Below are 122,964 nucleotides of genomic sequence, written 5' to 3'. Positions count from 1 at the left end.
TGAATGTGTTTCCCGGGCATCTGCTTCTTCCCACCGTCCGCCTCTTTGTGGTCACGGGCCTCCTGCCCCCTTGACCGCCGCCAGTGTGAGCCAGCTCTAAGGGTGGGGAGACCCAGATCTGTGGCACTTGCCAATTTCTGTGGTGCAAAGGCTCCCACCGTGACCAATTCCAAGCTGACGACACAGCTGGAAAGAGACCCCCACAATAGATTCCCACCAGTCAGTTCCAATCATCTCCGGCACGCCGCTGGGGGGCGAGAAGCACACTCCCCTAGACCAAGGAAAGTCCCCGTGGACCAGCGAGCGGGGTGACTTGGGTTGGTGTAGACCAATCAGGGCCCAGCATTGGTGCCGGGAGCAAGGTCAGACCCACCCTAATCACCGGCAGCTGTGCCGCTGAGGCGGGAGGGGGAGGAGCAGATGTCGGGAGAGGCTGCTGACTCCTCACCTTCCCGCGTTCGGGGTTCCCTTCCCAACATCCCTGCCCAGCCAGCAGCCCTGGGAGCCGGCTCCTCCTAGCGTGGGGGTGGGCAGTGGCTAATTCCTGGTTTGGGGACAATGAACTCATGAGGCTGTCAGACAGAGGACCTCGGAGATAACCAAGGGCAGCAAAAGCTCATGTCCCGCAAAGGTCCCAGGAGCCACCTCCCGGGCCTTCATCATGGCCACGTGGCCAGCAGCCGGCCTGCCTGCCACACAACAGCAGCACCCGTGGCCTCGGGCAACCACAGCCTGGGGACTTCCAAGGGCAAGGGGACAGCTGGGACCCCTCGCTCCCTGTCTGCAGGCTCTGGGTCTCGGTCCATGTCTGAGCCCTGCCAAGGGGGGACGCAGCGGCCAGAACTCCATGCCCTCGTCCCCACCCGCCCCAGACACACTGGGGTCCGTCCAGAGTCACGGTCAGAACCTGGAGTACGAGACAAGCGGGCCCGCTATCCATACTGTGGATCAAACGAAAAAGCCCAGTACCCCAGTGAGCGTGGATAACAAACACTGATATGAGGTGATGTCCGTCACCAGGCGGTCCCCGGTGAGGGGGCTGTGGCCAGGCTGGCCGTCGGGGGCTAACTCTGCAGGAAGAGAGCAGGAGGTGCTTCGGACAGCCTTGGACAAGTGACCCAGACTTGCCGGGCCTCCCTTCCCACATCTGGAGGGACGGGTGGGCGAAGACGGTGCCCACCTCAGGGCGTCCTGGGGAGAGTTCCCGACATCCCGTCCCTGCAGCTCTGAGCCCCCCATCACCGTGTCCAGTGCTCGCCAGACAGGGCTCCAGACGGCCCCAGGCAGAGCTGCGCCTCGGCCACCTCAGACGGCTGCGGCTCGCCTGGCTGGTGTGCTCGGTGCACTGACGGAGCGCCGGCCTGAGAACTGAAAGGCCACCAGTTCGATTCCCAGTCAGGGCATGTGCCTGGGTTTCGGACCAGGCCCCCTTTGGGGGCATGTGACAGGCCACTGATTGATGTGTCTCTCCCTCTCTTTCTCCCTCCCTACCCCTCTCCCTAAAAATAAATCTAGAAATCTTAAAAAAAACTGAAGAAATTTTTAAAAGAAATAACTGTCTGCTCGCCGGACACAGGGTCATTGCACCTTTTCCTTCTGGAGGATTCGGGACTCGGGCCTGCCATCCCCCTGCCCCAGGACCAGGAGGGCCCTCCGACTGGAGTCCTAGCTGATGACAGCCCAGACAAGCTCCGAGCAAAGGCATCCTACCCCTCGGAGCTCCAGGGAAGACATCTTTCCGTGTAGCCCTCACCCCCAAACTAGGCTCCCCTGAGCCTCAAGGAGATTGGGGGGAAGGGGTATGTCTTTGAGGGGAAGGGGAGGTCGTGGGAGAGGAAGCCAGTTGGGGCCCAGGGGACAGAGCAGCCACTCCCGCAGTCTCTCCAAGCCCATTGTCTTCTCCCCGGGGACCCATTTGGGTCCCTGCGCAAGCACCTGCCAGCTTAGAAGGTGACAGCATCTGGCTTTGATCAGGACAGAGACAATGATCCTCCGTGGGCCTGCTGATTACCTTGTGGTTTCCTTGGAAACCAAGTCCGCTGCTCACCTTCCTCCAGCTCCTCTCTCTCTCCTGCCTTGGTCTGAGCCACGGATCCAGAGGGGCCAGGTCGCTGCTGTGAAAGGGAGGCCACCGGTGAGGAAGAAAGAGCTGGCCAATTTCCCTGTCTTTCGTGGGGGGCCCATTCCTCAGGGCCACCCAGGAGCTCTCCTTGCCAAGAAAAAAATTCCTGCAAATAAATGTGGGAGGAAAAGTAGAATTAGAAAGGCAGCATTTTGTAAGTTCTAATAAGATCATTGGTCCCAGCCATGATGACCAATGGTCAATACACTCAGAGGAAAAGCTGACGGGGTTCCGATAGGTAGCGAGTTGCAGGAGCCAACAGCCGCGACATCAAAGGTCATCTGGCCAAGGTCAGAGCTGAGCGGGCTCGGGCGGGCAGGTCTGCTTTGGGCCTCTCAGGCAGCTGGGGCTGGATGGAGGCCGGGGCTGGTCACCTCCTCACCAGCTCCATCCACCGTTCTCTTGCCCGGCGTCTCAGCGGGAGGACGGGAACAAGAGGGACAGGTGGGGCATCCGTCTCGTCACCCGACCTCTCGGCTTGGCTAGCGTGGGCGTCCTCGCAGCATGGCGGTCTCGGGAGGGTGAGACCTCTCCCGGACAGGGGGAGTCCAGAAGGACTAAGTGGGGAGTGACGAGGCTTCTTATGACCCAGCCTCAGAAATCAGTGTCACTCCCTCACATCCGAGGGTGGGAAGCAGGTCACAGCCTCCAGGTTTCAGGGGCAGGGGCTATAGGAAGGCCGTGCACACCGGGAGTCATGGTTCGTTGGGGGAACATCTGTGGAGACCAGCTCCCAAATGAGGGACCTTACACGGAGGGGACAGGCTGTCACCACCAAACCCCACAGATCAGTTTCAGCATCACTGCAGAGGGGCAAGGTCACTGCGTGTGCCTCCCGATGTGGCGTGATTGGAGGCCCCAGCACCACCCAGGGAGCAGTCTTATAAAACGAGAAAGTCACCCTAACTCTAACGGCACCTCCGAGGCCAACAGCCATGGCAGGAAGTACCGGGGAAAGAGGTAAGGGAGCAGTACAATAAGGAAGCCGACAGAGAAGTCCAGAACGTGGACTGATCCTTGGGGTCCCAGGCTTCTACAGTAAGTCAGTGACATTAAATTAAAGAGAGAAAGGGGGACCCTGGCTGGTGTGGCTCAGTGGATTGAGCACAGGCCTGTGAACCAAGGGGTCGCTGGTTCGATTCCCAGTCAGGGCACAGGCCTGGGTTGCAGGCCAGGTCCCGGTTTGGGGTCTGTGAGAGGCAACCACACATTGGTGCTTTTGTCCCTCTCTTTCTACTTCTCTTCCTCTCTCTAAATATAAATAGATAAGTAAAATCCTTTTAAAATTTTTAAAAAGAAAGAGAGAGAAGGGAGAAGAACCTCCCTATGTTGGAAAGGCCTTTAAGAGACCCAAAGACAAAACCCTACGCACAGGCCTTTTCCTGGACCCAGACTCCAACAGGCCAGCTGTGGTGCAGAAAGACATTTCTGAGGCAAACAGAACCTGGCTGTGAACTGGGTATCAGATAACCCCGAGGCGCTATTATTTGTTTTGTTAGGTGTGGCCATGGCTTCGCGTTTATGCAAGAAAATGCATGTTTGTGCACGGACACGTTTATGGAAACATGTAGAAGTGAAGTCACAGTGTGACTGAGACATTATTTTAAATACTTCCACGGGAAGGAAGGAAGGAAGAGAGGGAGGGAGGGAGAGAGAAAGGAAGGGAGGGAGGGAGGGAGGGAGAAAAAGGAAAAAAGAAAAAGAGAGAAAGAGAAAAAGAAAGAAAGAAAGAAAGAAAGAAAAAAAGAAAGAAAGAAAGAAAGAAAGAAAGAAAGAAAGAAAGAAAGGAAGGAAGGAAGGAAGGAAGGAAGGAAGGAAGGAAGGAAGGAAGGAAGGAAGAAAGAAGGGAGGGAGGGAAGGAAGGAAGGAAGGAAGGAAGGAAGGAAGGAAGGAAGGAAGGAAGGAAGGAAGGAAGGAAGGGAAAGATGAAGCAAACGTGGCAAAATCTGGCTAACGACCAAACCTCGGTGGGGTGAGGGCACGTGTGCTTCGCTGCTCTGTTCTTCCCACCTGTGTGTGTTAGACACACGGGGCTGATAACAAAAACGACGCAAAAGGCGCCGTTGAGAAGCAGGCCTTTGTTACCCCGCACGGCTCCTGGCAGCAGGGCCTCCAGCTGGAGTCATTAGTCACGGGGAGCTCAGCCACCCAGACCTCGTCAAGAACAAACGCCACCGTTCAAAGTCACCTTTCGCGGAGCCAGAGGCCCAGCTTCTAAGCTGTCGCCGTCGCCCCTCCTACTGTTAAGTGGGGGCTCTGCCCAGCGAGGCGACAGGTTTTAGCTCCCGAAGAACGGTGGCTCCTGCCTGAGGATCACCTGTCTCGGGGTTTTGTCCCCTTTGGTAGGGGTGACGCTGGCATCAAATGGATCCTGCGGGCTCCACGCGGCATCGGGAAGGTTTGAGGCAAACACAGGGAGGAAGGTCAACTATCCACGGGGCACCATGTCCCCACGACGAGAGAGAGAGAGAGAGAGAGAGAGAGAGAGAGATGTGTTGTTCCCCCTTCTGGCCCACCCACTCCCAAGAGGTGTCTCTTCCACAGGTTTGGAACCTGCCTGTTTTGGGAATTTCCTATCGATTTCAAGGTCATGATTTCAAGGTCCTCAGATCAGCATGTGGGAGCCCAGGACCTGAGTGTACCGGCCCCACGGGGTCCAATGGGCCAGGAGGGAAAGGGCTTCCCACGGGATATGCTGGCCTGGGGATCCGAGGCCCCAGGCTCCGCCTCAGCGCTGGGAGAGTGGCTGCTTCTCTGGGCCCGATCTGTACACAGGGAGCGCGCCTGACACCGAGACCCTCATGGCTGGCGTTCCTCCAACGGGAGAATGACCAACCGGGAGTAAAACACAGTACCTGTGCCTGCCCACTCGGCCGTGGCCCACGGCCTGTTTGTGCGCAGCGACTGCGAGTGAGTCTGAGTTTTCACCCGTGGGTCTGAGTCGTACAGCTACTTCCTTTCCAGGGAGGACCCAGCCGTCGTCAGAGCCCCGGGTCTCAGCTGAGCACGTGAGAGGCGGAGCGTTACAAAGAAGGCCCGAGGCTCGAGGTGGGAAGGCGCCGGAGGGAGGCCACACGCCCGCCTGGGAAGCCCTCAGCCCCCGGAAAACTCTGCAGAACCACTAGGTAACCAAAGAAGCCAGCCGAATGAATATACCAATGTTAACTCGCTTTTTCCTTCCCTGTGTTGAGTGAGGCTATGGAGTCTCTAGTGCACCTGCCTGCCTTCCAGCTGGGTGGTGCACGGGAACAGACCTAGGCGCACACCCTCAGGCACACATCAGGCCCCCCAGGGAATGAGTTTGTAGGTCTCCCCCCACCACAGACAAAGCAGGAGCCCTGCCCACCCTTGCCTGACTAAGCCCACCTTCCAAGGATCACTCCAGGGAAGTTGGGAATTTCCCTGCCCCCTCTCATCAGGACGGACAGGAAGGCATATCACAGACTGGCCAGGACCTGCTGGGCACTGACATGGCACTACATCTATTAGGTCACATAACCAGGTACGCAGTATGGCTGGGGGGGAATTCAAAAGACCCAGAATATTCTCACTATAAAACATTCCTACCTTTTAAATTTTTTAAAGGATTTTATTTGCTCATTTTAGAGAGAGGGGAAGGGAAGGAGGAGGAGGAAAACATCACTGTGTGGCCTCTCGCACACCCCCTACTGGAGACCTGGCCTGCAACCCAGGCACGTGCCCTGACTGGGAATTGAACCTGTAACCCTTTGGTTCACAGGCCAGAGTTCAATCCACTGAGCTACACCCGCCTGGGCTAAAACATTCTTTTTTTTTTTGAATATTTGTTTCTAACTGAAAGTCTTTTGATGTGGCAGGATTACAGGGGATTACTTTTTTCTTATCTGTATTTTCAACTCTTTTTACAATACTTGTGTAGAGCTGTTTCCATAGCAACTTCAATACCGTTACCATCTGGGCCCAGATAACACTTGGGTGCTGGGGGCGTGTCCTGTGCATGGCAGGACGTTTAGCAGCGTCCCTGGTCTCTCTACCCACTAGCTGCCAGTAGCATCCCCCCAGTTGTGACAACGCAAAATGTCTCCAGACATCACCCGTTGTCCCCTAGTGGGCAAAGTCCCCCCCGCCCCAGCTGAGAACCACTGCCCTCACATACAGCTGCCGAGACTGAGGGCGGGTGGCCAGAGAGATGACGGAAGGCCGGGAGATAGAAAGGACAATAATGAGCAGGTTTTCCGTGCTGCCCGAGTGCCAGGGGCCATGCGCCACACCTCCTGGGAGTCCTCTCCCCGATTCTCGCGAGAACTCAGCGAGAAGGCCCTGTGAGCAGCCCTGTCCCAGTGAGGCTAAAGGAGCGATCCCAAGTCCCATGGTTATTAAGAGAGTATGTTGTGAAAACCAAGAGGAAAGAGTTTCAAGCAAGGAGCCATCACCTTCAGATGTGAAGTACTCTTTCAAAGGAGTGTAAGTGGGCCTGGCTGGTGTGGCTCAGTGGATTGAGCGCTGGCCTAGGAACTGACAGGTCGCTGGTTCAATTCCCAGTCAGGGCACATGCCTGGCTTTCCATCCTGCACCCAGCTGGGGGCGGGGGTGCCAGAGGCAACCAGCTGATGTGGCTCTCACACGTCAGTGTTTCTCTCCCTCTCTTTCTTCTTCGCTTCCCCTCTCATAAAAACAAATTTTAATAAAATGAGTATAGTGGGACACCAATAAGATAACTCAGGTGAAACGGACAACTTCCTAGAGAGACACAAACTGCCAAAACTGACTCTAGAAGAAACAGAGGATCTAAATATGCCAATACCAAGTAAAGAGGTTGAACTGGTCATCAGAAAACGGTCCTCAAAGAAAAGTCCAGGCTCGGATGTGGCGAGTCCTACAAACGTATAAATGATTAATACCAGTTCTCCACAACTTCTTCCAAAACACAGATGAGAGCGCTCACAAACTCATCCTACGAGACCAGTTGTCACCCTGACACGGACACTGTGCGTGAAAACGCCGTATGAAAGTAAAACTATAGAACAATGTCTCTTAAGAACACAGATGCAGAAATCCTTCGCAAACTATGGCAAGTCCTTACTCAGTGACTGCAGGTAGTTTCTCAGGAATTGTACCTTTAAGTGAAATGACCTGTAATGACACCAGTCTCACTATAGGCTAGTTGATGTAAATAAGACTTAAGTTCCTACAGCATATTTCCGGTCACATAAATGTCACCAGACTTCTAACTAAACACCCCAAACACTTCCGACATGAAACATCGAAATAAATGTGAGCTATGCATCTATTTAGTAAAGATGAATGAAAACAAGAAGGGTCATTTTTTTCCAACCCACTTACTTCTGTTCAGGGTTGAGGGTGGCCGGGGAGCCCCTCCTAGCAGCCCAGGGTGCAAGGCAGGCACCCACCCTGGACAGGACACGGGTCCACCACGGGCCACGCCCACCCATGCTCACGCTCACTCAGGCCGTGACCACGGAGGCACGCTAGTTCACCCGACGTGCACCCTTTGGGAGGTGAGGGGGCAGGGGGAGTCCCGAGTGAAAACTCACACAGACGTGGGGAGAGCACACGAACTCCACACGGATGGTGGCCCCAGCTGGGAGTCCATGTTTTTTCTCATCCACATTTTAACGACATGACGTGGAATGAAATGACGTCATTCAAGGACCCGCTGGTCTAGTAAACCGAGTCCAGCGACCCATGGGAAGGGTTAGACGCTACGACCGGAGGAGATTTGGGCCTGGGGACTCGAGCGTGTTTTCACCTGAAATGGAAACCACGTGATAACCTAACAGAGGCAGGAAAAGGAGGCCTTTCCCTTCGATCGGGAACCAGACAGGGGTGTCTGCCCTCCCCACGTCCGTTCAACACCGGACTAGAGGGTTAGCAAGGACATGGAGGCAAGAAAATGGAATGAAAGGCATCTACCCTGAACAGAAATAAATAGGACTGTTTTTATTTGAGGATGACGTGATCTTGTACGTTAAAAGAATCCTAAGAAACCCACCAATAAACACTGGTAGAACTAAGCCCTGGCTGGTGTAGCTCAGTGGATTGAGCGCGGGCTTCGAACCAAAGCATCGCAGGTTCGATTCCCAGTCAGGGCACATGCCTGGGCTGCAGGCCACAGCCCCCAGCAACCGCACACTGATGTTTTTCTCTCTCTCTCCTTCTCCCTCCCTTCCCTCTCTAAAAATAAATAAATAAATATCTTTAAAAAAAACTGGTAGAACTAATAGATCAGCTCCGCAAGGCTGCAGGGCACAAGATTGTATATAAAAGTACGTAGAGGCCTGGCCCCTGTGGCTTGGTTGGCTGAGCGAGGTCCTGTAAACTGATCCCTGGCCAGAGTGTACATCCACATTAATCCGCTTCCCTTTCAAAGGGCAGCACCTCGCGCCCTGGCACCCCGTTTCAGAGACACGGCCACCCCACCCAAACCCCTTGGAGGCCAGAGATCCAGCAGGGCTGACCGAGCGCTGCACCTGGGAACAGACTGGCAATTCCAAGAACAGGCCAGGCCTTTCTCCTTGTCTCCCAGAAGATAACACCCGTTTGTTGAGGAAAAAACTCCCTGGGGGAGGGGGAGGTATGAGGGGACTCAATGGTAATGGGAAAAAATACAGTGAAGATTAGATCAATGAGAGAGAGAGAGATAGCCCGCTGCTTGCTTCTGGAGGCATTGACCCCACCGACCCCCTGAGGCTGGGCCCGTGTCCCCTCTGCCCCGCCCAGCCCGGCTGTGTCCCTGCGCTGTCTTCCTCTGTGCATGTCACCTCCCACCTGTTTTCTGGCGTGCTCCCGCAGTAACCCTGGGAGGTTCATGTTGTTATAAATCCACAGACTTCCTCCAAGAGCCCTGAGGCCACATGCACTGCAGAAATCAGATTTCTTCACGTTCGAGGAAGGTAATGGGATGTAGACACTGTGTGTTATGGTACGGCCCCAGAGGCCCCGGGGCAGCGCCCTGTCATCAAACACGTTGAGGTTTTCACAGAGAGATGTGTGAGTATCCACAAAGTGACATAAAACCCATAAACAGTGTCTCATCAGCTCAGGGCACGTTTTGCAGAGTCAAGTGCCTGACCCAGTCTGTCTGCCTCGGGGCCTCTGCCCTCGCCCCCTCCGCTCACACCTGCCGGTGCTTGCTCTTGAACCGCCAGCCACATCCGTCTCCCTCTTCCATCTTTCCAGACAAAAGCCTGTCTTTGTCATATTCTGCAGCCCCGGCCTATGTGCTCAGCCCTGGGGGACTAAAGGAGTTTGGTGCTGCCCTGGCTGGCGTGGCTCAGTGGCCTGAGCACCGAACTGTGAACCAAAGTATCGCAGGTTCGATTCCCAGCCAGGGTACATGCCTGGGTTGCAGGCCATGGCCCCCAGCAACCGCACATTGATGTTTCTCTCTCTCTCTCTTTCTCCCTCCCTTCGCTCTCTAAAAATAAATAAATAAATCTTTTTAAAAAAAGCCGCGGAGAATTACTCCCGGCCCTTGAGTCCGAACGAAGGCGCTTCCAAAGTTGGAAGTTCCGATACAGTTCACAGTGGCTATTGACCTTGTTTTTGAACGGGGAGTGTCTGCGACAATCGGCTTATGCTTCTCACGCCACTGCATGCTGGGCGGGGGGCAGGTGAGGGGGACAGGTAACTGTCCCTTTCGTTCCCACGCCTTCAGACCAGGAGGAGCTGCACTCAGAGAACAGCACCCAAGGGACCTCACCCAGGAAGCCCCTTCCGAACCTGACCCGGATGACGAGGTCCTGGACTAGGAGGCTTTCGGGGACCTTGGGAGGAGGTAAGCACACTCCCGTGTGGGAGGGACGGGAGGGCAAGACTAGGGCAGATGCCCTCATGTGACCCCCACCCCCGCGGTGTTCACACTCCCTCCCACATTAATGGGAAGACGTGTGCGAAGCCATGGAATGTTGTAGAAATGGATCCTGATCATAAAAGACACTGTAGCTTCTGTCTCCCTCTCTGTCAGGTCACTCACACTGCAGGAGTCCGGCCACCACACCGCAAGGACGTCCGCTCAAGCAGCCCCATGGGCAAGTCCCCGCGGTGAGGAGCCGACACCGCCTGCCGACAGCCAGCCCCGGTCCACCGTGGGCAACAGCGAGCCCTCTTGAATGCAGAGCCGCCAGCCCCGCCGGGCCCACGGGGGCATCCTCACGAGGAATCTCAAAACTCAGCCATCCAGCTAAGCCGCTCCCGGTTCCTGATCTACAGCGACTCTGTGAGATAAGTGTTTACAGTGCCTTAAGCCACTAAGTCTGTGGGTCATTATTTGTCATGCAGCCACAGACAAATGTTTAAATCCTGCCAGGATTAGAGAATCCCATTATCCATTCGACAAAGGTATTGAGTATCTGCCGAAATCCTCACTACCCCGCTGTGCCGGGGCCTGGTAGGTCCCCACCCCGCGGCCACCACTCTCTCTCCCTCTGCCTCAGACACGGCACCGTCCCTGCGATCCTGGGTCCTGGCCCCGGGAAAGGGGAGCACAGGCGGCGGGAGGAACCCGAGCCTGGCGGGTGCCATCTGCTGGGCTCTCGCAACTGCCAGATGCTCCCTGGCTCATCACCCTTCCTCGACATGTGGCTCCCGGGACTCAGAGGCAAGGAGGCCGGGCAGCCCGGGGCACCGTGGCCTCTTCCCTCCCGGCTCCAGGTGTCACGCCCTCCCTGGCACATGGGGATCCCTGCTCCCGGGCAACCTCACAGTCCGGAACGCAGACGCCTCCTCCCATGTAGCTGGAGAGGAACGTCCCGGGGGACCAAAAAGACGTCACGAGTCCACGCTCTGAGACTTGGCAACTTGACCGCGTAGGTCTTAATTAACGTCTAATTAACATCTTCACCTGCAGTCTGACGGGCCTGGCAACGTGGTTTTCATGTCCACAGCAGACCCAGGGGTGCCAACGAGAGCTGAGTCAGCATGCGACGCAACGAGGCGGAATCAAGGAGAGAAAGGGCGGCTGGCTGAAGGCCCACCGGGGCCATCCAGCTAAGGGTCCAGCTCACAGCCACTTGCAGGGCTGGTATTAACGTGCCCATTTTACAGCACAGGGAACTGAGGCTCAGATGGAATTTGCCGCAAGTCACAAGCTTGTCAGTGAGGATTCAGGCGGGCATACACAATAGCAGATGCTCCATGAACAGTGGCTCCTGGTGCTGATTTTGACCTTGGCTTTGTTCGTGGGTAGAGTAAAAAACAAAAGTAGTGAGAAGGGACAGGGGGCACGAGGTGGCAGGAGATTGTCATCTGAAGAACAGGGCACAGGGGAGGAGGGGGCACCTGAGAGCCCAGGTGGGGACAGGAAAGCCATCCCCACCTCAGCGACGGGCCTTCCTTGGACAGGCTGGCCCCTCACTGTTCTCGCCCCAACCTGGCCGGCCCCTCAGACCCCAGCACCGCCTCACCTGGGCCCACACAGGCCTGGGCTCTCTTGGGGCCACTCACTGGGACAGAGAGCCCTGAAACAACTGGGCCACACAGAGCCAGCACGGCAACCAGCTGGGTTAGTGCTGGGACAGCCAGACCGATCACTCCTCCCCCCTCCCCCCACAGTGAACTTGCCCGCCAGGCCCAGGCGGGAGTCCTGGGCAACTGCCGCCTCCCGATGGGGGTCCCCCCACCCCAGCGCTGTCCCATCGGGGAGAGGAGACCAGGTGCAGCCTGCATACAGGGGGCCCAGGAGACACAGAGACGAGAGGCTGGTGACCCCTGCTCCATGCCCTTCTTCCAGCCTCAGCACTCACCTGAGTCCTCTTTCCTCCTGACCTAAGGAGGGGCAGAGAGAGGCACCCGGTGCTCCTGCACCCCATTCCCCCCTGGGGAGGCGCACGGAGTCATGTCTGCTCTCAGGAGAGGTGATGATAGAGCAGCAGGCGTCCCCCCAAACTGTGGGCGGGCACAGACACCCCAGGAGTGGGGGCTGGGTCACACAGTGCGCTCTGTCTGGAGACCCTGGCCCAGACCAGAACCACCCAGGGTTTGGAAGTGCTGATGAGCTCCCTCCCAGGGTTCATTTCATTTTTTAGTGGTAAAATATATAACATTAAAGTTATCACTTGAACTATTTTGAAGTGTACAGTTCAGTAGCATGAAGCAAACTCACACTGTTGAACCATCACCAACACCCGTCTCAGAACTTTTTCATCCTCCGAAAGTAAGCTCTGTCCCCGTGTCCCTCCCCTGGCCCCTGGAGACCCACCATCTGCTTTCCACCTGACGCAGCCGACCACTCTAGGTGTCCCCTGTAAGTCAGCTCGCATGGTGTCCGTCTGTCTGTGACTAGCTTGTTTCACTCGCCACAGTGTCTCCAAGGCTCATCCGGGTGTCCGAATTTCCTCTCTTTTTAATGCGGAATGATATCCCGCTGTGTGTGTGTGCCTGCTGTGTGTGTGCCCGCTGTGTGTGTGCCCGCTGTGTGTGTGTGTGTGCCCACTGTGTGTGTGTGTGCCTGTTGTGGTTACCTGTCTGCTGACGGACATTCGGGTTTCTTTCACATTTCGGCTGTTGTGAAGAGCCAAACACGGGTGTAAAAACACCCCTTCAAGGCCCTGGTTTCAGTTCCTTTGGGTACACACCCAGAAGTGGGATTCTAGGATGATACGCTAATTCTACATTTAAATTTCTGAAGAAGCACCCAACCACTTTCTACAGTGACTGATCATGTTACTTCCACACCAGCAGTGCACAAGAGCCCCCATTGCTCCATGCCCTAGCCCACGGGTGTTATTTTCTGTGTTTTTTAAAAAATAATAGTCATCCTGTGGGTGTGAAGTGGTATCTAATTGTGGTTTTGATTTCTGGTTTCCCAGTGATTAGCGATACTGAGCATCTTTTCATGTGCTTATGAGCCATTTGTGTATCTCCTTCCAAAAAATGTCTACTCAGGTCCTTTGTTTATTCTTTTAATCGGGTTGTTTGTTTTTTTGTTGTTGAGTTGCAGGAATTCTTTATACATTCTGGAGATTAACCCCTTATCAGCCAACTCTCTGGTTTGCAAATACTGTCTCCCATCCTGGGAGGCGGCTTTCCACTCTCTAGAGCGTTTTTTGACGCACAAAAGTTTTTTACTTTGACGTAGCCGATTCGCCATTTTCTCTGCTGTTGCCTGTGCCTTGGGTGTCACACCCACAACGTCACTGTCACGTCCAAGGGCATCAAGGTTTGCCCCCACCTTTCCCTCTAAGGGCTTCCTAGCTTCGGGGCTCACGTTCAGGCCTTTGATCCGCGCTGAGTTGAAGTTCGAACACGGCGTCAGGGGAAGGTGCCCTGCCGTCCTTTGCCCGTGCAAACCCAGCCTTCCCAGCACTGCTGGCCGAGCGAACTATTTTCACGTGGGCAAACGCTAAAGCTGTGTTTCTAGTTCTCACAGAACTACAAGCCGAAACGAATAGACGCATTAAACGCAAACATAACAGATGAGCAGTAAAATCCAAACAGCACCAAACGAACGTACAGAATGATGGTATTTTGCTCAGACCCAGTCGCCCACGGCTCAGCGGCAGCAAAGCAGGTCCCGGCGGCTGTCCCAGCGCGGTCCTCCGTCGGAACTGAGGTCTGACATCTGTCCCTCGTTACCCTGCCTCTGTTCTGTCCCTGCCAGCTGGAATATGTAACACTCCAGTGGGCTCTCAGACACAGACACACAGGGTGGGCACGAACCCCCCCCGCCCCACGGCGCTGTGCCCTCACACGCGGTCGTCCAGCAGGGCCAGAATCGGCGTTTAAGTTACCGCTGACACAAAACCCCCACGTAAGACCTCTTTTAAGGAGCCTGTGAATCCTGAAAATATGTCTGAGGGCCCCAGGGAGTCCCTGGATCCCAGGGTAGAGACCCTGGTTTGGGTAGGTGTAACCCAAAGGCCTTCTAGAATGGGCAAGTTTACAGCAGCTTTTCCAAGGAGGTAAAGGGTTTATTTAGCTACAGGTGTAAACAGCTGGCTTTACAGTGGGCAAAGCTTCATCTCCGCGCACGAGACTTGAGGCAAAAGTGTCTTTTCTACATCTGGACGCCAGGGGGTCAGCTCACGTGGGCTGTGAGCGCCTCAGGGCAAGCGGGTCCCACGCCCCTGGCCCATGGCCCGTCCCCTGCCTGCTCCCAGCTACTGCCTGCCTCCTCCCTGCCTCCCTCCGCCCCCTCCCGCCCAGCCCGAGAGCCGCCTCAGCCCCCGTCCGCACCACCACCCTCCTGGGTCCTCTCCCCTGACCCTCAGAGGACCCGTCCCTCCACTCCGCCACCAGAGCCCCATCTCCTGTCCCCCTGTCTCAGGGACCTCCTCGCGGTAAGTCCCCTGCACCCACCCCCCTCATTCCTGCATTGTCGTGTGTTTCCTTTCTGCTGCTCTTTCCCATCAGCTCTTCATCCTTCCGCCTTAAATCTGAAAGACTCACTCGCCCTTTCAAGGCCGTCTCATGTCCCCCCTTCCCTTTGCAGGAAAGCCCCTCAAACCCTCTGAAGGGTGGTCTCTACCCTCTTTCCGCTTTCCCTCCGTTCGCTCCTAAACCCATTCCAGGCAGGTTCGCAAGCAAAGCGGCTCTCTCCCTCTCCCGCCCCCAGACGCCCCTGCCCCAGAGCTCGGTGGGTCCCTGCCCCCCTGGTTCCCTCCTCCCGCCGTCCTCAGGGCCCAGCCTCTGCCAACGACAGGCCTCGCTCTCCGTATCCTCATGGGTTTACATGTCACCACACAGCCCCGAGGTGTGGCCCAGTGGGTGGGGCATCGTCTCACAAAGCGAAGAGTTGCCAGTTTGGATCCCTGGTCAGTCGGGGTGGACCCACCCATGGGAGAGAGAGGCAACCGACGGATGTTTCTCTCACACATCGATGTTTCTCTCCCTCTCTTTCTCCCTCCCTTTCCCTTCCCTTTAAAAATAAATACATAGCCCCAGACAGGGATGACACCTCAGTCTGCACTGCCGCCCAGACCCCCCCTCCCCGCGCTCCCCACTCACCGCCAGCTGCCAGTCCCACCTCTGTCCTGGGGGGGTCGACGGGCACTTCACAGTCAGTGTGTCCCGCTGAGTCCTCACCCTGCACCGCCCCCTCCGTTTGCTGACGCCCCTTCCTCCCCTCCTCTGCAAAGCAGCCTGGGAAACGCAAGACCAAGGTGAGATGTCACTTCACACCCATAGGGTGGCTATAGTTTTTTTTTTAAACACGAAAAACAGATAATAAGTGTTGGCAAGGACGTAGAAAAGGTGGAGCCCTCATAACACGGCCGATGGGAAAATAAAATGGAGCCTCGACTGTGGAAAGCGGTTCAGCGAACCCTCAACATGTTAAACCTAGAATGACTACGTGACCCAGCGATTCTACTCCTGGGGGAGCTGGGCCTCCCACTCACACCTCCCCTCCCGTGCTGAGCCCGGCCAGCTACCGAGAGAGCGCCCAGCCCCACAGGGGGCCGTACCCAGGGCAGCCCCCACCCAGGTTCCCACAGCCCTGCACTCCATGTCCCTGGCAGTGCCTGGGTGGGCGGTGGGCAGTCCCGAGTCAGGGAGGCATCGTGATGTGGGGCTTCTCAGAGCCTTTCCTATACTCGTGGGCTTTGAGACTTTCCAAAAGGTGACAAAGTGATTACGAAAGTGATTACAGGCTGATAAGAAAATCTTTTTTTTTTTTTTAGATTTTATTTATTTATTTTTAGAGAGGGAAGGGAAGGAGAAAGAGAGAGAGAGAAACATCAGTGTGTGGTTGCTGGGGTCCGTGGCCTGCAACCCAGGCATGTGCTCTGACTGGGAATCAAACCTGCGATATTTTGGTTCGCAGCCCGCGCTCAATCCACTGAGCTACGCCAGCCAGGAAAATCTTTTTACAGAGCATCTGTTATACCTTCAAACACCTGAGCCCCAAAGAACACCATTCACAAGATGCTCATTCAGGGCGGTCCCCTCCGCTTTCCAGCAGCAGCAACAGCACCGGGGAGCCCGCCTGTTCGCCCCATGCGGGGGGCTCTCCGTGGCATGGAGTTAGTTTCTGAGGCCTCTCCTCTGAGCCAAACTGCAGACCTAGGGCGTAAATGGGGCTCCCGTGGGGGCCCTCTCCTTGGCACCCCCTCAGGTCCAGTGAGGCCAGTGAGGCACAGAGCCTCAGGCTCCACGGCCGCCCCCCGACATTCTCCCTCCTCCTGGTCAAGTCCATGCTCCCATCCTTGCCCTGCCCCGTGCAGGACACAGGAAGACCCTCGGCGGTACCCCCTGAAGCTGGTAGACCGAGAAGAACCTCAGCGCCCTCGGAGGCCACAACCCCTTTCCCACACCTGCTCACGGCACCTGCAGGCAGGCAGGGCTGGTGGAAGGAGCACAGCCACGTCACGGCCCTCCAGCCCTCCTCAGATCCCCTCGGCCAGAGCCCTGGCCCTGGTGCCCCTGCCCATCCTACAGCGGGGCCAGGCGTCCCTGGCAGCCCCGCCATCGCCACGCCCGCTCCCTGTGCCAGCTGCACACGTCTGCCCAGAGGGGACTTCACGTTCAACGACACAACGTTGCCCTGAGCTGGTGGGCAGGTGACTCTGCGGGGGGGGGCGGGAGCGGTGCTGCATCGCCCACAGCTGCGGAGGGCGTGTGCACTTCACACGTTCCAGTGACTGTGGCCGAAGTGTGACCTAGAATGTGCTTGGGTCGTGGAGGGACACTGAGGACACCTGCAAGAAAATCGAGAGTTTTCAAGAAAGTGTAAGTGGGAGGGGCGGACGGCGATCGCATGGAATCACATATCGAAGGCACCTGGTACTGAGCCGGGCTCAGGGTGGACACTCAACATGCGGGGTCCGGCACAAATAACACCCCTGTTCTATTACAACATCTTTTACTAGAAAACCATGAGCCTGTAGTTCCGTAACACGACACCATCACACTCAAGCACACCATATGACATTTTAGGGGAGATGTTCCAATAAAACCGTAAGTTATCACACCTGTACTACAGCCCTGCCAACCACACTGAAGCAGGCGGCACTCCCGCCGGACCCTGTATTTTCAGCTCGCACTTCGATCCCACTCCAACGTTTTGGCTGACAATGAGCCCCTCGGCCTTTGGTGCTAGCCGTTTGGAGGGTGGTCGAACAGCCTCTGTGAGCAGCCCTGGGTGCCCCACTGGCCACACCGGCACAAGCCAGATGCTACCTGAGATTCTTGGCCTGTAAAATGAGGGTTACACTGTCCCACCACCTGACTCGGAGGAGAGACCATGCTTAACGCACTGCAGAGGCACTGGCTGCTGTTCCGATCCCTCCTGCGTGTTCTGCGTCTTTATCACGAGCACCAACTGGCAAAGCGGTGTTTCTGGGAGCAAAGTCCCCTGGCAAACAGCAGGCCAGGCAGAGCTGCTTACCCGGAGGTAGAAGGTTTTGCTTTAAAACTAAACTAAACAAGCCCTGGCTGGCATAGCTCAGTGGATTGAGCGCAGGCTGCGAACCAAAGCGTCGCAGGTTCAATTCCCAGTCAGGACACATACCTGGGTTGCAGGCCACGGCCCCCAGCAACCGCACATTGATGTCTCTCTCTCTCTCTTTCTCCCTCCCTTCCCTCTCTAAAAATAAATAAATAAAATCTTAAAAAAAATAAAAATAATAAAAATAAAAACCTAAACTAAACAAACAAACAAATGCTGCATATGCCTTTAAATGCATTTGGCTGAGTTGCTGATTCCATAAGCAAATATCGACTAGACCCGAGAAAATTCGATGTGAGCTCCAAGACAGCAGAGAGGGCTGTGAACTTCCAGGGTCTTCAGGGAGCGGAGGCTGCCGCCAGCTTTGCAAAGGGGGAAGTCTGACCAGGTGACACGGAGCCACAGCCCTGCAGGGAGCTGGGCAGGATTTATGACGTTAATTAAGTTCCTCGGGTTCCCACTCCCTGTGTCGCCGGCTCAGCTGCCCGCAGCCACAGTGCGGTGTTGTCCACATCCGCGTCGAAACTGCCGGGCTTCCCCGCGCCCGGCTGCCCACCGCAGGGCCACGGCCCTCCTCCTCTGCCACCCTCGGCTGCGTTCACGTTTGCTCGGACCGCCCCAGACCTGTCTTCCCCCCACCCCCGGCCTTGTCCATCTCTGTTCCCGCTTCTACTGCCCTGCCCTCCAGGACAGCAGGCCCCCACTCACCCCCCCTCACTGCCATCCCACCACCGGCCATCAGGTCAGCCCCAGGAGTCCCCAGGCTGCCAGTCCTGGAGAGTCAGGGTCAGGCTGGGTCGGGGCAGAAATGCAAGGCCCCGTGCCCACCCCACAGCTGTGCTGTCCTTTGCCACCCAGGCAGGAAATGGGGCACTGCCTGACCCCAGGGGCTGAGCACTTCTTCTTTTTTCTTTTTTTAAAGATTCATTTATGCCTTGGCTGGCATGGCTCAGTGGATTGAGCACGGGCTGCAAACCAAAGCGTCGCAGGTTCAATTCCCAGTCAGGGCACATGCCTGGGTTGCAGGCCATGACCCCCAGCAACCGCACATTGATGTTTTTCTCTCTCTCTCTCTTTCTCTCTCCCTTCCCTCTCTAAAAATAAATAAATAAAATCTTTTTAAAAAACCTTCTCTTTAAAAAAAAGATTCACTTATTTTTAGAGGTAGGTAAGGGAAGGGGAAAGAGAGGGAGAAAAACATCAATCAGTTGCCTCTTGCACGCACCCTGCCTGGGGACTGGCCCACAACCCAGGCATGTGCCCTCATCCGGAATCGAACTGGTGACCTTTCACTTTGCAGAGCAACACTCAACCAACTGAGCCACACCAGCCAGCGTGAGGCTGAGCACTACTCAGAGGAACAGCTCTGCAGGTCTCCAGCCCCGAGCCCTCTCTCTGCCCTGCACCGTTCATGCCTGCCCGGGCACTTCTGCTTCAAACCCTTCTATTCCCCTCCTCCGGTCCGAAGAGAGGAAACCACTTGTTTGTCCACTCCTGAACGTGGGGCCAGGCCAGTGAGAGACCCCAGGCCTGCAAACAGCGGGCTCTGCCCCCCATTGTGGCTGCCTCAGGGACACCCTGCTACACCCCACTCTTCTTCATTCATGAATACGGGTGGAAAAGGCTGTGCTCAAAACCTTTCGTATCATTAAAGGTTTGCACCTGGTTATAAGTCACAGAACCGAAATAACAGTGGCTAGAATAAGACAGAAGTTAAATTTTAGTCTCATGTTAAAAGAAGTCTAGAGACAGCCAGTCGAGTTACTACAGCAGCTCTGTACCCATCGGCCACTGAGGTTCCTCGATCCTGCCTTCCACTATCACTGACATGAGGGTCCCATGCTAGAGGTCACCTCATGATCCCAAAATAGTTACCGCCTCTCCAGACATCACATCCACATCCCACGCAGTAGGGAGTAGAAAGGGGCAAGGGCAAAAGGACATGCCTTCCCGCTGAGTCAGCCTCCTTCCAAGAGCTTTCCCAGAAACCACACCCAGTAACTTTCGATTGCGTCTTACTGGCCTCTTTCTGCAAGGCTAAGGAGTGTGGTATTATAAAAAGCCCATTAACATGCCCAACAGACAGGGGTGTGGGTATTGGTTAAGCAAAAAGCAGCCTCTGACGCGCTTTCTTGAGCGCTGGACAGAAGTGAGGAAGAAGAGCCTCAGGTACCTGTCTCTCCTGGTTCCTGAGGGGTCACGAGGTGAGAAGGACGCATTTCCGGGAACAGCGATGACAGCATCAGAGGAAGAGGCAGAGCTCCGGGGACTCGGCCCAGCCTACTCCCGGGGTGCCACCCCGTTGTGCGGGGCTCACCTTAACAAGCCTACGACCAGACTGCGCTGCCAAGTAATTATTGAAAACTGTAGCTGCCTGACTGATGTTCAGCGGGTGGTCTATGGGGAGCTCAGGATCTCCGTCTCCTGAGTTTTCAGAGTTTGTTCCTCCTCATCCATCTGTTGTCTGTGTTGTTTGCTTTTCTCCTTGAAACACTTGACCCTTGACCCCTGTGTCTGGTGTTTCCGAACCACGGTCTTCACCCTGCAGCACCAGAATGGGAACCGAGTGCAGCGGGAGAACCGCCGTGTGGCGTGGGGACTGGCATGATGTGTGGCAACAGAGGCTGCCGACGTGCCTGCCTGCAGTCAAGAAAGCCCAGAACGGACACTGATGGCACTTCGGGCTCCACGAGCTGAGGCGAGAGGCAGACCCTGGGTGCAGAGACAGTTATGACTTGTAGCCGAGGAAACGTCTTAAAGATGAAAGACAACTCTGAGAGACAGAATGACATGGTGATGAAGAGCATAGACTCTGCCCTGGGTGGCGTAGCTCAGTGGATTGAGCGCGGGCTGCGAACCAAAGTGTCGCAGGTTCGATTCCCAGTCAGGGCACATGCCTGGGTTGCAGGCCACAGCCCCCAGCAACCGCACATTGATGTTTCTCTCTCTCTCTCTTTCTCCCTCCCTTCCCTCTCTAAAAATAAATAAATAAAATCTTTCAAAAAAAATATTGCATTTAAAAAAAAAAAGAGCATAGACTCTGCAGTAGAGAGACTCGGGTTCTAGGCCCGACATGCCTGGATGCCACGGTGTGACCTTGGACAATTTACCTCTCTGAGCTCGTTTTCCCCGTCCCTAACATGGAACAGTAACACATAGTGATAAAGTAGAACCCATTCATGGGACGAAATCACCTGTGGACAGCCCTTGGCCCCTGTGCCTGGCTCCTGGCGCAGGGCAAGCGCTCAGTAACTACTTGTCCGTCACTACTGTTTCCTGCCCGCAGTGGTGACGACAGTGGCTTCGCTTTGTCTCTGGATGGCACGGAACGAGACTTGACGAACGGGCTCAAGCGTCATTATCACCTTTGGTGGTGGCGAAGGAAATATCCCAAAAGTGTTTCCTCCTTCCACAGTCAACGAAAGACCCTCCCTCTGGGCCCAGCACCCCTGCCCTCTGCTCTAGACCCCGAGCTCGGGCGGGGGAGAAGCAAGACAGGGATGCCCTTGTCCGGGAGCCTGAGGAGCACTGAGCCTCACCATCTGTGACTCCTTCAGGGCAGAAATGCCTGCCCTGCTGACCCACCAGTGCCAGGGGACCGGGGGCTCAGGGGCAGCTTCTCCCAGCTCCCTGGGCGTCCCGTGTCCTCCCAGCAGCCCACCTGGTGACAGGTCTGTGTGGGTGTCGGTCAGTGAGCGGGCTCCACCAGGCACCTGTTGGCCCCCGCTGGGTGGGAAAGGAACACCCGTGGGGGAGGGGCGTGGCAGACACGCCCTGTTCCACAGCACACCCTGCTTCCAGTAAAAGTGGCGATGGCCTGGATTTCTGGCAGAGAGACTGTTTTCTCAGAGCTCCTACCGTAAAACTGGACCTGCGTCCCCATGGAAAATTCCACACTGCAGACAGCAGGACCCGATGAGCAGGAAAGCATGAGAGGAGCATCAGGAGACCCAGCTTTGCCGCTCTGTGCAGCCCTGGGACCGTGGGTGAGTCTCCCCACTTCCGTGGGCCGTGGTCTCCCCGGCAGGAAAGGTCGGGGGTTGGTGAGCCATGGGGCCCTAAACCGTGTGTCAGGGAAGCTTGTTACTAAAGCAGATTCCCGACCCGGCCCCCAGAAATCGGATTCAGCTGCACACAGAGGGCCCAAGGACCCCATGTGCCTCTTCCCTGCTGTCACTCAACCAGTGGTTTCAGGTATCCAGGTGTCCCAGAGTCTCGCTCTGAGCGTAACTGTCTCCCTGGCCCCAGGGAGCCAAAGGGATGGGGGGAAGCAGCAGGAGGCAGAGGGCCCCAGAAGCTCTGGTCTGGTGGCCGCTGTGTGCGTCCCACCCACAGCAACGCACCACCCCAGCCGCCCGGCTGGCTGCTGCCCACCCACCTCCCCTGGCCCCAGCAGGGCAGCTGCCAAGTGCAGGGGCTGCTGGGAGATGCACCTTATGGAAACTGCTCTCCTTGCCTTTCTTGCTGAGAAGCCCTTACCTTGTTTCCTGAGATCCGAGAGGAATGACAGTCCCAGCCGAAAACCTGAGGAGCCAGGCTTTGCAGCCGGCTGAGGCTCCTGGAGGCTGAGCCCTGGTGTTCGTCTCTGCTCACCTGGACGGCCGTGGGGCCCGCCCCTTCCACCCCAGCCTGGGTCTGAGTCCCACAGATCCCTGCGGTCAACAAAGTGCAGCTGCAATCTGGGCCTGGGGGTTGGGAGAAGCTGGGAGAACGAGGGGTTTGTGGCAAAGCTTCTACCCTGTGCTCTGTGCGTCCCCCAGCGTGCCAGGGAAAGCGTGCTCACACACTCACACACACACTCATAGATGCACACTCTCTCACATGTGCTTAAACACACATAACACACACGCTTTGCTCGAATGCACACTCATACACACTCACACTCACGCTCGCACATTCATGTGCTCACACAAGCAGGGGTGGGTTCCCACCACCACCCACTCCCAGGTGGCCCGTTCGTTCCCCAGCTGCTGACGCCGCGCCAGGCGGGGGAGGCTGAAAGACAGACTCACGCTGGGCGGTGCAAGCCGTGGAGCTGGGGCGCCCATCTGGTCCTCACACCCCGGACGCAGGACACTCGGGAGGAGCTCGGAGGCTGGCCCTGCGGGCTGCTGGGCAGGTGGGGAAAATGCCCCCTCTCATTTGCGTGGACAGGGGTCACTGTCAGGATTGGACCCGGACTGATCCTGATACCCCAGTGCTCTTCGTTAAAAAAAAATTACACCGAGATTTGTGGAGGGGAGTCCAGCGTGGGGGGTACCTTGCAGGGACCCTGCTGCGCCCTCCGTCTCTCCGAGACAGGTACTGGTCTATGCCCGCTTTGCGTGAGAGGCAGAGAAGACTCAGGACCCAGTGGCTGGGTCCCCGTTGCCTGTCTGGGAGGGGCAGTGCCAGGGTTGGGACCCACTGCTGCTCCACTCCGGGTTCTGCTGGGCTCAGGTGTTCCAGACCACGCCCAACCGCCCTTACCTCACCCCTCTCCCTGGGACCTCCACAAGCTTCACCCTCCGCCTCCTCCCTGCAGATGCCCCAGCCTGGCCCTGCACCGGGAGGTCCCAGTAGCCTGTCCTCCCCACCCCACTGACTGGCCACACTCCTCCCCCAGCATCACGGCCCAGCCGGACTCCAGGCTTGGAGAAGAAGGCCCTCTGGAGATCACCAAGAGCTCCGCCATGAAAAACTCGGGTGAGGGAGTGAGCAAGGGCACGCTCAGCTGGCGAGACGCCTCATTTCATTTTCAAGGAGACAGCATGTCTTGGAGCTCACCCATGCTGCTGCAAGGCATGTAAAATGATAGGCTCCTTCTCACGGGCGGTTTGATCACGTATATCGAAGTTTGTGAAATGTGTGTGAATGGGCACATCCTGTAGCCCCATTAATTTCACTTTCAGGAAATGTATCCTGAGTAAATATTTGGACAGGTGAGCACAGGTGTAGGCACAAGGATGTTCGTTGCAGCGCTGTTTAAAATAGCAAGGAACCGAAAACAGCCCAAGTGGCCCAAAATGGACAGCAGCCTAAATCAGTCCTAATGTATCCACACACGGAAATATATGCCGGCACAAAAAATGTCGGCATCACCATCACCATGCATATTCACGACCCATTTCCAACTTTAAGACAGGCTATAATGAGCTGTTTATATTTTAGTGCCATTTCTTTTTCACTTTATTTTTATTTTTTTTATTTTAGAGAGGGAAAAAGACGAAGAAAGAGAGGGAGAGAAACATCGATTGGCTGCCTTCTGTATGCGCCCTGACTGGGGACCAAACTTGTAACCCAGGCCTGTGCCCTGACTAGGAATCGAACCAGTGACCTTTCGGTTTGTGGGATTATGCCCAACCAACTGAGCCACGCCAGCGGGGATTAATTATGTTATAATGCCCAGATTTAGGTACAAACTTGTTTGCCTCAGCAGCATTTATAAGAGAAACAAATTTGTTTTTTTTTAAGATTTTATTTATTTATTTTCAGAGAGAGGGGAAAGGATGGAGGCAGAGAAGGAGAGAACCAAACATCATCGTGGGAGAGAAACACCAACTGGCTGCCTCCTGCACACCCCCAACGGGGGACCTGGCCCATAACCCAGGCATGTGCCCTGACAGGGCATCGAACCAGAGACGCTGCGGTTCACAAGCCAGTGCTCAATCCACTGAGCCGCACCAGCCAGGGCAGAAACAAAGTTTTAGACGATCCATCCCACTGGCCCCTGGAGCACCTGACACATATCTTACAGCCGAAAGAAGAGTCCGCCAGAAGGCAACACCACCCAGAAAACAGAATGAAAAGCTGACTGGGAAGCTTAGTCTTGACCACATTTGCACCTGGATCAAGCTTTGCCTGAAGCTACCCCTGGACTGTGTAGTTATAAGACCTTAAAATTCCTGTTCTGCTGAAGCCAGTTTAGGTTGGGTTTTCTCTAACTTGTAACTGAGAGAATTGTAAAGGATACACACGGGGCTGTCCAGACATATACCCAAGGTGATTGCCACCCCCCACACACACACTGCTCTCACCAAAAGCCAAAGAAGGTCCCCTCTTACCAAGAAAGGTGGGTCCCAGGCCCGGCTGTCAGTCTGACCCCCCCAAGGCCTCAGCCCCCCACACCCACTGACACACACACGTCACAGACAGCACTGGGTGGATTTTTATTTTAATGTTGAAGGCACAGCCCCCCAGATGACCGAGGCTGTGACTGTGGCTGCCCAACCCTGCCCCTCAAGGCCCAGCTCCAACCCCCCAAAGGGGCAGCTGTGCCAAAGGGGAGGGGTGGGTAATAAGAGGGCCTCCCCTTTTAGGGGGTCGCCTACCTCCTTCCTTAGCCCCAATAGGGAAGAAGCAGGTGGCATAAGTGAGGCAATGATGCTTCAGAGGGTCCCTTGGGGCCTCTCCCCGAACACCCCCCAACACGGGTCTTTGGTGGATGTAATTGCACAGACAATCCATAAAGTGACGGCTTGAGGGGTGCCCCCTCCCAAGAGCAGAGCCTCAGGGAAGGACCCAGGAGAGGTCCCAGTTTCTCCCTGCGGCAACTCAGTGCGTAGAAACGGGAAGGAGCCCTTCCCCGCTGGCTGACGGAGCCCCCTGGGGAAGCGCCTTCCGCCAGTAGAGGCGGTTCTAGCACGGGCCCCGCCCCCCACAGCCCACTCCGCAGCAGGCCCCCCCTCCCTGCATCTCTAACTCTATCTAGTAAGACATAAAAAATTCTCTGCTTATAAAAATACTTCTGCTCTGTCTGGGAGTGGGGGGTGGGGAGGGAAGGGCAATCCCTGGGGATGGGGCGGAGCGATGATGCTGGAAGCCAGGTCACAGCCCCTATGGGGGAAGGGGGTCACAGTGCGGGGTGGGTCGGGGGAGGACGGTGCTAGGAGGAGGGCAGGGGACCGTTGGCTCGGCGGGGCGCTCCCTTGGAGCCTGGGGTCTTGCCGGGGGCAGCAGGCACGGGGGAGACGAGGCGGGAGGTGGCGGCGCTCCGCAGCTTCTGTTTCCGCCGCTTCGCCAGCGGCGCGTTCTCCACGCTCTTCAGGAAGAAGCCCTCGCGTTTGCCCCGGTTGAACGCCTGGCAGAAAATACGACGTGAGGACCCCCAACACCGGCCCGGCCTCGACTTCTAGATCCTAGCGTTGGCTCCCATCCTGGACCCTCCCTCCCATGGCACTAGGTCAAGGCCAACAGGTCCTTGGCCTCCGGTCCCCAGCATTCTGAAAGGTCAAGCCTCGAATCCGCCAGAGACCGGGCCTCGGCTCACCTCACCTCCCCGAGCTTTAAAGACTTCCCTCCGGGAGACCCCGCCTCTCCAGGCTCTGTCCACACCCCCCACCCCCACCCCCACCCCCGCAGGCCCCGCCCCTCACCATGAAGGTGGCGTTGAGCCCGGAGCGCACAGCCGGCCCGGAAGACTCCAGCACGTCCGGCGTCCGGAGCGGGGGCGAGGAGCGCGCGCTGCCGTCCTGCAGCCACGAGCTGTCCCGCAGCCCCTCGAGCTTCAGCCTCTTGGCCGGGTCCACAGTCAGGAGCCCTGGAGGTGGGGTGGGGGGGTAGTATTGGGGCAGGTGGTGTGTGGAGGCAGCCCCCAGAGAGATCCTAACAGCCCTGCGCTCCTCCCGGACCGGCATCCTCACCAGGACCCTGGGCCCGGTGATGATCCCTATCCCGACAGGACCCCGTGGCCTCCCGCTCCCCAGACAGGCTCTGTGACTCCGGCTCCCCACCTCGGACAAGCTCCTTGGCTTCCTCAGACACGTTCTGCCAGGCTTCCCCATCAAGGGAGAAGCGCCCCTCGCGGATCTTGCGCATGATCTCGGCCGCCTGGCTCTGCCCGCCTTGGCCTGAGGCTCCCTGGAAGGGAACCTGTCCCGACAGCATCATGTACTGGGGGATGGGGGGAAAAGTGAGACCGGCCCCAGCTGCGGGCCCAGGGAGGCCAGGAGGCTGACTTCTCAGCCCACCCCCAGGACCGTTCATCCTCGGCACAGTAACTCCTGAGGCCCACGGGCCATGACCCTGACCTCCAACCCAGGATACTCGGGTGCCCTGACCCCAGCATCAGAGCGCCCCTGCCTCTGTATTACAACCTCTGACGCCAGCCTCATACCAAACCCTGCTGTCCCCACAAACACGACTCCTGCCTCCGTTGCCCCTGTCGCCCCTCATCAGGAAGACCTCTGACCTCAGGCTCAGGCGACCCTGAACCCTCCTGGGGGACCCCGTCCCATACCAGAATGACGCCCAGGCTCCAGAGATCGCAGGACTCGTCGTAGCCCTGCTGCGCCAGCAGCTCGGGAGCCGCGTACTGCAACGTGAAGCAGGGAGTCTGCATGGGCTCCGCGGGGCTTTGCGGGCGGAGCCGCGCGAACCCGAAATCGATAATCTTCACCGGGGCTCCCGGCGTGTCGTCGGCATAGAGGATGTTCTGTGAGGGCAGGCGTCCGTCAGAGACAGGCCCTCCGCGCAGCAGCACGCCCCTGCGCCACCCCGCCCCCGGGCCCCGCGCCCACCACCTCGGGCTTGAGGTCACGGTGCACCACGCCCGCCTCCTCGTGCATGAAGCTCACGGCCGACACGAGGCTCCGCAGGATCTGGCTCGCTTCGGACTCACTGAAGTGCCGCTTCTTGCGGATGTGCTCCAGCAGCTCCCCACCCTGCAAGAGCTCCAGCACCAGGTACGTGTGCAGCTGTGGGAAGCGGGGCCGGGTCACCGTCACAAGCCAGGCCCCGCCCCGCAGGCACCGGCAAGCCCCGCCCCTAACGTCAGGTCTCAGAAGGGTGCGCGCCCCGACCTCAAGACAACCCACAGGGACCACCCCTATTTGCCTTCCAGGTCCCCGTCCCTTTGGTCACCTCAAATCCTACAACCCTCCACGCCTTCCTCAAATTCCGTTTCCTTGGCCGTCCTCAGATCCGCCTTCCGGTCCTCCAGCCTTACTCCCCTCTAACCTCACCACACGGACCTCCCAGATCCCTTCAGGCCCCGCCCACGGCTCCCTCAGACCCCGCCCCCTGCCGCCTTCCGGCCCCTCGGGCCTTGCCGCGGCTGCTCCTGCATCCCCGCGGTCCACCAAAGCCCAGAAGGGCATCACCTACCTGGTCCTGATGAACCTCATGCAGCTTCACGACGTTGGGATGCGACTGGCACAGCCGCAGAGCGGCCACTTCGCGCTGAGTGTTCGCCTCCAGCCTGGGAGCAGGGCAAAAGGGGTCAAAATGGAAAACCTCTGGCCCCGCCCTCAACAGACTCTGCTTCTTCGGGCCCAGAAACCGCAGGGCCCACGCACCCCAAGCTGGCCCACCTGCGGCTAAGGATCTTGACCGCGAACTCCTGCCCGCCCTGGCGCTGGCGGCAACGGCGACACACGGAGAAGCTGCCCTGGCCCAGCGCAGGCTGCCGCAGGTCCAGCTCATACTGCTGGAAGAAGGGCGAGTCCTGGGGGTAAAGAGGGTGTGTCAGAGGTCCTGCCTGGGAGGCTTGGAGCCACACCTCACCCCATCTCTCAGAGGTTCCAGACTTCCCCGGATGTCGCCAGATTTCACCAAGGTCACACCGAAGGCACCTGGTACAGCCCTTCCAGGAATCCCTGGCCCTGCACTCCCGAGTCAACTTCTCCCTGCCCTGGCCCAACCCACCTGCATCATGGCGCTCCTGGCCACCGACGCCCTGCCAGGCCGGTCTCCAGCACCAGGTGCTTCCAGCACATCGGTCATCACAGCATTATTGTGGTCAAACAGGATGGACGGTGCAACGAAGGAATATCCCTGGTTGGGGAGGGAGGTGGGTCAGGGGCGGGTGGGCACGGGGACTAGAGGTGCAGGTGGACCCCTGGAAGATCCCTGGGCGGATCCCAGTCAGAACCGGCCAGGAGGAGGGCAGGCCCCAGGCCAGGAGTGGGTGGGACATGCTGGTACACACAGGGCGTGTGGGCATTTTAGTCCAGCTCATCCCGTGATCACTTGGGGTCGTGTCTGTCCCTCACCAGTCTGTGACTCCACCTTTCTCATCACAGGAACACCCCCCAAATGCCCAGGGCATCGCCTGGCACAATATAATGGTCCCCAAAAATGCATGAAAGGACTGTGACCTGGCACCGCACCTGCTTAGCTTATGAAAATGCGAACATGCCCACTGAGAACAAAAAAAATCTGTGTTCCTTCCTTGCAAATCAAACTGTGGCCTCCTCGGCAAGGGGGCTACTGAAGAAACGTAACGGAAACCAGAGTTAATACCCTGCCATTCCGAAGGAGCCATGTTGTGTCGCTTGAGGGGATTCCCAGGGGTAATTTAAACAGGGTGTTTTCTCCTAAAAATGCAGCTTCGCTGTGCGCCCGCACGCAAGCCCCATGCAGGTGGGATTTTTGCCTGTTAGGTTCACTGATACATCCTCAGTGCCCAGATCTGTGCCCGGCACAGGGTATGCACTCAACACATATTTCTGAGTCATGAAATGAATGAATGAATGAATGAGAGTCACCGTCCATTCACAAGAACGGACTTTCTCAAAGCTGTTGAGACAATGGATCGGGCGATGTTCAAGTGCAGAGCTGTCACTTGTGAGAGCGTCACAGAGGCGGACTGACCCATCCATACAGGCCCAGCCCCCACACCGGGCCTAGGGACACAAACTAAACACATGGTCCCCGCCCTCTGGGAGCTCAGGACCAGAGGGGGCAGTCTCAGGGGCGCTGCCGGGACACGAGCTGACCAACTGCTCCAAAGAAGGCGCTGCCTGCAGAGGGCTGGCGTGCTGGGAAGGTGCAGCCCCGGGCCCCGGGAATGGGGAAGACTTCACCAGGGGGTGGCCCCGGACAATGAGGCTAGGAAGTATACTGGGAACTCGCCAGGCGAGCAACAGTGGGGGGGCGGGGGGGGGGACACACCAGGTGGAGGGAACTGGTGTGCAAAGGTACAGAAGTATGTCGCGCAGCCTCTGAGCACTCCGTTGCTGCTGAAGCACCCAGTGGGACGAGAGTGGGCACGGAGGCTGGGGCTCAGGGCAGGGACCACCATGGAGGGCCTCAGATGCGAAGCAAAGGAGGCAGCCTTGCCTGCCAGGCCTATACTCCTAAAATTGGAGGGAGGGGACCTGTGCCCCCGGGCATGTGATATGGTGTGCCACCGGGCATGCAAAGCCACAGGATAAACATGGCACCTCTTCCTGGGTATCTCCTTAAGCAAGTGAATGATTTAAAATAATACTTTTACGTAACGATAAGGAGATACGATGGAGTAGAAGGGAAATTAACGCAGGATTTAAGGACAAACGGTGAAGCTCCAACTGAGCCCTGCCGCTGTGGTCTCCGTGACCGACAGTTGCAGGTTCCCCACCAGTAGGGAGGGCTGGGGACAGGAGCTAAGTCCTACTCAGGGTACAGGGCCGACGCAGTGCCCAAGGGTGAGCCAGGCCCGAGGCTGGCTCCCCCACATCGGGGTGGGGGGCGGGTCCGGACACTCTCACTCACCTGGAAGATGCGAGAGTCTCCAGAGGCGGGGCTGCCCGCAGGCGAGTAGACAGGCTCCAGCCGCGTGAACTCTTCTGCAAAGTTGCTCACGTCCAGCTCGGAGCGGATCTGGGGTCGGAATGGAGCTGGGATCTTCCTCGCAGCCAGAGCAGCCCAATCGAGACCCTGGAAAACAGACACGAGAGACTAGGGGTCAAAGGGCAAGAAGTAGAAACCCTCTCAGCTCAGACAGCCCTCACCGGGCAGCTCCTCGGTGAGACGAGAGTGTGTCTGGCATTCGGGGGCGGGGGAAGGTGCTCATCTCATCTCCCAGCTTCTGTATCCCTCCCCCCCGAGAGCCCGAACCCTATTTCCCCTGGAGAATCACTCTCTATCACACTGAGTCATTCTGGGACTTGTAATAGAATTATCTTGCAAAACAAACAAATATATTCCTCCTATTATACTTAAATCTTACAGGACATGTGCCTGGAATTGCTGGGGACCACCTCAGGGTCTAGTGATGAAGTCCCTGTGCAGAAAAGCAGGACCAAGAAACAAAGAGATTCCTAATGACAGAGGTCCAGCACCTGGATGCAGCCTTGCCTGAAGTCAGACCACTTTTCCTTCAACTTCTCTCTTACGGAAGCTAAAATATGCCCTTTTATGTTTAAGCTAGTGTGGCAGAGCCTGCTCATTGCCTTCCCAGCATTTATTTTCCCTGTCTTCCTTAGTTCTACATCCCCCATGTTATTCCAGGAACCAATGTGCGAAGTAAGACAATATTTTACAAACTTCCTTATAGTTAGGGATGACCAATAACTTGCAAGCAAATATTGTGAGATAGGAGTCGAGGTAAAGATCCTCAAGAGGAAGGTGAACAGCTGGCAAGTGCCCTTTTGGCCCCTACCCTCCCTCCCGGGATATCAGCCTGGAGGGCAAGTGCTCCAGCAATCATCTTGAACCATGAGGCAACTCTGGACATGGTGTCTCCTTGCTCAAAATGGAGGAGCATTTTTTTAAAAAAAAGAAGCTGAAGATACCACAGCAGCCCTGGCCTGCCGACCTCTAGATTTCTTTTATGTAAATAAATAAATAAATAAATAACCCTCTGACTAGTGTAGACCACCGTTCATTCCAATACCTGTTAGCAGTCAAACTATTCCATGGACATTGCCATTACAGGTTGGATTTTTGTCACTTGAAGCTAAGGAGCCTGACCTACACTCCAAGGCCCCAGTTCCGCCGCCAGGGCCTCAGCACTGAGCTATCACCAGAGAGGCTGTCTTGAGAGAAGGGAGAACGCAGAGAAAACGCCCCTTCCAAGCATCAGGCCTCGAAGACCTTGGGGCCTCTTTGGCAGGACCACTTGGCAACCCACTGGCAGCACCCAGGGCCCAGCGTGCACTCGGGACGGGCGGAGGGATTCACGGAAGGAAACCGACATGGCTCGACTACTTCCCCCACAAAGAGACATCTTCGCCACAGACTCCGATTCCTGCCTGAGAAAGCATCTCCAAGGGTCCTTCTAGGCAGGTGCCTGCCAGGGAGACTCAGGGAGATGGATGACACTCGCCACAGGGTCACAGCGTGCCTGGCCCACGGCACATGCCTGTCCATGGGTGCCTTTGTCCCGAGGTCAGACACGTGGCAAGTCTCATGCCCACAGGTAACCAGAACGCAGCAGTGTGAAGGGCGTGGGCCCTGGAGTAACCCAGGCGGAGGGCTGAATCTGTGCTCCCCCACTTCTGGGCTGGGTGGTTTGGGGCCACCTCATTGAACCTCAGTTTCCTCATCTGTAAAGATGGGGGTGATGGGGATGGTTCTGAAGGTCACACGGAATAATGCAAGCCGAGGGCTGGCACAGAGTGGGCGTCCGCTGTTCCAGGACCCTGCGAGGCGATGACACCGGCCGTGCACCGCGCCCGGGGCCAGAGAGGCAGCTCACCAGGAGACAAGATTCACTCCGCACTGCACCCACTCTGCCCTGCGTACAGTCTTAGGCAGTCAACAAACCCCGCACGGCTGGCTGACCGTGCACCTGAATTACAGGCACACGGACCGCACAGAAAGCAACACACCTGGGTGGCTGCTGAGAGCTCAAGAGTGGCTCTTAGCACTGACTCGGGCTGAGGGCAGACGTGGGGTCGGTGCCCAGCCCTACACATTCACTGTACAATCTTGGGCGGGTCACCCCCTTCTCTGAACCTGCCCAGTGAAAGCGCTAATGAATCCATTCTCAAGGCCCTGGCAGTCCGGCCAGTCGGTAAACCTAGAATTTCCCCCCGCCCGCAGGAACACATCTTGCGAGTGTCACTAGCGATGGATGAGAAGCAAGGCCTGCTTTCTTGATCTGGGGTTTTCCTAAATCAAGTGAAACTGGCCAGTCTCAGAGCTTCCTTCCAGAGCGTCCCCAAGCCCGGAGCGGCGGCCCAGACCAGGCATGTGCAGAGAGGTGTGGGGGAGGAGCTCAGAGGCCTCACCTGGAAGAAGGGGTGGCTCTTGACTTCCTGCGCCCCCTGAGGCCCCGCACCCAGCCGCTTCTTGGGGTCCTTGCAGAGGAGCCGCTGCAGCAGGTCCTGCGCCACGGGTCCGATCCGAGGGGGGAAGGGAGGGGAGCACTTCAGGATCCGTCTGGGAGGATTTGGGGGGCGTCAGGGGCAGCGAGCCCCCCCCACAGCCCTGCCCAGCCACCTCAGCTGCCCCCCCACACACCCAGCCCCACTCACCGTGACACCTCCGCCTGCGTGTTCCTCTCGCCCTCCAGGGTGAAGGGCGAGGCCCCCGTCAGCAGCTCAAAGATCAGGATGCCCAGGCTCCACCAGTCCACAGCCTGCCGGGGCCAAGCCAAGGTGAAGGCCTCCCATCCCCCGGGCCCCACCCCGCCACCGCCCCCCACTCTCCCGCCCACCCACCTTGCCATGCCCCGACTTGCTGCGGATGATTTCGGGGGCCATGTACTCGATAGTGCCACAGAAGGAGAAGGTTCGCTCTTTCTGCAGGGGGTGGGGGGGCAAGAGGACCGATTTGGGTCACCCAGCGGCTCCCAAGGCTTCAAGGAGGGCTCGCTGTGGGAATTTCATGAACGCAGGGCCTGGGGCTATTTACCTCTGCACCCCGAGAAACACACACAGAGCCAGGCGTGGAGGAGGAGGAGGAGACAGAGAGAAGGTGACGTGCGGGGTGGGGGCACAACGCCGAGGTTGCCTTCACTCACCTCCTCTGTCAGGAACTCCTTGCTGAGCCCAAAGTCCGTGAGGACGATGTGGCCCTCGGAGTCCAGCAGCACGTTCTCCAGCTTCAGGTCTCGGTAGATGATGCCCAGCTGGCAGGAGCAAGAGGGGCTCTAAGGACTCCTCCCCCCAACACCCTCAGCTCCCCGGGTCGCTGCTCAGGACAAGGGGATCTCCAGTGCGGGAGTGGGCCCGGAGCGGACTGAGCCACTGGATAGGAAAGGCCATTGAAGAGGCAAAAGCAAGGAAGGACAGCCCCATGGTGGACCCCCCACGGGGAGCAGACACCCTAGGTCCCAGAGAGAGGAAAGCCTGTGGGAAGACCCCCATTTCAAAAAGGCTTTGGAAGCCCAGGCACGAGGTCTCCATTTGAGGAAATTCTGTGAACATGGCCCCAGGAAGCAACCCCGAGCTCCCCAAGAGGAAGGCTCCTTGAAGGAGGCACCAGGAGAGGAGACCCCACCGGACAGTGCCAAGGCCTCCCTTCCAGGAGGCCTGGGGAAGCAGCCGCAGTCCCCATGACCCCCAGGAAGCCCAGAGAGAGAGACCCGTGGCGACAGGCACGTGGCCAGGTGCTCACCCACCTGGTGCAGGTGCTCCAGAGCCAGCACGATCTCGCCCGCATACACGCGCACCTCGGCCTCCTTGAAGTGCTGGCGCTGGTAGAGGTGCGTGAACATCTCGCCACCGTTCACGTAGTCTGGGAGGCAGAGTGGAGGTTGGGAAGCATCCCCCATGGGTGGCCCCAGTGGCTTCCTGGCCCCCCCACCCCCGAGCTTGGCAGGCACCTGCCCTTACCCAGGATGAGGTGCAGCTTGGCGTCGGTCTGGAAAGCGTAGTGCAGCGTGACCAGGAAGGGCGCCTGGCGCACCAGCTCCAGCACCGAGCGCTCGGTGCGCGTGTGCTCCCGCGTCTTGGCGCGCTGCACCAGCGCTGCCTTGCGGAGCACCTTCATGGCGTACAGCTTCCCGGAGTCGTGCCCGCCCGCCTTCCGCACCAGGAACACTTTCCCGTAGGCTGTGGAAGCAAGGAGTGGGCAGAGAGTAGGCGGTGAGCAGGAGGGTGGTGCGGACTGGTGGGTGTGGGCGTGACGCCAACCCAGGAGGCTGTGCAAATTGGAGAAAGGAGCTGGGGTGAGAGGAAGGTGTGCAAAAAGTTGGCAGAGCTTTCGAAGGAATGGTGTGCGCAGCGCCAAGAGGATGCTCAGCAAAACCAGGGAGGGGGTGTGCAAACCAGGCTGGGGGGCATGCAACTCCACGAGGCCTGCAGTGCAAGGTGGGGGCGGGGTACCTGCGAACCTGGGGAAGATCAGGCAGACTGGATGCGAACCCAGGGAAGGGAGGCAGAGGTGCATGCCGACAGGGGAGGCGTGTGCAAACCCGAGCTCAGAGTTTGCAAAGCGGGGGAGAGGGCTGTCATATCAGAACAAGGAGAGGAGCTGTGCAAATCGCCTGGGAGGGCTGCAAGCCCCCAAGGGCATTGACAAATCCAGGAGGCCCCTGTGGGGAGAAGCAGCCCTGAGAGTGGGCATGCAAACCCTGGCGGGGCAGGGCGGGGCTGTCAAGGCAGGCTGTGCCAGGAAAGGGTGGGGGGCATTGCCTGTTGCCTGGCCCAGAACCAGGCGGGTGTGCCGGCGGGAGGCCCAGGGCACGGTGTGGTGCGTGGGACATGTGCCCGGTGGGTGGGGGTCCTCACCTCCCGTGCCCAGCACCTTGAGCAGCTCGAAGTTCTCCACGCTCACCTTCTCCTCATGCCCGGTCAGGTTGGCTGTGGGCACAGGGGGCAAATGAGCCCAGCCAGTGCATGACCCCTCCCCGCGGCCCCGGCTGCCGTCACCCCTCCCTGCAGCCTCCGGCTGCCCCCGCCCCACCTTCGGTGATCTGTAGCTCCACTGCGCAGCCCTCCTCCTCTTCCTCGTCCCCCATGGCGGGCCGGTAGCTGGGGCCCCGCGCTGCTCGGCTCCGGGCGGCGCCGGTTACATGGCGGCTCCGGCCGGGGCGGGCGCTTCCTGGTGCCGCCTCCAGGTCGAGTCGGGCGCCGGCACCGCCTCCCAGCTCCCCCAGCTCCCCGCCCCGCGCGCGGCCTGAGTCAGGCGCTGGAACGTGACAGCACGACAGCGCGGCTGCGAGTGGGCGGGCAGGGACCGGCGGTCGCACGCGGGTGCACGGGGCGGACCGCGCGACACTCCCGAAGGCTTTGGAACACCCTTTACGAGCCATGCCCGGGGTCCGTGGACAACCTCCGGCCCCAGCTGGGCAGTCGATCCCAAGCCGGGCGCCTGCCGCTGGGATGCCGGTGGAAGCCAGCAGCGCTGAGACCCGGAGGAGCCTGTGCCCCCAGGGGGGCCCACGCAGGTGCTGTGCAGCCTTCTCACCCCAGGTGCCATCCCAGCACCTCAGGGCAGCCCAGCACCTAATTCTTAGCCACCAGTGAAAGTGAGGGGGTTCATAAAACTCAGAGCCCACCACTTTTTTTTTTTTAATCGCTCCGTGAAGGCTGCAAAGAGGGAAGGGCTTCCAAGTCCCCTTGACAGATCTGCAGCCTGAGGCCACACCACTGTCCTTGTCCAGTGGCTGCCAGCACAGGGTCAGTCCAGCCCCTGTCACTCAAGGTGGCCCACTGCCCTCGGAGCAGCCTAAGAGGGAGTTTGGGTCCTGGAAGCCACACAGTCCAACCGGGACCCTCTCCCCTGGGAAAGAGCCTTTAGAACAGGTTAGGGGGGGTGTCTAGGAGCTCAGGTGCCCTGCTGACCACAGCCCTGTCTGTGGACTCCCCCCATCCAGGGAGCACCTAGAGGGGGCGCTGAGAGCATGCTGGAGCCAAGCCCCACGCGGTGGCAGGGAGAGATGTGGGGATCTCTTCATAGCTGACCTGCAAAAGCACCCCAGGCCTCAGCCCCCTCCACAAGCCCACCCAGCACCACACGCCCCTCATGTGGTCCTGCCCCCGGCGCCCCCAAGCCTGACTCTGTACCCACACAGAGCCCACAGCAGGCCCCAAAAAGGGGCGTCAGAGCCGCACAGGGGTGGCCTCCTCCACCATCAGGCCCACAGCCCTGGCTGGGCTGGCCTGGCCTGCAGCGCTTCGTCCCACTCCCTGACAACGGACAGGGGCCACCACCAGGGCGGGGCAGCTGTCAAACTGCCATCCCAAGGCCTGCAGGAGGGGGCCTGCAGCTGGAGGCCAGGGGGCTCACGCCCACCCCATCAGCCTCTGAAACCCGAGCTCAGAGGAGGCAGGCAGAGCAGCCGGTGTTCCCCCAGGGGCTGCGGAAACCGAGTTGAGATGCTGCGGGTGGCCCTGGGGAGGCTGGTCCGGCCCCCCGCCCCAGCGCTGCCTGCCCCCCGGGTTCAGGCCGCCTCACCCCGGCCTGGGCGGCCCCGCCCTGGCCTGGGAAACCCGCCCAGCCGCCCTGGCCGGGGCAGCCCCAGGTGCCTTGACTCACTTCCTGCCACCCAGCCTAATTGCCCTTTTCCTGGATGTCATCCCAGAGGCCCTGTGTCCTTACCACTCCCTGTATCCCTCCGTGACAGCCTCAGTACTAGGTGACAGTCACCAGGCTGTGAGCTCCCTGGGCAGCGGCCCCAGCCCAAAGGGGTGGGGCAGAAATGGTAAGGAGACAGGAAACAGTGAAAGGAGAGGGTGCCAGGGAGGGGAGGGCAGGGCCTCCGGGGTTTACCTCCCCGACCCCAGAGCCCAGACCCCCCTTTGTAAGCAAAGGCTGAGCCCCAATTCAGGCCCCACCCACTTCTGGCTACCCAGACCCCCGCTCTCCTCCCCACCCCACTGGGACCCCACAGGCAAGCCCCCTGGCCCCTGCCCTGCCCTGCGGCGGGGGGAGGATGGCAGTGGCCCCAGGCCCCACCAGCGGAAGACTCCCCGCTGCAGGCGACCCTGGCGTCTCGAGGCTCTGGACACAGCCACAGACACAGTGCGCAGACTCGGGTGGCTGTGACCCAGCTTTATTCTCGTGCTCCTCGTGTCCCAGCCAAGGCTCAGAGGTAGGTCCAGGCCACAGTCTCCAGGGAATGGTCCTTGGCTCCGGGCCGGGGCCGGAGAGGGGGCTCCCTTGTCCACTCCTGCCTGCCTCTGCCGCCCGGGTCGTCCTCCAGGAACCGCCTCCTCGGCAAGGGCCTCGGGGCAGAGCCGGAGCCTCGGCCAGCAATGGCTCGTGGGGGCCCCCAGTCCCCGCTGCTTGCCCGCTTGTCCCAGCTCCATCTCAGGGTCCCAGCACCAGCCGTGGAGGACCGAGGGTCCTGGGCCTCCCTGTGCCAGGACTTGTCCCGGAGGCCCTGGCTCCCCAAGTTCTTGGGCTGCCTGGGGCCCCTACTGGGACTCCAGCGGCAAGGGGACCGCACTTCCAAGCTCCCCGGCCACTCCGTGTCACTGGCTAAGGGAAGGGGCGAGAGGTTTTTTCTCCGGCTCCTGTACCTTGAGGTCTGGAAGGAAAAGACTCAGCTCAGGCCCACTCCCTTGGAGGGGGGGGCTCCCAGCAGGGGACTTGACCCGCGGGGCCCTAGGTCTCCTGCCCACCCTCCGCCCCTCTAACCTTCTCTCAGCTCTCCCCGTCTCATCCCAGCGGCACCAGCCGCCTGGCCAGGCCTCCGCTCCCTCCGCCTACAGTGCCGTTCGCCGGACGTGTCAGCACTGCAAACTCTCCTCCCCTCCTGGTCTCCGCTCCAACTTCACCTCCCCAGAGCACCCTCATTAAAGCTGCACCCCCACCCACCCAGCGCTTCTGACCCCTCTCACCCTGCTGTCCTCCTTGCCCAGCACATCCCCAGCTCCCGCGACCCAGGGCTCGGCTGCCCGAGGCAGACTGAGCAGGTGAGACGTGGCCGGCCCGGGCCGCGGGGGCTGGGGTGCGAAACACCACTACACTGGAAAGGCTCCGAAGGAGAAAATAGCCTAGACTACCTTGTGACCGGCTCTTTTACACGGGCGGCGTGTTGAACTGGTAATGATTCAGGCTTATGGCGTTAAATAAAATATGCTATTAAAATTCATGGTACCTGTCTCTTTTTACCTGTCTCTGATGAGGCCACTAAAAATGTTCACGTTATCCATGTAGCTCACACCTTCTTTCTCTGGGACTGTCACAGATAATTACTGTTCTCTGCACATGGGTCCCTGCCTGCCTTCCACACCCGAATGTCCCCCGCTGCCCCCGCTGTCCCCCTGCCGGCTCGTCACCCGCCCGCATGAAAGCTCACCGTCAGACCAGTGAGCGGAGGAAGGAGCGCGGCCAGAGCCACGCGCAGGGTGGACACCCCACTCACCCTCTCCGCCGGCATCTGCTTCGTGTTCCGCCAGGGTCTCGACGGAGCCGTCCCATCCCACTCCGGGGCCTGGGGGGGGGTGGGGGGCACAAGGCAGCTGCTGGGCCACCAGGGCCAGGACAGGGGTGGGCAGGCTTGTGGGGAGACTCAGGGCACCCCCCTCCCCCAAGGAGTCAGTGGGTGGCTCCACGGGGAGCTGGGGGCTCATGAGCGGGGCCCCTCGTCCCTCACCCTTGCCAGAGGAGCCGAGCGGCCCCAGTGGACGCCGTCGGAATCGCTGCCGGGGGGTGTCCCCGGGGCTGAAAGACTCAGAGCTTCGCCCCACCGGGAACCGGGAGCTGAGCTTCCGCCGCTGCGCGCCTGCCAGAGTCTCATCCCGCAGGCAGAGGGAGCTTTGGGCCCGGCGCATGGGTGCCGGTGAAGGGGACCCTGCAGGGGGCACAGGCAAGGGGGCATCAGAGCGGTGTGTGTGGAGGCGGGGGGGTTGGAGAGGGGCCGGGCAGCGTGGGGGGCGGAGGGGTAAAGCTGCACAGGGGCAGGGCGAGGAGGCTGCAGGGGAGGGGCGGGGCCTGAGTGAATGCGGGGCGGGGCCTGGGTGAACGCGGGAGGGGGCCGGAGGCAGGACCCTGTGCTGGCGCTGACACTAACTCACTCGGTGGCCTTGGGCGAGGCGCTGCCCCTCCCCGAGCCTCGGCTTCCTCGTCTGCTGACTGGAATGAATGACCTCTCACTAAAGCCCCCTGCCGCTCCGAGGTCCCAGGCACCACTGTGGATGGGCAGGACGGGGTGGGTGGCGGCGCAGGCTGGAGGGAGGTGCCCGATGGGGGGGACGCAGCAGGGACACAGAGCAAAGCACCACGGGCCCCGTCTGGGGTCAGCAGGGAAGGCCATCGGGGAACATGTATGAGACACGCAGGAAGGAGGAGGCCAGAGGCATTGGCAGGAGCCAGGGTGGGGGATAAAGGACAAGGGGTAGGGACCGACCCGGTCCCCTGCCCCAGACCCACCTGTCCCATCTGCCTCCCTGCCCTCGAAGAGCTCCGGCTCAGGGGGGCCCCCCAGGCTCTCGGTGCTGCCAGCCCCATCGACCCACGGGCGTGGCCCCCCATGGAGGCCCCCCTCCCGCCGGGGCCGTATCAGCCTCTTCACCTTGTCTGTCAGCCAGCTGCCCTTCCTGGGGGCAAGAGGGCACAAGAGGGAGTGAGGCCACAGAGGAAGAGGGCAAGAGGGTCGTGTTGGGGATGTGAAGGCCAGGCAAACCCTCACTGGGCCTGGGCCTGGGCCTGGGCCTGGGCCTGGGCCTGGGCTGGGCCGCGGTCAGAGGGCAGGCAGGGTCGAGATCTGAAGGACCCCGGCCTGGGGGGCGAGGGACCACTCACTTGGTCCGGGGCAGGGGCCCAGGCTCCAGCACGCGGTACTGGTCCATGATCTTCTCTACCAGCTTCTGCTTCTCACGGCGCAGGGCGTTGAGCTGGTCCCTGGGCGTGTGAGGGGACGGGTGGGGGGGCAGGAGTGAGCACGCAGCATGAGGCCCCACCAGGCCCGGACAGGAGCAAGGCTCGGGGTCCAGCAGGTACGGCCCTGCCAGGTGTGAGCACCCTGACACACTCCTGTGTGGGGTGACAAAGTGCCCCAGACCCCCAGGGGGCCTCCGGGCATCTCCCCCTGAGCAACCATAGGGGTCTGCAGGACCGGCTCCGGCCCCCGCAGTCCGCTGCCCACCCCCAACCTGCTCACAGGTACTCGCGCTGCTCTCGGTGCAGGTGGTCCCGGCTCTCCAGGCTGCGCTCCAGGAGCTGCCGGTTCTCGCGGCTCAGGGCCTGCACCTCGGCCAGCAGCTGCCGGTTCTCCTCCTCCTGGGCGCTCCGCAGCTCTGTCAACAGCTGTTGGGGACAGACGGCAGACCGGGTGGAGGTTCAAGGGGCTGAGGCTGGCTACTCTCCACGCCAGCCCACCCCTGCCCTCCAGCACCCTCCGGCCCCGCTGCAGCCACCGCCCGCCCCTCCCCACACCTCGCACTGTGTGGTCAGCCGGCAGGCACTCAGGTCCAGCTGCTGGTTGGACTCCCGCAGCCGCTGGCTCTGCATCTCCAGCTGTGCCCGCTCCAGCTCCAGCCGCGCCAGCCGGCTCCGCAGCTCCCCGCGTTCACCCTGCAGCTCACCCCGCTCCCGGGACACCTCTGCCAGCAGCTTCTGAGCCCTGTGGAGGCAGAAAGAGCCGTTCTCAGAGGGGACTTGCCCCCCCACCCCGGGCTCCTCCTGAGGCCCGGAGGTGTGCTCGAGAGAGGCAAAGCAGGACCCCACAGGGACAGGGACTGAGTCACCACCAACCCACTTCACAGAGGGAAACACTGAGACCTGGCCCGAGAGGCTGATACCTGTCGTGCTCGCTCTGCAGCCTCCGCAGCTCCTCCTCGAGGCCCCGCTGCCGATGCCCGTCCTGCATCAGGCGTTCACGCTCCGCCAGCAGGGCCAACTCCTGCGCCTCCACGTTGGCCCTCTGGGCCTGCAGCTGCTCGTGCCTGCCATGGACAGGGGCTGAGAGGGCTGCCGGGACCCGGGGGCAGGGCGAGCAGGCAGCCGGACTGTCTGAACTGGGGGCCTGCCATCTCCTACACATAGCCCCAGGCAAAGCCACAGGGCAGCATATTGCGCCAGGTGCTCACACAGGTGCCAGGAAAGGGCACAGCAGTGAGGCTCCAGGTGGTGGCGTTTCCCCTCAGGGAGAGGGGGTGTTTGGGGGAGACGCACCTGCCCTGCAGCTCCCGGTGGGCGAGCTCCAGCGCCCGCATGTTGGCCTTGAGGTCTCGGTGCCGGGCCAGCAGCCCCTCCAGCTCGGCCTCCTGCCGCCGCTGCAGCTGGGCCAGGGACTCGTGGTCCCGCAGCAGGGACTGCTGCTGCCTGCGGGTCTCCTCCTGGGACTGCCGCGCCACCCGCACCTCCTCCTCCAGCACCCCCAGCTTCTTGTGCAGCTCCTGGCCCTGCACCTCCAGCACAGACTTCTCGGCCTAGGCCAGAGGAGGGAGCGTGCACCGCAGGCCAGAAAGAGAGCAGGGCAGGGGAGGACAAGGAGAGAAAGCTGCGGAGGTGGCCCCGGGCTGGGGTGGGGGCAGCAGGGAGACGGAGGCAGAGGCTAATGGGCGAGCAGTGGGGAGAGGTGTCATGGCTGGTGCCAGGCCATGGAGAGGGGCACGAGAGGCACAGGGCAGAGATGGGACAGACGGGGCTGGGGTGGGCCGGGAGAGCGCTCGGAACTAATGGAACTGATGGCTGGCTGTGAAGAAGAGGGCTGGAGACCAGACTATACGGGCACAGGCGCGAGGGCTGGAGGCAGGTGGACGGGGAAGTGGAGGTGGGCAGGGGTAGGAAGGAGGGAGGCAGAACAAGGTGGCTGGGGTCGGGGCACAGACACGTGACTAGGGAACAGGGAGAGATAGTCGGCTGGGAGCTGAGGCAGGGAAAAGGGTCAGGACACAGCACAAAAGGGGCAGGGGGCAGTGGGCAGTGGGCAGGCATGGCATGGGGAATGGGCACCCGGCCGCCACCCACCTGCAGGCGACTGCTGTGCTCCTGTGCCCGCTGGCTCTGCAGCAGCAGCTCCTGGGCCCGCCCCTGCAGGCTTCCCAGCTGCCCCTCCAGCAGCTGCAGCTGCCCCTGCAGAGCTGCCTTTTCGGCCACCAGCGTCGCATTCTGCTCAGCGGAGAGGGGAGTTAGCAGTGGCCAGGCCACGGCCCTCCCAGCCCCCACGCCCACCACGGTCTGCCACTCACACTGCGCTCAACCTCGACGAGCCGCCCGCTCTGGGCCTCCATGTCCCTCGGCTCCGAGTGTTCCTCAGGCCCCTGGCCCGCCGCGGGTCCCTGGCGCAGCTGCAAGGAGAGGCCCTGGGAGGTCACACAGGGGACTGGCAGTGCTTGGGGAGGGCACAGGGACCTTGCAGAGGGGTGGCCCCTTGCGCCACAACCCTGCACTCAGGGGTTCAGGGTTCCGTCGCTCCCTCACTCCCTGCCCTGCCCCACCCACCTTCCCCGCGGTTCTGCAGCACAGGCCTTGCCCTGCTGCTTCTCCTGCATGTGCTGCTCTTCCTCTGGGCCCGGGCTCCAATGTCGCTTTCTCCAGAAAGCCTCCCCTGACCCACCCCATACACACCAACAAGGCAGCCTGCCGGGTGTCCCCAGCCCCTGACACCATGCGAGGGCCTCCTGGTCTCCTGCCTCTGTCCCAGGGGGACTGTGCGCTCCCTGAGCACGGTGGCCTGGTGTCGGCTCCACCACACCACAGCGCGGAGCCCATATGCCACAGGGATGTCAGAAATGACAACCAACTTATCACAGTGACAGTCATTGATCTTACTAGAAGGTGGGGGGTGGGGCGAGCAACAAACACACAGCAGCCACCTCAGAGCACAGCCACCAGGTTCTGTGCGTTTGAGGAATGGGGAAACGAGGCCCCCAGAAGACCACCCGGCCTTGCGGAGCCAGCTTGACTCCCAGCGCAGTGCTCCTTCCAGCGGGCCCCAGAGCAGGGCGCATGGTGAGCAGCTCCTGGCCAAGAGGCAAGTGCCAAGGCCAGAGGGGCCCTGGAGGAGGAGAGCCCAGGCAGCCTTGCTCTTCCCCGTGCAGGAGGGAGGGAGGGGCGGGACAAGGCCCGCGGCGCCCCGGGGCTGAAGTCTCGCCTGTCGCAGCTCTTCTTCCAGCTGCAGGGCCCTCTTCTTGAGCTCCATCAGCGCCTCTTCCTTGCTGGTGGCCACCGCCTGCAGCTCCGTTTTCAGTCGCTGCTCCAGGCTCTCGTACCTGCCGGGAGAAACCTGAGCATCTACCTCGCCTCGAGCCCGCGCCCGGCCCTCTCTGCCTCCCCGACAACGACGTCCCCACCTCTGGTGCTGCAGCTCCTGTTCCCGCAGAAACTCCTGGCGCTCCAGCGTCGCCTGCTCCAGCTCATGCTGCAGGCGCTCCAAGCGGGCCCCCAGCTCCTGGCCCCGCACCACAGCCTTCTCCAGATCCTGAGGGCAGACAGCGCAGGCTCAGGGCCAAAAGGACAGACCGCTGTCTTCACCCAGGGAGGCGACAGACGCAGAGGCCTGAGAGTCAGGAGACCCGGCTTTCTGTCCTTGCTGTGTCCCCCTAGACAGACATCTTTAACCCTCTGGGCCTCTACTCCCCGGTCTGTAAAACGGGAGCAAAGCCTGGTCACCCTGCCAAGTGGGCGTGAAAGAACTGAGCGTTGTGAGCCTGGCCGGTGGGAGGGAGGCTCCTGGCACTTGCTGGGCATCTTCACCTCTCTGAGCCTATGGTTCCTGGCGCGCCCGGGGACAGCTCGGTGTGTCCTACATGCTGCGGCCACACTAGCCATGTGAAGGGAAGGGGCTCAGCGGGGGCAGGTCTGCAGAGCGCCCACAGCCACCGGGGATGGCCAGAGAAGACAGGAACTTGGTGAACACCAGGCCTAACCACAGTGGGGGCTGGGCGGGGGAGGACAAGAGATGCTGGGGCCAGCGGGCCTCTGGCAGTTGGGCCACACCATTGCAGAGCGGGGCAGGAGGCCCACTTTGAGCTGCGGGCCCCAGAGGGAGGTAGACCAAACCACTCTGGGGGGTGGGGGCCCTGGCAGGATAAAGCCACAGGGAAGGGCCCGCTCTGGCCAAGCGGCCTGCCTAACCCTGCCTGTGGGAGCCGGGTCTACAGCCTGTGCTCTGACCTTCCTGGCTTAGCAACACCCCCCCACCCCCCAACCTCAGGCCTCCCCCCAGGATCAGTGGACTTCCAGGCACCCTTGCCCAGTGCCTCTCACTGAAAAACTACAAGTCCCATGATGCCCTGCTGCTGGCAGCCAGGGGCTGAAGATCAGAATCGCAGTCCAAGGAAGGAGACCTGGACCTCAGCCCAGACTCCCGCCCAGCCCTCCTCCAGGCCCAGGCCACAGGCTCCTGGTACCCCCTCCACTGCACCTCCTGCCTGCCACCCAGCCCAGGAGGCCCATGTGGACAGCCGCCTGGGCCCCTGCTTCCCGGACCTCCCTCCAGCTGGTCACCTCCTGTGGTGCCACTGCCAGTTATCACCAGGAAGTGCCCTGACCAGGAAACACCACCAAATTCCCCACCTAATCCGAAGCCTCCTCCACCCTCTCAGTCCTCAGAGCTGGCTCTTCCAGCCGGCCCGCCCCGCCCTCACCTTCACTGCCCGCCTGCGGGGCTCCCTCTCCACGGCTGCCCCGAGCTCCCTACGTTCATTATCTTACAGCATCCCGTGAGGCAGGTCGCTTCCAGCCCAGTGTCACAGCTGAGTAAACTGGGACTCAGAGAGGTTAAGTAACTTGCCCCAAGCCACACAGCGAAGGAGGGCATTCGGGCTCTAACCCAGGTCTGCCTGGCAGCGTCTCCGTCACATCCTACAGAGCAGACCCCAGAGACAGCTTCTCAGCTTTGCCCTCTGACCCACACCCCGACTTCTTACCCTCCCCAGGCCTGTCCTGCACCCTGCCCGACCCCCGGTCAGCCTAACCGCGTGCTCCCCGCCCCGCTCCGCTGGAAGGAGTCCCGGAGACAATTCTCCCTTCTGGACCTCAGTGTCCTTGTCCGACACAACAGGGATGAAGCTGGAAACTGTCAAGTGGAAGTTCAGTTCCTGTCTGAGGCACAACCTGCCCACAGCACTGGAGCCCTCGGACCCGAACCCCCTCCCCATCGCCTCGCTGTCTCCTCGGAGTCCCCCGAGGGGCCTTTCAGCACAGGGCCCTGTCCACTCTGCCCCGGTGGCTCCCGCTGCCCTCGTGAGAAAAGCCACAACTCCCTCTTCGCTTCGAAGGAGGATGAGGCCCTGCCCAGCAGGAGCCCTGCTAAAGGAATTCTCACCTCCCTCCACTCCCTGCCTCGCACTCCACCCTGACACACTCTGCCTGCACCTCCTTGCTCGCTGCCATTCTCTCTCCTCCTCCAGGAAGCCTTCCCTGACGTGTCCCAGCTCCCTGCACAGGTGAGTCTCCACCCCAGATGGGGAGCACTGCCGCAAGTACAGGCGTGCTGGCTGCCTGGTATGGGGCCTGGCGCCAAAGAGACGCCCCCAAGCATGCTTGAGCGAATGAACAAAGGGGGTTCCAGGCTTTCTCTCTCTTCCGTCGTCTGTCCCATTCCAGCCAACCCCACCTGCCACCTGGACCACAGGCACAGCCTCCTAAGGGCCCCAGGCCTGCACGCCGAGGTGACCCTCCTCAAACCCAGACTCCCACGGGGTCAGCCACACCCCTGGGAGGCTCTCCAGGCCTGGGGACGGAGCTCAAACACCTGAAAAGCCGGCCCAGCACACCCCTCCGGCCCCCATCCGCCTACTCCTCCTGGGCCCTGAAAATCCTTACAGCCTTCCAGTCTCTGCACTGGCTGGTCCCTTGGCATGAACTACCCTTCCCTATATAATGAAATCTTGACCGTTCCTCAGAACCACCCCGCCACCCCAGCCTCCTTGCCCCAACGCTGGCATCAGCTCCCTCTCCCGCAGGCTCCCACAGTGCTTTGCTCGTCCTAACTGTCTGGCCAGCACGCACTGGGCTCTCCCACGGCCACCTCCTCTGGTCTTCCAGAAGACCCGCCAGGGCAGCTGTGAAGAGTACCTCCCTTGTACAGAAGGAGGCGCTGGGGTGCGGGTGAGCAGCTGCTGCGGTCAGAGAGGCACTCTGGCTCCCCGCCACACTCTCACCCCCCCCAAAGCCACACCCCCCAACCAGAGGTGCGGACATGCGCCCCTTTCCGGGTCAGGAGTGCCTCGGGAAGGCAGGAATGGATTTTACCTTTTCATCTCCAGTCCCAACTAGATGCTGGGCACTCAGCGGCTGCGGATATAATGAATAACCCCAAACTCCAGCCGCTGGCCTGGCACCCCATTTCCTGACGCCAGATGAACGAACGTGACGAACGTGAGCCCCCACGTACCTCTTGGAGGGCCTGCCTCTCCCGGCGCTCCCTCTCGGCCTCCTCTAGGTGCTGGCGGCTCTCGCCCTCCAGCGCCTGCAGCCGCTCCTCCGCGGCCTCAGCCCGGGCCCGCAGCCGGGGCGCCTCGCGCTCCCACTGCCTCCGCTCCCGGCCCGCCGCCGCCAGCGCCTCCGCCAGCGCCTCCCGCTCCCGCGACGCTGCCTCCAGCTCCCGTCCGGCTGCCTCCACGGCCTCCCGCAGCCGGGCCTGCTCCTGGGCCTGGGCCTCCGCCTCCCGGTGGGCCTCGGCCTCTGCCCTCCGAGCCTGCGCCAGCTCCTCGGAGAGGCGAGCTGCCTCTGCGCCTCGGGCCTCCAGCCTCCGAGCCTGGACCTCCAGCTCAGCCCGAAGGGCCTCAGCCTCTCGCCTCAGCCGAGCCACCTCCTCCCTGAGGGCCTCCTGCTCTGGGCCACCACGGGTCAGGGTCTCCCCTGCGGTTGGACTCTCCAAGGCCTGGGCATCAGGAGCCCTTTCCGGCTTCTGGGCTGGGTCCCTGGTCATCCCCTCCAGCCTCTGGTCCTGCTCTCTGGCCTCTGTTTGCCCCTCGGGCAAGGCCGGCCGCTGGCCTGAGGGCTCCGGCTCCTCCAGCTGCACGGGGAGGCAGGGCTCTGTGGGTCCAGGCTTGCTTGCAGGCGCCTCCTGTCTCAGACCCTGGGCCTCCGGCACGGACTCCCCAGTCCCTCCTTCCAACAACTGCTGGGCCTGGATCTTGCTCTCTGGACCTTGTGGGGGGGCCTCGGAGGCAGAGGTCTGGCGAGGGGCTCCGCAGTCAGACCTCTCCAGGGCCTCCTGTGTCTCCTCAGCGGGACCTGACTCTTGGGCCAGCACATCTGAGGTCTGGGGGGCCGTGGCAGCCGTCCGGAGGGGCCTCTCTGTTGCTTGAGTGTCTGGATCAGATGTCTGGGGACACTCCGCTGACCCCTTGGGGGCTGAGTCTGATGCCGGGGAAGCCGAGTCCGAGGTCTGGGGGTCTTCGTTGCCCCCCTGGCCAACCAGACCCTGGGGGCCATGGTCTGAGGCCAGGCAAGTCTGGCGAGCCACCGCCAGCTCTGGAACCATGGAAGCTTCCCTCTGGTTCTGCTCCTCCAGCAGGGGGGGCTGAGGGCACACGAGAGGGATGGTCCAGCCCAGCAGAAGCCACCAGGAAGGCCCTACTGGGACGGTCAGGGAAGGGCGCTCACTCACCTGGCCACCTGGCTGCCCCTGTAACACCTGCAGCAGGGCGCGAAGCTCCTGATTCTCTCGCTCCAGGGTCCGCAGACGGCCAGCCTCTGCCTCCTTCACTTCATCCTGTATCGAGGGGGCTGCTCCTGGCAGGGGTGCTGGGGCACATGAGATGAGGTCAGGACCCTCCTCATGCTTAGTCCTGCCACACCACCTGGCTCCTCCCCTACACCCCCACACCCCTACACCCCCAGAGACCTGGGGGGAGGGACAAAGTCAGGAGCCATCCCTACCACAGCTGCAGGAAAACACAGGCAGCCCCCCCCCAGCCCCTCCACTGGGGCACCACTCACCCTCCCCAGGAGAGCCCGGGGGCGGCTCCAGGCTCCGCTGAAGTTCCAGCTCCAGCTCCACATTCTCCTCTGCCAGCTGGTCCACCTGATGCCGCAGAGAGGCCAGCTCCTGGGGGGCGGGGCAGGGAGAGCAGGGTCAGACAAGCCTTCCCTACCAAGACCAGTGTGTGGGCTAGAGGGTCACTGGAGAACACTGGGAGTAGGGGTCACAGGGATCACCAGGGGACCCCGCGGCACCGCTGGGGTCCCGCTGGCAAGCTCACCGCATGAGCCTCGCCCAACCGGGTCCGCAGAAGCAGGTTCTCCCGCTGGGTCTCGTGCAGCCGAGCACATCGCTCCTGGGCGGCCTCCAGCTGCTCCTCCAGCAGGGCCTTCGCCGCCTCCAGAGTCCCAGAGAGCGCTCGCTCCTCCTGCGGGGAAGGGGGCGCAGAGAGCCAGTGCCCTGGCCCCCAGCACTCCAGGGCCGCAGGTCCTGCCTCCTCACCCCCACCAGACCCCACACCTCCCCGCTCCGTCTGCCGGGTCCTCTGCAGGCTCTTTTTCCAGGCACCACTCGCCTAGCACCTGGCCCCGCCCTTCTCCTATGTAGGCCCCGCCCTTCTCCTATGTAGGCCCCTCCTACTCTCCTATGTGGGCCCCGCCTACTCTTCTACGTGAGCCCCGCCTACTCTTCTATGTGGGCCCGCCCCTTCTCCCCAGAAACTGCCTTCCAAGGTCGCAGCCTTCTAGGCCCTACTTATTAGGCCCCACTGCTAAGGACTCTATCCGATACCATCTCCACTGCACTGGGCCCTGCCCTCCTCCCTAGGACCCAACCTTGCCTACAACCCCTACCTTACCCCCCCCACCCCCCCACCCCCCACCCCCCACTCCATCTGCCCCATCCTCCTGAGGGCCTTTCCGCAGACACCACCTCACCCATTTCTCCTAGCCACGCCTGTTCCCTCGGTAAGGCCTGACTCTTCTCTAGGGCCACGTTTGCTCCTCCTCCTCTTGGTCCACTCGTCTCCCCTCAGCCCCCGCCCCCGCCCCTCCGCAAGCCCCACCCTCCCTCAGCACTGCCACCGGACTCACCTCCAACTGGCCCTTGCAGGCTTCGGCCACCTGCAGCCGCTCGCGGCAGCGTCGCAGCTCCTCCTGCAGCCGGGGCAGGCGGCCCACCCGCTCCCGCAGCGCCTCTACCTCCTCGCGATACAGCTCGGCTCTCTTGGCCTGTCCCGACAGCGTCTGCGCCTAGGCCGGATGGTGCGGAGCTGGGACTGGCCAGCGGTGGTCACAGGGATTGGGGACCACAAGGAGCCGGGGTAGGGGTAGGCAATGGGATGCAGGAGGTGCGGGGAGAAGGTTAGGAAATAATGGCGGTGGCAGGGAGCATCGGAACGCACCTCCTGGCGGAGCCTTCGAACGTCAGCCTCTAAGCCCTGCACCTCTTCCTGGGAGTCCAGCAGCAGCTCGGCCTTCTCCTCCCTGGAGGAGAGAAACCCTGGAGGGCTCGGGACCGGCAAGCTCCAGCCTGATCCCTGAAAAGTGGGGCCAGGCCCCCCCCCATCCAGGCCTCATCTGCCCCTCTCCCCCATGTCCCGAGCCTAGCCTGCCGCACTCACAGCTCCTGGCGCAGGCGCCGCAGCTGGGCCTTGGTGTTGGCCAGCTGCAGGGCCAGGTGGTTCGAGGGGCCCTGCAGAGGGGTCCCAGCAGGAGCCTCAGGCAGCAAGGGGGTTGGCTGTCGCTCCAGCAGCAGTTCAGCCAGCCGCTGTGGGAGATCAGGGTCAGAGGTCAGAAGTAACCCACCTTATGCCCCCCAAAGCTGCCCTCAACCACCACATGTGAATCTGGAGCTTGTAGCCCTGCTGGCCCAAGATCCCCAGGCCCACCCCCACACCTGGGCCTCAACCCCCATCTCCCCCACACACCTGGGTCTCCGTGGCCCTCCCATTCCTCCACTTGGCCCTCAAAGCCCCCTACCTGGGCCCCCACATCACGCTCCCGTGCCAGTCTCAACAGTGTCCCCATCAGGTTCCGGGACAGCATCTCCAGCTCTGGAGATGCCAGCTCTCCGGGCTCAGGCCCAGCCAACGCCAGCACCACGCCCGCCCCAGGTTGGGTCACCTGGGTGGGCAGGGAGAGCAGATCAGCCTCAGAAGTCGGGGGCAGGGTGTCCCCAGGTGGCACCGGTCCAAAGCCGTACCTCCTGGATGGCAGCAGCCAGCTCACTCTGGACCTCCAGGCTGAGGCCCTGGATGTGCCGGATGAAGAGCTCCCGATGCTCACACTGCAGGGGAACCGGTGGGAGAGGCTGACGCGGGCGCCCCCCCCCCCACGGCCGGAGCTGGACGCTGCCCTTCCCTCCTCCACTCACCTGCACCGACGCCCCCAGCAGCAGCCGAAGGATGCCTTCCAGCTCCTCCACTGCCTCCTCTGCAGGGCCCAAGCCACAAGGGGTTAACAGGTGGGGGGGAGGGGGGCTAGACTCAGGGAGGGATGGTGGGAGAGAGGGTACCTACCTGAGAAGGGGTCAAACCCCAGTGTCTGGAGGTCTGGGGGTGGCGACAGGATCAGCAGCTGCAGCTCCTCCTGGGGGCGGAGGGGGCGGGAGATCATGCGATGGGCCCTCCTGAGGGGGCTCCCAGGCTCAGCCTCCCCTCCCAAACCCTCACCTGGTAGAAGTCCCTCAGCCATCCCCACAGGTGGCTCAGGTTCCGCACCCGCCGAGCTGGGGGATCGTCGGGGCCCCTGATCATCCGAGGGGTCCCTCGGGAACTAGGGGCGCTGTGGACCCAGGGGGTGTGATCGGTTGGATGGGGCAATCAAGGACCCGCCTCCCCTCAGCCAGGCTCTGCCCTCGGCCCTCAGGCTGTGTCCACCAGCCGCCCCAGCCCCCTCCCCTCAGACCCCTAAGTTGGCCCTGATGCCCCTTACATGATGCCCAGCACCCGGAGGAGCAGGGCCCCATCGCTGAGATGCAAGAACCTCTTCTCCGGACACAGGGGCCCCTCTCCTTCTTCCTCCTCTTCCCCCTCTGGTTCTTCCGCCTCTCCCACCAGCCCAGCCAGACCCAGCGCCTGGGGGAAGCAAAGACAGGTCAGCCGGCCCAGATGGGAGCCCCCCCATTCACAGAGTAAATCCTCAGCTTCTTTGACCTGCCCCCTGAGCCCACACAGCCCCCCCCTCACCAAAAGCCTGAATGTCTCTGGCCCCCCCGGGGACTGGACCCCTTTTCCTGCCTGCCTCGCAGCTGCCCGGACTTCAGCCCCACACGTACGTCCCCCCCCCCACTCCCCAGACCGCAGCTCTGCCCACCGCGACGCCAGCCGCTCCCTGGGCTCACTTCCCTTCCCCAGCGCTCTTCCACCTGCCGCCTCACCCAGGTGGCCAGGCTCCCACTCAGGAAGTCTCTGAGCCTGGGCCCCTTGGCCCCATCCATGACAGGTCAGGGTGTTGGTCCCGCAGTGGCGGCTATACCTGCCCTGAGAGGAAGAGGAAGTCCCCGGGGGGGGGGGATCCCAGGCCTAGCCACAGACGCCGTGCACCGCTTCCTCCTTCCGGGTGCAGGCCGGCCTGTGCGCCCCCAGAGTCCTGCCTCTGCCCCCACTTCGCCACGCCGCATCGACCCAGCATCTTTGGCAGGCACTGAGACAAAGAGGGGAAGGTGGGACTCCCCTGGGAGGAAGGCCTGCAACTCTTGAGGCCTGGGGGACAATGTCAGGTGAGTTCTCCGCCCCTCCGGGCCTCTGTTTCCCAACTTGAACCCCGAGAGAGGGTGACCCTCCTCCCTGCACCTTACAGGGCCTCCAAGAAGGCTTCTGGCATCACAGGGGGAGTCTGGGCACCCGCACCGGCATCTTCTCATTTGCTGGCTTCCTGGCCCCTGGATGTGTCTCCAAATTACCCAAACTGTGGCCCTGCCCGCGAAGCCTGGCTCGGGTGCCAGCTCCCCCAGCACGCCCCGCTTTGGCCCCCACTCCCATATTCTATGCACACTGGACTGAGAGACAGGACATCTAGACCGAGGACAAATGACCTCATGAGCCTCAGTTTCCCATTTGTGAAAGAAGTGGAGGGGACTTCGGTCTCAGAGGGGAGCAGTTCAATGCAGACACCAGCAGTGTTTGTCTCTTAGACAGACAGGCCAGGACCGCCCCGTCCCCCACTGCTCATTGCGGGGACTCATCCGTTCGTTCACGGACTCCGTGCAGGACACAGTGCTGGGGACTGGAACACAATAATACGCCGCACGGTCCCCGCCCCACCGGGATGGACAGTACACTGTGGAGACAGCTGCCCCAAAATCACACACACACACACACACACACACACACTCCAAGTGTAACGTTGCAGAGGTTACGCTTGGGGCATGGGGGAGGGATTGGACTTCCGGAAAGGCATCGGGAGGGGGCTCAACAATGGAGCTAAAGAAAATAAAAATAATAAATAAATAAACAAGCACACATAATTTTTTTAAAAAGACAATGGAGCTGAGAGCAGGGAGGCCTGGGTCAACTGGACGGAGTGGGGAGGGCGGAAGGACGTCCCCAGCGGCAGGTGCACAGGGCGCACGGCTGGAAGTGGGGCCAGCGTCAAGTTCAGAAATTCTTCGTGCCTCCTCGATCCCAAGACTCTTGAGTTCCCGCACTCACGTCTCCGAGGTCGGGTTCCGTGGCAGAGTTGCTGTCTGGCTTGTCGGCAACGCTTCCGAGGCAGAAGTCAATGGCTAAGCTGGTTCAAGAGCCGACGCAGATGACGGCTGGCGGTTGTACACTCGTCTCACGGAGCACTCTTTTTTTTTTCAAAATTTTATTTATTTCTTTTTAGAGAGAAGGGAAAGGAGGGAGAAAGAGAGGGAGAGAAACATCGATGTGTGAGAGATACACTGATCCTTTGCCTCTCGCACGCCCCCAGCCAAGAACCTGGCCTGCAACTCAGGCATGTACCCCGACTGGGAATCGAACTGCCAACCTCTCAGTCCGCAGGCCAGTGCTCAGTCCGCTGAGCCACACCAGCCGGGGCTCCAGCACTCGTGATGACTCACAGGAGGAGACACACAGACATCACGCCTCAGCCAGACTTTAAATGTGAAGGAGTTTTCTGAAGACCATCAACAACGTATTTTGCTTCCGTTTTATGTGAGGGTCAGAATTACAGACGAGTGTGAAGAGAACGCACATGTAAATCAAAGAGCGCTCCTCCGGGAGGTGTAAACCAAAGCTTCCAGTGGTCACAGAGCCTGGGGACGTAGTTAACTGCGGCGTCCCTTTTTCCCTTAGTGGCATCTTTTACAATTGATGACGTCTTCGTTTGATCAAAGGTGGGGTCATGAGAACAGTCGTGGCCCACGCAGGCTTGCCACGAGCCTGTCGTGGCTACAAGCACTTTGCACTTAGGAACTCACTTGCTCTGGCCACGTTTATGACGTGAGGACTCGGGGTTGGCTCCAGTTCACACAGGAGGAAACAGCAGCTCACAGAGGCTGATGCCTCGCCGCTCAGAGTCACACTTACTGCTGGTCCACTTCACCATAGACCAGTCCCGAGACGCAGATGCAATGAGGATAATCCTCTCAGAGGAGTGTTATGAGCCCTGGCTGGTGTGGCTCAGTGGATCGAGCGAGGGCCTGCAAACCAAAACATTGCCAGTTTGATTCCCAGTCAGGGCACATGCCTGGGTTGTGGGCCGGGTCCCCAGAAGGGGGCGGGTGCAAGAGGCAACCACACATTACTGCTTCTCTCCCTCTCTTTCTCCTTCCCTTCCCCTCTCTCTAAAAAGAAATAAATACAATCTTTTTTTTTAAAGAATTGTTACGAGGATTCCATGAGCTGGTGCCCGGCTCACACATTTATTAAACAAACCCTGCAGTGTTTATTATATTTTCTTCAATTTTTTTTCATTTATTTTTAGAGAGAGGGGAGGGAGGAAGAAAGGGAAAGAAACATTGATATGCAAGACAGACATCAATTGGTTGCCTCTCGTGCGCCCCCAACTGGGGACCTGGCTCGAAACCCAGGCATGTGCCCTGACTGGGAATCGAACTGGTGACCCTTTGGTTCGCAGGCCAGCACTCGGTCCACTGAGCCACACCAGCCAAGGCTTTACTTTTTTTTTTAATTGACTTCTAGAGAGAAAGAGGGAGGGAGACAGGGAGAAACGTGGATTCCTTGCTCCACCCACTCAGGCACCCATTGGTTGACTCCTGCACATGCCCAGTTGGGGATGGAACCCATAAGCCTGGCTCTTCGGGACAAAGTCCCAACCCTTCACGCTACCTGGCCAGGGCTGTCTTTACTACGAATAACATCAAGGGTCCATCCCGATTTGACCCCCATGAGTTTTACTTCTGCTTGCACCACTGGAGGATTCCAGCCCAGAAAGTCCTCTGGGGCACCTGCTGGGGTGAGCCAGTGTGGTGAGCCAGCCCTCCTGGGGCCCCCCCACCCCCCGTCACAGCCCTGAGCCACGCCCTCCCACCTGGTCCTCGGAGGCAGAGGCCGTGTCGCGATTGCTCTCACATCCTCCCCTGAAGACATGCTCGGATGCACCTCAGTCTGGTCCTCCAACTTGGCTCAGCTGAGTCAGGCAGAGGGAGGCTGGGGCAGGGGGATGGGGCGGGGCTGGCGTGCAGGCGGCGGAGGGGCTCCCCCACCCCCGACACAGAGAGCCTGGGATTACCTGCTGAGGAAGGTCCATCAGAGGCTGGCCAGGGTCCCTGCCCTTTGGATACATTTTTCCTTTGAAGAAGTTCTCAGATACATGAGCAAAAGTGTCAAAAGAGTGTACAAGGGTATAGAGGAGAAAATCAAGTATTTCCCTCATTACTCCCACCCCCCAGGCCCCGACCCCCCTCTTAGCACTTTCTGTGTCCTGAGATGCAGGACCCTTGTCCCATGTCCATGTGTAACGGGCAGTGGGCCCACGCCCACTGCTGGCCACCACCTCCTCGCTCTGCAGCGCGCTCTGCAGCCTGCCTCCTGCCTGCACAGGATCACTGGCCCTGGCCTTTCAGTGGCTGTGTGGCATCCTCTCACGTTGCTGGCCCATCACCATTGAGACTGTCTCTTGTTGACAAATATTTCACGTATTTGCATCTTTTGCTATTACTATGGTGCCGTGGTAACTGCCCTTCCCAAATAGCTCTTTCTGGCCGTTTTTAAGGGAGCTCCGTGCCCACTGCTGATGGCCTGGGGACCCAAGAGGTGGGTGAGAAGGGGAGAAGGACGGCAGACAAGTGCACGACACAGCCAGCTGCCACTGTGTCCCCGCAATATCCTCCCTTGGGGGCTCAACTCAGTCTTCCAGTTCCCTTCTGGTTTTGAGTTCTCTGGAGAACCCTGGTCTGACCCCAAGACCAGAGCCAGAGGACTCTAGGGCCAGGGGGAGGCCAAGGGAGGTAGTGGCCATGTCCAGCCAGAGCCCTGGACCAACTAGGGCTGAGTCAGAGGGTAGCTTTTTCTCCCCGTCTCCCCCTGCTAGCAGCTTGGGGGCCCCAGCTCCCGAACCCGACGTTCAGGGCCCCCAGGCTGAATAAGTCAAAACGAAAACAGCCTCCAGGGCCTTCTGGGCTCCTGGGCCTCTGGTGTTGAGTCTGAGAGACTCCCTCCTCCCCGCCCAAGTGTATGAGACGGGATGGGTTTTTCCACCCGCCACTTGGGGGTGCAAACAGTGGAGCCAGAGCTGGACAGGAGCAGAAGTGCCTGGCAGAGTGGCGTCAGGGAGCTGCCCGGGGGAAAGCCAACACCACGCAGGGCGGGGCCCAGGGCCGTGTGCCCGGTGCCAGGCCAGATGCCCTCGGACTCAGGGAGCAGCCTGCAAGGCCTGGGCCCTAGCGACTGAAAAGACCCCAGCCCCCACTGCCCCACACTCGGCCAGCTGTCCTTTCCTGCACTTCCTGGGCACCCCCCCCATTTCTGGGGGACAGCGGCCCTGCCTCACCCTGGGCCTCTTACCAAAGCTGGGACGCTGGGACGAGCGGCCCTCCCCAGGCAGCCCCACCCAGTCCCCAAGGAGTCGTTCCAAAGTATCAGCTGGCTCATGACCCTTCCCTCCTTCAACCATCCGGTGGCTTCTCGCTGGACTTTGAATCAAGTCCCAGCCTCTCACCATGACCTTCAGCATCAGCTTCAGCAGAATTGCCACAAAAGTTCACATATGGAAAAAGAAATGTTCACATATGGACAATCCTCACGCCTGGTGCACAAAAGTCACCAGAGACGTTCAAACTGCAAACCACGGGGGTCTCCCGCAGTCACCGCCGGCCGCCACCGCGTGCAAAGGCACTTCCGGCCAGACATGCAGGGATCTTCTCCACTGGCTGCCTTCAGAACTCAGACATGAGGACTGTAGTTAATTATTGTTTAACCATAATTATTAACTATCGCCCTGGCTGGTGTGGCTGCAAACGGACAGGTTGCCAGTTCCACTCCCAGTCAGTGCACGGGCCTGGGTGTCGGGCCAGGTCCCCGTGTGGGGGTGTGCGAGAGGCAACTGATCCATGTTTCTCTCCCTCTCTTCCTCCCCCCCTTCCCCTCTCTCTAAAAATAAATAAATAAAATCTCTAAAATAAAAAAAAGTATTGTCTTTCTTTGGTTTGCATAGAGATGTCTCTTACTAAATGCCCGATTGCTTATAGCGTAGGCCTCACGTGGGGAGCCATGTTCATCGTCGCCGCCGGAAATGAGAGACCCCTGCTTACTCCACTGATCCGCTCCCAAGACTGAGACTGGTTTCGAAGACCTGCGTATGGTCATAATGTCTTTGTCGGGCCTTTCTGAAAGCTTCAGCCCCAAACTCGGCACCAGCACTGAGCTGGTGGTGAGACCCACACACAGCAAGCACGCCTCGGGGCCCTGTCCCCCCTCCAAGGATAGGACAGACCCAAGGAAGGCACTGCCACCTCGGCATCAAGGGCCTTTGAAAGGTTTTGTTTGATCTAGGATGCTTTCTGAGAGAAAAACCCTGGTCAAAAGGAAGAAATGAGAAAGAGAGTGAAGAAACAAAATGGAGTCACTATCGTCAAGCTGTTACATTACCGAAGTCAAGTAGGTCGGGGTAAGAGGAAACCATCCTGTTCTCGCTGAAACCAGTCTGGGAACTTAGGCTTGAGGTTTCCAGTCCCGTGCCAATGCCTGACTGAATGTACATCGAGCCCGCAGACGGCCCTCCGGTCACCCGCTGAAGAACTAAGGACAGAATGTTCGCCACCCAGACCACCTGACGCCCAGTGTCCACACCCCCGTCAGCCAGAGGATCACCCTCTCCGACCCGTCCAGAGACTGGGAATGCGGGACTGAGTCTTCTCAAGAATGTGCTTTTTGCTAGAACCCGCAGCTTCTCTGTCTTCTCTGAACACTCTGGGCATTACCTCGTTGTGCTTCCCGTTTGCAAAGCCCAAGACCCTTGAACAATCTTTGCTCTTTATGTCTGGCCCAGGCCTCCAGGCTCTGTGAGTTCCCTCAGTGCAGCCTCATTCCTCTCTGCCTCGTCCCCGGTTCCCCTCACCCGCTCCCCACCGCAGCGGACGCCCAGGAGGGCGAGGACCTGGGGGGACAGGGGGGCGCGGCAGCGGCCCGGGCCTGAGCACTGTGCCGAGCCACGGACACTGTGGGAGTGCCAACATCCGCTGACCTCTCACCCCGGCCCGCTCCGCTCTGCACACACACACGTGCTCATCCCTTCGTCCCCTCCACGGCCGTGAAACACAGGTGCTGGTATTATCGCCCCCCTCGATGAGGGAGAAGCTGCCACACAGAGAGGTGACATCATCTTGCCTGCGGCCACCCAGCCAGAAAGAGATGGAACCAAAGATACAGGAGGCGGCCAAAGTACTGGTTTTGAACAAATGAACTCCAGTTTCAGAGACAGGGAAAGTGAAGTTGAAAGGGGCCCCGAGGGGTACAGCCAGGTCCTCGGACCCCGGGAGCTGCATCGTCCCCCGTCTTGCTGCCCGTCTCGGTCTGGTGGGAGAGAGCAAGGCTGGGGCCAGCACCAGGTCACCAGAAAGGGGGGACCCAGCACCCGGTCTCCCTCATAACTAAAGACAGCTCCAAGGTACCAGTAAGTATCCACTCAACTAGCAAAAATAGCTCCAGGCCCTGGCTGGGTAGGTCAGTGGGTTCGAGTGTCGTCCCCATACGCCAAGGTTGTGGGTTCGATCCCTGGTCAGGACACATACAAGAAGCAACCAGTGACTGCGTGGATCAGTGGAACAACAAATCTTTCTCTCTCTCCCGCTCTCTCAAATCAATAAATAACATTTTTCATTTTTTACATTTGCTTCTTTTTTTATTGCTGTTCTATTACAGTTGTGCCAATTTTCCCCCATTGCCCTCCCCTGCCCCCCCACCCCCACCAATAAATAAAACTTTTTCAATACACAAAGCCCAGAAGGTGACATTCAGGCCGGCAGACTGTGGGGGGAGATGCCCCCACACATGGCCTACGGCCCTCAGAAGGGCCTCAGGGTTTCCAGAGACCAGTGAAACTCACCCCCAGCCCAGTGGCCCAGCGCACCAGTGGCACCGGCGGGATTGCGCCCTGAGGAAGGAGCCCAAGAGGAAACACAGACAGGAATGTGCCTGAAGCCGCCCCTCTCCTACTGGGGACACCCAGGTGTCCACCGGAAAACCCAGCTGATCTGTGGCTTGTGGACAAAATCCCAGGCCCGCCTCCCGGGCCCGCTCAATCCAGACCTCTCCGCCTGCCCACCGTTAGGACTTAGAGAGGGCTGCTCCTGCTGCCTGGGCCCCCTCCTGCTTATCTGGCTGTCGCCTATTCCTTTTTTCGCTCACAGCTAAAAGTCGTTTCCTCCCTCCTTACTCCATGGGCTGTGGGGATGTGGCTGGGTCCTTCTTGTGCAATACCCCCAACTCCCTGGCGCAGGCTTCCCCGGCAGCTCCCCTGTGCTGAGGGGAAGCCCTCATCTGTGAGCACATCGAGGGGGAAACCGCAGCGGGGCGGTACAGCGGCGGCTGTAGGGCACGCGCTGGGGCTGGCCCGCACTGGTGCCGGCAGGGCCGGTACGGGGCGGGTATATCCGCCACTGTGTCTCCGGAGTCCAGCCAAACACAGCGCCTGGTGCGGAGATGACCCTCAGCAAACCGCCGCTGGGCGCGAGACACCTGATGTGACTGCGGGGACACAGGGGGGCAAGCAGAAGCCCGCAGTTCCGACCGCGCCTTTCGTAACTACAGGCGGATGTGCACACAGCGCGCAGGAGAGTTGAGCGGCTTCACCCTGGGAGAAGTCACCCAGATTATACGCCCACCTTTGCAGCGGTGGCGGTTGCACAACTTGGTGACTAGACTAAAACCCACCGGACTGCACATTTTTAAAGGGTGAATTTTCTGATGCATAACTTTTTAAAAAGATTTTATTTATTTTTAGACAGAGGAGAAGGGAGATAGACAGGGAGAGAACCATCAATGTGTGGTTGCCTCTCACACGCTCCTCCTGGGGACCTGGCCTGCAGTCCAGGCATGTGCCCTGACTGGGAATCGAACCAGCAACCCTTTCATTCACAGGCCTTTGCTCAATCCACTGAGCCACACCAGCCAGGGCCCAGTGCATGACTTACGCCACCGAAACTCCATCTGTAATGAAGCTGAGGGGGGTGGCCCACATGGACTAGTTCAGGGACAGGACAGGGAACAGCTGGTCACCCTCAGCAAACAGGACGGCCCCGGGGCCTTGAAGGGCAGAGCTGTTTGGGCAGGGTTGGGAAAGGGAGGGGTGTCCTGGGTGGTGAGCATTGTCGGGGAGACAGTGAAGTGGCAGGAGCTTGGAGGGCCCACAGACAGAGGAACTGGGGTGACTATAGAGGCCAAGGTTGCGGGGACAGAGGCTTGGGGAGGGGTCACTGGGGACACGAGGCAACACGGGGGTCCGCAGCAGACTAGTGTGCGCCCCGCCGCGGCTGATGGGAGCAGCAGGGAAGTGACGCTGACCCCTGGGAGGCCTTGATGTCGTACACCCGTGTCCTTTCTCCCTTAGTAATAGAGCTCCTCATTTTAGTTGGACACGGGGAAGCCTGGTGCGAAGTTGATACTTCCCAGCCTCCCTTGTAGTCGGCATGACCCTGCGAATAAGCTCTGGCCAATGAGATATTAGTGGAAATGATACGTAGCAGCTCCCAGAAAACCTTCCTCAAAGACAGCGGGCATGGGTCTTTTATCTCCTGTTCCCCATTTCCTCCTTTGTGCCAGCTGGACTATGGCTGTGACAACTGGAACTTAAGCAGCCACAATGGACTGTGAGGCAGAAACCACGTGTTTAAAATGACAGAGCAACAAGATGGACGACCCGTGGGTCCCTGATACTCATGGAGCTGTTATGCTGGCCCTAGGTTGTCAGTCTTCCTGCTGCGTGTCTGTGAGGGAGGCCTGTCTTCGGCCACTGGTATTTACTTCCCTCGCAAGCAAATCTGATTCCACCTCAGAGCCACTACGGTCGATTTCGTGTTGAAATAATGGGAACAATATCCGGGAAGCTGGGGAAAGGACCGCTCTCTCCCTCTCAGTCCTTTCCTTCACGTCTCCACTCCTTCCCAAAGCACGCGTTGGGAGTTTCCCGTGGTCCTCATCCCGAGCAGGGCATCTTACCCATGTTAAGTAAAAACACATGACCCCCAGCCCAAGCAGAAGAACGGATGCAAATATGAGCAGCATGGCAGGTTGTTATGGTGGCTCAGTGGGTTGGAGCGTCATCCTGCGCACCAAAAGGTTGCTGGTTCGATTCCCAGTGGGGCACACACCTGGGCTGCTGGTTCGATCCCCGGTCACAGTGCACACAGGAGGCAACCAATAGGTGTTTCTCACATTAATGTTTCTCTCTCCCCAGCCTATTCCTCTCTCTCCAAAATTAATAAACATATCCTCAGGTGAGGAGTTTTGAAAAAGAGAGAGCCCTGACCAGTGTGGCTCAGTGGGTTGGGGCATCTTCCTGTAGACCAGAGGCGTCCCACTCATGTTCACCGGGGGCCACATCAGCCTTGTGGTTGCCTTCAAAGGGCCGAACGTACTTTCAGGGCTAAATGTAACTACTCCCTAACTAGGGGCAAGGAGCTCGGAGCTGCCGCCGGGTAGAAACAAGGTGCTGGGCCAGATAAAACAAGGTGGAGGGCCGGGTTCAGCCCGTGGGCCTTGTGTTTGCCACCTGTGCTGTAGACCAAAAGGTTGTGGGTTTGATTCACTGTCAGAGCACATATCCAGGTTGCAGGTTCGATCCTCACTCAGGGCACGTACCCAGGGTGTGTCTGAAAAGGCAACAAATTGATGTTTCCCTCTCTCTGGCCCCCTGCTTCCCTCCCTCTCTCCCTATAAGCAATGAAAAAAAATGTCCTCAGGTGAGGATGGGAGAGAGAGAGAGAGAATCAGTAGCCCCATTACACTGATGAGGAAACTGAGGCCCAGAGAGGCCTGTCACGGAAACCCTGAGTGCCAGGGCCGGGCCCTGACGCCTCCCCCCACGCCCCTGCCCCTCTCTGGGCCAGCACAGGGGCTGCACAGTGGGAGGCAGCAGTCCTTTCTGTTCTTCTGTCTATAACCGTTTAGTGGGCATGCGCTGTGCATCTGGCACTGCACCAAATGCTTACATAAACTGTCTCATGTGTTCCCCACAACACCCCGGGAGGTGTGTTGGATTTCCTCCACGTGAAGGATGAGGTTACCGGGGCACAGGGAAACGCGAGTAAACCACCCGCCCAAGATCCCCAGCTTCTCGGTCGCAGATCAGGATTCAGGGTCTGACGGTCTCAGCCCCAGGCCGGCGGCCCCGCTCTGCCGCGGGCTTCCAGACGGGGTTGGAGGGCTCCCCTGGAATTTCTGGAAGGACTTCAGGGGTTCCTTGAAACTGCTGAAGAGCATGCCGATGTCCACTCGCACACGCATGTGCAAGCATGCGTTTTCTAAGGGAAAGGGCAGTGCTCTCCGTAGCACTTCAGAGGGACTCTTGAGAAGGCCCGGCACCACTGAGGCTGAGGAAAGCCCTTGGCCTTGTGGGCTGGCGTGACCGTGACCTTGCGCAGGTCAGCACGGGTGGGTACGTTTTCAGGAGGTACGTGAGGTGGCTGCTTCAGGGTGAGTGGGTAGGTTGGTTAGTTGCTTTTAACGTTGGCCCTTTGGCCAAGAACAGCCCGGGCAGGTCATGTCCACCGCTCTGCCAGGCGCAGCCCCAGGCTTCTGGAACCCGCTGGTCCAGGCCCCCATGGCCTGGCTCTGGATCATCCACAGGCCCAGAACCTGGCCTGTCCGCCAGGAGCTCCGAGACATTCTCTCACCATTCGGTAGTGGATCTGGGGCTTTCGGGCCCCTGGAGCCGCCCACAGGACACTCCACCCCTCCCAGCAAGCCGAACCCTGTGGCCACAGCCAGGGGCACCGAGGCCAAAGCCCCATCTCCACCCAACCCAGCCAACCGTCATGCTGTCCAAAGCGGCCCCCCGTGCCCTGGAAGCCTCCCCACCGCGGCCCAAGGGCCCAGCCAGTGGCAACAGGAGCCTGGGGGGCACACTTCCTCTCAGAGGCCTCACTGGGCCTCGGCCCACCCAGATGAGAGGCCAGGAGTGGAGGGGACAGAGGCCGCTGAGTGACCGTGATGGAGACTGCGCTTGCCCTGACGATGAGCCACTGCTAGGGTGGCACAGGGAGGCTGCAACAGGGAAGGGGGTGCCAGCCGCCCACTCAGACGTTCTCTCTCCCAGCCTGGAGGTCAATACCTCATTGGTGTGCGCACAGGTGACCAAAAGGGGAGCACTACGCCTCGGTGTCCTCACTTATATGCGAGGAGGACTGAGAGAGATGGTGTCCCTGGCTGGCGTAGCTCAGTGGACTGAGTGCGGGCTGCGAACCAAAGCATCGCAGGTTCGATTCCCAGTCAGGGCACATGTCTGGGTTGCAGGTCATGACCCCCAGCAACCGCACATGGATGTTTCTCTCTCTCTCTCTTTCTCCCTCCCTTCCCTCTCTAAAAAATAATAACAAATAAAATCTTTAAAAAAGAGAGAGATGGTGTCCAGGGAAGAAAGGGCCTTTCCGCCATCAAGTTGAAGAGAGCACTGTGACCAAAGTGGCCGAGACGGGTGATCAGCCCCCTGCCTTGCCCCAGCCCAGGACCCCTGAGGGGCAGCAGGTTGTGGGAGAGAATGAAGGGGCAAAGGTCAGAGGGCGAGCCCCCGTGCTGAGTGCCCTATCCACCTGGATACCACGCCAACCTCCCAGCTCCTCAGACCTCCGGTCCCCAGAACCCCCTCCCTCCCGACACCCAACGGGTACCCGAGTGTCAGCCCGCACCTGCGGGACGTCACTCTGTTACATCCCGCCCTGCACTGCCCACCTGGCACCTCGCCCCACCTCCCACTCACCCCACTCCAGCTCTGCCCGCACACAGGAGGCCAGGGACGAGTCTAACCCAACCCTGCCCCACAGATGTCCCTCACCGGCCTGAGGTGTTTGTGGAGGGAAAGGCAAGCGGCTCACCGAGGCTTCAAGGCCGCTGCCCTCCCAACATCCCTCTCACCCAGCTGGTCGTGTGCGGCAGCAGTTTGAGGCCATTCCACCCTCCAGCCCCACAGCCGCACCGTCCCCTCTGCCAGGAGCGCTGATCCCACGTCCACGAGGGCTGTTCTCCAAAGGCCATCCCTGGGCCGTCTCCCGGCCTCCCCAGGAGTGCAGCCTGCTCTCGCCAGCCCTGGGGGTGGGGTGCGACGCTGAGCCCCAGCGGGGGGTCAGGCAGGGCAGGGAGGGTGCTCAGAGCCTAGTGCTGGCAGGACCCGGGGCAGGGCGGCCCACAGACAGCGACGCTGGGCACGCAGGCACACCTGGTCTCGCTGTCCTCCACTTCGCCGCCCTCCCCAGGTGCTGCCCTTCTTCCCAAACTGAAGATACCATCCTCCCCCGGCAGAAAGATTAGGACTCCTCCATGACGGTGGTTTGGAACTAAATCGTATCTCTGAGGCACGCCTGTACATCACACCTGGCCAGATGACCCTCCGATCACCCCCCGAAGGACTGAGGGGAAAACGTTCACACTTCCAGACCGCCAGTCATCTAACCACCATCCCGGACCAGCCCAGAGGCTAAGAATGCTGGACTGCCTCTTCTCGAGAATGACTCTTTACTCTGAGAAACCTCAGCTTTGCTCCCTTCTTGAGAACACTCCAGGTATTGCCTGGTTGTTTCTGGTTTGCAATCCCTAAGACCCTTGAATAAATCGTCATCACTTATGTCTAGCCAAAGCCTCCCGCTGTCATCTATGCTGTGGGGACATATCCCACAGGATCGTGTTGAACACGTTGACTACACCTGAAGCGTCCACTCCCCTCTTAGGCTGTGAGCCCCCAAATGCGGCAGGGGCCTAACAGTGCCTGCTTGCTGCCAAGCACGTGGATCCCCGGGGACAAAAGGGAAAGGCTAAGAGCAGGGCCTGCAGAAGGCAACAGCCCCCAGCCCTGCTGGCCCCCCTGATCCCTGGCTGCTCACAGTACACCCACAACTGGTCAGGCCTTACCACTATCTTCTTCTCTCCACAGCTCACCTAGTCTCCTCTTCCAGGGAGCCCTCCTAGACTGAATCAGCATTGCCTCTATTGATAAAGCTCTTCCTGCAAGTCAGATAGTCCCAAGGTCCCAGAGGCCCTTCCTGGGATGTGTGGGCTCCTAGGAATGGTTCAACAATCTGAAAAAATGATGGGCCTGGGATTTGGCTCAGATCGAGGGATGCCTAGAGCCAAAGTCCCTACTTTAGGGTTTATGGTCTCAATGAGATCCAGCACCCCCAGATCAGACGCAGGAGTCCTAGGTGTGAGCCAAGGTCTAGCCTGCCTAGGGCCTTCCCGGCTGTGCCCCCTCTGCACACACTGCTCCTCCCCTAGCTCTCCACCACTGGCCTCTTCTCTGCTTGCAGACAAATGCTTCCTAACACCTCTTCCAAGAAGCCTTCCCTGACTACCTCCTAAATTAAATTAAGGTCTCCTATATGAGTATCCTCTTTAGCCCTGCCACTTACCCTCACCGCTATGACTGTCATGAGGCCTGGGACGTAGCGAATCAGCAAGTCAAAATCAAGGAGACAGATGTGAACCAAATGTGTTTATTGCAGAAATCTGGCCAAGGCTTCAACTGGGTGGCCTGAACTCAGGCTGGGCTGGGCAGGTGAATCGGGAAAGGGTGGAGGACGTGTGTCTAGGCCCAGGACCTCAGAGCTGCGAGAGGATGTTGGGGGCCAGGCTGCAGGTGAGGCCTGTGCCGTCTGGCTCCACATTCAGGGACTTCACGACACCATTGTCTATCACCATGGAGAACCTGCCCGAAAGAGGGCGGGGCCAGTTCCAACAGCCTGAGCCTGCAGGCTGGGAATGGAGAGGGAGGGTGGTGGGGAAGCCCATGGAGGACCCTCCCACTTTTTACCTCTTGAGCCGCCGATTCCCAAAGAGGGACACCAAGGAATCATCCAGTAACAAATCTGTCTCCTAAGAAAAGGGAGAGGCGAGAAAAGAGTCAGGAACCCCCAGAAGAGACCACGCTCCCTACACTGGCCATGTCCCTCCAAATCCCTGCCTCCAAGGCCTGAAACAGGGGGCACCCTGCGGGGTGGGGGTTACACGCACCTTCCCGAAGGCCCCAGTGGGGTCAGCCAGGAGCCGAACCTAAAGAGAAAAGTAAAAGTCACCAGAAAAATCTCCTGCCCAGCCCCCTGATGCCCTGCAGGGCCCACACCTCACCTTGCCTTCTGCCTTGTGGGCTCGGCCCCACTCCTCGGTCACAAAGACATCGTTAACACTCAGGCACGCCACCACCTGGGCGCCCTTGGCCTTCAGCGCTCCAGCCTGCTCCACGAACCCTGGCAGGTGGGTCTGCGGAGGGGAGACGGACACTTAGCCAAGGGACAGGCGCCCCTCCTCTTTGGGCTCCTCCATGTCCAGGCCTTCCTCACTGCCCTGCTCCCACAGCTTTCCTCAGACACCGAGAACTGCATGAGCCACAGTTCCTTTCTGCCCTGGTCACTGGGGAGCCCGGATCCACACTTAAGATGCCTGCGGTCAAGGCCAAGAACTTCTCGTGGGTACAGTTATGCCTTATTTACCCAAATACCTTCCAGAGTGCCTGTCACTCAGCAGCGTCAATAAGAGGTGCTGGATTTCATTTCTCCTGCGTTCTGAACACCGTGATAAGCTTTTTAACTGTGTTATCACCTGCAACTAATGTTGCAAGCTGCCTTGGGACAACTTGGAGGACTCACGAATGATGCAAACAAGATCCCAGAAGGCAGGACCTCACCTTGGAACAACCAGGGGTGAAGGCCCCAGGGACTCCGAATAGCACACCCTTCTTGCCCTTGAACAGCTCTGCCAGGTCCACCTTGTTCCCAGGCTGCCCTTCGAACACCACCACGGACGGGATGGCATCTCCCACCTGGAGGGAAGGACTCCAAGGTCAAAGTCGGGCAGTGGGAGACAGGGAGGCCAGGGAAGCACAGCAAACCAAAGGCTCAGGAGACCTCGGGGAGCCAGCATTGGCACACAGCAGGAAGCCCAACCCTGTCAGAGTTTCCAGAGGTTCCTCCTTGTCACCCTCCCTTCTCCTCCCACTGCCTAGTTACCCCACATCCTCCAGGTTTCAAGGTGGCCTTGTTTCTCTTTCAGGGCCTTTTGGTGGCAACAGAAAAAGGGAGAGGCCTTCCGGGAGTTGCAAGGAGTTGAGTAAACAGGCTGTGTAAGTTACAGAAAAGAAGTGGGACAACTGGGTAGAGGGGGGAGGGGCAGGGGGGCTGTATGGGGGGCTAGGTTGCAGGGAGGCCCTGACCAACCCAGGGAGGAGGTCCTGGCCAGGTCTGCAACCCACCCCCAAAATGAGAAAAACGGAGGACAGCAGAAAGTGGGAAAGTTTTGGGGGGGGGGGGGGCAGTGCAGGTCCCTACATCTGGGAGGTACAGAGGAAGGAATCTCTCAAAGGGGAAGGATCAGTCTACCTGGGGGTGTATGAGGGCTTCCTGGGGAGCAGGGAAACAAAAGGGAGGGAAAGTCTGGGTTTGGGAGTAGAATGCAGGGGAGAGAGGAGGTCTCAGTATAGTTGGGATGGGGCAGGGTCTAGTTCTAAGGAGCTGGTGGTGATTCAAGACAAGAGGAACCAAGCAGCTGAAGCAGGGAATCGGCTGTGTCTGGAGGGGAATGGGGGGGACACAGCAGGGGCCCTAAGACACAACCCGTTTCAGAAGACAGTGTGAGAGTGATGCCAAGTAACCGGACAAAGCGTGCAGGAGGGTACAGAAAGGGCTATGTATGGGGGTTGAAAGGGATCCTGGGGCAAAGGAGGTTCCAGAAGGTGAGGGAGGCCCATGGCATTCTATTGCCTGAAAATGGTGGAGACCCTTCACAGGGTGTCGCAAAGTGAATGTGGAAGAGAAGGCTGAAAAGCCTCAAGAACCGTCTCAGGAGATGGTGCGCCAACTGGCGAGACCAGTGGGGCAGCCCCGAGGTTTGTTGCGGAGAGACAGGGCAGCAGAGACAGGACCGCAGGGCAGGAAAAGAAGGAGGGCATCAGGGTTTGGGGCTGGGGGCCACTGCCTTCAGCGGGGCGGAGGGCCTGGGAGAGATGGAAGGGGGAAGGAAGAGGGGGTCAGTCCCAGGCGGACTGGGCCAGCGGTCACCTTGATCGGGGCCATAGCGACAGCGGTGCTTCTGATACCGCGGGCTCTGCCAAGCGTCCACTCTAGACCTGCTTCCAGGTACCCTCTGCCTCCCACCGTTGCTGCACGACGCACGCCGGCCGCCCGGGAGAGTATCGAGCCCGATAGGTGGTTGAGGATACACATGCTCGTCATACCCACACCGGCTCTTAGCCCACAACCTCCCAGCCCACGCCTCCGGCTCCGCCTCCGCTCCCGCCCCAAGGCAGCCGCAAGAGGGAGGGCCAGCACTGCAGTGCCGCAACAGGAGCCTGCCAACCACAGGGCCTCAGCGCACCGCTGGGGCGGGACAAAGCCCCGGCGCCGGCGTAGGCGGCACGTCAGGGGCAGGGCTTGCATAATAATAGCCTTAGTGGATCAGGGGCTGGGCAAATGGGCGGAGCTTTTGGCAGCCGAGCAACTTATTTGCATGCAAGGATAGGGTGCCGCCGCTTTAAAGGGCCTAATTCACGGATTGGAGCAGCGTTTCCGTCCCTCACGGAAAGCGAGGGGCGGGTGACGACAGTTTTAGGCGCCTGCGTAGAAGTAAAGCACATTTATTTTGCAGTCAACGAAGGCCCCTGCATTGCGGCTTTCTTACATATGACTTTCACTGTACGTGATTTGTAGCGCGCGGAGGTTTGGAGACTAAACCACTGGGCCTGCATCGTAGCAACCAGCTGCCAGACGCTGCCGGTAACAACGCGTGACCCGACCTGGCTTTCGCGAGACCTCCGATCCCGCGAACACCGGAAGTTCCTACAAGCTCGCCGCTTCCGCTCCTCCGGGCCGTGCAATAGGAGAAAGCAGAGCGTCCCCGGAAGTGACGCACGGAGTTTCCACTTTCTTCCGGTTCTGACCTCGTGAGAGTTTTGTTGAGACATGAAGCTGCTTACCCACAATTTCTTGAGTTCGCACGTGAAAGGGGTGGGACCCCGTGGATTCCCCCTGCGCCTGCAGGTACTGTACGGGGGACGGTATAGCACCCTTTTCCCGGGTGGGATAGAACTAGGCTCCAGCCCCTGCCGAACTAAACACCTTCCGCCTGCAGGCCTCCGAGGTCCGCATCATGCCTGTGGAGTTCAACCCAGACTTCGTGGCGCGTATGATACCCAAGGTGGAGTGGGCGGCGCTTGTGGAGGCGGCCAATACCGTGAGGAGCCCCCTCCCCCCGCCCGTGCACACCTTGGTGGGGGGGCGGGGTTGGTCTCAAGGCAACCTTTTTTGCATCTGGCCAGGGTGCGGGATTCCCAGAGATAATTTCTTCGGCCTCTCACCCACAGTTGTCTCTGGGCGAGGTGCCCACAGAGCCGATTCAGGGGTACGAGCAAAATGAGGATTTTCTGAGGACTATGCACCACATACTGCTGGAGGTGAGAACTGGTCTGTCACTTGGTTCCTGGCCACACAGCCATACCCGGAGGCTGCCCGTGCTCAGCTCAGACCCCCATTTCTCCGTAGGTGGAGGTGATGGAGGGCACCCTGCAGTGCCCGGAGTCAGGACGTGTGTTCCCCATCACCCGCGGGATCCCAAACATGCTGCTGAGCGACGAGCAGACCGAGGCTTAAGTGTGCCAGCATCAGGTTCCCACACTGTGACTGTGTGTATCTTTGTTTATTTATATTCCTGTCGTTGATTTTGTAAAGTGTATCCCCAGCTTGGACGCAGTGACACACCACACAGTGTTGTTGAGCTCGATATATTTTTTTTTCTCATTAAAGGTTCAAAACCAAAAGCGGTTTCTCTTTGCAACAAATATACATTAAAATAGAGTCTCTGTACAGCCAAGGGCTCTGGGCCCTGGCTTGCCCCGTGTCCCTGCGCCGCCCTGGCCAAACCCAAAAATAAATATAGTGTTATTGCTCTGCAGGGCATCGAGGCAGTGCTCTCCCTACCCCCTGAGGAGGCTGGGTGGGAGCTGATGGGGGGCCCTGACCACCCCGGGGTCCAGGGGCTGGAGCCTGCTTGGAGTTATTGCTTGGGGGAGGAGGGGGGGCGGGCAGTAATGCCCAATGCAAATGATGAGAGGAGCCAAGGGGGCAGGACCTTTGCTCTCCAAATTCCCCTCTGCTCTGGAGGGGAGGTCAGATTAAGCAGCAGCAAAAGCTGGGAGACTGTGGCCTCCACTCCCTTCCCTCCCTGAGATCAGGCTTCTGTCCCCCTCCCCCACACATCCCCTGCAGCCCCCTATGGCTTCCATAGCACCCCCTAGTTTCTGGGGGCACATTATGGCTTGCAAGGGGCAGCACTGTGTGCAGAGCCTGGGCAAACACATTCCCAGCTTCTAACACCCCCAAGGAAGGGGGAGGGGAGGGCGTAGGGCCTGCTCCCAGGGGCTGATGGTATTGCCCTGGCCCTGCCAGCAGGCTGTGGCACTGCCCAGACCCCAGCTGTGCCCCCTGGGGGCTGACCACATGCTGGGCGGGTCCTGCCAGCACCCCCACCCATGCCCACCCCTTGCCTCAGTCCATCATGGCCTCCAGCATCTCCAAGAACAGCTTGTGCATGGGCACCTTGCCCTCCAGCTTCACCCCATAGAAATGGGCCAGCACTTTGCCTGCTGTCTGGCGAAGGAGTGGTAGTGTGAGCAGCAGCCTGCCTGCCCTCCGCCTCTCAGCACCCCCTCCGGGGCCTGCCCGGCCAGCTTCGTACTCCAGCAGGGCCTCGTGGAGAGCTTCTCGCAGCTGCTCCACGGCCTCGGCGTCTTCAATGTGCACAGAGTCTGCAGGGAGCAGGGGGAGAGCCGTTGATGTCTCCAGGAAGGAGACCGCACACGTCTGCTTGGGCACTGAGGGGTGGGTGTACAGAGGGGCCAGCCACCGATGTGACGGGCCGGCTGAGGCAACGCTCACTGCTGCCCATGAGCCAGGGCCTGCCTTTCTCAGCTGTCGTCCCTTCTGTTCCCCCCGCCTGGCCTCCCACTGAATCATTCGCCTTTCCAGTTCAGTGTTGCACTAGGGCTCAAAATCCTGTCCTGGGCCTGCCCTGGCCTTGCTTTGTGGCTTGCAGCAAGTCACTGTTCCTCCCTATGACTCAGTGTCTCCTGTCTGTAAGATGGAACTGTCCCACCAGAGGAGTTACGGGAGGCCGTCTGGAGACTCGTCAGGGCCCGCCCAGACTCACCTGAATTGGCGAGGGCCAGGGCCTTCAGCAGGACGTACTCCTCCCGCTCCAGCCGCAGGGCCTGCAGTCGCCGCACCAGCTGCAGCAGGGCAGCCCCAAGCTCCCCCAGGCCGGCTGCTCGTGCCCCCTCTTCATCCAGGACCAGGTCCTCGGCGAAGGCCAGCTCATCCTGCAGTGGCAGTGAGCGCTGGGCCACACCCAACACCAGTACCTCCATCCACACGCTCTGCAGTACTGACATCTGGTCCGACAGTGACAGTGACGAGAAGCCTGGAGGGCAGCGGGGAGCACACCTGGCTGAGCAGGTGCACCACAGCCAGGCACGGCCTGGCCTCCCCGGGGAAACCCATGTCACCCGGCCCTTTACCTGGGATGCTCTTGGCCCAGCTGATGGTGACCACAATCTCTCGGTCAAAGAGATCACAGAGGGTAGCTACAGCTGGGAGGTGTCCATCCGGGCCCGCTGGCTCGGGCATGGCGTACAGCTTCTCGGGCTCTACCACCAGCAGGTGGGACACCAGTGCGTTCACTGGGGCTGCAGTGACAGTTGGAAGAGGCACTTGGATTCATCACCTTGCAGGCCCTTTGGGGTCAAACATCTTCCCAGAGTCAGTGCCCCCGTGGCCTTCCTCAACAGCCACTGGTCAGCAGGCTCAGACACCTTTCTCCGGGAAGGGCTCTCCCTGTCTCCCAGGGGAAGCCAGTCTGTTTGTGAACAGGTTCTGAGGGTTAGAAAACCTCTCCCTGTTCCCTGTTGTACTACCCGGGGACTGACAGATAAAGGATTTTCAAAAATGCTTCTGGGGGGAAATGAACAAGCAAATATATGAAAGGGAAATTCAGCTTCCAGTGCCCGAGATAACTGCCATCCTAGGGGAGTGCCACCAGATAGGCCAGGCCTCTCGTGTCCCAGCCCAGTCCCGACCCTACAACTCCAAGGACCCACAGCACTCACCTGTCTTCCGAGGGCCTCCAGCTACTGCCAGGGGTCCAGCAGGGAAGGGGCCTGGGAAGGGCAGCGGGTCCACCTCTGGTCGCCGCTTGTACTTCTGTCGCCCACCCCGGACACGGTCCAGACGCACCCCTTGAATTGGAGGACAAGGCTGTGTCCTGGGAGCTGGGGGCAGCTCGCTCTGCAGAGCCCTCCTGCCCAATCCATTCCACCGGAACTTCTCAACAAGCTTCGCCCTCTCCGGCCCCACGCGCCCAGCTCTCCCAGCTCTCCCAGCCCTCGCCTCGGCCCCTGCCCGGTCCTCACCTTCTTTGAGCATGCCCACCCGCAGGCACTTGGTGAAGCGACAGGCCTGGCAGGCCTTGCGTCTCCGCTTGGTGATCTCACACTCATTGGAGGCCGGACAGCTGTACTCGATGCTCCCTGCCAGGAAGAGGCAGGGCTCCAGTGGCGGCCTCCCGGGGCCTGGAGGGGGCCCAGCAGACAGGAGAACCCTGACTCGCCCGGGGCAAGCACAGGTCTGGGGAGAGCAGGAGTGCCGTGAGTAGGGCGGAGACGCCCGGGGCACTGAGGAGAACGGCTGCTGGGCTGGGGGCCCCCGTCAGGGCAAAAGAAGGGCTGGGACCAGTGAAGTCCTGCTGCATCTGCCCCCGGCCTCTCGTCAAGGCCCATCTCTGGGCTCCGCTGTCCTCGTGTGCTCTCTTCAAGGGTCACAATGGCTTCTCTGTTGCTACCCTCAGTGATCAACTCGCATCCTCATCTTACAAGACCTAAAAGACCATCTTCTAACGCCATTGATCGCACCCTGCTCCTGGAAACACTGAAACAGTTTTCTGCTCTTGCTTCTAGGATGCACTCTTGGTTTTCCTCCTCCCCCCTCACTGGCCACTCAGCGGTTCCCGGGTGTCTCGCTGTGCTCTCCCGGCACTGAGGGCCCTCGGGGCTGCCCTCCAACCTTGTCTCTGCTCGCTCACTCCCGGGGCGACCGTACCTAGTCACAGGCTTTCAGACTCATCTCTTGCCTAGACCTGCCTACACCCCGGACTCACATCCCCTGCCTCCTCGGCATCTTGCACAGCTGTCTGGAAGGCCTCACAGGCCTAACCTGTCCCAAATGTGGCCCCTGATCCGCCCCCCAAACCTGTGCCTCCACCTGTCCAGCTGCTCAAGCAGCAGCGTAGGAGACGGCTCTGATGCCGTCCCACAGCCCAAACCCAACCCGTCCGAGGATCCTGGGGGGCCTTCCCTCCCGCCCTGACCTCCCGCTCTGCCCACGCCTCCTTCGCTCACTCTCCACACCGCAGCCACAGGCGTCCTGTTAGACAGAAGTTAGATCCCAGCCCTGCCCCCGCCAAAACCCTCCGGTGATTTCCCTCCCGGGGGTAAGAGCGCAGTGAACCCTGTGGCCTGAGAGGCCTGTACGCCTGCTCCTCACGCCCTTTTCAGCCTCGCCTGCCTCACACTCTGCTCCGGCTGCAAGCCCCGAATTCAGAGCCCACGGCTCCCTTCCCTCCTTCAGATCTCTGCCTGGTGGCACCTTGCCAGGCCCTCCCTGGGGACCCTGTGAGGGGTGGTGAGAATGCCACCTGCCCCCTCTGGCGACGACTCCAGGGGCTTGCCCCCGCTTGGTAGTTTCTCATCAGCTCTCAGCACCACCTAACATGCTACGAATGTACACACTTATCATCTTTATTCCGTCTCCCAACATTACTGTCCGCTCCATGAGGGCCGGGACTGTCCCCACCAGTTATAGTGGGTGCTCATAACTGGCTGAATGAATGCACAGCAGTCCTCTCAGCCTCCCAGAGCTACTTCAAGGACTGAATGACACAGCCAGCTACCAAGCCCCTGGCTCATCTCTCCTTCACCCTACTGGGCTTCCATGCTCAGCTCGAGGCACCTCCTCCGGGAAGCCCTCCTGAGCCCCAGACCCAGCCAGGTTCCTTGGTACAGACCCTGCCCCTCGCCTTCCAGCACTTATCACAGCTGTACTATAACCACTGTGTGCAATTCATTGTCTCCTTCCTCCTCCCTCTGCTAGAAAGGAAACTGAGGGTGCAGCAGTCCCGCCTGAGTCCCCATGCCTGGAACGCTGGCCAGGGCAGCAAAGCACAGGATTTGTAAAGGCTCTGGAAGCTGCCTGACATTTCCATATACCAACTGTGTGACCTTGAACAAGCCCCATACCTAAGCCCTCAAACCCTTGGTTTTCTCATCTGTAAAACTGGGTGATAGAAACAGTACACTTACAAAGGCGAGCTGTGAGAATGCAAGGGGGTAACTGAGGTAACACACGTAGCGTAGCTCACAACACCTAGCCATTCAATAAGTGACTACTATTTATGACTGGCGCTCAATAAACAATCGTCGGCCGAGTTAGCAGAGGATGAAGGGCTCCAGGATGGGCAGGGGACCCCTGGACCTGAACCTGCCGCCTCCCTGGGCTTCGGAGGCAAAAGAGGGCACAGAGGTTCTAGGCCAGTGAGTCTTGGCAATGGCGAAGGCGAGACTCGCTGAATGTCACAATCATTCGTGAGGCACCTGTCCAAAGTTCAGTTATTAGTAATAAGCAGAGGCAGCAGTTTGGCATTGAGGAGCTCGGCTCTGGACCTGAATCGACCCAAGTTCAAACCCTAGTTCTGCCATTTTCTGCCTTGGGGCTGAGACAAAGTTTTAAAAACCAACCTGGGCCTCAGTTATAACAGTGCTGGCTGGCACCTCCTAGGTTGCTGTGGGGGTAACAGATTGTGAACGCGAAGAGACACAGTGCCTGGTAAGCACTCAAGAAACATTCTCAAAAAGTACACGTCACAGCCCCACAGTAACCGAGGTTTACACATAAAAATGTGAGTGACAGGCACGTCCCAAGTGCTGCTTATTTCATCACCATCTTGCTCGCTCGTATTTTAATAAGCTTTCCTGAGTACTATCAGCAGGACGCCTGACAGTCTTTTTAAAGTTAGGTACTGAAAGAGGAGGTAGCCCCCTCAGCCCCGAAAACCTGCCTTGTGCTGGTGCTGCTATGGGGAGGTCCACACAAAGTGGGAGGGGGTGGTCTCTGCTGGTGAGAGGCCAGTAGCCACCAGAAGCAAGAACAAAGTTTAGAGCAGGCAGAGGTTGTCGCGAATTTTCCAGAGCGCTACCGGGAGATGCTGAGCCTATCATACCCTTAGAAGCATCCCAAATCCTCTCTTACATCCCACGTCCAACCTATCAACATGTCCTGCGGCTCTATTTCATTTCTAAGGGAAAGAGCACTCCTTGGGGGTAAGAGGGCCTGGGAACATCAGGCTGCCAACCCCAAATGGCACCATGGCAGTCTGGGTGTCTAGCACCACCTAGCAGTGCATCCACTGGGTAGTGCCAGGCCCAGAGGGCAGAGGGCTCAGAAATGGGGTGGGGGCTCACCCTGGATGGTCCTCTTGAAGAAGGCTTTGCAGGCCTCGCAGGATGCCACACCATAGTGGTAGCCGGAGGCCACGTCCCCACAGACCAGGCAGAGGCGTTTGGGCAGGGAGCTGAGCACCAGCTTCCCACCACCCTGCTCGCCAGGCCCAGCCCCCTCCCCATCCTCTTCTTCCTTGTGGCCTGGGAGGTGGCGAGTGGGAGCTGGGCCGGGGGCCAGGGCCACAGAGGGCTCAGTCTCGGTCTCTGAGGAGCCCTTTGGGCTGTCTGGGCTGGCTGGCTCCGCCTTGATGTAGAGAGGCTCAATGCCCACCACCTGGCTGGACATGGCGCTGGTCACCTGCGGGGAGAAACCTGTCAGGTCACAGGGAGGCCCTGGGATGGGGGATGGAGAGACACCCTGCCACCCTGGTTGCCCAACCCCAGGCCTGGGGCCAGGCTTCCACTATCAGTGAGGGGGAAGGAGGAGGTACAGAGTCCAAGGAAGGGCTGCCCATGAAGAAGGCCCCCCCGAGTTGTTGCCACGGGAACAGAGTCTCCAGAGCTTCCAGGGCCAGTAACTGGCAGTAAGTTTCCTACTTGGGGACCTGCACCAGGCTTAGAAACCCCCCGACTCCCACCCAAGCCAGTGAGCAGGGTAACCTTGGTCCCAGGTGACCTCCCACCCCATTGGAATCCTCAGCCAGAAATGGGAGACCTCTAATTTTCTCCAGAGAGGGACCCTGGTGATCCTCCTCTCCCTAGGGTACCCCCCATTCAAGAGAGCAAACTGAGGCACACAAGCCCAAGGGCAGCTGATGTGCTCACACACTCCCCCTCACCTGGGTCCTCACATGCTCACTGTCACACAGGGCCTTTCCAGGCCCAGTTCTCACTCATGCTCACTTACCCCTCCCCAAGTGCAAACCCCATAAACAAAGTCACACTCATGACTCATAATCACACACAGCCTTACACCCTCACCATACCCCCACACTCACAGGCATGGACCCCTGTGGAAACATTCAAAGCTTTCCCACCCGACACACTGACCCCCGGTCCAGGCAAACCCACTCCACAGCACACCTGACTGGCGCGGCTCCACCTCCTTGAACACCCCCTCGCATCCCACCCGCCAGCACATTCGCTCTTACACTCCTGCAGCCTCAGGGTCCTCCACCTCCGGGGCGCCCCGCCCCCCCAACACGCGCACACCTACGGGAAGTTGCCAGAAGTTGCTCCGTTCCCCTCCTCCTCCGCCCGCCGGGGACCTCTTTCAGGTTATCAGGAAGTAAATGGGGAGTGCCAGGGAGGAGGAAGTTCTCCCCTGCGGGTTCGATGACCTTTGACCCAGAGAGGAGGGTGGCCCAAGGACCCTTCGAGCGCCCCCACGTGGTCTTCAAAGCCCCTTCCCCGACAGGGAACCCTCCTCATCTTCCACCCCCGCCCGCCCCTGGGACTTCGGCAAGCTCCAGGTGCCGGATTGAACCCTGCCCTAGGACTGGATCCCAGGCCCCAGCCCGACTCCGGCTAGGATTTTCAGCCCAAGTCAAAGCCGGCCCCTGGTCCAGGCCGGAGCACTAAGATCTGGACTCGGGATCCCTCCCGGACCCTGACCTCTTCTGGGTCTCCACTGGGTCCCGACCGTGACCCGGGCCGGTCCAAAAGCCGGACCCCGCCTGGGGCCCGCCCCCGCCCGCCTCCCTGCGGCGCTCGCACATGGCTCCAGCGCCCCTCCCGCCCACCTCCCCATAGGTGCTCCACCTCCGCCCCCGGACCTGGGGCTCCGGCTGGGCGGGTGGGCAGGCATGGGGGCCGAGCGGCCTGGAGCGCCGGGGTGAGCCGGGGGCTGCAGGTGGCCCCTCCTCCGCCGCCTCCTCGGGCCGCGCCGCCCGGCCGCGCCGCGTCCCCTCACTCGGCGGCGCCGCTGGCGGCTTGTAGGACACAAAAGGACATCGCGGCCGCTTCCTACTCCGCTTCCTCCAGCTGACAGTGGGGGCGGGGCCGGCCGTGCGCATGCAAAACAGGGGGCGGGGCCCGGGGCCCTATGCTAATCAGACAAGTGGGGCAGGCAGCGCCTGAGTGCCGGGACGAGTAGGGGAGGAGCGGGCGAAGCGAGTGGGAGGGCTTTCACGAAAGTCCCGCCCCGTTGCCGCAAGCCACAGCAGCGCACTTGCGTACGCGGCCTCCGGGTGGACGTGATCAGAGAAGACGCGGAGAGGCTCCGGGAGGGGTAAGGCCAATAACGCTCTTACGTAACGAAGGGGGCGGGGCGTGCCGTGAGCCAGAGGAGTGGGCGAAATCTCTCAGTGGCCTCAGTTTCCAGACCCGGGAGACTACAGACACATGTAAATGAGAAGGCCGGACGAGCGGAAAGGCTAGTGATCTGCATATGCATGAGGGGCGGGGCCTAGAATGCGCTTGCTAGAGGCTAATCTCTGCCACTTTCTCTTTTTCCCTGTCCCACAAAAATAACACCGTGGGAGCACTTGGACTGCAAACCCAATATCCCTACAAAGCTGCAGTACCTGGGATGGGAGAAACAGACTTAAGACATGCAAGAAGTCTTGGATTTCGAGTCCCGGAAAGGTGGCGCTGATAGGGCCCCAACAAAGAACGCTCAAGGTCACTGCGGTGACCGAGTGAAGGTCATGGGGAAAGGCGGGGCCGTGTGCGCCCGCCTCGCGCAGGCAGCCACGCACAGACTCACGGACCTTGTACAGGCTCTTTTATTTCTCTAGGGTTCAAATTCCACGTGGAGGGAGGGGGTCGGGCTGTATCTCAGGGCAGGATAGGGACTGGGGCTGGCGTTGGACAGTCTACTTGAGCCTGAGCTGGTGCTCTCAGTGCACCAGGATGTGTTGCCTCTTGCTCCGTCGCCTCTTGAGTCCCTCGATGTATCTCTGCAGCTGCTTGGTTAAGAAGTGGTCCTTGCCGATCCCTGACCGGTAGCCTGGAGGGATAGATCTACACTCAGCTTAGCTGGCAGGGGCATGGTGTCCCTAGCAGTAAAGGCCACATGTGTGATTTTGAGGAACCGCAGGTAACCTGGGTTGGCGGAAGCTCTGAGCACTGGGGTCTGTTAGTTTGGGGAACTTTGGATGTCCAAAGTGCTGGGCCTTGCCAGCTTCGTTTCAAGTCATAGACCTGTGCTCCAGACAGACGGGGGGATGCAGAACAAGATGGGGTATTGAGGTGGAGGATGAACGAGGGCAAAATTAAAGAAGATAAGGGCCTGATCTAAGGCAGTGGTGGCAGGCTGCTTTTTGGACACTTCCTGGACCACTCACTATTAGCCCTTAGCCAGCCCCAGTCCCCTCATATCATAAGCAGGGCAAACCAGTGGAAGTTCACCCAGATAATCCACTCTTCAAAGGTTCTTTACATTACCCAGGGAAGGGACCAGGGCCACACACAAAAATGTCACCCCCATTGGACGAACGGAGAAGCAGCCTTAGAAAACTCCTGTCAGCTAGAGTGGGGGCTGCACTTAAGCTGGAGCCCAGACCCCTCACATTTACCCCATGATCTCCCCAATGGGTCTGCCTTGTCCCCCAACTTTTTGCTTTCTGTGAGGCTCCTGGGATTTTAGTGAGCGGTAAGGGAATCTGACAGGGCAACACGTCCCGAAACCCCACTCCCACAGGCTCCAGTCCTGAAAAATCGCCTAAGGTCTCTTGGGAGTTGGAGGACGGACTCACTGTGGAGGGCTTTGGTGAGGATTTCCAGAGCCTCACTCTCCATGAGTTCCACCAGGGGCAGAGGCAGCTGAAGAGGCCACAAGAGGCTCAGACGTCGGAGGGACCCCAGTTCTGCCCACAGCTGAAATGCCCCACCTGCTGCCTCCGGCCCAAGACCCCCAACCTACCCGCCCCTCCGCCCTACAGACCACCACAATCCCCTCCATCCCCGAATCCCCAGCCCGCCCATTCCCCACCCCACTAAAACCCCCAGTCTTCCTCGGTGCCTCCAACCCTGTTCTGCTGCTCCACCCAGTAGGCTCGGTGGGGTGAGTGCTTCGAGATTCTGGGTGATGCCATTGAGAGAGGCGTTTCTGGGAGAAGAGGAAAGAGAGATGAGTCATCTTCAGACTGTTGGGTCTTTCCTGGGACAGAGATACATGGTGTGACATCCGGCAGGGAGAGTGGCCTTCGGAGAAGAGCGCCAGGGGCCACCGTAGTGGGAAACAGTAAGGGACAGTGATTTACAACCCTGGGCTTTATTGTCTCACCCATCCAGGTTCCAGCTCTGACCGCCCCACTGTGTGAGACTTAGGGCCAGTGACTGAAACCCTCTGACCCTCAGGTTCTTCATCTGTAAAATGGGGTCATAAGAATAACCCCTTGTGGAGTTTGAGAAGTTTGAAGGGGATCATGCGAGGGAAGCCCAGGGCCTGGCACACAGTACGCGCTCGATAAATGGCAGTTACTATACTGTTACCGGTCGGAGTTATCTGCTGAAGGGCTGGGTATGGGGGCGGGGGGGGGGGGGGAGCCAGAGAAGGGAAAGTTCCAAAAAGTGCCCAGCATGAAGTAGGTACTTAAAACTTGTCACCAATGACTGAATAAATGACAGACAGGCACCTCCTCGGCCTTCGAAAACCCACCGACAAGAAGTTAACTCCCTCCTCTCAACTATCCTGGTTATTCCATTAAAAGCACGGTCCTAACCGCGCTCCGTTTGAGCATTTTCTTGCGTGCCTCCTCCCGGACCTGGCGTGCCCCGGCCACAGGACTTCGTACGGCACCTCCCGGTAGGGGGCGCTCCAAGAATGTCTGGTTGATTTAAAGCGTGAAAGCTCAGCGCGGGGCGCCTCACCCAGGGAATCCTAGAAACTCAGATACTACCGCCGCCCCGCGTTTTCGACCAACAGAAATTGGGGCGGTGGCCAGCCCCCTGCCCTGTGGACGCCCACAAGCCCGTTGAGGCCACACTGACCCGTCTTGGTTCTGGTATCCTCGTCCCCTTCTAAATCGTTTCCCTGGAAGATGCTGGGGCCCAGCTCCTCTGGCTTGTCCTTGCTGTCGTCCCAATGTTCCCAGGTGACCTCAGAGTCTTGGTCGATGTCCTTCTGGTGGTACCACTGGTCAGTCTTGCTGCCTACGCTGCTGCCCTCCGGTTCAGAGTCCTCACAAAGACTAGTCAGCGGTATGTTCAGCCTGGAGTGCGACAGCGAGGCCATGGTCCACAGATTCCGGATGTCTTCGGTCAGGCTTGAACCGGCTGAGTCAAGATGGCCTGAAGACTTGGCTGGCGCCTGTGGGCCACATACAACAAGGAAAGCCCAGCACGCCTGTCAGAATGGCTATCGCCAATAAATCAACAATGACAAGTGCTGGCCAGGATGCAGAGAAAAGGGAACTCCACTGTTGGTGGGAACGCACGTGGGTGCACTCACTGCGGAAAGCAGTGTGGAGTTCATGCAAAAGGTTAAGAGTGGACCTGCCTTGTGACCCAGCGATTCCACCTCTGGGAATATATCTGAAGAAACCAAAACACTAATTTGAAAGAAGACATGCACTCCTATGTTCATTGCAGCGTTATGTACAATAGCCAAGATTTGGAAGCAGCCCAAATGCCTATCAGTAGATGAGTGGATAAAACAACTATGAGACATTTACACAGTGGAATACTACTCAGCCATAAAAAAGAAGGAAATCTCACCCCTTGCGACAGCATGGATGGACCAGGAGAACATTATGCTATGTGAAATAAGCCAGTTAGAGGAAGACAAATACCATATGACCTCACTTGTATGTGGAATCCAATGAATAAAATAAACTAACCAAAAAAATAGAATTAGTCTCATAGATAAAGAACAGACTGACAGTTGTCAGACAGGAGGGGGGTTGCCCGACTGGGTGGAAAAAGTGAAGGGATTAAGCAAAACAGAACAAAACAACAACAACAACCCCACAGACACAGACACCAGTCTGGTGGTGACCACGAGGGGGGAGGGGGAGGGGGAGGGAGAAGGTAAAGGGGGGTAAGCTGTGATGGAAGGAGACCTGACTTGGGGTGGTGAATACACAATACAACATACAGATGATGTGTTATAGAATTGTACACCTAAAATATATATAATTTTATTAACCAGTGTCACCCCAATAGGTTAAATTTTTTAAAGGGCCCTAGGAAAAAAGCCAAGAAAGGCCCAGAGCCAGGGTGATGGGGTGTCGGGGGAGGGGAGGGGAGGAAGAGCAGGCTGGGGCAAGGCCGTGGGGACTGATGGGCAGCAAGCTGCCCGGAGGGTGAATGAGGATAGCCAGGGACTGAACGAGTCTGGGGCCTGGCAGGGCGAGGGGCCCTGCAAGGCGAGGGGCCCAGGTAGAGTTCTTACTTTGAGAGGATTTTCCTCCATGATTCTGCCCCAACGGACCCAGTCGCCACAGGCCTCGGACAAGGGAGACGGGTCGCGCTCCAGGAAGGGGGAGGGGCGGGGTCCCTTTCCGGAAGGGCGAGGAACGTCTCGTGCAGGACGAGTGCACGCTACATCCCTCTACAGTGGAAACCATTATTTCTCCCCTGCCCACCCCACCCCGCCCCGCCCCCCGTAATAGCTGTGCTGGGGTGGGAGACTCGCCGCCCATCCTGGCAGATTCCTCCGCCGGACCCTGCCTAGTAGCCTCCAAGCAGAGGCGCGGGGCGGATCACAGTCGAGAGCACCGGCCTTGACCGAACCGCCGCGGGTGCAGGGGGCGTTACGCGAGGCCTGACTTGCCTGGAGGTGGCCCGAAGCAAGCACCCCCCACCCCACTCGCGTCCTCGGAGCGTGTAGGTCCGCGGCGGTGCAGACTTTTCCGTTTATTGACGCAGGCTTTGAGGCACAGTTGTGAGGTGTTGTGAGGGACAGGCCCAGCCGGGACAGCCCCAGCCGGGACCGCGAGACAGAAAGGGGGTCTGGAAATGGATGACGTGAGGAGGGGGCCAGGAGCCGCGGTGGCAAGCAAGCAACCTAGCCTGCTCCCCAGGCTTCAGTCCGGCCGGGGGGAAAAAAGGTTCTTTGGTCAAACAAGCAAAGCATGCTGGGGAGAGAGCAAGAACGAAGCCCTTTGAGAGGTCTGGGCCGTGGGTCCTGCCCCTACACGGGCACGTTTTTGTCCCGCGGGCTTCCGGGGCCCCGGGGTCGCGGGGGCTTCCTGGCGGGGTTGTGGGGGCGGCGGCGACCCCGTGGCGGGAGGGGCAGCGCGCAGCCGCGCTCGCTCTGCGTGTCCGAGGACTCATCGATGAAGGCCAGATTCTCGCTGGGGTAATCCAGCGCGGAGGCCGTGGGCGGGGAGGGCGGCTCGGCCTTCTCGGGGGGCGCAGGGGATGCGGGCCCGCCGGCCGGCTGCGCTGTGCACGGCGGTGGAGGCAAGAGCGGCTTCTCTTTCTCCGGTGGCAGCGGTGCGGCGGGGCCGCCTCGCTGGGTCACCCGCGCCGTCACTGTGCCGGTCCAGCTGGCCGCCTGCGCCGTGAAGCCGCCCATCTGCGCGGGGAGGAAAAGCAGTCCTCGCCCGGGGGTCCTCGACCACCTCAGCAGCCCTGCCTTGGTCCTCCTGCGTCGCACGGAAGCGCCCTCTACGCCGGGAGCTTTTCCAGAAAACCCAATTTATTTCACCCCTCCCTCCTGTGCCCCCAGAGCCCGTTGCGCTCCTCGGCCGTCTGGACGTGAAGAGTGTGGTGACAGAATGTAGGTCGTCCAATTAAATTTGAATTTCGGACAAACAAGAAAAATAAGTTTAGTATAACTATGTCCCATGCAATATGTGGCACGTACTTACACTAAAATATTATGTATTTGTCTGAGGTTCACATTTAACTGGGCTTCCTGCGTTTTTACTTGGTAAATCCAGCGATCCTGCCCGTAAAAGCCGAGATGGAGTCACCTGCAAACCTGTCTGAATTTATCCCTTTGCCCCTGGCCAGTGCATAATGGGGCTCACTCAGTCCCAGCCCGGAGGAGCCCACACTCTGGAAGGGAGGCCGGCGGGCCAAGCAAATGCTAGGGTACAGCGCGCGAGCTCCACGGCGCAGGCGCGGAGCCGACGCAGGGGCGCCTACCTCTGCCCGGGTGCGGCGGGACACTGCTCGCAGCCAGTTCCCTATGGTGGTGAGCACCGAAGCGAAGTAGGCCAGGCCAAACAGAATCCAGAACCACACCAGCGGCTGATAGACTGCAGAGTTCTGGCTGGTGCTGGCGCCTGGGATACCCCCCAGCGAGGGCAGAAAGAAGATGATTGTAGGGCAAGTGATAAGCCGGGAAGTCACCTTCTCACCACCCATCTTTCCAGCTCATGGAAAGGATCCGCTGTCCCCAGGACAACGAGGGTGTGACAGGGGGTGTGAACACATGCAAGAAGATGAGCGTGCATGATTTGAAGTGGGCAAGAGAAGAGCATGTGAGGGGGAGTGCTCACGTGCAAGAATGTGAGCCTAGGTGAGGGGCGCTCCTGACTATGTGGGTGAACATGCATGGAGGTGCAGGCATGCAAGAAGGTAAGTGTGCATGAGATGTTGTATCGGTGCAGAAACATTAGGGTGCATTCCGAGAGCGAATACAGGGGGTGCAGCCATCCTGTGGGAGTGCACAGACACCACGTGGGGTTCGGAGGGAGAAGCGGAAGTGCAGAGCCTCCGGGTAGGAATCACGTGGGGAGGGAAGTGAAACACAAGAAAGGTGGCCTCACCGGCCACATAATCCCCGAACCCCACCGTGGTGAGCGTCACGACGACGAAGTAGATGGCCTCCAGCTTGCTCCAGCCCTCCACGTAGCAGAACACGAACGTGGGGGTGAGGACAAAGAGCAGGCAGCCAATCAGCAGGAAGAGCACCGCTGACAGAATTCGCACCAGCTCCTTGGGCACGTGCCACTTCTGTAGGGAGTCCCCAAAACGTCCGTCCTTACACCCCACACCCCCTCCTCTGGGAGCCTGAGGGGAGGCTCCCGCGATCTCAGGGCCCGAGCTCGCGTGCCGGGAAGGGACGTAGGAAAGGTATCCTGAGCCCAGGGCTTAGAGCAGCTCACCAGGAAGATGGCTTCTATGTGACCGATGCCGCGGCGCAGGGAGGAGCCCAGCCGGTCCCCGACCCCTGCCAGCAGCATCCCGAACAGCGGGATCCCCACCAGTGCATAAAAGATGCAGAAGAGGCGCCCAGCATCTGTTCGCAGGGCCGCATTGCCGTAGCCTGGGCAGAGGGGCCGTGCAGGAGGTCTAGGGGTTACCTGGCATCCCCCTGCAAATTCCCCCTTGAGAAAGCCCGGTCTCCCCTTGCCCCCTCCATATGCCCAGTCCCCTCCCCCACCGATGGTGGTGATGATGGTGCCTGAAAAAAAGAAGGCACTGCCCAGGTCCCAGGCTGAGTAGTTGCTGTGACTGGTTGAGTTGATTTCAGGGTTCGCACCCCCTCCCAGGGCATCGGCCACTTCCTGCAGGACAAGGCGCAGAAAAAGGAAGCTTAGTCCTTCCCTCCGGTCCTGGCCAAGCCCCTGGCCCTCCAGTGTCCAAGGTGGTTCCCTTCCTACCCCTCCCAGCCCTCCCCTTCCAGCTGGTCTTGCTGAAGGCAGTCCCTTGGAGCAGGCATTGCAAATTGGGCGACTCAAATTTGTTTGACCTCCCCGTTATTTTAGAAACGTTAATCTGCCCCCTAATTTCACACAACAGATTTCCAAATTTCACAGCGGTCAGGAGCACCGACTCTGGGACCAGACTGTCTGGTTTCAGATCCCGGTGATGTGTGAACTTGGGCAGGTGAACTCTCTCTCCTCTGTTTCCGCATCTACCAGGTGGAGACGAGAAGAGCACCGACCACACAGAGTTGCTTGGGAAGGGTTAAAGCACTCACAGCAGAGGAAGCACTGTGGCCCCATGTGGAGACCACCGCCCTCCAACTCCTATCACACCTATGGAAGCTGAATTTGAGTCCCTTGCCTTAGAAAGGGTGATGAAAGTTAAGGACCCTCCCCCCAGGAAGGTTCATATACCCCCGCACAGCAGGCGCTCAATGAGTAGGACCAAAGTAATGGGGTAGCCGAGGGTCTGCCCCTCCCGCCAGCCTGCAGGTCCCTCCGGGCGGGGTCTGTCTTTTGAGAGAGCCTCCCCTAAGGGGTAGAGGTCAGAGCACCCAAGCAGGGGGCGCCCTCGGGCCCTTCCCCAAGGAGCACAGAGCCAAGACACAAAGGCAGGGAGTGTGGGGGAGATCAGAAACCACATCTCTCTCTTCCTACGGCCCTCATTAGCAAGACCCTTTCCAAATTAATTGTCCTAAAGCAACTGGCCCCCAACCCTCCATAGCTCCCCGCTGTCTGCAGAATGGAGTCCCAGATCCCCAGCCCAGGCTTTAAGCCCCTTTTCAATCTGGTCCCAACCTCCTTGTCTCCCGTCTTCCATCCTAAACCTGCTGTTTGGGAACCCACATTAAGGTGACTTTAGCCCCAGATTTCTAAGAGGATCTCATTTCCTGTAATAATGCTTTTTAAATAAAGCCAAGAAGTGAACTGTATGACTGAAAGTGATTTGAGTTTTTTATTTGGCAACACTTTTCCAGTAAATCCACTGCTTAAAGGGAAAAAAAATTCTTTGTCATCCTGTGTGTTCTAATTTTTGTTTCAAATGACTAGGCATCTGCTAAATCCGAGCTCTGCAGAACACCCCGAATTCGCAGCGTGCACGCCTTTGCCCGGGCCTTACTTTGCCTGCAGTCCCTGGCAACCCAATCACTCACTCGTCTCCACGTGCCACCCGTCTCACCTCCTCCTTTCAGTTACCAGCCCTTCCCAAGGGCCCCTGGCACCTCCGCCCTCACCCACAGCACCTAGCCCGGGCCCGGCATACAGCGGGCGCTTAACAAAGGAGGAAGTAAGGAAAGCTCCTTTTCCACTGAATTCTAGTGACCTGTCTGTCCTCTTGCCTAGAGGTGACCTCCTCTAGGGGTGCAGCCTGCATCCGTCCTGCCCCAGTGTCAGTTTCCCTGCTCACACTCTGGCGGCTAGCACAGCACCTCGTACACAGTAGGTGCATCATTGCTGCATGACTAACTGTGGAAGAAAAATAGAGCAGTTGTTGCCCACCCTTCTAGTTTCTGCCCTTCCTTTTCTTCTCCTTTTTCATCCAGGAAAAAAAAAAGAACTCCTTTGTGAAGATAAAATAGGTCAGATTCCCTCCCTCCCTCTGCCCTGTGGTCTGGCCAGCCACTGTCCTGCCCAGGCCTCTGTGGGCCTCCCCCGGCATTCTAGAAGTGTCTAGAACAATGTCAGGCTGCTTTGTGTCCTGGCCCCACCCCATCCTCATCTCTGCCCTGGGTCCTGCCACACTGGCAATCGGCCGGCACACACAGAGGCCTCCATGTACAGATGGCTCCCCTCTCCAAAAGAATGGGCAGGGAAAGTGGGGTGCTCTTTACTCAAGTGAAAAAGCACTCACTTATTAAAGTTAAATCTTAGGTTTTTGATATGATAGTGACTCAGAAATCAGAGAGAGCCACAGAGGTGCAGCTTGACAGTATCCCAGAAGACAAGTCCAACGCTTTCTGTACTTGCTGGGCCAAAGCTGACCCATCCTGCTCTTGTCCCCACTCTAGCCTCTGCATTGTAAGCATGTGTCTTGGGGCACAGGGGCACTTGACCTCGCGTCCACAATGGCACGGACAGGCTGAGGTCCTGGGACCCCCCCCCCCAAAATCATCTGCACACGTTTCTGGGTGTGCTCCTCTGGGATGAGGGGTGTTTGCCGTGTTGCTGGGCTTCTCTAAGGCATCGTGACTCCAGGAGAGTACAGGGACCAAGGTAGAGTAGCCAGACTTAGCAAATACAGATATTGCCCCAGGCCGTAGTTATATTGAAAAAGTATTCATTGTTTAACCGAAACTGACATGTAACTTGGTGTCCTGGATTTTACCTGGTAACTCTAAACCAGGGAGTTAGACCTGTGAAAATTTAACATTTCATGTGCTACAGCCATTCCTCCCTCCCTCCCTCCCTCCACACTGAAGGAGACCTTCCAGGAGCACAGTGCAATGCCAGGCACAGCATGGAAAACCAGGGCCCTCGTGGACGCCATATTGAACACGGAGACCTGACCCCGGCCTCTGCCCTGCACCCCCAGCCACACCCCCAGCCTTCAGGGGCGCCAGCCTGGAAGCAGCACCCCAGCACACGGCCCCACTGGCACACAGCTAGTGCCAGGCGGTCACGGGTGACCGCTGAAGGGGCTCTCGCCCACCCACACACCTGGATGAAGAGCCCTAGGTCCTGGTCGCTCACACATGGATGGGCCCTCAGGAACTTCTCTCGGACCTCCCCCAGCTCCCTCTGGGCCTGCTGCTCGTGAGGCTGCTCCAGGGCCTGGAACACCAGGGCACCGGACACCAAATAGAGCAGGACCAGCGCCAGCAGTGCCAGTAGTGTGGTGCTGCGCATGGCGCGCCCAGGGGCCCGGCCAACTCCACTTCCCTCTTGGGGAGGCTGGGCAGCAGGCTCCTGGAGGGCTGTGGTCACTGCGGGCAGAACCGGGGATGCCTGGATCAATAGCCTGGCCTGGCGCCCCACACCCTCCTCCAACCCCTACCCACCGAAGGGTTCTTGGAGCCCCCTGCCCTGCTGCCCACAGATGTCCTCTCCTCACATCCCTCTGTCTGGACGCTGGGTACCAGGACACACCCAGTCCTCCCCCCACCTCTGTCCTCCCCCTTACCTCCACTGCCCGGCCCTCAGCCCCTGTCCGGGGGGCTCCAGGGTGTGAGAAGAGAAGAGGGCACCGGGAAGGGAAAGGAAGGACAGTGGAAGAGGGAGAGACTGAGCCTGCTGACGGAGAGGCAGAGCCGGGAGGAAGCGCCGGCAGGCGGCGGCGGCGGGGGCGTGGGGAACCGGCCTCCCGGGAGGAGGCTGAGGGGCCGAGGAGGTGCTGGCAGGAGCAGCGGGAGGCCAGGCCGGACCGCACAGCACAGGGCGGGGACGGGGATGGCGGTCCGCTTCGTCCGCTGCTGCTGCCGCCGCTGCTGCTGCTGCCGCAGCATCTTCCCGGTTCCTCCCGCTCCTCCTGCCTCTCCCGGCAACGCTGCTGGCCGCGATGGGCCGGGCGGGGAGCCTCCAAGGTCCCCCAGCGCCCCGCCGCCGGGCTTTCGAGGAACCCAGGGATGGATCCGGTCCCTGCGCAGAGGCGAGGCAGGGAGGTGCCGGGGTGGGAGGTGGGGAGTGCCGGATTCCGGGAAGGAGTGGGGCGGGGGCAACACACGGGACCCGTGCAGCATCCCCCGGGGCAGCTGTCAGCCCCGGGGACAGCGGGGACAGCGCGCCCACGCACCCACGCTGCACAAAGCCTCGCGCACCCCTGCTCCACCCTGCAGCTCCGCCGCCCGCGGCTCGGGCTGCAATCCCACGCTCCACCTGCACTCTCCCCGACTCACGGGCACGCCCGGATCCCAGGGGCGGGCGCGGGCCTCGGCACCCCAGAGGGCCACGCTGACGTGTGCCCACATTCGCGCACGCACACTCAGGCCGAGGGGCCACGGCGCAGCGCCCGCCGCCCAGACACACCGCACACCCGCCGCTCGCTCCCACCGCCTCCCGCGTCTTCACGCCGACGCCTCGGAGCGTGACGGGCGGCCCGGCTCGCGCCACCGCACGATTCCCGGAGGCGCCCGCACGTGGGAGGGAGGTGGCGCTCAGCCTGGACGGTCACCCCCTGCACGCCCCGCGTGGGAGTCGGCCCGCACTCGCTCCCGCGCCCCTGCGCCCCGCACTCACTGTTGGCCCCGCTGCGGCTGAGGCTGCAACCCAGGCTCCCGCGCGGCCTCGCCGGTGCCGGCTGGGCCACGGAGGCGGCTGAGGCGGTAGGGGCGGAGCGGGCGGCCGCCGGGGCTGGGACCCCCCCCTCCCGACGCCAGAAGCCCCCCTCCTGCCGCGTTTAACCCCTCCAACGCCTTGCCTCCCTCTGGGCCGCGCCCTCGCCGATGCTGCCCCCCACAGCCCCCTAACCTGCGGGAGCCCTGTGCCCTAAGTCCGGCCAGTCCGGGGAGCTTAGTGGCAGAGGAGCTGGAGAGGGGCTGCTGCTGGGTCCGGCCTCAAGTGTCAGACCAGAGAGCTGGCACCGCCCCTCAGGCCAGACAGAGTGGCCAGAGGCTCGGCCTGGGGCTGGACATCATCCCGCTCACCTCTGGACTGGCGCCCCGCTCATCTCCCAAACCCGCTATGGGACGGGAGAGGCAACTCCCCGCCCCTGGGGACAGCCTGGCCCTTGGGCTCCACACTCAGGAGGGAGGGGATCCTGCCAGACAAAGGGTGGGGGATCCGCTCTGGCAAGCTAGCTGGACGTGGCCCAGGCGGGGTGGGGCCCAGGTCTGGGGAGCCATGCTGGGGCCCCTCCTGCCCTTGCTCCGGTGCCGCCCACCACCCCTCGGTCCTCACCTGTGTTCACCCGGTGTGGAGCCCGGCCAGCAATCCCTCCCCGGGTGCTCAAACCGCCAGGGCCCTGGGAGGTCCGGGACCTCTATGCTCCTCTCTGCTCTTACCCTCTTTACAATGCCCACCTCTCCAAAGACCCTGGCCCCTGCCTGGGGTCCTCAGCCCTTAGGGTGGGTGGTGGAAACGGGGCCTCCAAGGCCGACCAGCAGGGGGCCTCCACCCACGACCAGACTCCACTTACAGAAAACCACGCTGACTCTCACCTGGGGGTGCCATTCTGAGCACTAAAGAGGTCAGCATTTGTACGCCCGGCACACAGTCAAGTGCCCTGCAAACATCGGCAACTTCCCGTTGAACGAGAAGTGACCGTGCCCTCCGTAGAGGCCCCCGAAGTCCTGCTGTCCAGGACGGTCCCAAGTGAAGGGTTCCGAGACAGGCTCAGCACTAGGCCCTGGGGACTCCGGGATGGGACGGTCAGGTCCATGTACAGGAGACAGACCCCCCCGATAAATAACTCCCAGCCATGGGACAGATCTGCCCGGGCCATGGTTGCAGAGGGCAGTAACTGCTGTTAGGGGTGGCCAGAGAAGGGGGCCCCAGGAGCCCCAGGAAGACTGTGGGGGCAGCCCACCCTACCAACCAAACCCACACCTGTTAGGGAGATGGGGCTGCCCAGGCAGGGGCCGACCCCTCCTCCACAGGCCCCAGACGAGCCTGCCTTGGACCTCAAGGCCAGGCTGGGTGTGATGGCAGGGAAGCGGGGTCTGCAGAAACCCCGATCCACTGGGGAATGAGAGGCAATAACAGCCACGTGACCACGGAGCTACAAGACCAGGAGGGGACACAGTTCCCTGACCCGGAGAGGGGAGGCAGCTAAAAGCAGTGACATTGAAAGCTGGTTTTGCCCTGGCTGGCGTAGCTCAGTGGATTGAGCTCGGGCTGCGAACCAAAGTGTTTCAGGTTCGATTCCCAGTCAGGGCACATGCCTGGGTTGCAGGCCATGACCTCCAGCAACCGCACATTGATGTTTCTCTCTCTCTCTCTCCCCCACCACCTCCCTCCCCTCCCTCTCAATAAATAAATAAATAAATAAATAAAATCTTAAAAAGAAAAGAAAGCCAGTCTTAAGGAAAGAGTAGAAATTATTCAAGTAGGGAGGGGACTGGGGTAGGAGCAGGGCCCTTCAGGTCTGTCCTCCCTCCAGACTGCAGGCTCCTCCCTCTCCCTCCCTACCCACCGGCCTCGGGGAGGAAAGGAGCCCCCATCAGAGGCCGGTGTCTGATCAGCGTTCAGCCAAACAAGACAACAGTTCAAGAAGCACAGACAACGGACGGAGGGTGGCTGGCCGTGGGGCACGGACACTGTTTATTGAGTGGCAGACACGGGAGAGGTAGCTGGCTCCGGCAGAGAAGCGGAGGCGGCGGTCATGCCAGGGTGCTGTGCGCATCTGGCAGCCAGGGCCATGCCCCCCATCATCCTGGGGGCTGGCGCGAACTCACTACAGTGGGAGTAGCAAGGAGCCGGCCAGGGGAGGGGGTGGCCACGGCCCCTGGGATTCTGGGCAAGAAGCAGCACATGAACTTGGCACAGGGGCCCGGGGCGGGGGGGATGGGGGTCTGGGAGTTCTGGGGAGAGGCGGAGGGGGATCACGTCTGTGGAGTGGAATAGAGACTGTGGTGGTGGCTGCCTGGGCCCAGCACCTGGGAGAAGAGCAGGGGCGTGGTCCGCGTCTGGCTGCCCCCGTACCAGCCTGGCTCCCGCCCGATGGCGCCGTACCAGCTGCCGGAGCCGAGACTGCCTGACATGCTGCAGACAGAGAGACAGGGTCAGTGCCAAGGCAGTGACCAGGGAGGAGGAGAGGCCAACGGCAGAGCCCACTGACCCAGACATCCCAGGACCCAGGGCTTGAGCATGGCAGACGGTGGCCAAGTGCGTCCTTGGGGCACGAGGGGGGACGGCAGAGGGACCCCCACCCACTGCAGATGGAATCCAAGGCCAGGGCACGGGCAGGGGCTGGATGACAAGACTCGGCTCTAGGTCCCCGGCTCTACAGGGTGAGCCGGAGCACAGGGGTCCCACCTGGTGCTCTCGCCCTGGCCACGTTCCCAGGAGCAGCTCTCCTCCTCGCAGTGCCCGGCCCGGTCAAAGAAATAGGAACGAGAGCCAAAAACCTGCCCATTGAGGATGCGGCTGGTGCTCTGGGAGAGGAAGCCGCCATTGACGTTCTCTCCTGCCCCACAAGGGCTTCCCACAACCACCCCAGGCTCCAGCCCGGGCTGTCCCAGTGCCACCGCCCCCCACCCTACCCGCCACGCCGGCCCTCACCAGGTCCTGCGGAGGCCGGTGCACCCGGAAGAAGCCCACCAACAGGGTGGTGGGCAGCAGCTCCCACACAAAGAGTATGAGGCCAAACACCAGGTAGCCCTTGTTGCCCAGGTCGTTCACCAGGTCCGCCTGTGGGAAAGCAGGGGCTCATGCCACTCGGCAACTGCGCCGGTGGGGCGCTTGGCCAGGGCCCAGGAGCCACGGCCACTGAGAGGGGAGCGGGCAGGTGGAAGGCCCACCTGGTCGGAGACGTTGTACCAGTCGTAATCAAAGGCGTCCAGCCGGCTCCGGGGAGCCAAGGCCAGGGCTGCCAGGTTGTAGCAGGCTCGACTGGCGTACAGCAGGACCATGGCGCCACCCATCGCAGCTGCCTGGCACACACTGGTCCCCTGGCACAGAGGACAACGGGGGACACCTCAGGGAGGGGAGGCTCCAGCTTCCCCTCTCTCCTGAAGACCAAAGCCCCAAGACCCCAAAGGACACCAGGCACCAGGCACGGGACCCTACCTTGGCCTCCAGGTAGATGCTGGTGGAGGGCGCCCGCCGGGCAACAAGGCAGAGGCAGGCAGCAAGAGAGAGCGCGCAGATAACAAACAGGGAGTCGCTCACCAGGACGCGCACCAGCAGGAGGGCCCAGGGCTGCGCCCGGCGCCGGCGGGACAGCACAGCGCACAGCACATTCACCAGCAGAAAGAGCAGCGAGGCCCCCACGAAGGCCCCTCGGACAGCCAGCCTGCAGCCCACAGCACAGTCAGCCCCGCGGCTGCCCTCGGTGCTCACCCCCCGCCCAGCCTCCCCCGGTGTCCATCAGAACCACCTCAGGCTATCCGGACTGAACCCTGTCCCTCCAGTTTTGCAAGTGGGGAAACTGAGGCCCAAGGCGGTCAGAAGGCGACCGACAGTGGTGGTACAGCGGAAGGAGCCCACTGGGTGTCAGAAATCTAGGCTTAAGCCCTGGCTCGGCCTCCAGCCACATCTATGACCTTGAACATGGTGCTTCACCTTTCTGGGCCTCAGTTTCTTCATCTCTCAAGTGGAGATAATAACAGCCTCACATGTCAGTTGTAAAAATTAAAGATGTTTGTAAAAGCTCTTAGTAAACGGTAAAATGTTGCACAGATGACAGGAGTATTGCCACCCAAGGTCACCCAGAAGTGGTTTGGTGTTGGAGCTTCCGAGGGTGGGAGGCTCCAGCTCCTGCACTGTCACAGATGATCCTGGTACCCCTCCCCTGACGGCTTCTCTTCCTGTTGCCCTTCACGCACGCAACGCCCCTGCTGGGCCACCTGCGCCAGGTGCTTCACTTTCCCCAGCTCTGTCACAAACACTCCCTGAGCTGTCCCTACCTTAGCCCCGCCACAGGGGAAGGGATGGACACCAGGCTGCTGCCGGCCTAGGGGCTGAGCCCACCAGTGTCCCGAGTACTTACAAGCCTCGGCTCATCTCTGGCCGACGCTTCGCCTTGGCCTTGAACACCACCTGGGAGCAGAGATGCTCATTATTCCTTTGCGCCCTTGAGACTCGCCTCCCCATGGCCCCCCCGCCGCCCCCCGCCGGGTACCACAGTTACCTGGGCAAAGTAGAGGTTCATGAGCGTCAGCGTGAAGAACTGCAGGCAGACGGGGAAGCAGTAGAGAAGCCAAAAGGGCAGGGGCCCCAGGCGGTTGGCTCGGGGTGTATCTCGGAAGTAGAAGGAAAAGAGGGTGGTACGCAGGGCAGCCCAGAGCAGACAGAGTGCCAGGAACACCGTCTGATAGCTGAGACGCTTGTGTCCGTACAGGAGCACCAGCCAGAGCTGGGCATAGACGGAGAAGAAGAGCAGGGCGTACAGAGTGGTGTAGGCCGCGGTGAGCCCCAGGGTCACGGCCGGTGGCAGCGCAGGCACCAGACCAGCAGCAGGCACCAGGCCAGACAGGTTACTCTCCATGTCAGGGAGGGAGGCCTGAATCCTGATACAGAGATGGAGGGGCTGGCAGGGGGCCAGGGAAATAAAAATAAATATGGAGGGGTGGGAGGTGCAGGGTGCAGAGACAGAGATGGGGAGCTCAGGGGGAAAGAAGTTGTGGCTGGCCAGGCCCTTCCCTGAAACGGAGGGACATTCGCCCTTGCAGCAGCCCTTGAGGCGAGGCACTGGCAGCCTGGGGCCTGGGCCCTTCACTCAGGAGCGTGGAAGGACAGTCTCTCCTCTCCAGGGCTGAGGGTGGAAGGCGTGGGGGGGTGGGGAGTGTCGCCGCCCTGGGCCAGTCCCAGAGCCAGGAGCTTGGAGTTGCAGAGGCTGAGGAGAGGGGTACTTGGCCTTGGTCGCTCCAGTCGTCCGGGCAGGAGGGGGAGAGCCGGTCGATGCCCCTCGGTTCTGGGCAGCGGTCGCTGCTGGGGGCGCTCAACACCCAGCTCTCCCCCTCCTCAAACTGGAGGCTCTCTCCCCTCCAACAATCCGGATGGGGTGGGGGGCCTCTGCCTTCAGTCCTGGGATTCCGGATGCTGCCAACCCACCCTCCACTGCGTCCACTCTCCAGCCGCGGGAGGCGGGAGGAGGTCGACGCCAGGCCCTCAGTCCGCCTCTGGAGGAGCCGGCTCCGGTCGCTGGGACCCGGGGCTCCGGGGCTCCGGGGCTCCAGCTCCCCGGCTCCTGCGGCTCCGCCCACTCTTGCGCCTGCGCGGGCGCCGTTTGCTACGCAAATTGCGTAGGATCTAAGCACCCCCCGGCCCCAACCCCGCAACCTCGCGCCGCACCCCGGGCGTAGTCGTTCGAGAATGGGTGTGAGCTACGCCGCTGCCAGGCGCGGGGAGTTGGGAGAGGCGGCGGGCGATCGAGGTGCTGGGGCAGCACCGTATTCGGCCGGGGCCCGGGCGGGTTGTGTCCGTGGCCACCCGCCCTTGCCTGTGTGCGGGGCCGCCAGTTCCCACGCTTCTCTACCCCATATCCAAATCCAGATCGCGCCACCAGGCCGAGGGCGGCAACGACTTCCCCTCGCCCTGTCTCTGAAGAAAACTTCCGCCCACAGCCAAGATGGCCCCCGGGCCCCGCCCTCTGGGCCAGCACCCGCAAAGCCCCGCAGCAACCGGAGGCCCGCCAGTCCCCCGCCCTAACCGGCCGCGGTTCCTGCTCACCTGGCCCGCCGCTTGCCAGGCGCGAAGCCCCCGCGAGTCCTACGGCCACCCTCACAGGGGCCCCTATCCCTTCTCCTGCGCTTCGACGGTCATCCTCCAGGGAGGAGGCTCCCTCGCTTATCTCTAGGGCTCCCCAGATGGCGTGGGGAGTGGTGCCCGTGCTGCGTGCGGTGCGAGGTTCCCACAGTGCGGGGGAGGAGGGGCCCGGTCACCCAGTCCAGACGGAGTAGTAACGACAGCAGCAACGATGCATTCTAGAGCTGAACTTCAATTACGCCTTTGCTAAGCGCTTCCACCCACAGTAATCACGACTTGGTTTACAAAGCTCACTGGTCCCTGAGGGAAGCGTCATTATCCCCATTTTACAGGGGTGGAAACTAAGGCCCAGAGGGGTTTAAGGACTTGTCCACAGAAGCTAGCCCCGAGGTTCCAAATTCCCTGGGCACCCCAGAGAATCCTTCATCTGCTCCCACACACGCCGCAAGTACAAGGAAGTTGGGAGAAGAGCATCCAGAGACCAGGAAGGGACCCAGGAGGAAGGCGGTGGGCGGGCAGCAGGTCGGGCCGCGGGGGCGGGGCCTGGGTCGACGGTGGCTCCACCTCCTGGTGACATTTCGATGGCTGATTGGGCCGAGCTGGTGACAGTTCCCGTTGCCCAGGCAGCTAGAGCCGGGACTCCCTCAGTGCTAGAGGGAGGTGCAGGCCGGGGTCAGGGGCCTCGAGATCGGGCTTGGGGTGAGACTTGCGTGCCGTCATTACGGGCGGGTCGAGCCGGGGCTTGGGTAGGGGTCCGGGGCTCCACAGCACCAGGGCTCTGGAAGGAGATTTAGATCGCGGGTAGACAGGCTGAGCTCCTTGCCCGGCCAGACTCCGAGGACAGACGGGGGGCCTGGGAGGCCAGGCGGATCTGGGGTCCTAAGGCGGGAGAGGGAACTTGGGGCGCCTGCTTCCCCGCCCACCGCCAGCCACCGTTTGCCACAGCTGTGCCCTAACTACCTACCGTCTTGTCCCTACAGCCCAGAGCATGTTCCAGATCCCAGAGTTTGAGCAGAGTGAGCAGGAAGACTCCAGCCCTGCAGATAGGGGCCTGGGCCCCAGCCCCACAGGGGACCGGCCTCCAGGCTCCAGCAATCACCGGTGTAGGGCCCCAGGCCTCCCGGGGGAAGCTGGTCGTCAGCAGGGCCAGCCAGCCAGCAGAAGCCACCATGGAGGTAGGCACCCGCCCCCCCCCCCTTCTGCCTGTCCACCTTGTCCCCAGCCCAGGAACTCCCTGCACCTCAGCCTCCTCCACACTCACTGGGTGGCTTTGAGTAAGTCCCAGCTAACTTGGGCCTCAGCTGTCCTCTTCTGTGAAACGGAGCAATTAATCACCACCATGTAGGATAATTAGCAGAATATACAGGAAGCACTTAATTGTAGTGTTGGTGCTTAGACAACGCTCACATAATGTAGCTGTCGGTGTGGGACCACAACAGAAATCACTGGGAGTCAACCAGTGAACCAGAAAGGGGAAGTGACTTGCCTAAGGTCACACTTATTTGTTGGTTCCTTGGGGTAAAGGGCTTAAGCCTCCACGGTGCGTGCCCTGGGCTTCCAGCCCTCAGGTCTGTGCCTGCCCACTCTCTGGCTCACACCCACACCAGACTATCCTTGCCAGCTGCTGGGGGCAGGGGACCCCAAGAGGCAGACAGCCCTCCCAGGCAGCTGGTCTGTGTGGGGGCGGGGAAGCAGAGCTGGATGGAAGGATGGGTACTGGAGAGGGCAGTGGCCATGTTTCACTCAGTTCCCGCCTTCCAGGGTCCGGCACAGGCCTTGGCACTTCAAAATACCACAGGGGTCTTCTGAGAAGGAAAACCACGCCCCTTGCCGGCAGAAATCTAAAGGGCCCTCTCCCCATTTTCCGGAGCAAGAAGGCTGACTTGGGCCTTGTCCCCGCCCCGTTCACACACACACTGTCAAGCTGAACTCCACAGACTCTCTCTAACTTCCAGATCTTTGCTGCATTTCTGCTCACAGCAGCTCTCCCCTCCCACCTGGCTGTCCCTCCTCGGTATCAGGTGTTTAATCTGTGCCCGCGCCGTCCCAGCTGCTGGGGGCACATCCGTGAACAGAGGAGATAAAGGCCCTGCCCTTGTGGTGCCTGCACTCTAGTCGGTGGGGGACTCGGGCCATAAACAAACCAGTAAGCAATACAATGAGCTACATGATGACACACGCTGGGCAGCAGTGTCAGAAAGTCTACTTTCTCCGGGCCCGGAGTGCTGGGGGCCAGGGTCCACCGAGCTCAGAAGCACTGTTTGAGCAGAGGGTAGAAGGGAGGAGGCAGGAGCCACCGCCTCCCTGTGCAGAGATCTCGAAGGGATGGGTGAGAATGCAAAGGCCCTGAGGCCAGTGCGGCCTGAGGGATCAGTGTGGGGGAGGGGAGTTGAAGGGACTCCAGTGCAAGAGTGGGAGGGGCGGCTGGGCAGGGCCTGGGAGGCTTTGGTTTTCCTTGGAGTGAGAACTTGGGAGGGCTTTGCTTAGAGCCCAGTGATCCAATTTGATCTCCAGAGCATCACTCTGCAGCAGCCTGTGGGCTGCTTGGGAGGAACTTACTGATAGTGATCGGGTCTAGGTTCTGCCCCTGGGAATGAGCGTGCGGAGGGCGGAGAAGGAAGTCCAGGAAAGAAAAGCCAAGAGATGGGGAAGGCCCGCTCCTGTTCTATGGAACTAGACTGGAGTGGCCGAGGAGAGAGTGGCTGGGGGCTGGAGTAGCCTTCCTGGGTAAACTGGGGGTGTGGCTTGGGGCTGGGGGGGGGGGACCTGAGCCATGGAGGAGAGGGCTGGCACAACCCGAGAAACTAGATTTAAGGAGGAGGGCGTGAGAATGGTCTGAAGTAGCAATAAGGAGCCAAGGGGTTGCCAGACCCAGCCATGAGGAGGGCTGCCGGGGAGAAAATAGAAACCACTAGAGAAGACTCTCCAGGATTTATTAAACTTTTGACCTACTTTTCAATGTCTAAAAAAGCAAGTGATTTTTCCGTAGAAGATTCCCAAGTGCCAATAACCTGCTAGAGCCACTGCCTTCCTCTAGATGGGCAGGGTCCTTTCACTCTTCATACTCCCTGCCTCCTGGGCCCTGCTGGACTGTGTCCCCAGGGCAGTGACTGCAGCCACCGTGTACACTGTGACTGGTCAGTACATAGCCCGGTGCCTGGGAGGGGCAGGCGCGTGGGGAGCTGTGGGTGTGGGTCGCGGAGAGGGGAGGAAGGACACCCCGTGGGAGAAAGAGCCCGGCATTGGGCACCAGGGCCAGACGGCAGGGTTGAAACACGGCTTTGCCCTTGGTTAGCAGGTTGAGCTGGAGCAGGTTAGTTAACTCTCTCTGCCTCAGTCTCCTTCTCTGTTAAATGGGAATAGAACCAGGCCCCTGCTCTGAGCAGACCTGGGGGTTGCCGTTCATTCATTCATTCGGCGGAAAGGAAGACATGATAACCAACACCCCCGATGACAGGCGAGTAAAGCCTAGGTTAGAGCCAGGGTGGAAGGGCTGGAAGGCTGCGCCAAGGAGTTTGGACTTGATCTCATAAACAACAGGGAGCCACGGAGGTCTTCAGGGAGAGGACAGGCACAGCCGGGTGCAGAGCGGGGTGGGCAGACCGTGGCCACAGGCCAAATCCCCCTCTTCATACAGACCATGAGCTAAAAATGGTCTTTATATTTTGAAATAGCTGACAATCCAAGAACATTTCATAATACGTGAAAATAGTACGAAATCCCGCTTTCCGTGTCCCTAAATAAAATCGTAGTGGCATACAGCAGTGCACAGGTGTTTACATGGTGCTTGTGGCTCTTTCCAGCCATTTCCACAGCACTGAGTGGGTGTGGCACAGACTGTGGGGTCTGCAGCGCCCCACATATTTACTCCCCGACCCTTACAGAAAACATCTGCCAGCTCTTGCTTTCTGATTTTGTCAGCGCTGAGCAAGATGGGGATATAGGGCTTTGGTACCCCACATGGCTTTGGGGTACACAGGGAGTCGGGGCTGGGGCCTGCAGGTGCTAGAAGCAACAGGGGCTGCATTGCAGGGGGCAGGCAGTGTGAGGGCACCTGCTTGTGGAAGAGCAGGATCCAAACAGCCCTGCGTGGTGGCAGAGCGTCACTGCCTCCCACTGCGTGCCACGTCACTGTTTAAGTAAGTCTGCAAGGATGCCCACGGGGCCTGACCGGGGTAGAGTTCGGTCCCACCCGTTTACCTGGAAGCCCAAGGAGGGTAAAGAGCTAAAAGCTATCTCCAGCCCAGGCCCCTCCCACTGCCCCACCCCAGCCCCAGGCTCACTCCGGGAGGGTGGTGTAAGTGGGCTGACCCGTGCTCCCAGCCAGGGAGCAGTCACGCCCCCTCCCCCTCCCTTACCTTCCACGGTGGGGATAGGCCACCTCTGCCCTACCTAGGGGCATCTAGGGGTGAGAGCTGATAGGGGGTGTGATGATTCAGACGGAAGATCACAAAAATCCCCCAGGTGTTTTCCAGTGAATAGGACACTTTAAATATCTAACTGACGCAAATGTGGGTCATTTAGGCGATGGCTGGCTTGGCATTGCTAAATCCATTGCTTTGGTGAAAATCCCCCACCCCCTAGGCTAGGCTCCAGGTCGAGTTCCCTGCGGCACAAGAACTAAGGAGACAGGCCCTGAGGCCAGATTCATTAGTTTTGGACTTCTGCTCTGCTACCTACTGGCCGAGTGACCCTGGGCAAGTCACCTTCTCTGTGCCTTCGTGCTCTCCTTTGCCAAATGCAGGCAGTGAGTAACCTCCCTCCGAGGGCGCCATGAGGCCCTAATGAATGAATGCCCGCGAAGCACTTCCGCGTTGACACATCTGGTGTTCTGCTTGTGAGTCCTGGGTGGGGCGGCTGTGCCCGGACCCAGTGCCCATCTGCAAATCACTCACCTTCCTACTCTCTGGCCGGGCCGCTGTCCAGTGTGGTGCTGGTTTGGGTTCTTAGAGCTAGTAAGAGAATAATAGGAGACGCTTCCTGAGCACTTAAGTGGTCAACCGTGTGCCTTTGGGGAAGTTCTTAAGGACTAGGTGTATCCATTTCCTCATCTGTAACGCAGGGAGAACTTGGCAGCCACCTCACCGGGAAGGTCGGAGGCTGCAGGTCGTGGAAGCAGGAACGTGGTTGAGGTGGGGCCCACCTAGCAGCGGACCCCCGCCTCACTGCCCACAGAGCTGGAAAGCGCTCTGCAGACGGGTCTTTCTGTTCCCAGCTCCTCTGGCCCCTATCCCCAGCCCCCACTCGTGATTTAGCTGTCTGTTGCCCACTCGCACCTCGACCCTCAGAGTCTTTATAGTGTCCCTACCTGACCTCGGTCCGGGCTTTGGGGAAGCTCAAAACACCTAGGCACTCTGCACGCTTGACCTAAGCCTTTCTGGATCCAGTCCTCTCTCTTCTTCTTCTTCTTCTTCTTTTTTTAAAAAGATTTTACTTGTTTATACTTAGAGAGAGGGAGAGAAACATCAATGTGTGGCTGCCTCTCGTGAACCCCTCACCGGGAATCTGGCCTGCAGCCTAGGCATGTGCCTTGACTGGGAATTGAACCAGCGATGCTTGGGTTCTCGGGCCAGCACGCGATCCACTGAGCCACACCAGCCAGGGCCTCTTTCTGCTTCTTGGCTTTCTCAGCCGGGTATCTGGAGCTGGAATGCTTGGAAGCCCTGCATCCCCCGGAGCTGAACCACAGGGGTCTGCTGAAGGTCTTCTGGAGGGAGCACAAGACACTTATGCCCGGCTTCAAGACCTGGCCTAAATCTTGCTTCCTTCGAGAAGCCTTCCCTGACAGAGGGGCCCTGCCATGGACACTGGGCACGTTCTTGGCGCCTGTTCCTGGCCCGTCTTCCTCTCCGTTACTTAGCTCCAGGTTTTTGCTCCTGGGGCTGGTTCTCAGAGTTGGTCCGGGTATGGGGCTGGCAGGAGTGAGCGCCTGGCTCACAGTGCACGAGCCTAACAAACTCCCAGCACAGCAGAGGCGCCACACTGAATAATGACCCATGGTGCACTTTCGGCTCCCAGAGCACTTGCATGTTCTACTTCATGTGACCTTTACACAGGAAGGAATAGGTTTATCTCCACGTGGAGGTGAAGACCCAAGCTCAGAGAGCAGAAGGGTGTTTGGACAAGGGAATCGGTGAAGCTCATGGAATAATCATTGGACTTTGGAGTCCAGTGCAAGTCTAGGCACTTCCAGCCTCAGAGCTTCACAGCTGTGTGACCGGGGGCCAATCTTAACCTCTGTAAGCCTCTGCCTTCTCATCTGTAGAACAGATGTTAGTCTGTGGGCAAAGTGAATATTCACTTCCCAGAATGGTTAGGAGCATAATGAGAGTGCCCAGGGCCTAGCACACGCTTAAGTGCCTCATATTACCTAAAAAACATCCGGGCACTTCCTCCCAAACAGGTGCTGTGGGAGGTGAAAACATGCTGCTGGCAGGTTCTGGCTGCCGGGGGCCTCCTGTAGGCAACAGTGAAGCAGGTGAGCACCAGCAGGTGGCTTGCAAAGCTGGAGCTCAGCCCTGCTCTGCTGGGGCTGGACGCCCTGCATCCAGGGAACTGCTCTCCACTGCTAGAGAACGGAGGTGGTTCGAGAGCTAACAACCCATGGCCTTGCACTAATAAATATAACTTACTATTTATTGTGCCCTTATTTGGTGCCAGGCACAGGAGAAGGTCTTTGTAGGTATTAAGGCTCTAGCCCATTATTGGGGCTCAGTTAAGATGTGTGGGATTAATGAGAGGTTAATTCGAATCTTCACAAAAAGCCCCAGGAGCTTCCCTCTATTTATAGATGAGGGAAGCGGACCTCTGAAAATCACACTCTGATGTGCACACAAATACATCAGCCTAGGCCGGTGGAGCGAATAATGCTGGGGGCTCAGGGGAGTTGAGATTCACGTCGTCCCCGCACTGTCGACCCTCTCTGTAGGCGCTGGATCTGTGGAGCCCCGGAGTCGCCACAGCTCGTACCCCGAGGGGACCGAGGAGAATGACGATACCGAGGAGGAGGAGCCCAGCCGCTTCCGCGGCCGCTCGCGTTCGGCACCTCCCAACCTCTGGGCTGCACAGCGCTATGGCCGCGAGCTCCGGAGGATGAGCGATGAGTTTGAGGGTTCCTTCAAGGTGAGCTCCTTCGGGACGAAGGGGGAGGACTCGTGCGGGAGTCTGCTGGGACCTGTACTTCCAGGTCACCTCCCACCTGGCTGGTCCGTCCGAGGCCCAGGGCACGCCGGGACCTGCAGTCTCAGGACTGGTCCCTCTCGGAGTCCCAGGGCATGACGGAATCTGTAGTCCTAACCCCGGGACGCTACTTGTCGCTTCCTGAATCCCAAAGCATGCTGGGATCTGTAGTCCAGGCCCGCTCCAGAAGGCCAAGATTGGGGCCCCCAAATCCGTGGAACTCGAGGCATGCAGGCTACTGTGTTCCTAGCCAGCTTCTTCCGGGTGTCCGGCTTCTTTACCTTCAACTTCGGAACGACTTCTTTAATTCTTGAATTGCGATCCCATCTTCCAGTTGGTCTCCGGCTCTGGCGCCAACATACAGGTTCTCCTACACGTCCTCTCCCAGTTCCCAGGACAGGGCGTCTGGGGTCTAACTCGCCCTACTCCTAAGGGCCCAAACAAGCGACCTCTCTTGCTTAGGAAAGTGACCTAGAAGACCCTCTCAATACAGGCCATGTTGGGAGCTGTTCTTTATTTCCCCGGGTTCTCACTTAAGGATGGGATACCGGAAGTGGCGGGCTGTGACTTGGGCTGCTAATTCATTGAACCTTTCCTTCTTCCCACCCGAAGGGACTTCCTCGCCCGAAGAGCGCAGGCACAGCGATGCAGATGCGGCCAAACTCCAGCTGGACGCGCATCTTCCAGTCCTGGTGGGATCCGAACTTGTGGAGAGGAGGCCCCGCCCCCTCCCAATGACAGTCCTTCCCACATTCTGAGGCTCCCCCTGCGCGCGCCGCCACCGGCAGCCATCTTGCGTGTGGGCGGAAGTGGCTTCCGTAGGCCTAGCCTATGCAAAAAGAGGATCAGGTCTCTCCCTTTCGGAAGGCGTTGACCCAGGACCTGATTCCCTTCCGGAGTTTGCGGGGAGTCTTCGAGGATTCGGTCCCATCGGAAGTTTGGAAGTTTTTCCGCCCTCAGCTGCTGGAAATGGGTTGCCTCAGGCGCCTGCGCCGTTGCTATTCGGGATAACTATCTTCACCAGAACCCTTTGCTCCGCGGTGACAACTGCGAGCCGACGCTCTCCACGAACTATGCTAATAAAGTCCACATCTCTGCCGCCGATTCTGTCCATCGCTGGGGGCTAGCGGGCAGCGCCAGCACTATTTAAGAGACCCCCATTTTACACAGAAGGGAAACAGCCTCTTTCTGAGTGACATCCTGGAACCGAGACCAGGAAAGGGTCGACACGGCAAGCAGAGGCAGGACTTTTTGGCTTGGGGGAAGCAGAGCGCAGTTGGGCCCCAGGGACGTCTAGGGCCCTTATCTCTAATCTGGTAATTGGGAACCGCAGGCCGACCGGCCGCTGGAATTCCGCGTTCTGCAAACCGTGCCGCCGTCCCCCAGGGAGGGTCATTTGTTCCTATTTGGGTCAGTCCTTTAGAACAGCTACTGTGTGGCCGGCTTGGGGCCAGCGCTGCTAAGGGAACTGGCAGGGCGCGCAGGACGGGGGAGGGGGTGGCGGAAGGCTAGGCCAAGGGCTGTGAATAGAGCGATAACTAGGGAACCAGAGAAGCTTCATCAGGACCTGGGAGCAGAGAGCTCCGAGCTCAATTCCAGGAAGATTTATTGGCGCCCCCTATAGATGAGCCAGTAATTTGTGTTAGGTATACAGAGATGAGTTAAGACGCAGCGGGTGGGAGGGGAGAAATGGGGGAGGGGGCTACCATTCCGGGCAGAGGAAAAAATGGACCCACGGAAGTATTGGGGGGGGGGGGGGCAGCAGAAGCCAGGCTTCTGAGGAGCTCGTATGTCATACCCAGGAGTTTGGAGTTTAGCCTGGTCTTTGAGGACCACGGGACTAACGTGTAGTGTTTCCGTAAGTGGAGGCAAGCCAAGAAGACAGGAGTTGGCTGCTGAGGGGCCTGGACACACAATGCAGTGGGCAGATTTGGGGATAGGACAGGGACTGGCCACAGAAGCAGGGAAGGCCTGGGCCATGGTGCTGACCCTGAGGGCCCAGGGCCCAGAGTAGAGGTCCCCTCCCCTGGGAGAGCCCCACTCTGGAAGTGCTGTTTCTCTGGCCTCCCCACCCCATCTGTGTGCCTGAGGCTGCAGCAAAAACAAAGAAAGAAAACACTCCATTGGCAGGAGATAAACCCAGATAAGAGGCTGCCTTCCTCTGTAGGAGGGAGGCAGTCAGCCTGGGAAGCTCCGCCAGGAAGCTGGGAGAGGCCTTGAAGGAGTGCCAGCCTGACCCTGCAGCAGAACCCAGCCGCACCCTCACTGCGGGGTCTCTGCCACTCCACGCTGTCGCTGTCCCGAGGCGGGAAGGGGAGGAGTGGAGCAGGTCCTCCAGGCTGGCTGTAGACAGACCATCGGCCACAGAGTGTTCAGACCTGCCCTGCCTCCAGGTCAGGACGTCTCGAGTTGGCCTGGCACACGTGACTTCTGTCTGGGCCTGTTTCCTCATCTGTAAAAGAGGCATAACATCTCCCTCACAGGGATTGAGGGGGTGCTGGGTCTCCCAGCCCTGTGGCTGGACTGCCAGCTTCCCTTCTCCCAAGGGTCACTGCCAGACCCACCCACTTCCCACGTGTTATCGCTGAGAGCCCAGCTCCTCTGAGGCTGGACCAGTCCTGAGCTGCCCTGCCCGCTCCACCCCTAGTCCATCTCCAGCACAGAGTTAACGGCCTGCGTGGAACCCAGAGCAGCCTCAGCAGGAGATGCTGGACCCTCAGGTAGTATCAGGCAAAAGGAAGGGGACGGGAAGCTTCCTGAAGCGAGGGCCTGCGCCTCTGTGAAGGAGGGTGGCAAGAGCCCAGAAGGGAGAAAGGAAGGCCCAGGAGCAGAGGGGGCAGAGGCAGAAAAGCCTGCGGCAGGCCAAAGGGCCTCTGATATCAGGGGATTGGGAAGCTCTGCCGGCCCCAGGTGAGGAGGTCACAAGGTCCAAACCCAGCAGCCCTTCACTAGGGGCCCGACCTCAACCCCAAGTGCCCACAAGCCCATTTTATAGATGAGGAAACTGAGGCCTCAAAAGAAGTGGCAGAGAGGGCCCAGGACCCAGGTCCTCTCTGGCACGGTACTGCCCCACCCCAAACCACACTGCACACAGGGTCCCTAAAATCCACTTTTATTCACATAAAAAAAGTCCCCAGAGAATAGAGAAAGATTGTGACCCCTACTTCCCAGGGCTCTAAGTCTCCACATGGTGTTCCCTGGGGCCGCGAGAGAGGTGGCTCCCACTCCGGGGTGTGGGCGTCATGGGGGACGAGGGCCCCACCCCAGCTCTTCTGGCCCAGAGTGACCCAGCACCTTCCCTAGGACTGAGGGCAGGAAGGAGGGGCTGGGGCCTAATGAGGCCCCAACAGGGTGAAGGAAGGAAGTTAGTGTGGGGTGCTCGCCTCAGTTTAAAAAAATAAAATTTCTAAAGATAAAAAGTTAAAAAAAAAAAAGCGCATTAGTGTCTTAGCTTCCGACCCTCCTCCCAGTGCCCACCCTGGCCCTGTGGCCACCTCTTGCTCAGCCAGTTCAGAGCTTCGTATTCTCCTCTTGGCTCTCCGAGTCCGCACCAGACATGTGCCCAATGCTCCCAGGCGCGTGACCGTTGCTGGCACAAGCCACCAGATGTCCATCCCCCAGCCCCTCCGGCGTCTCGCCCAGCAGGCTCCGGCGGATCTCCTGAGGCAGCCTCGCCCGCTGCTCCTGACATTCCTGGGCCAGCTGGCCCAGCAGCTATGGGAGGAGGAGGAGGAGAAGCTCAGGACAGGCCGCCCAGCACTCCGCCCGCCGCCCGGGTGCCCGCCGCACCCAAGGCCTCACCCTGGGCTCGTCTTCCACCAGCTGCTGTAGGACCTGCTGCTGCCCGGCCACAACTCGTTCATGCCGCTGCTTCTGGGCCTCCTCCAGCTGTCAGCGGGGGGACAAGGGCTCAGCCGAGGGTCTCTAAGGGAGGGGCAGGGCTGGGCTCCAGGCTTGTGGGGCCAGACTCCTGACATGATCCTTAAAGGGCAAAGTCTCCGGGCCCAGACTCCAAAGCCGAGGGACACTGTTACACATGGTTGGCTTTGGAGATGGCGTGGGCTTAGGGGGATGCGGGGTCTGGAAACCCCAACAAGGCAATGTCACGCGAGGCCAGCACCCAGGAGATGGGTTCCTGATGACTGAAGGAAGGGGGGTGGGCGGGAGCGGCAACTGAGCCTTACCCGACGGATGGAGTTGACGGACTCGGTGATGTGGCGCCGGTTAATCTCCGTCAGTTCCCTGCGGAGGAGCCAGGCAGGACGGGCTCAGTGCCAGGCCCCCAGCCCTGCCTGCCCGGCCCCCAAATGGCTCCCAGCCCCGATGCTCTTACACTTCCTTCTTATGTTTCTCCCTTGTCTTGGCCTCCGAGATACTGTTGTGGCGTTTCCTGTCCAGGATTTTCTGCAGTTCCTTCTTCTCCCTGGAGGAGCCAGTGGGGGTTAAAGCAAGGGTCAGTGCAGGACACGGGGGGGGGACTCTGCCTTTGTCCTGGCGCCAGGGGGTCTACCGCCCCACCCACACAAGACCCTCTGCCTTCACCTGTCGTTCATCTCCTTCAGCTTCTTGACCTGAGTTGTGTGAGCATCCAGGACAATCTCCCTGAGGCGCTGCAGCACCTGCGGACACAGGTAAGCAACAGGTGACGCAGCCCGATGACAGGTCTGTCCAAGAAGCAGGCACTCCCTCACCACCACAAACCCCCCCTCACCTGTCTCAGGTGCTCCATCCTCCGCTCGGCCTCGGCATCTGCCTGGGCCTCCCGCAGCTCCAACAGACTCTGCACCTGTCTGTTCTGGAACTCCTGATACCGCTTCACCTCCTCCTCCTCCTCCTTCTCGTCCTCCCTGCCTCTGTGTGAAGAACCCCTCTGGGTCATGCTCAGCTCATCCCATGGACTTGGGCCAGGAGGGTGGAGGGTGGTGGGGCATATCCCAGCAGGCAATGACGGACACCAGCCCGAGGGCGGGGCTTATTATGCCAATGAGGAGGCTAGCTTGCTTCGGCTGAGCCTGGAGCCTGGGAGCCTGTCTGGGCAACAGTCTCTCAAAACACATGCTCCTCGCGGGTGGTGTCTTCCAATGAGGTATTGCTCTCAGAAGGAAAGAGGGTGGGACTGAACAAGGGAAGCCTCCTCTTTCTTTCTCCCTTGCATTAAACCCTCCTCCTTGGGGGTGGAGAAGCAGCCCTCAGCCATCCTCCATGTCCATCTGGTGCTGGAGAAACCCACGTGCACACCCCTCATTCACGTCACCGCACGAAGCACACACTCCCAGGCACGCTGGACACTCACGGGGCTCCTGGTCGGTGCCGGCACCTGCCCTCGGCCCGGGCCTGGGCCAGGTTGTCCAGCAATCGGCGAGTGAGAGCAACTGCCTTCCGTTGATGCTTCTTGAGCATCTCCCGCAGGTCTCGCTCTTGTCGACTCCGGAGCTTCACCAGAGACTTGTGGCCTCGGAGCTCCTCCAGCGGGGTCACAGCCACCTCTGCAGAACGGTGGAGCAGAGGCAGGCGAGGGCTGGTGCCGGCCAAGCCTGCGGGAGCACCACCCACCCCTCCAGGAGTGGCCCCGCCTCCTTGGGTAGCCCCACCCCCACCACGCCAGGCCCCTACCTGACAGGATACTGGCAACGAGATCATCCCCCCGCTGACCTGGAGAGCAGAGGCAGGACTGGGGAAAACTGGAGAGGACGGCAGAGCTGCTCCCCTCAGGCCACCCACGCCCAGGCTGCCCCTTACCTGGGCTGCTAAGGGAAGGGCTGGTGGGGGAGGTGACAGGGCCTGGGGGCCGTCGGGGGGTGGTGTCCAGCGGGCTGGGTGTGGGGTTTGGGGTCATCTGGGACCCCAGCTGCGGAGACTGGGTCTCCTGGCATGTCTCCGGGCCAGCCTGAGCCTGTGAGGGGGAAAGCAGAACGCTTCTTCCAGAAATGCTGTTCTCTTCCGGCCGCTCTGTCCTTCACAACTTCCCGGGGTTGCCGGATGCCCCAGGCCTGCCTCCCTCTGCCTGTCTGGCCCTGTCACTCGTCTATAACATGGGGCTGTTCAGACCCCTCCCTACATGAGCCCTGGCTGGTGCGGCTCAGCGGATTAAGTGCCACTGAAAGGTCACTGGATCGATTCCCTGTCAGGGCATGTGCCTGGGTTGTGGGCAGGCCCCCAGTTGGGGGTGTGCAAGAGGCAACTGATGGAAGTATCTCTTGCACATCAGTTTTTCTCCCTCTCTTTCTCCCTCCCTTACCCTCTTTCTAAAAATAAATAAATGAAATCTTTTTTAAAAATTAAAAAATAGCCCTGGCTGGCATAGCTCAGTGGATTGAGTGCGGGCTGCGAACCAAAGCGTCGCAGGTTCGATTCCCAGGCAGGGCACATGCCTGGGATGTAGGCCATGACCCCCAACAACTGCACATTGATGTTTCTCTCTCTTTCTCCCTCCCTTCCCTCTCTAAAAATAAATAAATAAAATCTTAAAAAAGAGATTAAAAAATTTAAAAATAAAAAAATAAAATCTGAAAAAAAAAAGACGATTACCTGAGAAACAAGAGGGGTAAAGCAAGCACACATACACCCTTTCTCTCTGGGGCAGTGGGGGTACGACCATGTGAGGCGGCGTCCCTAGGATGCCAGGCCCCGCTGCACGTTCTCAGGAACTTCCAAATTGTTCTGGAAAGCCTTGGCCCGGCCCCAAGTCTCTCCCTGTCTCTGAGTCCCCCTCCACCCTTGCCCGCAGCTGCTCATCTCCCTAGTTGCTTAGCTCCTGATTAAATCAATGAAGGAAGTGGCTGCAGAGTGGGCACCAGCCTCTCCGGCTAACAGCTTCAAGGAGCTGCCTCTCCCCGGCCTGCCGCCGGCCCCTCGGGGCTGGGTCCAGATGAGCCGGGGAGCCTCTGCTCCTGACCTCTCCCCACAGAAGCCGCCGGCACCTCGTGGCTCCCAGGACCCGCTGTAAAAGCCTCTGTGGCTCCCGCCTGCCCCGGCCCCCAGCTTTGATGCCGCACGCGCTCCCGCATGCAGCGGGAGGAACTCTAGCCCCGGTCTGTCCGGAAGGCCTCTCACGTGCAGAAGGGATGGTTTCCACCCTCTCAAAGTGTATGGACTGACCAGGGCCCCTGAGCTACTGCGAGAGAGGTCAGAGGCCCCACACTGGGCAGCTTGGTGGCAAGGCCAAGGACTGGGGGCCCAGGCCGGGGGGTTTTGACCCAGAGCCTCAGTGTGTCCATCTGGACCCCGGAGCTGGCAAAGACAGGTGCCGGGAGGGCTGTATGAGCCAAGCTGGTGTGAACAGCTCGCACCCGGCTGGGCAGCGAGCAGACGCTCAGCACTCACTTGGCTTTGTTTTCTGGTCTGGGTGAGAGACTAATCCAGAAAGGGGAAAAGGCCTCCAGGCAGAAGGAGGGGGGCGGGTAAAGGGTGTTGGCATTCACTGTAGGGCAGTGAATGGTCCCTTTCGGTCTCAGGGAGAGGAGCCGGACCACCAGCTGGGTGGTGCAGAGCAGGGAAGGTCGCAGGAGCTCCTCCCCAGGAGGGGCCACCCTTACCCCCACCCCGCCCCCAACCCCAGCAGACCCCGAGGTCAGGTGGGTCTGAGCCCTGTTGCCTGCCATGGCCCCCACCCTGCCCTGGCTCACCTCTCTCTCCCCAATGAGGGCAGCCAGCTGCTTGGCCCTCTGGTCCATCAGGCTGACGTGCTTGATGGGGTTGATCAGGGCCTCTGCATAGTCTGGGCCGGGGCAGAGGTAGAGGGTCTCAGAGCCAGAGCCCAGGCCGCACCCTCCCACCAGCTTCCGTCTCGTGGAGGGACAGCAGAACCCACCCTCGACTGGGGCCCCGCTCAGCCGAGCCGTCCCCAGACCCAGAGGGCGCCCTTGCCCCCAGGCTGCCTGGCCTGCCCCCACAGCTCACCCTGGTGGTCGTCGGGGATGTAGTCGGAGGCCTCCGTGTAGATGAGCAGGGCTGGCAGGCACAGGGGCTGGTTGGCCTCGTTCCTCAGGCAGACGTAGTGGTACCCTGGGCGGCCGGGCGGGGGGGGCGGGCAGGGTGAGTGAGCCCCTTGAGGTCCCCACACGCGCGCGGTCCCTGCGCTGCCCAGAGCCCAGGTGGCCTCACCTGAGCGGATGGCAGCAACGGGCAGGATCCGGTGCCCCACAAACTTGCCGCCCTCCTCAAAGGCTGCAATACGCAGTGACGCCAGCGTGGGCAGCACCACCTGAGGGTCCACACCGGCGCTAAGCCACAGAGCTGACCCGTGGCTGATGTGGCTGCTGAGCCACAGCTGACCACAGCCACTGAGGCCAGCACTCAGAGGGGACCGTCGGACAAGATGACCCAGGGACTACCAATCACCACAGCTACGGAGCCAAGGGTGGACCCACAGCGCACGGCATGGCCAAGTGCACGGTCAGCAGCCCTCAGAGCCCTGAGCCGAGAGAACAGGCTGACCCACCCCTCCAGCCACCACTACGGTGGGCGAGGCCAGGCCACGCCACACTTGCCCCAGCTGGGCACGGAGTTGCCTCCAGTCCTTTTGGGAGGCGGGGAAGAGCTTGTGACCGATCTCAGGTGAACGCTTCCTGCCTGGCCAGGATGGGCTATGCCCCCCCTTCATGGGACCAGGGACCTCCCTCCACCTCACCTTCCCGTCCTCTCCTCTCCCCGTGCAGAGGGCAGGGGGCCCGAGCCTGACGCGGGGACATGCAGGAACGGGGGTGGGGCCTGGAGGCCACGGGCCCAGGCTCGAGGTTCCTGGCAACCCCCCTTCCACCCCTGGCTGCCGCCAGTGCCCCCGGCTCCCGTCTCCACCAGGTGAGCCCAGCCGGCCTGGGCGGGCGCCAGGCTCACCTTGGGGAACTCGAAGGGCTCCTCGTCCCACACCGGGTTGAACGAGTTCCCCTGAGAGGTCCGAGTGCGGTGCTTGCCGCGCCGCGTGTCCACGGGGAGGCCGAACATGTCCACCTCCACGTAGATGCCCACCTTCCTGTCCGACAGGAACTGCCCGGAGATGACCTGGGGGAGAGCCCGGGGCGTGAGGCGGCTGCCGAGAGCCCCGCCCCCGGGACCCCCAGCCCGAGCCCTCCCTGGCCCCACCTTGACCCGGAGGGCGTTGGCCACGATGCCGTCCACGATGACCTCGGTGAAGGGGTCGAAGGACTTGTCCAGCCGCCTCATGAACTCGGGCTTGAGCAGGTAGCCGCTGCGGCCGTTGTACTCGAACACGCCCGCGTTGAGCTGCATCGCCACGTCTAGGGGCGACGCGGGGAGGGCGAGGGTCAGCGGGTCAACACAGGGCCAGGAGCCGGGACGGACAGTGTCACGCAGGGAGGAGGCCGGGATCATTAGGGTCAGAGCGAATGGCACCAGGCTCCCAGGATTAGGAAAGATCAGGCGGGAGGAAGGGTCTAGGGTCCGCCAAGGTCCGGAGTTGGGGTTATTTGGAATTAGCTAGAGTCAGAGGTCCATTCAGACAAAATTAGTGGGGTCATGGGGCAGAAGTCGGTGAGGCTGGGGGTCAGGGGTCGAGGGTCGAGGGTCGAGGTGGGCCGGCACTCACCCAGGGTCTGGAAGTTGAGTGCCACGAGCTGGCAGCCCACGTTCCAGAAGAGCTGGGGCATGTAGTTGGAGGAGTCCACACGGGTGCCCTTGGGGTAGATGCGGCTGAGCTGCTGTTTGTTGTATCTGAGGTGGGCGGTCAGGGGCCACACTGTGCATTCACCCACCTCCTGGCCTGGGTTCAAGGTGCCCCTAGGCCCCCCCCACTTCTTGGCCTGGCCCCTGTGCAGTCTCCCAGACCCACCCAAAACCCAGACAGGGGTGCTGGAGCGCCAGATACCCGTGCTGGCGGCATAAGCAGGGTTAGAGCATGGAAGCCAGTCTCTGAGTACCCCCAGCCTGGCCAAGCGGCCCCAGTGCCCCCAAAGGATACTCCACAAACTCCATGGGGCTCTTGGTCAGCTGTTCCATGCCCTTGGTCTCCACGAAGGATGACATCTCGAAGCACTTGTTCCTCTCTGGGGGTGGGGGGCAGTAGGAAGCGGTTAGGTCTGGCAGGGCCAAGCGGGCTCCCTCTCCCACCAGCTCCCACCCCACTCACTTCGAGCAGCCTCGAAGGACTTGAACTTGACAGGCTCCACGTAGTTGACGAGGGTTGACATTTCCTCAGTAGCATTGACCTCACTGCTAGCGGTGCCCTGTGGCCCCAAAGGCAGGGTCAGCAGGGTCGGCAGTGTCATGCCCCGCAGCCACCCGCGGGAAGTCCCCCCACCTGGCCCGTACCACAGAGGAGACTCCGACCCACCCCGGCGACCACACCGCCCAGCAGCCTCAGCAGAGGCCCCAGCCCACAGCCCCTGGCAGCCCTGGCTTGCCTCCCACCCCCGATTCTGGGGCAGGCACGTCGGACCCAGCCTCAGGGCTTCGATCACCCACCTGCGGACAGGCCCCCGGTTCACCACCCCCAGCCATCCCCTCTCGGGGGCCCACAGACTCAAACCCAGTCCCTGTGCCGCTAAGCTTGGCAGCCCCTGCCTGCCCTTCCCCACGCCGGGCCTCTCCCAAACTCGACCTCAGGACCGACTCTGCCGTCACCTCCGGTCCTCAGACCCAACACCATCCTCGTCTGCAGGACCCCCTCCGGACACTCCAGCCTGCCACAGGTGTCCCCTCCTCCTCAGGCCTGCTCACCCACACCGCGCCCCCAGCTAAGATTCCCCTTCCTCCCCCTCCTCTCCCCACCCCATTCTGCACCCGAACTCGCCCCTCCCCAGCCCCCGTCACGAGCATAAGTTCACATCTTCCTCCAGGCCTGTCCATCTAAGATCCCTCCCTCCCTCTCTGCACGCCCCTCACCCGCACCGAGCTCCAGGAGCGCCGGGGCCACAGCCAGCCCCCAGCGCTGCGGCTGGCCCCGTTGGCACTCGGCAAACACTCTCCTGCTGCCCACTGGCCTGCCTCACCTCATCCGAGGTCGGCTTTTTGGGGTCTGCCTGTTCCTCCTCTTCTTCATCCTCCTCCTCGTCCTCACGGTCAGCAGGTCCAAGGTCACCCAGAGACTTCCGTGGCTCCAGGCCGGGCTTCTCAAGGCCCGCCTCCTCCCCATTGCTCAGGCCTGGGCAGCTATCGGAGCTGGGGGACCCTGCAGAGGACAGGGCCACCGGGGGTCAGGGGTCAGGGCACACACACAGACTCTCAGCAGCTAGGGGGTGCTGTGCCCAGTGTGGGTGGAGGTGACTCGGTGGGGAAGTCAGGGGGGCTCTCAGGGCAGTGTGGCTGGGGGAGAGGGCAGAGGTCAGGAGCTGGATGTAGTGGTCAGGCAGAGGGGCTCAAAGGTCAGGGTCCAGAGTTCTTGCCCTCAGAGAGGTAGGGAGGGTGGCTCAGAAGGGTGAGAGCCAGGAGCTCAGGTACAACAGCCTCGACAGTAAGGGTGAAGGGTGCCATCACGGTGTGATCCCAGGTCAGGGGTCAATCAGCGATGCACCCGATGCAGGGGCTTAGTGAGGGGACCAGTCAGGGGTCAGAGGTCAGGAGGACTTCAGTAAAGTGAGAGGTCAAGGGTCAGCTGAACTTATAACCAGGTGGGTGAGCAGACTAAGTCGGGGTCATAGGACAGAGGTCACGAGTCTGAGGGTTGCATTCGAAGCATGGGGACCTGGTTCACCAAGGCAGAAGTCAGAGTTCAAAGTTGTAGCAGGATGAGGGGAGGACTCTGTGAATTGGGAGTTTGAGGTTGAGGGGTCAGGAGCTGCATGGAGCCAAATCCAACTGGGGTGTAGCTGAGTGAGTGCCTGGGGTCAGAGGTCAGAGGTCTCACACACAGCTAGGAGTGTGGCTTGGTGAGGAGGAATGTCATGTTGGGAGCAGACCGTGCGGAGGGCTGGGTTCAGTGAGATGGGCAGTTAGCGTAAGGGTCAGGGTCAGGGTCGAAGGTTGGGCCAGGGTCATACCAAGCTGGGGCGAGGAGGGCTCCGTGGCTGCTGAGCTCTCGCTCAGGACCGAGTTGCTCTGCTCCAGCGGCCGCTTGCGCACGGAGCTGTTGGGGACGCCACTGCTGGGCCGGTGCCGCTTCTTGTTCTTCACCAGGATGCGGCCCATCAGGTCCTGGGGGCTGGGCAAGGGGACGCCCGGGGCCAGCTGGTGGGCACAGACAGGTCAGGGCCTGCTGGGGCACCCTCAGCCCCCCGCGCCTGCCACAGCTCCGAGCCCCCATACCGGGTACTTGTCCAGTGGGTCGATGAGCAGCGCGTCCCCAAAGATGGAGCGGCAGTACTCGGCCATCTTGGCCTGCTGCTTTGCCCTGTGGGGCCAAGGTCAGAGGTCAGAGGTTCCCCAGGGTAGGTCAGTGATCCTCGGGGTCAGTGAAAAGTCCCAGGGTTAGAGGTCACAGGAGCTGTCCGACAGCTCGTTCGTGGGAGGCTGTCTCTGGGTTGCTCAGGGGTCCCCAGGTCAGAAGCCCCCACGTTAGAGGCTGCTGGGGCCGACGTCTCTGATCAGGGCCCAACTCACGAGTCCACGTGGTTCTCGAAGGAGAGGATGACTGGGTAGGGCGAGGTTTTGAAGGCGCTCTCGGCGATGGCCTCCAGCACATCCCGCAGCGGCACCTCCGTGGTCATGGTGAAGCCGTGGGTGATGAAGGGCTCCTCCTCCGGCGGCCGCCCTTTCCACACGTCCAGCTCCACACAGCGGCAGCCCCACAGCAGTGCCTGGCGGTACATCTCCACCGACGAGGTCCCCGCCAGCTGCCCCGCTGGGGGAGAGGCTCCGTCACCACAGCCGGCCCGCCAGCCAGGCTCTTCCCCCTCCGCCCAGGCTCCTCCCCCTCCGCCCCAGGCCTGAGCTGAACCGGGCTGCTGGGGACACAGGGGGACACGGAGGGCCCTGTGGTGGCCAAGCCTGGCCCTGGCCCAATCCGCCTGGCAAGCCCCTGATCACTCCTTCGTTCACTGTGGAACCAGCACCACCTCACCAGGGCAGGGCCCAGCCCCCGCCCCCCAGCCCCTGGCGCCCACCCCGGCTGGTCAGAGTCGGAGCCGGAGCCCACCAGCGCTGGCTGACGGGTTGGTTCCTTCCCCAGGGCTCACCCTCTCTCACCGAAATGTCCACCACCACCCATCACACCAGCCCCATCCAGGGAGTCACACCCAACACCCCCACGGCCCCTGACTTCCCTTTCCTCCCTCCACTACCACCTCCCGCCTGCAGACAGCAGACCCTCCCTGCCTCCCTCCCAGTCTCTGAGGAGCTCCTGGTGTCATCCTTCTGAACGCTCACCAGGCCCCGTCGCCCCGGCCCTGCTTAACACCCTCCAAAAATTGCCTTTCTTGGCCACTTAGGATAAATCCAAATCCCTTCCCCACTGAGTCTAGCCCTGCCTTCCTCTCTGGCCCCTTCTCACCTCTACCTGCCCCAGCTCCCGCCCCACCCCACCTCCCCGCTGCTGGTTTCCTCCTCCCGGCCTCCTTTCTGCACCATGCCGCTGTCTTCTATTCTGGGCCTTTGCACAGGCTGCTCCTTCCCAAAGCCAGCCACTAAAGGCCTCCGTCTTTCCCCCAGGAAGCTTTCCAACCTCCCCCTGCCCCACCCCCACGAGACACGCCCATGCAGAGAAGCCCTGCCCCCCAGGGCAGGCTGCGTGCTCCCTGCCTGCATACCCAGCCCTGGCCACCCCAGAAGGAGGGAGGCCGTGTAAGGGCCAGGAGGCGGAGGCTGCAGGTGCCACCCCTCCCTCCCTGCTGGCGGGGGGCGGCTCGCTCACCTGTGAGATAGGTGTTATGGGAGGAGTTGATGAAGTAGGCGCTCAGCGGCTGGGTCATGTCTGCGCTCAGATCCAGGGTCTCCAGGGGCAGGATGCCATTCTCGTCCCCGGCCAGGTAGCGGCTGAAGCCCTCCATGGACATCTGGTCTGGGGGCCAGGTAGGGTCAGCAGGGTCAGGATCAGCTGGCCCCTTCCCCTAGCCCCTGCCCCCGCCCCCCACGCCAGCCGGCTCACCTCGCTCCAGGAACTGCTGGTTGGGCTCATACTTCTCAATGAGCAGCCGGGTCTGGGAGGGCCCCAGGGGTGGGTACAGCACTTCGTTGAGTCTTGGGTCCCGTTGCTTCTGGTTGATGAATTCCATGAGCTGCTCCAGCGTCAGGTACGGCTTGCCCTTGGCACCTCTGGAGGGAGCGGGGAGCCGGGTCAGGCAGAAGCTTCACCGGCCCCTGCTCCAAGCCCTCGCCCTGGCGGAGGGAGCTGGCACCCACTGACTGTGACGTGGGCAAGCCACTGCCTCTCTGAGCTTCGGTTCCCCCACCCGCTCTCTTCCACTCGGCACTGCCGTTGGCATCAGCGAGGGCCGGGCCAGTCCTAGACCTAGACCCAGCCTCAGCCCCAGCCCTCACCCCCTGTGTGAGCTCGGGCAAGTGCCCAACAGTCTGCCCCGCCCAGTGCTCGTCCCCAGCACGGGCTGGGGAAAGGAAACGGGGCAAAGACTCAGCCGACAACTGTCCACAACAAAGCTGCAGGCAAAGCGGCTCTGAGCTCAGCCATAGCCCCGTGCACTGGGACCACCGACAGCCCCACCGCCCCCCCTCCTGGGCGGAAGGAGCCCTTGAGCAGAGGCCGGCGTGGAGTGCTGGGGGCTGGTCAGCCGGCCCGGCCCTGCTCACATCTCCAGCAGGATCTTGTCAATGTCTGGCCGAAGACACAACTTGTTCAGGAACCGCTCGAAGATTTCCAGGGAGAACTCATCAGGCCGGATGGACTCGCTCTGGGGGCCGAAGAGCGTGGGGTGAGCGCTCAGGGGGCAGCCAGCCCCAAAAGAGCAGGCGCCCACCACGACACCCACCCAGCGCTTGCCCCCAGCCCCCTCACCCGGTTAAAATTGAGGCCGCAGGACTCCAGCGCAGTCTCCACCCGCTTCTTGTCTGCCGAGAACATCTTCAGGATGCTGAACGGGCGGGAAGGGGTCAAGGTCAGTGAGGGCAAAGGTCACCAAGACCAGGGGAAGAGAGAGAAGGTGCCAAGGGGAAGGGACGCTCACTTCTTGACCGGGATCCGTCCATCCTGGTTCACCTGCAGCTTCAGCTTTGTGTATCTGGGGGGACGGGCAGAGGGGTCACGCCCTGGGAATGAACACCCGCCCCCCCCCAACACTGCCCCCCCCCCCCCCCCGGCAGGCCTGGGGCTCACGCTTTTCGCAGGAAGGTGTTCCGGGAGGCATTCTGCGCCAAGATGTTCATAGCCAGCTTGAACAGCTCCTCAGCCCAGACCTGAGGGGTCAGGATGCAGGGCAGAGGGTGAGCGGGGGCCGGAGGGGCTGGCCCGGCCGCAGCCCAAGCCCAGAACCGGGTGTGGTACCCAGTGAGTGCTCCAACACTGCTTTGTCAGAGGACGATGAGAATGAGGGGCAGAGAACAGCCTAGTACACAACAGGCCCTCACGAAGCGATGGCCGATACAACAAGGGAGGGGGTGGCTCCCCTGGACGACCCCTCGGCCCCAGCCCACCTTGGCTGTGTCATCCTGCACGGCCATGAAGTTCAAGAATGTCGTGTTCACTGGGTCTGGCCCAGCCACCACCGTCATCAGCTTCTCTTCTAGCCGGGCTTCAGGGCCCCCGAAACCCAGCACCTCACGGATTTTGGGGTCCTGAGCAGGTGAGAGCCAAGAGTGAGAAAGGGTGTCCCCATCTCCCCCCATCTCACTCCCATGCTCAGTCCTGGGCCCCGTCACTCACCCTGGGCAGGCGGGCGTAACGGCCCGTCCGCGTGTCCCTGATGGAACTGATGTCCAGTGTGTCCACCTCCTGGCAAGACCAGATGCCAGAGTGGGTCTAAGAGGCTACCGGGTGAGGTCCCAGAGCCCCCAAGCTCCCCACCCAGGCCAAAGAGTGGCCACCCACGCCTCAGCACCCGCCCTGATCACTTTCTGTTCAGCAAGACGTGCAAGAGGTCAGCCAGCCCCTGAGCCCCACCCTTATGGGCTGGGTGTCAGGGTCTGGGGCAGGAGCCCTGGACCTGAATAAGCTGCACAGGCGCCCACCCTCACCATGTTGGGTCCTGTCCAGTACAGGAAGAAGCCATTGGAGTCCACGCGCAGGGTCACCAGGTTCCGACTGGAGGCCTCCTGGGGATGGCATGGGACCACAGGGGTCAAGGGGTGAGAGCTGAAAGCCGGGCCTGGCCCTGGCCCCCCTGGGGCCATCCGAGGCCGTGTCTCCGATGACGAGCAAAGATGAAACCTCACCCAGCCCAAAGGTCCTCTGGGGCACCCGATAATCCTCAGGACAAAGCTGAGGTCCTGGGCGCGACATCTGGGGTCCGGACACCCCTCCCAATATCACCTCTTCTCACCCAAGACCCAAGACCCCTAACTACCCTTTCCCCACCTCTAGCCTCTGCACCATCGTTCCTTTGCCAAGATATCCTCTCCACCCTCCTCTACCCGTGAAACTGGACCCACCTCACTGGGGAGGCTTCCTAAGACCCCCCAACCCCAGGCTCAATGTTCCCAAAAGGCCTGAGAGGCCCCTGAAGCTTGGAGCTCCCGGCAGCCCCATTGGAAACATTTATGGCGTGAAAGCAGAGGGTTCGGAAGCCTTGACCCCACAGCCCTCCTGTGGCCCCATGGGTCCCGTGATGACCGGCCACCCTTCCATCTGCCTGGAAGTCCACTGCCCCCCCTCTGCACCCCGTAGCTCACCCCATCTCACGGAGCACAGACTGAGTCACACCAGCAGGAGACCCACCCTGCCCTCAGCCAGAGCGAAACCTGTCCCCCCTCAAATAGCCCCACAGCAGGCGGGGAAGAGTGTGCTGGCCCCATTTTCCGAGGAGGGCCTAGGCCCTGGCATGCTCCCAGGGCCACCCCCGGCAACTGAGGACAGCGGCCAAAGGGGAGTCAAGAGGAACTCAGACTTGGCCAGGGCCCAGGTGGCCAAGTGGCCCCAGCTAGAGCTCTGCTGCCCCAGGAGGAGACGCTATCTCCTCTGGGTGTCACCCCTAAACGGCTCACTGTGCTCACTGTCTGGATCGTCAACACAATGGCTCCCTCACATTGTCCCTACTGTGTGCCAGGTCAGTCTAAGCACTTAACGTCCAGGGAGGGGCTCCCTTAGCCCCCCCCCAGCAACCCCGTGGGGTACATGCTGGTATTCTTCCCATTTCACAAATGAGCAGACTGAGGCGAGGAGAGGCTACACAGCTTATGGAAGGGCGAGAGAGGGCAGCCAGCACTCGCACGCCGGCAGTGTGGCTGCAAAGTCCTCCGGCCTGGGAAGCGGGGAGCCAGGAGGACCCTTGCCAGGCTCCCAGCGCCTGGCCTCAGCTGCAGTCTCCCTGTGGGGTGGGGATTAGTCTCCGCTCTCCAGACTCAGTTTCCTCTTCTGGAGGATGGGACCTCAGGGGCCCCGCCCATCTCAGGCTTTGCTTACAAAGGACAGGAAATTGATCTGGGAGCAGAGGGCACAGGGAGCCCTGGCACTTTGGGGAACCTTGAGCCTCCTCACTTCACCGTGCTAACAAACATCCTCAGCCCCTCTTTGGGACGGATTCCCAGCCCTGCCTTGGAACCTTGGGCACCCCAATAGCATGAGGAGGGGGAGTTCTGTAGTAATGCTCCTAGGGTGTCCCCCCGCCCCTCCTCAGGGGTCTAGCATTCAAAGGCAGCCCAGGCCCCCTGCTCTCTGGCTCCAAGTCCCTGTCACCCCACCCCCAGGGCCCTCTCCCTGTTCCCACTTCCTTATTTGGGTTTATCACACTGGGAGGAAAAAGAGAAACTTTTCCCTTCAGGCCCTCTAGGGGAAGGGGTCTCCCCAGGCCCCTGAGGCTTCCAGGCACCCTCTATGGCACACCTGCTGCCTCAGGCCACGCCCCCAGCCCCTCCCCCCCGGCTCCCACGCCTACCCGCCCCACCCAGCCGGAAAGGAGCCCAGAGACTTCCAGGCCTCTGGCCTGACTGGGTAGGAGCAGCGAGGAAGCTCGGGCCGGCCGGGTGGCGCCCCTGGGGAAGGAGGGGCCCGGGGGGCAGAGAAGGGGGTGGTGTGCAATGAGGGTGGGGCAAAAGACTGGGACAAGAAGCTGCAGGTGAGCGCCGAGGCAAGGGGGGGTGTAAAGGGGGCCAAGATTTATTGGGGTTCAAAGTCCCGATCCTAAGGAGTGGGGAGCAAAGTTCCCCTGGGGTGGAGGAAGTTGGGGGGCAAAATCTCCACTAGGGAGTGACTTGGTGGTACCACCTGAGCTGGACGCTGGGCTGCGGTCCGAAGCAAGGCAAAGGAGTGCCAACCAAAATAGGGTGGAAAAGTGATGAATGGAGAAGAACGTTTAGACGGGGCACTGGGGAGAGTACAGTCCTAGCGGCACCCACCCAGAATGGAGGTGCACCTGGGCCAGACTGGGGTCCAGGGTCCTTGAACCAAAGACTCCACTACCGGGCAGGGGTTTGGGGACCAGACCAGGGTTGGAGGAAACGGGATTAGATCGGCAAGGAGGGGTAGGAAGGGCCAGTGAAAAGGGGGGCCGGGATTTACTGGGGTTCGAAGATTTGGGGCCAAGGAGTGGCAAGACAAATTTTCCGCAGTTGAGACTGGGGTGGGGGTTGGGGGACAAAGTCTTTATTACAGGGACGATTGGGGACTCAAGTTTCCGGAGCACAGCCAGCCTGGGATTGGGGGGGGGGGGGGCGCGCGTCGTGGCCACACCAGGCTGGAATGGGGGTCCTCGGCGTCTGGCGGAGCTTGAGTGAGAGAGTCCCCGGATCTGGACGGAACTGGGCGCCCCCACTTACCTCGTCCCATTTGATGAACTTACTCCCGCGCCGCAGGGTCTCCACCACGGTGGGCGGCTCCAGCTGCAGCGCGTGGACGCCGGGCCTGGCGCCCGCCATAGCCAGGCCAGGGGTGGGCCGGGGGACCCACGGAGCCCCGACGGGGACCGACGGCGCCGGCGCTCCCACCGAGCGCTCCCGCGCGGCCCGCTCCGGCCCCGCGGCGTCAGCGTCCGTCTGCCCGCCAGTCTGTCCTGGACAGACCAGAGAATCGGCGGGGCCCGGGCGGGGCGGGGCGGGGGCGGGGCCACAGCGGCAACGCCCCTCCCACCGCGTCGGCTCCCCCTGGCGGCCGGGGCGGCGACTGCAGCAAGAATGGGGATTGGGGCGGGGGCATACCTGAACACCGGTCACTTCGCTGGGGGGCCTCAGCTGAAGAAGCCCCGGGTGAGGAGAGGGCGCTTGGGACCAAGGAATCTATTGTGGGTGCGGCTAGAGGGGCTGCGTGCAGAGGCGCTGCTAAGACCAGCCCGGGTCAGCCGGCTAAACGTTCTCAGGGGCAGGGGTGGGGGTACCACTGGAAGGCCAGATTTGTGGGGCAGGGGGCTGCAGAGCCCCGGTCCCCACCCCACTCCTGCAGCACTTAACTGAGTGCAGGAAAAACCACTCACCCCCCTCTCTGCCCTCGCTTCACCTCACCCCCTCCTGCAGCTGCATGGGCCCCCTCCCTGGGAGCACTTAGCTAATGGGCCTCCCGCAGGCAGGCGCCCCTCCTCCTTACCTAGCCCAGGGAGACCTCCTCCGAGGACCCAAGCAATCTGGCCTGCCAGAGAGAGTTTAGGAACAGCCCATTCTTGTGCCGCAGACCCCCATGACCCAGCCTGGAGCCTGTCCCTGGGGGGAGCCCGACTAAAAACTGCGAAGGGAACAGCTAGTCATTTGCCCAGAGGGGTCAGGAGCCTCAGAGGTACCCGGGAGCAGGGGGGTAGAGGAGGAGCTCTGCAAGGCCAGGCCCACAGCAGGTGCCCTGAAATCTGTGTTCCGGCGATGGGAGGGGGAGGGCGCATGGGCACTGGGAGGGATGGGGGCTACAGCCCCTCCCGCAGGGCTTGGCTGGGGGGGCTCCTGCCTGGGGGCCCCTGTGGGAGCCCCCCCAATATAGAGGCAGTGGCAGAAGCAAGTTTAAAGTAGAACTCATCCAGAGGGGCCAGCCAAGTCACCTAGAAACCCAGAAAGAGATGGAGCTGGTTCTGGGGGAGGAGGGCTCAGTCAAGGAGGAGTGTGCCCTGCAGGCCTGTTCGCCCCGGGCCCTCGGACCCCCGAGGGGAACCCCGCCCGGAACGGACTCTCCTCCAAACACCCACAGTGCCAGTGCGGGACACCAACTCTAACCTGAGGGATCTCCTTGTCTTTGGCCAAGGCCCCCTGGGGTGTGATTATTCTCCACTCAAGGCCCAGAGAGGGGACGGGACTTGCCCAAGGTCACACAGCTCTGTAGGAGGTTTTCAGCTCCATGACTTGAAGGCCAGCTTGTGATCCCTCCGCTCCTTACCCTTGAGGAGAAAAAGACAGGACAACAGGACTTGTCATCCTCATCTCCCAGCCAAGCAGCAGAACTGCACCACTCAGAGACCCGGGGACCACCGTGTCTACTGGGCACAGCCACGCATGCCGGGTGGGAATTGGCCTCTGCTCCCATAGGACCTAGTCTGTCTGGGCCTCAGTCACCTTGTCCAGAAGCTGGGGGTTGTTAGAGGATGAAATAAGCAAATGGGTACCCCATGACTCTGGCTACAGGAAGCTAGGCATCTTAGGAGTGGCTAGCAGGCTGGGGGGCATCATCAGGGAGGAAGGTGGAAAGGGCGCAGATCCGCTCTGGGGCGGGGCGCCTACCAGCCTGTGCCCGGGTTAGCAGGGCCTGGAGGCACGGCCTGAGCTGTGGGCCCTAGGCCTTGGACAGGAGTGTTTCCCAGAAGCCCCGGGCAGCAGCTCCTTCACAAAACAGGACGGGAGACTTTTTCCCGGGCCTGAGCCTCTCCCTAACCCCGTGTCTCCTGAGGCCAGGGTTGCCCCCATTAAAGGGCTCCTTCCTCCTCGGACACTTTCTTCCAGCCTTGGTAATGATAATAGGGTTTCTCGGCAAGCAGTAATGGTGGAAGGAAGGCTGCCTTTCCGGC

The 122,964-nt window shown here is 60.4% G+C and overlaps 10 protein-coding genes across 27 annotated transcripts; 2 read left to right on the top strand and 8 right to left on the bottom strand.

Moving 5' to 3' along the window:
- Positions 1-24,636: 24,636 nt before the first annotated feature.
- On the bottom strand, positions 24,637-35,207 carry RPS6KA4 (ribosomal protein S6 kinase A4). Of its 3 annotated transcripts, none has more exons than XM_028516541.2 (17): positions 35,043-35,207; positions 34,868-34,939; positions 33,971-34,189; positions 33,757-33,872; positions 33,157-33,264; positions 32,855-32,935; positions 32,669-32,772; positions 32,423-32,573; positions 29,961-30,125; positions 28,131-28,259; positions 27,797-27,930; positions 27,591-27,684; positions 27,008-27,181; positions 26,725-26,919; positions 26,219-26,378; positions 25,862-26,025; positions 24,637-25,566 (listed from the first exon to the last, which is right to left on the bottom strand). In XM_028516541.2, the coding sequence occupies exons 1-17, from the start codon at positions 35,095-35,097 to the stop codon at positions 25,372-25,374; spliced, it is 2,316 nt and encodes a 771-aa protein (XP_028372342.1). In that variant the 5' UTR covers positions 35,098-35,207; the 3' UTR covers positions 24,637-25,371. The 3 variants fall into 3 exon arrangements, with proteins under 3 accessions (XP_028372342.1, XP_028372343.1, XP_035885565.1); XM_028516542.2 differs by having other exon boundaries at positions 26,219-26,357; positions 35,043-35,197; XM_036029672.1 differs by lacking the exon at positions 35,043-35,207 and having other exon boundaries at positions 34,914-34,939.
- Positions 35,208-37,118: 1,911 nt separating this feature from the next.
- CCDC88B (coiled-coil domain containing 88B) lies at positions 37,119-51,641 on the bottom strand. 5 transcript variants are annotated; one of them, XM_036029669.1, is made up of 28 exons: positions 51,286-51,641; positions 50,841-50,983; positions 50,579-50,690; positions 50,426-50,495; positions 50,281-50,339; positions 50,110-50,193; positions 49,887-50,030; positions 49,529-49,674; positions 49,310-49,391; positions 48,999-49,157; positions 48,188-48,334; positions 47,925-48,033; positions 47,593-47,729; positions 46,372-47,505; positions 43,325-43,452; positions 43,126-43,243; positions 42,221-42,319; positions 42,000-42,140; positions 41,202-41,458; positions 40,829-40,972; positions 40,464-40,650; positions 40,189-40,334; positions 39,831-39,929; positions 39,459-39,625; positions 39,104-39,217; positions 38,683-38,880; positions 38,443-38,520; positions 37,119-37,611 (listed from the first exon to the last, which is right to left on the bottom strand). In XM_036029669.1, the coding sequence occupies exons 1-28, from the start codon at positions 51,343-51,345 to the stop codon at positions 37,556-37,558; spliced, it is 4,518 nt and encodes a 1,505-aa protein (XP_035885562.1). In that variant the 5' UTR covers positions 51,346-51,641; the 3' UTR covers positions 37,119-37,555. The 5 variants fall into 5 exon arrangements, with proteins under 5 accessions (XP_035885562.1, XP_035885560.1, XP_035885563.1 ...); XM_036029667.1 differs by having other exon boundaries at positions 42,221-42,325; positions 43,132-43,243; positions 51,286-51,640; XM_036029670.1 differs by having other exon boundaries at positions 38,452-38,520; positions 42,221-42,325; positions 43,132-43,243; positions 51,286-51,640.
- Positions 51,642-64,978: 13,337 nt separating this feature from the next.
- On the bottom strand, positions 64,979-67,872 carry PRDX5 (peroxiredoxin 5). Its single transcript, XM_028516124.2, has 6 exons — positions 67,549-67,872; positions 66,180-66,314; positions 65,624-65,755; positions 65,510-65,548; positions 65,310-65,371; positions 64,979-65,204 (listed from the first exon to the last, which is right to left on the bottom strand). Exons 1-6 carry the CDS (start codon positions 67,720-67,722, stop codon positions 65,099-65,101), a joined length of 648 nt encoding a protein of 215 aa, XP_028371925.1. The 5' UTR covers positions 67,723-67,872; the 3' UTR covers positions 64,979-65,098.
- A 103-nt stretch (positions 67,873-67,975) lies between these two features.
- Positions 67,976-69,302, top strand: TRMT112 (tRNA methyltransferase subunit 11-2). 2 transcript variants are annotated; one of them, XM_036029666.1, is made up of 4 exons: positions 67,976-68,526; positions 68,618-68,683; positions 68,850-68,939; positions 69,028-69,302. In XM_036029666.1, the coding sequence occupies exons 1-4, from the start codon at positions 68,449-68,451 to the stop codon at positions 69,133-69,135; spliced, it is 342 nt and encodes a 113-aa protein (XP_035885559.1). In that variant the 5' UTR covers positions 67,976-68,448; the 3' UTR covers positions 69,136-69,302. The 2 variants fall into 2 exon arrangements, with proteins under 2 accessions (XP_035885559.1, XP_028371209.1); XM_028515408.2 differs by having other exon boundaries at positions 67,978-68,526; positions 68,618-68,719.
- On the bottom strand, positions 69,256-77,019 carry ESRRA (estrogen related receptor alpha). 4 transcript variants are annotated; one of them, XM_028515407.2, is made up of 7 exons: positions 76,805-77,019; positions 75,051-75,387; positions 71,949-72,065; positions 71,646-71,774; positions 71,058-71,225; positions 70,691-70,960; positions 69,256-70,289 (listed from the first exon to the last, which is right to left on the bottom strand). In XM_028515407.2, the coding sequence occupies exons 2-7, from the start codon at positions 75,373-75,375 to the stop codon at positions 70,030-70,032; spliced, it is 1,269 nt and encodes a 422-aa protein (XP_028371208.1). In that variant the 5' UTR covers positions 75,376-75,387; positions 76,805-77,019; the 3' UTR covers positions 69,256-70,029. The 4 variants fall into 4 exon arrangements, with proteins under 4 accessions (XP_028371208.1, XP_028371206.1, XP_028371205.1 ...); XM_028515405.2 differs by having other exon boundaries at positions 76,791-76,919; XM_028515404.2 differs by lacking the exon at positions 76,805-77,019 and adding an exon at positions 76,246-76,363.
- Positions 77,020-77,737: 718 nt separating this feature from the next.
- CATSPERZ (catsper channel auxiliary subunit zeta) lies at positions 77,738-80,322 on the bottom strand (the record flags this gene model as incomplete). Its single annotated transcript, XM_036030020.1, has 4 exons — positions 77,738-77,979; positions 78,728-78,794; positions 79,001-79,131; positions 79,965-80,322. Coding segments are annotated over 4 exons (666 nt in total), but the record flags the coding sequence as incomplete, so codon positions are not given.
- A 747-nt stretch (positions 80,323-81,069) lies between these two features.
- KCNK4 (potassium two pore domain channel subfamily K member 4) lies at positions 81,070-87,558 on the bottom strand. The gene is made up of 6 exons (XM_028517401.2): positions 87,236-87,558; positions 84,313-84,436; positions 84,035-84,195; positions 83,696-83,882; positions 83,070-83,209; positions 81,070-82,494 (listed from the first exon to the last, which is right to left on the bottom strand). Exons 1-6 carry the CDS (start codon positions 87,422-87,424, stop codon positions 82,108-82,110), a joined length of 1,188 nt encoding a protein of 395 aa, XP_028373202.1. The 5' UTR covers positions 87,425-87,558; the 3' UTR covers positions 81,070-82,107.
- Positions 87,559-90,749: 3,191 nt separating this feature from the next.
- GPR137 (G protein-coupled receptor 137) lies at positions 90,750-95,336 on the bottom strand. Of its 2 annotated transcripts, XM_028515767.2 has the most exons (8): positions 94,844-95,336; positions 93,303-93,701; positions 93,162-93,211; positions 92,240-92,465; positions 91,972-92,121; positions 91,733-91,861; positions 91,487-91,605; positions 90,750-91,213 (listed from the first exon to the last, which is right to left on the bottom strand). In XM_028515767.2, exons 2-8 carry the CDS (start codon positions 93,657-93,659, stop codon positions 91,054-91,056), a joined length of 1,191 nt encoding a protein of 396 aa, XP_028371568.1. In that variant the 5' UTR covers positions 93,660-93,701; positions 94,844-95,336; the 3' UTR covers positions 90,750-91,053. The 2 variants fall into 2 exon arrangements, with proteins under 2 accessions (XP_028371568.1, XP_028371567.1); XM_028515766.2 differs by lacking the exon at positions 94,844-95,336 and having other exon boundaries at positions 93,303-94,448.
- PLCB3 (phospholipase C beta 3) lies at positions 92,570-121,046 on the bottom strand. Of its 4 annotated transcripts, none has more exons than XM_036029661.1 (32): positions 120,809-121,046; positions 118,073-118,150; positions 117,762-117,830; positions 117,533-117,673; positions 117,216-117,295; positions 117,067-117,120; positions 116,898-116,973; positions 116,693-116,793; positions 116,034-116,200; positions 115,800-115,946; positions 114,551-114,791; positions 114,257-114,341; positions 113,992-114,178; positions 113,005-113,183; positions 112,143-112,239; positions 111,975-112,059; positions 111,603-111,727; positions 111,140-111,294; positions 110,894-111,058; positions 110,162-110,261; positions 109,958-110,062; positions 109,684-109,775; positions 107,798-107,951; positions 107,672-107,710; positions 107,352-107,544; positions 106,770-106,911; positions 106,601-106,677; positions 106,392-106,481; positions 106,243-106,300; positions 105,860-105,946; positions 105,553-105,772; positions 92,570-92,758 (listed from the first exon to the last, which is right to left on the bottom strand). In XM_036029661.1, the coding sequence occupies exons 1-31, from the start codon at positions 120,905-120,907 to the stop codon at positions 105,569-105,571; spliced, it is 3,672 nt and encodes a 1,223-aa protein (XP_035885554.1). In that variant the 5' UTR covers positions 120,908-121,046; the 3' UTR covers positions 92,570-92,758; positions 105,553-105,568. The 4 variants fall into 4 exon arrangements, with proteins under 4 accessions (XP_035885554.1, XP_035885552.1, XP_035885553.1 ...); XM_036029659.1 differs by lacking the exon at positions 92,570-92,758 and adding an exon at positions 103,615-104,510; XM_036029660.1 differs by lacking the exon at positions 92,570-92,758 and adding an exon at positions 105,155-105,464.
- Positions 94,480-103,162, top strand: BAD (BCL2 associated agonist of cell death). Of its 4 annotated transcripts, none has more exons than XM_036029662.1 (4): positions 94,480-94,547; positions 95,860-96,054; positions 101,808-102,001; positions 102,671-103,162. In XM_036029662.1, exons 1-4 carry the CDS (start codon positions 94,487-94,489, stop codon positions 102,794-102,796), a joined length of 576 nt encoding a protein of 191 aa, XP_035885555.1. In that variant the 5' UTR covers positions 94,480-94,486; the 3' UTR covers positions 102,797-103,162. The 4 variants fall into 4 exon arrangements, with proteins under 4 accessions (XP_035885555.1, XP_035885556.1, XP_028371570.1 ...); XM_036029663.1 differs by lacking the exon at positions 94,480-94,547 and adding an exon at positions 95,246-95,327; XM_028515769.2 differs by lacking the exon at positions 94,480-94,547 and adding an exon at positions 95,499-95,578.
- Positions 121,047-122,964: the final 1,918 nt, after the last annotated feature.

The sequence above is a fragment of the Phyllostomus discolor genome, chromosome 6 (assembly GCF_004126475.2).
Source record: "Phyllostomus discolor isolate MPI-MPIP mPhyDis1 chromosome 6, mPhyDis1.pri.v3, whole genome shotgun sequence".
Classification (NCBI taxonomy): domain Eukaryota; kingdom Metazoa; phylum Chordata; class Mammalia; order Chiroptera; family Phyllostomidae; genus Phyllostomus; species Phyllostomus discolor.
The sequence above is the reverse complement of the archived record's forward strand: the minus strand, read 5'-3'. Positions and strand labels throughout refer to the sequence as shown.

Coding starts and splice junctions, on each gene's coding strand:
- CCDC88B (XM_036029669.1), bottom strand. CDS start 51,345: ATGGATGGGGCCAAGGGGCCCAGGCTCAGAGACTTCCTGAGTGGGAGC. Junction 50,340..50,425: donor GGGGTTTGACCCCTTCTCAG/GTAGGTACCCTC, acceptor TGGGCCCTGCAG/AGGAGGCAGTGGAGGAGCTG. Junction 43,244..43,324: donor CAGGAGCTGCAGCACCAGAG/GTGGGGACGTCG, acceptor TTCTCCCGGCAG/GTACGAGAGCCTGGAGCAGC.
- RPS6KA4 (XM_028516541.2), bottom strand. CDS start 35,097: ATGGGGGACGAGGAAGAGGAGGAGGGCTGCGCAGTGGAGCTACAGATC. Junction 32,936..33,156: donor AGGAGTTCCTGACAGAGGAG/GTGAGTGAAGGC, acceptor CACCCCCTGCAG/AAAGAGCGAACCTTCTCCTT. Junction 27,685..27,796: donor GTCAAGATCCTTAGCCGCAG/GTGGGCCAGCTT, acceptor CCCTGCTCCCAG/GCTGGAGGCGAACACTCAGC.
- PRDX5 (XM_028516124.2), bottom strand. CDS start 67,722: ATGACGAGCATGTGTATCCTCAACCACCTATCGGGCTCGATACTCTCC. Junction 65,756..66,179: donor TCACCCCTGGTTGTTCCAAG/GTGAGGTCCTGC, acceptor TCCCCTCCGCAG/ACCCACCTGCCAGGGTTCGT. Junction 65,549..65,623: donor CCCACAAGGCAGAAGGCAAG/GTGAGGTGTGGG, acceptor TTTTCTCTTTAG/GTTCGGCTCCTGGCTGACCC.
- PLCB3 (XM_036029661.1), bottom strand. CDS start 120,907: ATGGCGGGCGCCAGGCCCGGCGTCCACGCGCTGCAGCTGGAGCCGCCC. Junction 117,674..117,761: donor GTTACGCCCGCCTGCCCAGG/GTGAGTGACGGG, acceptor TCACCTGCTCAG/GACCCCAAAATCCGTGAGGT. Junction 114,179..114,256: donor ACCCACTGGACAAGTACCCG/GTATGGGGGCTC, acceptor TGTGCCCACCAG/CTGGCCCCGGGCGTCCCCTT.
- ESRRA (XM_028515407.2), bottom strand. CDS start 75,375: ATGTCCAGCCAGGTGGTGGGCATTGAGCCTCTCTACATCAAGGCGGAG. Junction 71,226..71,645: donor TGGAGGCCCTCGGAAGACAG/GTGAGTGCTGTG, acceptor CTGTCACTGCAG/CCCCAGTGAACGCACTGGTG. Junction 70,961..71,057: donor CTGGGCCAAGAGCATCCCAG/GTAAAGGGCCGG, acceptor GCTGCCCTCCAG/GCTTCTCGTCACTGTCACTG.
- GPR137 (XM_028515767.2), bottom strand. CDS start 93,659: ATGGAGAGTAACCTGTCTGGCCTGGTGCCTGCTGCTGGTCTGGTGCCT. Junction 93,212..93,302: donor TGAACCTCTACTTTGCCCAG/GTAACTGTGGTA, acceptor CTCTGCTCCCAG/GTGGTGTTCAAGGCCAAGGC. Junction 91,606..91,732: donor ACCGGCCTCCGCAGGACCTG/GTGAGGGCCGGC, acceptor TTCCTCTCCCAG/AGCACCAGCCGCATCCTCAA.
- BAD (XM_036029662.1), top strand. CDS start 94,487: ATGGGTGTGAGCTACGCCGCTGCCAGGCGCGGGGAGTTGGGAGAGGCG. Junction 96,055..101,807: donor CAGCAGAAGCCACCATGGAG/GTAGGCACCCGC, acceptor CCCTCTCTGTAG/GCGCTGGATCTGTGGAGCCC. Junction 102,002..102,670: donor AGTTTGAGGGTTCCTTCAAG/GTGAGCTCCTTC, acceptor TCCCACCCGAAG/GGACTTCCTCGCCCGAAGAG.
- KCNK4 (XM_028517401.2), bottom strand. CDS start 87,424: ATGCGCAGCACCACACTACTGGCACTGCTGGCGCTGGTCCTGCTCTAT. Junction 83,883..84,034: donor ACATAGAAGCCATCTTCCTG/GTGAGCTGCTCT, acceptor GACTCCCTACAG/AAGTGGCACGTGCCCAAGGA. Junction 83,210..83,695: donor GTTCGGGGATTATGTGGCCG/GTGAGGCCACCT, acceptor GGGGTATCCCAG/GCGCCAGCACCAGCCAGAAC.
- TRMT112 (XM_028515408.2), top strand. CDS start 68,449: ATGAAGCTGCTTACCCACAATTTCTTGAGTTCGCACGTGAAAGGGGTG. Junction 68,720..68,849: donor TTGTGGAGGCGGCCAATACC/GTGAGGAGCCCC, acceptor TCTCACCCACAG/TTGTCTCTGGGCGAGGTGCC. Junction 68,940..69,027: donor TGCACCACATACTGCTGGAG/GTGAGAACTGGT, acceptor ATTTCTCCGTAG/GTGGAGGTGATGGAGGGCAC.